Source organism: Apium graveolens, chromosome 10 (genome assembly GCF_009905375.1).
Source record: "Apium graveolens cultivar Ventura chromosome 10, ASM990537v1, whole genome shotgun sequence".
NCBI lineage: Eukaryota > Viridiplantae > Streptophyta > Magnoliopsida > Apiales > Apiaceae > Apium > Apium graveolens.
In genome coordinates, this window is record NC_133656.1 from 57,184,231 (window position 1) to 57,328,409 (window position 144,179).

A 144,179-nucleotide genomic window follows, 5' to 3' on the forward strand; every position below is an offset into this window, starting at 1 on the left:
AGAAGCAAGATGGTTAGAGTTTCCACAGTTATAACATTTCTTTCTAGGAGCATTAGGAACAGGCATATAGTTATTGCTTTTATTCATACCTTCCTTTCCATTCCTATTTTTCCTAGCTGCCTTAAGCTTGTTGACATTCCTTATTTCTTTCAGCTTATGCTTAAGCTGCTTCATTGTCATTAAGCCTATGTTGACTTCAGCTGGTTTATCCTGTTCTAATTTGTTAGAAGTTGACTTTTCCTTAACTTCTGTCACAGACTCTTTCATCTTTTCAGAATCAGACTTTACAGTTTTAGCTACAAACTTAACAGGATTTATCTTTGGCTTAACAGTTTGTTTAACAATAATTGGCTCAATTTGTTCAGTTCATTTTTCACTTTTGTCATCTCCATAACCCAAGCCCTCTTTCCAGTTTCCACTACTTAATAAATTATGAGTTGTTCTTCCAGAGTTAGTCCAAGTCCTGATAATCTCTTTTTCTTTTTCTAACTCAGTTTTGAGAGATTTATTCAATTTTAGCAATTCATCTCTAACATAAAAAGTATTATCTCTCTCTTTCTTAGTTTGATGGAACATAACTAACTCTTTTTCTAAATAATCATTCTTTTTCTTAGAAGCAATATTTTCAGAAGTTAATCTTTCACATGTTAAAGTTTGATCTCTGTAGCTAATAAACATGGTTTTAAGATATAATCTCAACTCATTAATATCATCAGTATGAAAGGCATAAGTTGTTTAGGTACCTTTAATTCAGCAATTTCAGGGCTGCCATCAGCATTAGCCATCAAGGCATAGTTCTCCTCATCTTCATAATCTGAAGTGTATGTCCAACTTTTTTTCTTTGTGACAAGTGCTTTGCCTTTGTAGCTTTTTCCTTTCTTGCAGTCAGGAGATATGTGGCCTCTTTCACCACAATTGTAGCATTTGACTTTTGAGTAATCTCCTATGTCAGACTTTACTCCTATGCCTTCAGATTTTCTGAAACCCTTCTTATCAGTACTTCCACCTTTCTTGAAAAACTTCTTTCCCATTCTGAATTTCCTTTTGGCTATCTTTGTGATACCCTTCACCATAAGAGCACACAATTTCATCATCTCTTCATCAACATCTATTTCAAGTAAACTTTCAGTATCTGAATCATCATCATCAGAACTTGATGATTCTGAGTCAGACTTTATGATGAGAAACTTTCATTTGCCTTTCTTTGAGACAGCCACTTTGGGGAATTCCTCCTCCGCCTTAAGAGCAACTGTCCTTGACTTTCTCCCTTGTTTCTTGCTTCTTTGATCCATCTCAAGTTCATAAGTCTTGATCATACCATAAATTTCATCAAGAGCATAGTTGTCTCTTATAATAGTAGCCTTCAAATCCCAACTTTTAGGAAGAGCTAAAAGGAATTTTTGATTTGAATCTTCAAGATCATATTCCTTGTCCACCAGTGACAGATCATTCAAGAGTTTGACAAACCTATCATATAAGTCAGTTAATGTCTCATCACTTTTTGAGTCAAAGTGCTCATACTCTTAAGTGAGTATAGTCCTCCTGTTTTGCTTGATTGCATCAGTTCCCTGGCATCTTGTCTCCAAAGCATCACATATCTCCTTTGCACTCTTGCATTGAATTACCCTGTTTGATATGACATTATAAATGGAATTATTGAGCAAATGCCCTACCTTTGCATCCTTGGAAATGGATGAGATATCTTCAGCTGTGTACTCACTTTTCTCCTTTGGTATGGTCTTTGATGGCTGATCTACAACTACAACAGAGAGCTTAGTTGGCTTATGTGGTCCTTCATTAATTTTGTCAAGGTATTCTGGATCAGTAGCTTCCAAAAATATAGCCATCTTCACTTTCCATATGGGGTACTCAGAAGGTCTCAGTATGGGAATCCTAATAGTCTCATATCGACTGTGGATTTGAGTCTTCTGAGTTTCTTCATTTTTAGCGGGCTTGGTTGGATTTTCTGCTTCTTCAGACATGATTGTTTTGGATCTTTACTGTATGTGTGTTAACAGATACGCTCTGATACCACTTGTTAGGTCACACAACACTGTAGAAGGGGGTTGAATACAGTGTAGAATACAATCAAATCAATTTCGAACACAAGTAACAGTAAACAGATATATTCGATATAATAAACTCTGTTACGAAGGAACTGTTCTCTCTCAGTGATGAACAAATATCATGAGAGCTGCTAGGTTATAATGTATGATCTTCTCGATAATGATAAACCTATAGTGTAAACCTTTGTCTGTGTTTATATAGTATACAGTTACAAGATAACTTCTAATCGATATGGAATATAATTTTGTCTCCTAAAATGTATCAATCAGATATCTTATACAAGTCTTTAAGTCCTCTAACTCTTTCCATGCATATCTTCTTTTTGTATTAGTCTCGATCTTCTTTCCTGTAAATCAGCTTCCTTCCTTAACTGTTAGTCCTTCAGTACTTAAGTTCTGATATCCATCTTCTGATATTATCTTCTGATAATCTAAGTCCTGATATCCTTAAGTTCCGACTTCCAGTAAGTATTGATTCCAGTAAGTACTGATATTTCCTGTTTGTTAAGATCTGAAAACTAAACATGAAACATATTAGACATGACATCTCAAATATATCTAACACCTTCTATAATTCACGACAACTAGAATACAAGTTCAAATACATTTACACTAATGCCCTTGTCTTATTTTCCTAACATCTTCATCCTCTCGCAGCGGAGATCTCTCTAACTTCTGCTGACTATCAAAAGCTAGTCACTTTATCCTTATCTGTTTCTGAAAGAAATAAGAATTTACAAAGCAAGAGTGAGCGAAAAATGCCCAGCAAGTATATAATTGAGTTCCAAACATCAATATCAAAGAAATATTTCCAGAAAAAATATTTAAATAATTTTAAACAATTCTATTTATTTGTGGGACTTGAGCGACTAAACATTGGCTGTTAGCAGCCTTTAAATATAAATCCAAAATTAACGAGCAATTCCCAAATTCATCTCCTGAATCAGGGTTTTTTCCGGTGCTGGAATCATAAAACTTTTCGAGAGAGAATGCCGTTAATGACGATCAACAACAAATTAGACTGGACACTAGTTCACACTCATGCACTACTGATTAGTTAGGATATAGTGTAGATCTATACCCAGCCGTATAGATGCATTCGGGTACCCAGGCACTGTCTCCCAAGGGTCCGGTCCATCCTCGGCCCATAGGGTCCAGCTCATCACTGGCCCTCACAGTAACCATCCATCCCCTAGAGTATTTTGATGTCAAATCATTTTGATCTCAAAACATCCCAGTTCAGGGTTCGCAAATAACCCGAAAGAATGGGTATTTGGTTAAGAGAGCAATCGATAATATAGGAACAATAATGAAAGGAACTTGTGTAATTAAGAGTAATTGTAGTGAAATATAAAACAGTTAATTATTCCGAACTTAGAATAGGAATAAAGAGATATTTGCAGTAATTTACAAGAAAAGTAAGGAATACTTGCTTGATAAGCTTTAACCACTACTACTGGTTGACTTTGGTTCGATTTGAACGTTCGGCTTTATCGTCAAGCCACTACCCTATTCTGGATACAATCCTATCCTTTATGTCCTTTAATTGGAATCTTGATGAGTCTGACGATTGACCATTAGGCCATTCTTAGTCCGACGTCAATCCTCAAATCTTCCGACTAGGACCTACAGGGTTGAGATACCCTAATTTAGATAATCGCTTAAGCTTAACATTACATCACTATCACAGCTACCCATACGATTTCATAACCCGACTCATATTTATATGTATTATTGAAATACACATAGAAATTATGGTCTACATCTTTGAAACTCGGTTCGGTATTTATTTTTGGAAAGTACATATACTCGTTGTTTTAAAAAATTGGGTAATCGATTATTTATAAAATTACTTGTCCCCACACGTAATTAGGTGTCATAAAATATAATTATATATATGTATATTCTCATTCAACATCTCCGATAATTGCGGGTAACGTTCCTGTATTTTCGGAATTAATTTCCCGAAAATAGGGCAGCGTCTCCTTTGTTTATCGGCCTACCCGTCCAAACAATTCAACGTCAAATCATAACAACAACCACAACACAATCCAATCCACAATCCAATTACCAATCCCAACCACCGATATGAATTCAATTATTTATCATTATTATTCGTATTTTTATGTTTTTATTCGTAGGACTCAGATAAAAATCATTACCGTCCACCATTGGTGAACCGTCGGCTCACCGAGGCTCATCGCCGACAGCGATAAAATTTTGCGGGTACCCGATTAATTTTCGGGGTTCCAACACAAAATTCCACCGATTAATTTATTTATTTTCGCATGATTAAATTCATTTCACGAAACCTTAATCAAATAATCTGCAAAATTAAAAGTTCAGTCAGTAAATAAAATAAACAGTCAAACAAAATAAATTCGTACATCTCAATAATTAATTATACCAGAAATTTTTCATACTTAACAATTACCAATAATTAACAATAGGCAACACACAGCTAACAGAACCATCACATATTTTATATATTTAATAATTCCGTAATAACATTTAAATATCGGATCCGAAAATAGGTTACTTAGCCGCTAAGTAACTATAAAGACGATACGATTTTTATACCAAATTTAGATAATTATTAAAACTGAGCTTCCTATAAAATACTTTATACAAAAATAAAGTAATATTATCTCGCCTTCCGAGAATTCGGGTGTTATCGATTTATAAAATGATTTGCGTATCAAAATTTTTACGTTGGGGCTCGTACCGGTCAAACCGTACCCCGGATCGAAAAAGTAAAAACACGAAAAGTGTTCAGGATTATCAGATTAGGTTTGGAAAGAGTTTCCGGAAGAGTTTCGGGTTGTAAAAACGCAAAAACGGTTGAAATGGGACGATTTCTGATTCTAAAAAGTAATTTTATAATTACGTAAAAATAGTCATTATTAATTCTATAAATCCTTATAAAATTATATAATAATCAAAAAATTACCAAAAAATACCAAAACTATCTATATTTTATCCCGGATAATTAAAAATTAAAATATCCTAATTTTATCGTGTATAACCACCCAACATCAATGTCAATCCTCAAATAATTCATAAAAAATTCATACAATAATCACATAATAATTATTTATTAATAAAAATTATTACACGATAATTCCTGAATAATACATCAAGGCTATAATATGAAGATTTGAATCGGGGTTAGTCGTATGTGAACCAGACCAGTTGCACTAGGCGTCTACAGCTCGTGAAAAGAATCTGGCTATTATTTTTAGAATAATTTTTAAGTTGAGGAACGTACTTGGATTGAAAGTTTATCTGTTAAAGTACGAGAAGAGCTGCGCAGGGTATGCAGCTAAACAGCTAGAGGGAGTGGCCTAGTTCAATGTTTAATTGTTAAATTAAATAAATTTATTTAATGGATTTTAATATAATTTATTTAATAAACTTAAAATGATTTATTTTAATAAACTTTAAATAAATTTATTTTATAAATCTAAATTAGTTTATTTATATAAGTTATATTTAAGTTTATTTTATAAATTAATTTAGTTACAATTTAAACTTAAATAAAAGAAAAAAGAAAGAAAAGAAAAAGAAAAGGAAAGGGAAAGAAAAGTAAAAAGAAAAAGAAAAAGAAAAAAAGGAAAGAACAAAAAAAAGAAAAAAAAGAAAAACATTAATCAAAAAGGAAACCAAAGGAACATAACATGTACATGTAAATGTTTGTGAACAAAAGAAATGCAAGTCGCAGGTTAGCTTCCTACGTTGCACGTTAGGTAAAGTTAATAAAACTAAAGGCACAGCAAAAGGTCTCAGGTTGGCATATTACTCCTGGTCGCAGGTTACACTTCTACTGGTCACAGGTTAGCAGGTCCAAGCTCCTCAGCCATAACTTTATTGATACAATCAATTAAATTGTGTGGTTCAGTTTTAGCCACATATTTTAATTGATATAAGTCTACACAGCAGCAGAAACAACTTAATAGTTCTATTTATCTTCTTCTCCAACAAAAGAGCTGATAAAAAAATAGAAGTAAAGATTTTCAGAGAAGCTCAAGCACCTTGAATATTCGTTGAACTTCTCACCAGAGTAACGTTATAATGCCTGGTTCAACTCTTGTATATTCATAGGGGTAGTATAATCGTTACTTGGTAATTAAATCCTTAGACAAACAAAAGCTAGAATATTGTATAGGATTTAATTTGTTGATTTTTGTAGAAGCTAGGAACTATGTTGTTTTTAGATTGTATTCGGTTAATTTATTTACCGGAGTGTAGCAACACCCCTCGCGTATTTATATATGAATATATATTTTCCCGAATATCTTGTGTTCCTCATTTTATTGTTCCAAACACTAATCACCTCAAGAAAATGGAACCATTAACAATACATTAAATTATATATCCACAAAAGATTTGAAAGAATTTTTAATTTAGTGAGTATCATATTCAACCCCCCTTCTATGATACTTCGGGACCTAACAATGGTGTATTAAACCTCATAGTTTGTACTGAGTTACAATAGTGCAACTATATTTCATCTCTTCGCATACGTCTGCAAACACAAAAATTAACATGATTTGTTAAGCATGCCCGTACAATGCTAGTTTACAAAAAGAAAGGGAACATATCTAACTAATCCGTCTATTTTTTAATTCCTTGGGGGTGTTAGACTTAAATACCTCTAAAGAAAAATTCACCTGAATGCCTTGATTTGCCAAATAACTTTGGCAAACGAAAGTCCAAAAAAAATTTAAAACAGGAGAAACTGACCAAAAAACTCTTTCTATACACAATATTGGAAGCGTAGTCTCTCCAAACAAATTCAATATAATATTTTTTTTAAAAAGGCATAAAGTGCACATATGACCCATATGTACATTACAGGTTGTAACAAAAATGTTGTCAATATAAACTATATGGTTACCCATACGAGCATGTTTCTTTTACGTGATTTGAGCATGCGCATCATACGTGATCCTGATCACAAACAGTAGATGCGTAATCTTTGTTATATAAATTTTTAAAATTTCTTGGCCAAAGAAACTAAAGGTCAGCTTATAACAACACTTAACCAAAATTAGCACCAATAGGCGAATTAGTCTTGATGTGTGATCTGGTTTAGAGTATAGCAGGAAAACCAGCAAAAAAAATAGTGTATCAATGACTATTAAATATGTTATTTACTAACAATAAACTTAAGTTAATTTGTAGAAGGGAGGGGTTGAATACAAATTAAAAAATTTCAATTTAATTCGTATTTGAGAGATGAAACATGAACACATATGTTTTAAATTTTCAGGTGGTTTATTTTTTGACTTACGACCTGAGGTTTATTTGAAAAAATAATTTGTTACAATTACAAATGTAATCTCACAACTGCGGTTTATAGTGTTTCACTCAGAGAAAGATATCTCTCTCTAAAGCTCTTTGAGAATGTAAAACCTATTTTTTAAGTGAAATATATGTTTCTACTTTGTATATATATCACAAAGTTACAAGGCTTGCTAGACATGCATAACACAGTCTTCGAGGTCCATTAAGTTTGCTTCTTCATTCTATTTCTCTTGACGCTTGACAAATGAGGATGGATTGTATCCTGATATATTACTTTGAATATCCCTTGTTATTCCCAAACAATCTAACAATAGAATTACATAAGGGGGTTTGAATGTAATTCTTGTTTTTTTTGAAAACTGAGAAGATTCTTTACCAAAATATATCAGTGTTTTAATATTCAAGTGTGCGGAATGAGATGTGAAAGTATTCAAGACACAAAGTAATTAAACACAAGGATTTAAATTTTTGGTGGATTGATCTTTTCCACTAGAGATATATATTGATTTGAGAACTCTGTGATGCAAGAATGCACACAGTTGTGTACAAGTAAATTTACAAAGAGAGAACACAGAAATTCTTAACAGATTTTGCCTTATCCAGTTCAATCGTTAATCTTTCTACTTGATACTCTTGTTTTATTTATCACTAAGTTACATATAAAAAATATTATAAAACAAAACATTTAGGTCTAATCACATGTTTCTTTATATCTCTATCCAGCATCTTTGCATTACTTCAAGTAAGCATGGAAATGGAAATGCTTCTTTGTTCTCATAAACCTGCAAATAGGCTGCCACATTCCTTTTGTATACAATCAACCCATGTGACTGTCAAGTCACTATCTGAATTGATTATCAGTTGAGACCGTGCAGATTATCTGTTGAGTCTCTGTTATTTATCCGTTGAGAGTATCTTGAGTCATCCGTCGAAGCCTTGTAGAATTATCCATTGAAAATATTTCCACAGCAGTTGACACAATTTCATTTATGCAAAATTATAAGGCATCTAATATTTACAATTAGCCAACCTATTTTTCTATCATTCTAGTAGTCAACATGACTTAGAATATCCTACAACTTCTAATTCTATAAGACATTACAATATACAAGAATGTGCTACAAAAACTTATTTAAACATAAGCTACTCTTTCAACGGATGACAGAGTAAGATTATCCGCTGAAAGTTACAAACTCACTTAATTAAATCTAATAAGGTGTTTTGATGAAATATCATCAAGTCACCAACATATTACTAACAATCTCCCCCAAATTTATGTCTACTAGAATTGTAGACATAAATTTTAGGAGGACTTGATGATAACAAAATACCTTATACAAAATAGTCATTCAATGGTAGATAAAAATGATAAGTGCTGCAAATTTATTGAAATTTGAATAAAAAAAGTTCACAAAAGTCTCACAAGCTTTGTTCAAGGCACTCCTCTAGGTTGAGCAAATTAATCCTTTCTCCTTGAGTGTCTAGTCTTCTTTCCCAGCTTCTCATTGTTCTTTTCTATTTGGTGTTGGAGTTGTCTGTAGAACTCATATTCATCTTTATTAGATAGATCCAGCATCTCCTGCATTTCCTTGAGAGTCTCATTACTTGATATTTTTAGCTGGTCTTCTAGTCTGAAGAATCTTCTTTCATCTCTAAACTCCATCAACCAGTATGGCTTCAAATGCACTCTACTTCTAGTGTAAGGAATAGTAGGATTCTTGGTAATGCATTTGGGCCTTTCCAGCTTTGTCTTATTTGTTTAATTTTGTTGAGTAACTCCTTTTTGGCCACCATAGTGAATCCAAAAATTTTCTTGATTACAGAGATTACTTTAACTAAGACAGAGTAGCCTTCATTGAGAATCCTATGAAGATGCCAAATGATTTCCTTTCCATCCTTGTACCTCAACACTAATCTTTCTGGAAGTCTGTTGTGGGCCTCAATTGCTCTCACTTCATCTAGTTCATCCAAGTAAATATTAATGTCTGAAAACTCCTTTATGTCACAGATAAAGAGTTGATCTCCTTTGTTGACTGTTAAATTAGGTTTAGATTAGGCTTTGGATTGGAATGGGATAGACTTGACTAGCTTTCTTGCTGTATTCTTTCTTCTTTTCGAAGGGGTTGGAATTGGGATGCTCAGCTCAGGAATAAGTAAGATTTCCTAGTCTATTGGCTCATCCTTGGGAATGGTTGGCTCATCATGAAAGTTCACACCAGGATGGACCTTGAATTCAAATTGCTCCATTATAGGCATAGTTGGTTGATTTGTGGCAGTGGACTGAGTTGGCTTTGGTTCTTCCTTTTCTTTTTCTTCAAAAATCAGCTTCCTTTTGGCTCTATCCTTCCTATATCCTTTTCATGATTTCTTTGGTTCTTGCTTTGGTTCCTCATTCTTCTCAGTTTCGGACTTGGTAGCAAGCTTCTCAGCTTGTTTCTTTGCTTTTAAGTCATCCTGCTTTTTCAGAGATTTGAGCCTTAATTTCTTTTCTATTTTGGCTTCTCCAAATTGAGGATGTCCAGCCATCACACAAATTAGTTTACCATGCATGTAGATCTTTGCTATTCTTTTCTTCAAAACTGAATCTCTTGGATCTTTGTGATTTGCAATAGAGTGACCAAGCAGCTTATTTTCATCAGGTTTAGGAGTTCTATAGACTAGGTCCGTTGGAGTTTTTCTTGAGTGTATTGATGAGTATTTCTTAGGCTTCGAAATCAAAATGGCATGTTGATGTCTTTTAGATGAGGTTTGACATCTTTCCATGTTTCCTAGCTTCATTTAATCTATTGGAATTGGTCTCAATTGAGTGGAATGCTTCACAAATTTGTCTTTACTTGCAATTAAACCAAATTCCTTCTAAATTTTTTCATAAAGCTTCTTCATTTGTTCTTTCAGCTTGAGTTCAGCTGCTGCTATGTTGATTAAGTCAATGTTGTCCAACATTGGTGGCTTAGAGAAGGTAATGGCTATAACTATTACCTTAATAACTTGGACATGCACATTCTCCTCCCCTTACTAAATTTGACATTTACATCCTTCTCCCTTTTTTTATTATCATCATGGAAGGCAGGGTTTAGAGTTTGAGCAGCCACCACTTTTTGAAGAAGGAGTGTCTGATACACTTGATTGAGAAGCACCTTAGTAATTGAAATCTCCACTGCTGTCAGCCTAGAATCTAATGTTTCAATCTTGCTACTCAAGTCAAAGTCCTTCATGATTTTCTGGTGAATGTCTTTCATTGTGGACTAAGGAAGTTTGTACTTCATCCTGTCATTGATGTCCTTTTTGACTTGCTCAATGGTGCTCTTGAGGTCATCCACATCTTAACTTTGTTTGAGAGATTGAATTTTGTGCAGTTGTAGAGATTCAAGATAGGCTTGTAGAAGACATTTGTTATTGGCATCAGTGGTGACTTGGAGGGCTGATTGAGTCTGATGGATAAGATTGAATAATATGGATTTAAAATGATGATCACTGCAATCTTTGGTGAACATCCAGGCTGGAGTGCTTGAGGTTGAACTAGGTCCTGCATATTCCCCTATGTTCATGACAGTTTTATCAGCATCCTCTTCATTAGAGTCATCCCCAAAAAGCCACCAGATTCTAACTCAAGGTCATCACCAGCTGTAGGTGGAAGAGAGTTGATTTCATCCTTTGCCTTTTGCATGGAGGCTGTAGTGTATACCAAATTGAGAGTCTTCTCAGCATCCTCATTGCCCTGTTCAACTAGAATCTGATATGCTGGAACAACATGAGTAAATGCCTCAGCATCAAAAGAGACAGAATCTAGAACAACTTGATATTCTTGCTGAAATTATTTCTCTCTATCGGCATCATTGACATCATTTAACTCACTAGCAATGGGATCTTCCCATTCTTCTATACCTTCTTTTCTCTCATTTTCTCTCTTTTGTTGCATCAAGGGCTCCCCTTGGCTCACCACCCTCACCTTCACCATCTAAGGTGGGACTCCTCTTACTCACTTTTGCCATGCTTGAAGAAATAGCATGCATGTATTCACTCTTTTCCTCTCCTTTTGCTTGAGAGAAACTCAGCCTCCCACTCAAGTCACTCCCTTCCCTCAATCCTAAGAGTGATTGAACAACCACTAAGTCATCTACACTAGTAACAAGTTTAGAAATTTTAGGTTGTGTAGAGACTTTCAACGGATGAGAGATATTCATCGAAATAGAAGTTGTGAATGTCAATGAATGATTGCTGTGAGGCATATCCGTCGAGAGACAATCATTTGTCAACAGATAAGGAATATCCGTTGAGAAGGTAGAAATGATAGAGTTAGGAGTTGAAACTACTGTTTAATCTATGGTGATTGATTTGATATTATGCATAGATTTGTCACTAGTTTCAGAAAGAAAGGGCAATTGAGCCAACAAATCAGCAATAAGATGATGCTCACTTTTTTTAGATTTTGGCTCATCCATGAGTTTCAAAGATGAAGAATCAGGAATTGATGTGTTTATCATATCCACGTCCAGTGAGTTTGTGGGAGAATTGTGTGTGTGAGGTGTTCCAATTGTGAAAGAATTTGGTTGTGACTCCACATTTATTGGAGCCACATTAACCTGAATTTGAGATGGTGCAATAACTGAGTCTTTGACTGCAGTTGGCACTGTGTGTGTCCCCTGTGACTCCCCTAATGTTTTTAATTTGTTATTTCCATTATAGGTTTGAGTTGGGCTTGTAGTGTCCATGTCCCTTTTGTTCTCTGCTCTTAGAGATGAGCTATTTTCAATAGTTACATCATTTTGAGAGGAAGTAACTAGCAATGAGCTTATTTCCTTGTTAATCACCACAGCCTGTTGGGAGACTGTGGTGTGGCTAGGATGGTAATCATTCATCTTTATCACCTTATTCTTAGGAATTCTTTTATGTTCACCCTGTCCTTCACCTTTCTCACCACCTTTCACAATCCCCTCAGATGCTTAGATAGTTTTTAAAACTAGTTTCTTTTGAGAGGAACTAGAGTGTGATTTCTTTGATTTGGATTTTGAGATTTTAGGTTTTATGGCTTGGGTAGGCATCTGTTTAATCACAGTCACAGATGCCTTAACCACAGTTGAATGCAAAGAAACTGGAGGTTGGGAAAGAGTTGTGACAGAAAAATTTACCTCACTTGCCTGAGGTGCCTCCACGATTGGCAGCTAGTTGAGAGGCACTTCACTGTGAAGATTGTTCCTATTCAAATCAGCAAGTACCCTCTTTTCTTGGACCGAACAATCAAGCTTATTTGTTGTGTTCTCATCAAGAGATCCTTAGACACATGGTTTGTTAGCATCATAAGAAACCTAGCATAGTATATGTTCTTTGACCTCTTTTTAATATCTCCTAACTTATACCCTAATTTTATCATGACAAAGTTATTAAAATTAAAGTACTTGTCATTCAAAAGCATATATAGCATATTAACCATAGAGTAAGTAACTACATCAAAGTTGCTAATTTTACCAGAAAATGCTTTTATAAAAGAGTCACAGAGAAAGCTCTATTCTTTTCTAAGGCCCACTCTCCTAACCTCACCTAATTTGGCAAGATTGAGAGAATAACCTATAGACACAAGCATGGTTCTCACATTTGTGTCTATGTATGGAACATTGGTGTTATTTTTAGGCAAATGAAAGCATGTTTGTATTTCATCACAATTAATACATTAATCATTACCTTGCAGAGAGAAGGCAATGGTTTTATCCTTGGAGTTGTACACAGCAGTAGTACAAATCTGCTCCACAACTTCACAGTAGATTACTGGAGACTCAAGCATCGCATAGCTTAGTTTACAGTTGCGAATGAAGTCTATCATCTTGTGATAGTCCTCAGAAGCAGCAATGTTCTTGTCTACCGGTGCCACGAAGTTGTTCTTCTCATAGACAAATCCAGACTGAGACATAATCTTGACTATAGGTGCCATTATTGTGATTGAAAGTAGTTGCAAAGAAAAAGGGAATTTTGGAGATGAATAGTGTAAAAATTGCTTTGAGAAAGATAAAAGTAAAATGAAAAATGAAATGAGGGGCTTTTATACTTTCTAAAAAACCAGATAAAAAATTAAAAAGTATAATAAAGTACCCAATGAAAATTGCCAAAAATAGCCGTTTAATAGTGAAATAAACTGTAGAAATTCTAAAGATTATCCATCGATATATACATACATACTGTAAGTAAATTCGATGGATAAGGTATAGAATTAACGGCTATGATTAAAGCGATTCAACGAATATAGATCAAACAATTATCCGTCGAGATATAAAGTACCCAGAAAAATATTTGATTTTCAACAGATAATGAAATTCAACGGATATTCACTTTCAACGGATAATGAACATCCGTCGAGATATAAATTTTGACTTAGCCAAAATTTCATCTTTTTGAGAAAAATTAAATTTGTTTCTGGCTGCATTACAAATTGCTTAAATATTAAAATAACTTAGGAATAATTAAACAAACCTAATTCACTAACCAACCTAGTAAAAATTGACTCATCAAAGTGGCTTGGTAAAGATTTCTGCAAGTAGCTGCTCATTTGGAACAAAATGATGTTCCACAGTACCATTCATGACATGTTCTCGAATGAGGTTGTACTTGATGTCAATGTGCTTTGCCTTGAATGTTGCACATGATTTTCAGTAATGGAAATGGCACTTGTGTTGTCACAGAAAATTGGAATCTTGTCCACATGTAGACCATAATCCAATAGCTAATTTTTCATCTATAGAATCTGTGCACAACAGCTACCAGTAATAATATATTCAGCCTCAGCTGTGAAAGTAGAAACTGAGTTTTGTTTCTTACTAAACTAGGACACTAGCTTGTTTCCTAGAAAATGACAGGTTCATGTTGTACTTTTTCTATCGATTTTACAACCTGCATAATCTGCATCTGAATAACCAATTGGATCAAAACCAGAATCTCTAGGATACCAAATGCCAAGTTTTTCCGTTCCTTTGAAATATCTGAAATTCTCTTAATAACTACTAAATAGATTCTCTAGGATCAGCTTGAAATCTAGCACAAAGACAAGTAGCAAACATTATATCTGGCCTACTGGCTATTAAATATTAAAGTGAGCCTACCATGCCTCTATAATTAGAAATATCTACCGACTTTTTAGTTGTGTTTATTTCAAGTTTAGTGGCTTTGGCCATGTGAGTTTTTGCAGATGTGTAATCCATTAAGTCAAACTTTTTTAAAAGATCATGAATGTATTTAGTTTGACTAATGAATATTCCATCACTGACTTGCTTAGCTTGGAGACCAAGAAAGCAAGTTAGTTCTCCCATCATGCTCATTTCATATTTACTTCGCATTAGTTTGGCAAATTTTTTACAAAGTTTTTCATCTTTAGAGCCAAATATAATATCATCTACATAAATTTGAACAAGTATACTAGAGCCATTAACATTTCTAAAGAAGAGAGTTTTGTCAACAATACCTCTTGTGAAATGATTTTCTAAAAGGAACTTTGGCAAAGTGTCATACCAGGGTCTAGGTGCTTGCTTCAATCCATAGAGTGCTTTCAAAAGATAGAAACCAATCTGGCTTTGTTCCTTATAACTATGCCATTTTCATCCATCTTGTTTCTGAATACCCATTTGGTGTCAATTGGATTCTTTCTTTTTGGTTTGGGTACCAGCTTCCATACTTCATTCCTTTCAAATTGGTTTAGCTCTTCTTGCATAGCTAAAACCCAATCAGGATCCAACAAAGCTTCTTCTACCTTCTTTGGCTCTTCTTGTGACAGGAAGCTGCTATATAGACATTCATCTTGAGTTGCTTTCCTTGTTTGTACTCTTGAAGATGCACCACCAATGATCTCTAGTCTATTTCCTTTGTTGTGGTAGATTAGCTCTATATGAAGAGGCCTCAAAGTTGTCTTAATGTGTGACTGAGTTTTGGTTAAAAGAAACTCCCCCTGAGTTTGTGGATCTTTGATTTGAGGTTGGAGTCCTTTTTGTGTGTGATCTAAAATGACTTTCAACTCCTATTGATGGCTCAATGGATGTTGAATTTTGCCTTTCGATGGATAATGCAGTCTGTCTGTCAATAGATGATGCATCATGTCTTTCGATGGATATTGTACTTTGTCTTTCGACGGATGTAGAATTTTGTGCTTTATTTGTTGCTAATTTTTTTGTATTTTCCTTAAAAATAATTTCTTGATCACTCTTATAATCACTTTCATCACAGTTCATCTCAACTTTTGTCAAATTTAAGGCTTTCATGGAATCGTTCATCTTTCAGTCCTTCAATCTTCTCATCATTAAAAACAATATGTACATATTCCATAAAAATGTTGGTTCTAAGATTGTAGACTATATGCTTTTTCTACATCATATCCAACAAATATACCCTCATCAGTTTTGGCATCAAACTTTCCATGTTCAGTTTGATTCCTTAGAATGTAGAATTTGCATCCAAAGATATGAAGAAAGTTGAGTGTTGGTTTCCTGTTCTTGAATAATTGATAAGGATTCATGCATTTAGCTTGATTGACCAAGAAAATGTTCAGAGTGTAGCATGTAGTATTTACAACTTCTGCCCAAAAAATAAGTCGGTAACCTTGATTCTTCTAGCATTATCCTTGCAGCTTCAATAAAAGATCTGTTCTTTCTTTCCACCACTCCATTTTGTTATGGAGTCCTTGCTGCTGAAAACTCATGCATGATTCCATTTTCTTCACAAAACAACCTCATTACAGAATTCTTGAACTCAGTTCCATTCTCAATCCTAATTCTTCTAAATTTGAGATCGGGATAATTCTTGACTTGCCTTATATGATTGATAATGATTTCATTAGCTTCATCTTCAGATTTGAGGAAATATGTCCAAGTGAACTTTGAGAAATCAACCACAATCACTAGGCAATATCTATAACGCCCTCCAAACCCGGGGTATAAGTCTGGGGTTTACTAGCTAATTACCAAACCTGTACAAACCTGTATAATAATAAAGCAGATGCATATCTAACCCCTTTAATACTAACCATGATCTTTTATAGGTTAAAGTATGAAAATAAGAACAATACTCTATTTTTATTACAATCCAAATTTAAAATCTCACAAAACTCTCTTTATTACAAACCATTATCTAACAAGTTTTAAACTACATTCATCTTTATTCAAATGCACACATTATATATCTACACTACACCTGCTCAGGTAACTCAAAGCTTTCTTCCTGAATTGGGATCAACACTTTTGGTATTAGAGGGTCCCGTTGCTTGACTTGTTTCTTTACCACGGGAGTCCTGATAGGTTTCATTTTCCTTCTGAACTGAAAACAATAAGGTGAATAACAACAAAAAGGGGGTGAGCCATAAGTTGCTCAACATGTCCATAATATATAAATAGTGTTATAATAAGCTTAATGAACCAGTAATTTGGTTACATCTACAAAGATATAACCTCACAAGAAAAGAGCAAAGGCCATCATCGGCGAGTATCAATAAAATAAACTGGACACAAGTTGGCACTTATATCATGCTAATCAGCAAGGACACGGTCTAAATCCATACGTCAATGTATAGATCCATTCAGGTACCCAGGCTTTACGGCCCAACATAAGGATCCGGTTAATTCCCGGTCCTTAGGATCAAGTATATACTTGATCTTAATCATTACCATCCAGTCCATAAAGGAGCAACCAGAACAATCGGTATGCTTTGATTTATCCCAATATCGGAATATATCAGGATATATGTATATATATAAACTATTGGAATATGAATAGAGAATTTAACGAATTGGGAGAAATCAAGAATCGAAATAAAATATGAACAAAAGAATAATAATTGTGTATCGGTGTTTGTGAAAACGAATTATAAGTGTGTAACTGCGATAAGAATCTGAAAGCAATTCACTATTCTGAATTTAGAATAGGGGAAAAACTTGCCTTTCACGCGATCGACCTCAAATATATCACCTTCCTCTATCACCAGCTCGATCTGCCTTGTTGGCTTCGTCTCTAACAAAGAAATAGGGTTATTTAGTCAACTCGCATTTCAATCACGCTTTAAACCGACTACACATAGCCCATATCATCTACCCGTACGTATATTATTGACTTGTATAATAAATAATAACAATTAGGACTTGATTAACCACATAATCCACATAGCACATAATTCACATAGTCATTCTAGATTTAAAATAATTTTAAGAATTGAAATCGACTTGTTATTCGCTCACTAATCAATATCTGGCTCGTTTCCTATTTTCCGGAATTTATTGGACTCGTCTCTATAAGTAATAGGGCTTATAGGTAAATAAATATCAAAAGTTGACTCGCTTCTAAAAGAAATTAGGATTTAAAACTAATTTTAATGAAAATAGATCATTTTTCTGAGTCGAAAGGATGTCATTTCGCTTAAATCGGATAAACGGTTCAATTATTATTTGATAAATAAGAATAAATCAATTTATTATTCAATATAATTAATTATTCAAAATTATTGAACCTAAAAATATTTTTAAATAATTATTTATGAAAAATCAGAATTCAAAATGATTTTTCCATAATTTTTGGAATTAAAATGAATTTATTATGATTTATTGAAAAAAATTTGATTAATTATCAAAATAATTAATCATTTTTAAAGAATTAATAAATAATAAATAATAAATAAAAGAAATAATTAATTTCTAATTTTAGAAAATATTTCAGGATTATTTTAAATATATATCAATTAATTAAATAATTAATTAGTCAATTTATAGTATAAATGAAACTGATTTTTATAATTTATAAAAGTAAAAATAAAATAAAAGAAAAAAAAATTTCAAAAATAGTTTTATAAAAATAGTTTGGGGAAAACTGGATCAAAATCGGGTTTTATTTCGGGTTTGAATCCGGGTTGCGAAGAACACCGACGGGTCGCCGACCAGAGGTACAGATTCTGGCGATCCCCTCCCCAGTTTCCGGCAGCCCAAAACTCGACCAAATCGTGATGAAATTGAGTGATTCCAAAAGGGTTTTCACTCAATTTTATCCCAGAAACTCAACCCCACCATCCAAAATAATCGATGGTTGCAGAGTCGTCTTCTCCGGCCAAAAATGAAGCTTTTCCCGACGGGTTAATCGGAAAAAACGGGTGTTCCTAAAAATCGAACAAAACTTCTGATTCTTGGTGTCAAATGAAAGTTTAAGACGTCTACAATCGATCCCCAACACTCAAAACAATCACGGGTTCATCAATAATTCAGAAAATTAATATTAAAATCGTAAAATTTTCGAGACTAAGATTAACACTTTCAAGGAATTATTTGGTTCAAATCTGTACTCAAATCGACTGTAAACAACCTAAGGTAGCTATATCAATCATCAATAGCATCTAATAACCCCTGGAATCAAAATCCCTAATTCAGGGCATAACCCTAAATTTAAAATTGAAAACAGATGCATCTAAACATGAAATTGATAGCAAAATCAGAATTTAGAGATCAAGAGCTTTCAATTGACAACTTACATGAATGATTCGGATAACAGAATCACGTTGAAATCGCTGCTTGAATCCAAGAACTCAAGAACCCTAATTTCTAGAAATTTGGGAATTTTCTGAATTTTTGATAATTAATTAATAATAATTTGATAAAAATTAGGCTATTTATAGTAGTAAAATTAATAACTCTAATTAAAATTAAGGCCCTAATTATACATTTGTTAAAATTAATTGGCCCCTAATTTTATAATTTTTGAGTATTAATTTTTAATTTTTAAATATTTAATATATACAATATATATATGCCAAAATTTCCCAAAAAATGTGAATAATTCACAAATACAAAGAAATGGTATCATTGAAAGTTTTCTTATTTTATAAAAATAAAAATGTGATTTTTGTGGGGTTTTTAAGACCCGAAGGAGCCCGGAAAAGTCATTTTTCGTGAAACGAGAAAATTTATAAAATATCTAGATGTTTAGAATAACGCGATGGTACAAGACGTTCTAAGAAAAATAAAGCCAATTATTTTATTTGAAATATCAGCTATTAAAACACAGTTCGGGTCGTATAACTTTTGATACTAAAGCTTTTAATACGAAATAAAATATCCGATAAATACCCAGAAAATACCCCGATGATACGCAATACACGTAACACAAAGCAGTTAGGGTTTTATAACTAATTACACATAAATGACATACTAACACACGTAATATATCTTTATTAAGATATAATACAAGCGTAATTTCCCAGTCGTTACATCTTTCCCCCCTCAATAGGATTCTGTCCACAGAATCTTGCTAAGAAAATAACTGGGGATACGTTTCTAACATTTCACCTTCAAGTTCCCAGGTTGACTCTTCGACCATAGGATTTTTCCACAAGACTCGTACTAAAGGTACAAACTTATTTCTCAACACTCTCTTGCCGATCTAGAATCTTTATTGGTTGCTCTACATATGACATATCCGCTTGAATCTCTATCATCTCATATTCTATTACATGTCTAGAATCGGGATTATATCTCTTAAGCATCGACACGTGAAATACATTATGATTATGCTGCATGTGAGGCGGTAAGGCTATCTCATAAGCAACTTTCCCGACTTTCTTCAAGATTTCAAATAGACCAACGTATCGTGGCTTTCGTTTACCCTTGTTGCCAAATATGGTCAATCCTTTCCATGGCGTTATTTTTAGTAACACATGCTCCCCTTCTTGGTAGTCCATATCCAGCCTAACTTGATCTGTATATTTGCGTTGTCGATTTTGTGCTACTTCAAGTCGCTTTCAGATAAGCTTTACTTTTTCCTTAGTCTGCTGAATCAATTCTGGACCTAGAATCTTGCGTTCACCTACTTTATCCCAATACACAAGTGATCTGCATTTTCTTCCGTATAATGCTTCATAAGGTGGCATTCCAATGCTTGCGTGATAGCTGTTGTTGAATAAAAATTCCACTAATGGTAAATATTCGTCCCAACAGCCTTCAAAATAAACCGCACATACCCGTAACATATCTTCAATTATTTGGATCATTCTTTCACTTTGTCCGTCTATTTTCGGATGATAAGTGATACTCATACTTAATTTGGTACCAAGGCATTCTTGTAACTGTCTCCAGAATCTTGAATTGAAAAGCGGATCTCGATCAGATATAATGGATACAGGAACTCCATGTCGCATCACAATTTCTTTAAGGTATAAATGCACTAAATTGTCAAGCGAAAATCATTCGTTGATTGGAAGAAAATGTGCTGACTTAGTTAGTCTGTCGATTATCACCCAAATTGCATCATGATTTGCCCTGGTTCTTGGAAGTCCTACCACAAAATCCATCGCTAAATGTTTCAATTTCCATTATGGAATATCCAGTGGTTGTAGTAATCTGCTTGGACGTTGATGTTCTGCTTTGAATCGTTGGCACGTATAGCACTTACTTACCCACTCTGCTATGTCTTTCTTCATGTTTGCTACAAAAAGTTTTGTTTCAGATCTCGATATATTTTTATACTTCCTGGATGTATGGAATATCTTGAGTTGTGAGTATCTCGTAAAATTTTTTCTTTCAATTCTGGTACATTAGGTATCCAGATTCTTGATGAAAATCATAGAATTCCTTTATCATCTTTTTGACTTGTGATTTCTTCTCCTGTCAGGTTGTCGTCTTCTTGACTCATTACTTTTTCTTGACATCTTCGAATCTTTTCCAACAGTTCTGGCTGAAAGGTCATTGCATAGCTCACTTCAGTAGATTCTCCTGGAATACGAACCTCAACTTCCAACTTCTCAAATTCTCTGACTAGCTCTTTGGAAGAAGTCAACATATTCAATCTCTCTTTCCTGCTTAGCGCATCCGCCATAATTTTCATTTTTCCTGGATGATAGCTGATTATAACATCATAATCCTTGATCAATTCTAGTCATCTTCGATGTCTCATGTTGAGTCCTTCTGCGTAAAGATATACTTTAGACTTTTATTATCCGTGTAAATTTCACACGTCTCACCGTAAAGATAATATCTCCAAAGTTTCAGTGCGAATATGATAGCTGCTAGTTCCAGATCATGTGTAGGATAATTTTGTTCATGAGGTTTCAGTTGTCTAGAAGCATATGTAGTTACGTTACCGTGCTTCATCAATATGCATCCTAGTCCTCGATATGAAGCGTCACTGTAAATGACAAAATCTCCCTTCTCATCTGGTAGCACAAGTACCGGTGTGGTCACCAATCGATTATTTAGTTCTTGAAAACTTTCTTCACACTTATCATTCCATATGAACTTTTCATTCTTTCGAGTTAACTTAGTTAATGGCGTAGCTATCTTTGCAAAATCCTTAACAAATCTTATGGAATAACCTGTCAATCCCAAGAAACTTCTGACTTCTATCGGTATCTTTGGTCTCTCCCAGTTTAATACAGCTTCAAGCTTTACTAGATCAACTTTGATTCCTTCACTGCTGATTAAGTGGCCCAGAAATTGTACTTCTTTTAACCAGAATTTGCATTTCAAGAACCTCGCGTAAAGTCGTTCTTTTCTTAAAATTTCTAAAACAATCCTCAAATATTCGGCATGTTCTTCTTCAGTCTTCGAGTAAATCAGGATGTCATCAATAAATACAATTACAAATTTATCCAAGTACTTCTTGAATATCCGGTTCATTAAATCCATGAACGCTGCTGGTGCATTAGTCAAACCGAAAGACATTACGAGAAATTCATAATGTACATATCTGGTACGAAAAGCAGTCTTGGCAATATCTTCAGCCTTGATATTCAACTGATGGTATCCCGACCTCAAATCTATCTTAGAAAACCATGCGGCTCCTTTTAACTGATCAAACAAATCATCAATCTGGGGTAAAGGATACTTATTCATGATAGTCAGCTTATTTAACTCACTATAATCGATACATAGTCGCATGCTGCCATCTTTCTTCTTAATAAATAATACCGATACACCCCATTGGGATACACTGGGTCTTATAATTCTTCTGTCCAGAAAATCTTGTAATTGTGTTGACAATTCTTTTATTTCAAATGGTGTCATCCGATCCGGAACTTTCGAAACTGGTTCTGTACCTGGTGCTAAATCAATAGTAAATTCAATTTCTCGATCCGGCGGTAATCCTGGAAGTTCATTTGGAAAAATGTCAGGAAATTCACACACAACTGGGATGTCTTCTATCCTTGGACTTTCCTTTTCAGTATCCAACACATAGGTTAGATAAACTTTACATCCTTGTCATAGCAATCATTTAGTTTGCATCATTGTCGAAAATTTCTTTCACTGTTTCTCACCCCTAAATATTACCGTTACATTTTTCGCAGTTTGGAACTTCACTTTTTTATTCACACAATCGATCTAAGCATTACTACTAGCTAACCAATCCATTCCTAAAATAACATCAAACTCTCCTAACTTGAAAGGTATCAAGTCCACAGAGAAATGATGTCTTGCTATTTCGACATCGCATTTGGGACACACTCGATCTACAGGAACTTGGTCGTCATTTTCTAATTTTATAATTAACGTCTCGCCCAATCGTTGAGTTTCACAACTTATCCTATCAATGAAATCTTCAGAAATAAAAGATCGTGTGACTCTAGAATCAATCAATACTTTTGCGTCTACTGAATTCACAAAAAGTGTACCTGTAATTACACTAGTACTCTGCACAACTTCTTTCATTATAATATTAAAAGTTCTCGCTCTAGGTTGATTGTGTTGTGATGGTGGAGGTAATGCCAATACTTTCAGAACACTAGCTGCCATAGCTGGACCTCTACAATCCCTGGCTACATGTCATTTCCTCCCGCACTCGAAATAAGTAACTTCTGTTCTTCCTGCTGGATATTCGTTGGAGTAGTGCCCTTTCTGCTTGCACTTGAAGCATGCCACATTTACCTTGTTCCAGACACCCGTGTGTTTCTGACCACATATTTTACAGTATGGCAATGGTGGTCTGATGATTCCCTGCTGGTTGGGAGCTAGGAAATGATTACTTGCTCTCTTGTTGCCTTGTCCTATCCTTTTAAAATTTATATTTGTCCGGGCTTGAAATCCCGGATTCCTTTTTTAACGGTTCTGAAAATTTCCTTGTCCCTTTTCCTTTTGGGACATCTCACTTTCCCTTTCAATGATCATGGCTTCTAGAACCACGGCGGTATAAGTCGTCAATTCAAAGACTACCACTTTGCTACGAATCCATGGCTGTAATCCTTGTTGGAATCTCTTAGCCCGTTTTTCCTCAGTATCGACCTGCTCGGAACAAACCTAGCCAGTTCAGTAAACTTGGCTTCATATTCAGTCACTGACATATTCCCTTGCTTCAGTTCCAAGAACTTGACTTCCATCTGGTTCTTCATATAACGAGGAAAATACTTCTCCAGAAATAACTCTGTAAACGTATCCCAAGTCACGATGCCTTCAACCTCTAAAGCTTTCTAGGATTACCACCAATAATTTGCTTCTCCTTTCAGGAAATAGCTAGCAAAATCAGTCTTCTACTCATCTTCAACCTTCACAAGCGCAAACGCTTCCTCCATTTCTTTCAACCAAGCCCTAGCCTTAGTAGGATCCGTTGTGCCCTTAAACTCTGGAGGCTTAACTGACTAAAACTGCTTAAAGGTAAAAATAAACACAACTGGTGGTATCTGAGGTTCAGGACGAGGTGGCTGTTGCAATATCTGTTGCTGAAACTGCTGTTGCTGTTGCTGCATCTGCTACTGCATCATTACCATATGTTGTTGCATCAGATGGAATATTTGGTTCATAATATCATTATTCTGTCCCTCAGAATTACTGTTGGAGGTTTCAGTTCTGGTCTTTCTTTTTGGTGCCATTTTTCTGATAATAAAATAAATAGTTCTTTTAATAATTTATTAAGCAGTTAATAATTGATAAAGAAATAATTTATCTGGTATTAAAACAAGAAATTTAAACAATTGATAGTGGAAGAAAACAATTTGACAGATATGAAAATAAGAAATTAAAACAGTTCAGAACTTAAACGAATCATTTGAAATAATTTTAAATTTTTTGAATAATAATGGTACAACATTATTTTAAATAAAACAGAATTTAATATATGTAAAAATTATAAAGCAGTAAAGTAAATGTGAATGATGTAAAGACTGAAATTTAAATAAATAAAAGGAAAATGTTGAAAAAGTTTATTTTATATATATCTGACACCAGCCTCAGGTGTTAATGTTTGATACAAAAGGTCTAACATCAGGTCTGATAACATACTGCTGATACAAGTCAAAACTGAGTACGACACACATATATATATGATCTCACTATACTATGATGCTTCTATATACATATGTTATATATAATACAACAACTAGCTCCAACTGTCATGCCTCAAAACCCTGGCGGAATGCGTCTCAATTCATCATGAAGCATCTCAATAACTGACTGTGCCAGACGGGTGGCTCTATGAAACTCTGCATAAGAATACGGTCCATCATGCATCAAGACATCTAACTTAAGAGTAGCATTATACATCGTCTGCTGTAGTCTCCGCCTCATCATATAATATGGTTGAAGTGCGGCTAACATCCTCTATCCCCCTGGTCAAACAATCCCATGATCTCTCTGCACTGCAATCTCCAATACTGTACATTCTCTCTCACAATACTAAACTCATGATACGGTAGCATATGTGGCTTTCCGACCTGTCCAACAGACTCCGGGGATGGAACCATAAGTATCCCTGCAACACCCTCATGGGGCAAACCTAACTGTATTCCCACATCATGCTCATCCATCCCCTCGACCGGAGCTATCTGAAATACCTCTGGAACTGGAGCATATACTGGCATTAGAGGTAATACTACGGCCGGTGGAAACCCTGCCTCAACCTTTGGTATAAACTGATACTCTAAAGGTAAGGGAGGTGGTATCACGGCTCAAAGAACTCTAAAGGATCAAACATCTCCATAGAATCTGGTAGCTGCTCAGGAGCTGCGGGTACCGGCTCCTATGGTAACTGTGGTGGAGGTGGAGGGGGTATATGTGTTGTTATCTCGGCTGACACTGGTGGTATCACTGGTGCAACTGGCCCGGTAACAGTCCTCTCACACGATGCGGATAATGCCATCTGATAATATAACAAGGCAAGAAAAAGGGTCACTCAGCAATCCTAGAACTTATAAACTCCTAATCTAAAACTACCTAAATCCTAACTTTCCTATTCCTATCTTATGTGATCTTCCTATCTTATCTTAATCCCAATGTTCTTGTTTTCATGGACCAAACCTACAGCTCTGATGCCAAACCTATAACGCCCTCCAAACCCGGGATATAAGTCTGGGGGTTACTAGCTAATTACAAAACCTTTGCAAACCTGTATAAAATAAAGCAGATGCATATTTAACCCCTTTAATAATAACCAGGATCTTTTATAGGTTAATGTATGAAAACAAGAACAATACTCTACTTTTATTACAATCCAAATTTAAAATCTCATGAAATTCTCTTTATTACAAACCATTGTCTAACAAGTTTTAAACTACATTCATCTTTATTCAAACACACCAATTATCTATCTACACTACACCAGCTCAGATAACTTAAAGCTTTCTTCCTGAATCGGGATCAAAACTTTTGGTATTAGAGGGTCCCGCTGCTTGACTCGTTTCTTTACCACGCGAGTCCTGATAGGTTTCCTTTTTATTCTTAACTGAAAACAATAAGGTGAATAACAATAAAAAAGAGGTGAGCCATAAGTTGCTCAACAAGTCCACAATATATAAATAGTGTTATAATAAGCTAAATGAACCGGTAATTTGGTTATATGTGCAAAGATATAACCTCACAAAAAAAGATCAAAGGTCATTATTGGCGAGTATCAATAAACTAAACTGGACACAAGTTCGCACCTATATCCTACTGATCATCCAGGACACAGTGCAGATCCATACCTCAATGTATAGATCTATTCGGGTACCCAGGCTCTACGGCCTAACATAAGGATCCAGTTAATTCCCGGTCCTTAGGATCAAGTGTATACCTGATCCTAATCGTTACCATCCAGTCCATAAAGGAGCAACCAGAATAATCAGTATGCTCTGATGTATCCCAACATCGGAATATATCAGGATATATGTATATATATATATATAAACTATTGGAACATTAATAGAGGATTCAACGAATTGGGAGAAACTAGGAATCGAAATAAAATATGAACAAAGGTATAATAATTGTGTATCAGTGTTTGTAAACAGGTATTATCATTGTGTAATTGCGATAAAAATCTGAAAGCAATTCACTATTCTGAATTTAGAATAGGGAAAAACTTACCTTTCACGTGATCTACCTCAAATATATCACTTTCCTCTATCACCGGCTCAATCCGCCTTGTAGGCTTCGTCTCTAACAAATAAATATGCTTATTTAGTCAACTCGCATTTCAATCGCACCTCAAACCGACTTCACGTAGCCCATATCGTCTACGCGTACGTGTATTATTGACACGAATAATAAAAAATAATAATTAGGACTCGATTAACCACATAATTCACATAGCACATAATTCACATAGTCATTCTAGGTTTAAAATGATTTTTAGAATCGAAATCGACTCGCGATTCGCTTACTGATCAATATCTGGCTCATTTCCTATTTTTCGGAATTTATTGGACTCGCCTCTATAAGTAATAGGGCTTATAAGTAAATAAATATCGAAAGTTGACTCGCTTCTAGAAGAAATTAGAATTTAAAACTATTTTTATTGAAAACAGATCATTTTTCTCAGTCGAAGAGCTTTCTTTTCGCTTAAATCGGATAAACGGTTCAATTATTAAATATTCAAAATTATTGAACCATAAAATATTTTTAAATAATTATTTGGAAAAAATCAGAATTAAAATTTATTTTTCCATAATTTTTGGAATTAAAAAGAATTTATTATAATTTATTGAAAATAATTTGATTAATTATCAAAATAATTAATCATTTTTAAATAATGAATAAATAATAAATAAACAATACATATTTAAAGAAATAATTAATTTCAAATTTTAGAAAATATTTCAGAATTATTTATAATATAAATCAATTAATTAAATAATTAATTAACCAATTTATAGAATTAGTAAAACTGATTTTTATGATTTATAAAAGTAAAAATAAAATAAAAGTATATTAATTTTCCAAAACAGTTTTATAAAAACAGTTTTGGGGAAAACTGGATCAAATGTGGGTATTATTCCAGGTTTGAATTCGGGTTGAGAAGAAGACCCACGGGTCGCTGGCCGGAGGTGCAGATTTCGGCGATCCCTACCCAGTTTCCGGCAGCCCCAAAACTTGACGAAATCGTGATGAAATCGAGTGATTCCAAAAGGGTTTTCACTCAATTTCATCCCAGAAACTCAACCCCACCATCCAAAACAATCGACGATTGCAGAGTCGTCTTCTCCGGCCAAAAACGAAGCTTTACCGGTGGGTTTATCGGAAAAAACGGGTCTTTCTAAAAATCAAACCAAACTTAAGGTTCCTGGTGTCAAATTAAATCTAAAGACGTCTACAATCGATCCCTAACAATCACAGCAATCACAAATTCATCAATAATTCAGAAAATTAAAATTAAAATCGTAAAATTTTCGAGACTTCGAGTAGCACTTTCAAGGAATCGTTTGGTCCAAATCTATACCAAATCGACTGTAAACAACCTAAAGAAGCTATATCAATCATCAATAGCATCTAATAACCCCTGGATTCAAAAGCCCTAATTCAGGGCATAAACCCTAAAATTAAAATTGAAAATCGATGCATCTAAACATGAAATTGAATGCAAAATCAGAAAGTAGAGATCAAGAGCTTTCAATTGACTACTTACATGAACGATTTGGATAATAGAATCAAATTGAAATCGCTGCTTGAATCCAAGTACTCAAGAACCCTAATTTCAGGAAATTTAAGAATTTTCTGAATTTTTGATAATTAATTAATAATAATTAAATAAAAATTAGGTTATTTATAGTAGTAAAATAAATACTCCTAATTAAAATTAAGGCCCTAATTATACATTTATTAAAATTAATTGGCCCCTAATTTTATAATTTTTTAGTATTAATTTTTAACTTTTAAATATTTAATATATACAATATATATGCCAAAATTTCACAAAAATTGTGAATAATTCAAAAATAGAAAGAAATGGTATAACTGAAAGTCCTATAATTTTATAAAAATAAAAATGTGATTTTTGTGGGGTTTTTAACACCCGAAGGGGCCCAGAAAAGTCATTTTTCGTGAAACAAGAAAATTTATAAAATATCTAGATGTTCAGAATAACGCGATGGTACAAACCGTTCTATGAAAAATAAGGCCAATTATTTTATTTGAAATATCAGCTATTAAAACACAGTTCGGGTCGTATAACTTTTGATATGAAAGCTTTTAATACGAAATAAAATATCTGATAAATACCCAGAAAATACCCTGAGGATACGCAATACACGTAGCACATAACAGTTAGGGTTTTATAACTAATTACACATAAATAACATACTAACACACATAATTTATCTTTATTACGATATAATACAAGCATAATTTCCCAGTCGTTACAATATCTTTTCTTTGAGATTGACAACACATTGACTGGTCCAAACAAATCCATGTGCAGTAGTTGCAGTGGTTCTTCAATTATGGATTCAAGCTTCTTCTTGAATGATTATTTGATTTGTTTCCCTTTTTTGCAAGCATCACACAGTCCATCCTTTGAGAAATCAACTTGAGGAATGCCTATTACAAGGTCTTTCCTGACTAATTCATTCCTAGTCGTGAAGTTCAGATGGTACAGCTTCTTGTGCCATAACCAACTTTCATTTTGACTTGCTTTGCTGAAAAGACAAGTAATAGAATTTGCATTGGATGAATTGAAGTCGGCTAGATACACATTTTCTTTTCTCACTCCTGTGAGAACCACTTTGTTGTTCTTTTTGTTTGTAACAATACAGGCTTCTGAACTCAAGGTTACATAGTTGCCTTTGTCATATAGCTGACCGACACTCAGTAGATTGTGCTTGAGTCCATGAACTAATAAAACTTCTTCAATGATGACATTGCCTTTTTAAAATTAAGCCATATCCCACAGTATACCCTTTGTTGTCATCTCTAAAAGTAATACTTGGGCCAACTCTCTCCTTGAACTCAGTGAGCAGGGTTGAATCTCTAATCATGTGCCTTGAGCAAGCACTATCTAGATACCAAAGATTCAGTCTGTATCCCTGCACACATCAAAATCAAATCATGTTGATTTTGGTACCTAAGTTTCCTTGGGTCCTGCCTTGTTAGCTTTCCTTTTAGGTTTTTTAGGCTTTTACTCATTTGACTTAGGTGATGGAGGTTCAACCTTGGTCTTAGAGTAAGGCTTTAAAAACCATTCATAATTACAAAATTATCATGCACAGGTTAGTTTACATGAAATGGCATGTTATGTGTAAACATGTTATTCTAGTATGGCATGTTAAATGGCATTTGAGGCATATTGAATGTAGCATAGTAAGGATTATGTGCAAGTTGTGGCAGCCCGAAAATATAACCAAAAGATAACAACTGAGAAATATAAATTATTATAAATGGTTGTCAACAACATAATCCAAGATCGCAGAGGTTCGGTGTTTGAATAGTCCAACACTAAAAACTATTACAACTTTTACATAGCTACCGGTCCTCACACAAAACGCTAGCGATACTACCTGAGCTCTCACATAAGCCTCAACATCTCCACCGGTAGACTTACGACCAGTCTGCTTGAATCTAACCATACTTGCTAGCTGAAATAACATGAATAAATAGTAAGAAGTGAGCCAAACGCTCAGCAAGATATATAATGAAACAAAAGTTGACGATATAGAAATTCATAATTCAAAGTTGGGGTGGATGGCATCATTATTTAATTCAAATTAAATCATTGCTCAAAAATCATTTCATGATGCTACAGATTACAGCCGGTGATCAGCCGCGAAGTAATCCCGAACCTCGCTGGGTTCTAACAAATTTTAACTGGGATCCCTAGGCAACTTTTAAGCCTAGTATAATAAGTGTGAAAGGGACTTTCGTCTTAGTCCAATCCACCAATCTCAAGAATACATTCTTTTGTTTGAAAAGCAATTATCTTTTATAAACTAATGCCAGGGAGAAATTACAAGGATTCTAAATGATAGAATTTTAATTATAACTCAAGTATGAAGTAATGAAACTCTTATCAGAAATGAATTATCTTCTCACTAAAAGGGTCATCAAGGATGAGTATCAATGATTCAACAACTAAGGAAGAAAGTATTGAAAATAACCATAACGATAATCAACAAAGGTAGGGATTTCTAATATCGAGTATAATATACGGAATATATCTAGTTACAAAGTTTGGGTATGATAATAAAGGGGTAATGAAGAAGTATGAGGCTGGATTATTGATATCTCAAGGTTTCAGCGGAATAGGGATATAGTATTAAATTAATAGTGGTTCTATGATCAAGGTAATTGAAATACTTAAGCTTATGAAGGTATTTTGGTATGGTACAAGAAATCGGGGTATATCAATTATAGTACTTGTTAGGTCACACTTTCACTGTAGAGGGGGTGAATACAGTGTTTATTACAATCAAATCAAACTTCAAGAACTTATGTAACAGAAAACAAACTTTATTGAAACAATAAACTCTGTTACAATCTGGAACTGTTATCTCTCAGTGATGAACAAAATATCACGAGAGCTGCTAGGGTTATATTAAATAATATTCTCGATAATGATAACACTTATAGTGTAAACCCTATGTCTGTGTTTATATACTACACAGTTACAAGATAATCGCTAATTGATATGGAATATAATTCTGCTTCCTAAAATATATCAATCAGATATCTTCTATTCCAAGTATTCCATTCTTCACGGAATTCCTTCTTCATGCATATCTCTTCTTATGTTTATCTTGATCTTCTTAACTTTAATCAGCTACTGTCCTTATCTGATCGTCCTTCAGCACTTAAGTTCTGATATCTATCTCCTGATGCTTATCTCCTGATAACATAAGTACTGATATCCCTTAAGTTCTGTCGTCCAGTATAAGTACTGATCAGTTAAGTACTGATTTGTTCTGTTCAAATAAGATCTGAAATCTAAACATAAAATATATTAGCCATGACATTATCAAATATATCTAACAATCTCCCCCAACTTGTAAATTAACAAAATATCAAAATATACAAGTTTAACAGATATTTGATGATGTCAAAAACATTAAGTACAAATGCATGAGAAATAGACAAGATAACTACAACTTACAGTCCTTAAAGCTTTTACCAATTCAACTTCTGATAACAACTTTGGTCTGTATACACATCAGAATTTTAAGTAGTTGTAGATCTTTGACTTGGCTTCATCATTTTCTGATCTCTCTGATGTCAGGAGTTGTTCTGAGATAATTCTTCAACAAACATTTCTCAGCATATCTGAGTTCATCAATCATTCTCCGTTTGACATCTTTAAGCTCTGCAGTATCTTCACCAGTTTGAAATATTGCAGCTCTGAGATCATTAATCTTTGCTTTTCTCAACTCCCGATCTAGTCTTATGACATAAGCTTTGTTAGACTCTAGATTGAATTCAAGCCCCTTAATACCAAGATATGTTCTGATCTGTGCAGCATTAGGCTTCATATCAACAATATCACCATTGTGACTTCTGTACTTTGGAACATATCTGCTGTCAGACTTAACAGAATAAAACCTTTTCTGTCTCTGAATCTGTTCCTTTAAGTAGTTTGCAGCAGTCTCTGTTATTCTGTCATCCACTTGAAGTAAGAAAAGTACATGCTCCAATTCTTCAAAATACTTCAAAGGAATGGCATTTTGTCTTATATGATAAACCCTACCATCTGTCATGAAATACAACATGATGTATTCTTTCAAGTAGGTATGGTAAACCATCTGTATAGATTCTAGTTGATTCAATCTCTCAGGAGTTGCTCCAATACCTGGTTCACTCAAGGAAGTTGGATCATCGGTAGTGTTGTGTACTCTTCTTTCATCAGCACTTCCCAATCCAGTTTTATCTCTAGCTTCCTTTCCAGTAACTACTCTTGCTTCAAAACCACTTGGAGTAGTCTTCAAAGATTGAGTCTGTTTTGCTTTAGTGAATCCTGGTAGGAGTGTTTTAGATTTATTTTCTGATATCAAGTTAACTTGAGCACTGTCAGAGGTTACTTGCTTAACCTGAATATCAGAACTTACAATTTCTTGACTCTGAACAACTTGAGTCATGTCAGAGGTTGTTTTAAGAACTTTTCTTGAAGTCAGAGCAAGATTATCTTTTCCATCAGTAATTTCTTCTTCCTCAGGAGGTACATAAGGCTTGATAGGTTCACCAACCTTTTCTTTACCCTTGGATCTTGGATCTATCTGTGGTTGTGATCTAGCCAAAGTTTCTTCAGTATGTATCCTTTCTTTGATCACAATGCCTTTAGGTTTTGGAAGTAACTTTTTACCAGAAGCTTCAGATTTAGATGTGACTTTCTCTGATTTAAGTCTGGCTTCTTCTTCCTTTAAACTTTCCAAGTCCATCCCTGGATTTTCTTGAAGAAATAACTGTCTTGACATTTCCTCATCAAGATCTAGAAGTTCATCAGAACTTATCCTTTTACCAGCAGCAGAACTTATTCTTTTCCCAGTATCAGAACTTGTTCTGTGACTAGCTTGTCTTGATATAAACCTTCTACCTTGACTATGACCACTACCCATTCCAGAGTTTCCTTGGTCATCTTTTCCATCATCCTTTCCTTGCAGTGACTTGTCGGTTTTGCATTTGGACTTAATTACCTTCTCCCCCTTTTTGGCATCAGCAGGTAATAAAAGAGAGATAAGTAGTTCCACTGAGGTCTGGATTTCAGTAAGTTGCGATTGCTGAGAAGCTTGATTTGTCAGAATTTGATCAATCTGAGCTTGTTGCTTCTCTTGAGTTTTCTCAATATAAGCAACCCTGTCAATGGTAGGTTGGAAGAACTTTTTCTTATCAATTTTCCAAACTTGTTCCTGTTTGATAAAGTTCTCCTGAATCTTGTGTAGCTCTGCATGAGTGTTGGAATGAAGACCTTGTAGATGTTTAGTACTCAATGCAGTGACTCTAAGCTGGGTTTTAAAATCATCAGAATGTAACATGTCATCAGCTTTAGTCAAGTGCTCAGCAAGATGTAAAGCATTTGGAACACATGAAACTGAGTTCCATTTCTTAGTCCACTCCTGACCTGCAGGAGTTTCACTCCAAGGTACTGGTGCATCCCTGATAACAAACTCCTTTACCAGTTCAGACTTAGGAAGAGTCAGTGGAGGAGTATGTCCTGAAGGACCTGCTTCATCAGCATCTACAGTTGTAGCAGCTTCACCAGTATCTCCAACATTTGCAGCATCAGAACTTAGAGAATCAGTATCTTCTGATAAGACAACTGTGTGAGTAGCAATGGAGGCTTCAACATCCTCTAATTGCTGATCTGATACTAAGTTCTGATCAACAGCCATATCCTGATGCTCACCTAAAATCTGATCATCAGCATCTTGATGCAGAGAAGGTGTTAGTGATAACTCAGGAGTTTGAACAGCATCAGTAACAGGTATTGTGGAAGGATTATTTGCTGTTGGAGCTTCTAAGAAAAGTATTTCAGGCACAACCAGGTTCTGAATATCAATTTCAGCACTTGTGCCTGGATCAACAAGAGACATAGAAGGTGAATTAGCCTTGTCAGATACAGGTTCCTGAGATGGAGTTGATGGAGAAGAAGTGACTGGAGCAAATTCCTTGTCTTGTGAGATCAGAGATTCCTGATCCCCTTCCTTAGCTGCTTCCTCCTCATCATCTGAAACTGGCCTCTGTGCCCTCTGTTTCTTGTACTTCCTTGTTGATTTGGATTCCTTGGGAGTTTCAGGAACCGTCATACGTCTAAGCCTCTTGAGAAGCCTAGAACCCCCAATTGCAGAATCCTTCTGAGAAGTTGCCTTCTCAGCTTCATTTACCACAGGTTCTGAAGAGGGAATCTGATCCTCAGAATCTGATTCATCTCTCAAAGTAATCCTCCTCTTCTTCTGAGATGTTTGAGGAACAGTCTTTGTTCTCTTTGGCTTAGAGGATGTAGGCTTCACAGTAGGTGCTGAAGAAGAAGGTTGAGCAGTCTGTGAAGTGGAGAGATAGGATTTGAGATAAGTTTTGAGGGTAGGTTGAGTAGAATGAGAGGTAGGGACTGAGGTTGATGGATTTTGGTTATGGTGAGTTGGTTAAACATTTGAGTAAACAGATTTGTAAGTAGCAGGATCAGCATTTACCAGAATCTGTTTCACAGACTGAGGAATCTGTAATTGTCTCACCATTGATTTCTTTGTGTCAGCATTTATCAGGTCGTTAAAGTACCTTTTTGCAACCTTAAAAGGTGGGGTTTGAGTGCTGACTAACTGGGGTTCAGCAGTACAATACGTATAAATAAGTTGACAGAATCTAGCAAAATAAACAACATCTCGATCCTCTGTCATCCTATCCCCAATAAAACCAATTATTCCAGTTGCAAAATCAAAATGAGTTTGATGGATAATAGCATACCCGATGTGCTGACTCAGAATTGGGATGGCATCAAAATTTGAACACTTGTTGCCAAAAGCCTTGGTGATGCAATCGAAGAAGAAACTCCATTCTCTTCTGATATTAGCCTGTTTCAACTGTCCAAGTTTTGTCAGACTCTTTTCATATCCCAAATCAGTCATTAACCCCCGAAGTTCTGATTCCTCTGGTATAGAGAAGGTACAATCTTCTGGAAGATGTAATGCTCTTCGTACTGTACCAGGAGTGACTACATAGGATGAATCACCCACTTGGAAGATAATACTGGGAGTTCCTCGTTTACCACCATCATCAAAAACTCCAGTCCTCCAGAACCGCAGAACTTGTTGACTTGAAAATAATTCAGGCTGAGTTAAGGCATACCCAACCTCACTATGTGCAAGAAGATCTTGCACAAAATGCAATTCAGATGGAGCTTCAGCATGATCAAGAATTGCAGCATAGTTGTTTGGAACAAACTTTGCTCCATCAATGATTAAATCCTTTGGTGCCATGTGAAAAAAATATTGAAATTCAAGTATGCCTGTTAGGTGTTTGAGATAATGTCTGTATGAGAAACCAACGTGAGAAAGAATGAGAAAGAGAGTAAAAGTAAGAAGAAAGATAAAGTATAAAGAAAATAAAAGATTAAAGAAATCTTCTCTCTGTTGTTCTTATACTCTGAAAAAAATGTTACCGTTGGACACCTGTCAGACATGCAGTAATAACGGATAGTTACTGGGCTCGAGAAAACAGGAATGATTACTTACCCAGTTGCCTTGTTTCAAGGAAAAACCATTTCAGTTATCAAGAGACACAGTTTTAATTCAAAATTGAAACCGTTAGCACTGATTGAATTATTTTTCACTACAACATTAATATTCTGAAAATGAATCATGTTAAAAATGACCGAGATAATTTCGATGAATAAGTGCTGACAAAGAATCAGAACTTAAATAAAGACAAAATTTAAATGGTCATCAGAATATCAAGCAGGATTTAACAACACAAGATAAAATAACTCAGAGACAAAATCTTGAAGTAAAAACAGTTTTCATTAATATATCAAGTCAATACATATATGAAATAGAAATTACATCAATACAAGATTTTCCCTAAGCTTCTAATCCTAACGTCAACAGCTTTAGTCCTAGCTAAGAAGCCTGACAAAGCTGAGGATGAAGAAGAACAGGAAGAAAACGAGATTAAGTCATCTTCCTCTTCCTATCTTCGACAAACAAGATGGCGAGTCGTATGATTCGCTCTTGCTGACGGATACGACAAAGGTGAAGGTCTCTTCGAACGGCCACCAGATCACGTTTGATAACCTCTGGAAATTGAATCCAGAGATTGTGAGGGATGTTGGTGATAGGGTAGGGAGTTGGAATTCTATTCAAAAAGACATGCACAGTCTCATCACCGTAATTGTAGAACCAGCCAAATTCAGCCATTTGTGATAGTAAATGAAAAACAAGACTGAATTTGTGATACAAGTCTGATGAGAAGACTAATGTGAAGTGGCTGTTTATATAGGCAAGAGAATGCCAAGAGACGCAAAGATATTTAATGCTGACAGGTAGAATTAATTCTACCTCGTCTCCCTACACTTTGAAAAAGAATAACAGTCATTGGAAAGAGAATGTGCACATGTGACAAGAGTGAACTGTTCAAGGACGAGTGCCATTATGTTTTAACCATAGACTATTAATCTTCCACTTCAACATTTCGAAATTAATCTGAGACTGTTACCAAATTTTACTCACAGATAAGTCAAGTAAAGGGTTAGACTGAAAAATCAGAACTTAGACCTATACCAGAACTTAACAGTCATCAGAACATAATGTCTTAACTCGAACAAGGAATATCTATCTAGTAAGTTTTCATACAAGTTCTGAGGTATAGTCTTCAGGACTTAATCATCAGACCATATAACTAGAACGTGTCCTCAGAATTTGTGCAAAAATGACACAATGACTGTTTATCTAAAATAACATAGACCACCACAGAAATTTCATCATTCATATGGAGTGATGTGTGTGTGCATTAAGCTAAATAACTAATAAAGAGTAAAGTCTGATCTACTTCAGTACATCTTAGAAATAAGTCATAATTAAAATTTTGCTAAAGAGCTGTCATTATCCTGAAACCTACTGATAAATGAGTTCATGCATGAGTCCACCTCAACTGGTTTTGTGCTAATTTTATGCATCTTTAAAATTCTCTTTTACAGTGGCTTCTCAGTGTAAGTGAGTCACGACTGCTTATCAGAATTTATGCTATTATCAGAGTATTTCTCCAGTAATCATAGAGTGTGAAAAGTCACCAAGAAAATATTTTGCTTTTCTAATGCATATTTACTTAATACCAGCAATGCACTTGGGTCGTCCCTTTCACATTTTTACTCTAGATCTCAAAGGAGTACCTGATTTTACTCTTTGATTTTTTTTTTCTTTTGATAAGTGAGGTTTATCAGCACTTAGTACATTCAGCAGTTTTACTAGAAACAGAACTTAAACAGATGAGTAGCATTATTCTAATTTGGGACTTAGTAATAAGATGAATAAAGTAAACTAAACTAAGCACAAGTATCAGAATTTTCTTGTGTCATAAGATTTCCACAGAAATAATTACTTCTTTCATGGGATCATTTATTTATTGAAGATTACTAGATCAGTATCTAGCACAGTTATCCTCATAGGATTGAATAGTTACTGAAACAGACATATCACTTATCAGAGTTTAGAAACATATATCAGACAACAGTCAGTACTTAAAGACATTTATCAATTAATGCACAGAATATACAAAGAGATTAATTCTGTAAATACTGATCATAAAGTCTGATAACATAGAACAAGTTTAAGCAGATTTAGAGAAAGAACCTGAAATCATTCCAAGTTCATTTTCCAATTTTGAAAAGGTAGCTTCACACAGTGGTTTTGTGAAGATATCTGCTACTTGTTGATCTGTGGGAACAAAATGCAATTCCACTGTACCTTCATCCACATGTTCCCTGATGAAATGGTACCTGATGCTGATGTGCTTTGTCATAGAGTGTTAAACTGGATTACCTGTCATAGCAATAGCACTTTGATTATCACAGTAAATAGGGATTTTGAAATATGTTAACCCATAATCCAGTAACTGATTCTTCATCCAGAGAATCTGTGCACAGCAGCTTCCTGCAGCAATATACTCTGCTTCTGCAGTTGATGTGGAAATTGACTTTTGTTTCTTGCTATACCAAGAAACCAACCTGCCTCCAAGAAATTGGCAGCTACCACTTGTGCTTTTCCTGTCAATTTTGCAACCTACAAAATCTGCATCTGAGTAACCTATTAATTTAAAATCTGATTCTCTAGGATACCATAATCCTAGATCAGCTGTTCCTTTAAGATACTTAAAGATTCTTTTTACAGCTGTTAAGTGAGGTTCTCTTGGATCTGCTTGAAATCTTGCACAAAGACAGGTAGCAAACATGATATCTGGTCTACTAGCAGTTAGATAGAGAAGTGAGCCAATCATACCTCTGTAATCAGTAATATCTACTGAATTACCAGTATCCTTATCCAGTTTTGTTGCAGTGGCCATGGGAGTGGATGCACTTGAACAGTCTTGCATTCCAAATTTCTTCAGCAAGTTTCTGGTGTACTTAGATTGACAAATAAAAGTTCCTTCTTCACTCTGCTTGACTTGAAGGCCCAGAAAATAACTGAGTTCTCCCATCATACTCATTTGATATCTTGACTGCATTAGTTTGGCAAACTTTTTGCAAAGTTTGTCATTTGGAGACCCAAAAATAATATCATCAACATAAATCTGGATCAAAAGTAAGTCCTTGCCATGGTTGAGATAGAACAGTGTTTTGTCAATAGTTCCTCTGTTGAATCCACTTTCCAGAAGAAACTGAGCTAAAGTCTCATACCATGCTCTAGGAGCTTGCTTAAGTCCATAAAGTGCTTTATCAAGCCTTTAGACATAATCTGGATGTTTGGAATCTACAAAGCCTGGAGGTTGTTCAACATATACTTCCTCTTCCAATTCTCCATTGAGAAAAGCACTTTTCACATCCATTTGAAAGACAGTAAACTTTTTGTGAGCAGCATAAGCCATGAATATCCTTATGGCTTCTAACCTAGCAACTGGCGCAAATGTTTCATCATAGTCAATTCCCTCCTGTTGAGAATATCCTTTTGCAACCAGCCTTGCCTTGTTCCTTACAATTATGCCATCACTGTCAGTTTTGTTTCTGAATACCCACTTTGTACCAACAACCGATCTATTCTTAGGTCTTGGCACTAAGGTCCAGACTTTGTTTCTTTCAAATTCATTCAACTCTTCCTGCATTTCTTGCACCCAATCAGCATCTTGAAGAGCTTCTTCCACTTTCTTTGGCTCAGACTGAGAGAGAAAAGAATTGTAAAGACATTCATTCGAAGTACCTGTTCTAGTTCTGACACCTGCCTCAGGATTTCCAATTATCAAATCAGGTGTATGTGATTTTGTCCACTTCCTTGCAGATGGAAGATTTTCTCTAGAACTGGATGCTCCCCCATGATTCATGCTGTCTTCGGTTTCATTTTCTGATGCTCCCCCTGAAACTATGCTCTCTGAGTTGGATCCTTCAGTATTTAGATTTTCAGTACTGTCAGTACTTGGCTTATCAGAACTTGACGAATCAGAATTTGAAGAGCCAGATGTATGTTCTGATGCTTCTTGAGATGTGATAATATCTTGAGTATGCTCCCCCTGCATTGGTGCATCTTCCTTTGACGTAGTCACCACAGTTTCAATAACATCAGAGTTTAATCCATCAGAATTTACAGTATCAGGACTTAGACTGTCAGGACTTGAGATATCAGAATATGAATCTTCATTTTCAAATCTCAGCTGATCATGATCAATGCAATCTTCAAGTCCAGTGATCTTCTTGTCATCCAAAGAGACATTGATAGATTCCATGACCACTTTTGTTCTCAAATTATAGACTCTAAAGGCTTTTGTAGAAAGTGGATATCCAACAAAGATTCCCTCATCAGCTTTTAGATCAAACTTGGATAGCTGTTCAGGATGAGTCTTGAGAACAAAACACTTACATCCAAATATATGAAAGTATTTGAGATTTGGCTTCTTGTTCTTCACCATCTCATATGGTGTTTTTCCATGCTTGTTAATGAGTGTTGCATTTTGAGTAAAACAAGCAGTCTGCACAGCTTCAGCCCAGAAATAGGTTGGAAGCTTTGCTTCTTCAAGCATTGTTCGTGCAGCTTCAATGAGAGTTCTATTCTTCCTTTCAACAACTCCATTTTGCTGTGGAGTTCCAGGAGCAGAAAATTCCTGCTTTATTCCATGATTTTTGCAGAACTCTTCCATTATCAGATTCTTGAATTCAGTGCCATTATCACTCCTCAAAATTTTCACAGAATCTTTGATCAATTTATCCAGATGTTTGACATGATCAATCAGGATAGATGCAGTTTCACTTTTTGTGTGCAAGAAATACACCCATGTGTATCTGGTGAACTCATCTACTATGACCAACGCATATTTCTTCTTTGCAATAGACATGACATTCACTGGACCAAATAGATCAACATGAAGCAGATAATAAGGCTCAAGAATTGATGATTCAGTCTTGCTCTTGAACGAAGATTTTCTTTGTTTAGCCTTCTGACATGAGTCACAAAGACCATCAGGAACAAACACTGATTTTGGCAGTCCTCTCACAAGATCTTTCTTGATCAGTTCATTTATCTTATTGAAGTTTAAATGAGAGAGTTTCTTGTGCCAATTCCAGCTTTCTTCAGTTGAGGCTCTACTCACTAAACAGATTGCAGAACCATCAGAACTTGTTGAAAGCTTAGCTTCATAAATGTTACCACGCCTGAATCCCTTCAGAACAATTTTTTCTTTAGATTTACTAACTATTTCACAATGTTCTGCAAAGAAATCAACATGATAACCTCTGTCACAGATTTGACTTATACTCAGTAAGTTGTGTTTAAGTCCTGAGACCAGAGCTACATCTTTAATGATGACATTCCCAAGATTGATATTGCCATATCCCAAAGTTTTTCCAATGTTGCCATCTCCATAAGAAACACTTGGGCCGGCTTTCTCCACAAAGTCTGATAGCAGGGCCTTATTTCCAGTCATATGTCCTGAACATCCACTGTCCAGAACTAAAATATTTTTCCTGTTGCCCTGCAATCAAAAAGACCACTAATTATTAGTTTTAAGGACCCAGACTTGCTTGGATCCTTTGGCCTTTTTAGGTTTGTTAACATTTGCAGCGGATTTAGCATCAGATTTTATGTTAACAGTTTTCTTATCAGAACTTATACTACCAGACTTTGAATCAGAACTTACACTAGAAGGAACAACAGAAACTTTCTTTAAAGAAGGTTTTATTTGATAATAATCATAGTACAAACTATGATATTCCTTACAAGTATAAATGGAATGCCATAAACTACCACAATGAAAACAAGGATCTTGTGGTTTGTATCTAACAGACTGACTCTTAACTCCTGATTTTGTAGATAAGGAGTTAATATTCTTATTCTTCCTGCAAAAAGAAGCCAGATGGTTAGAACTTCCACAGTTATGACACGCTTTCCTAGGAGCATCAGGAACAGATTTATAGTTATTGATTTTATTCACACCTTCCTTTCCATTCCTGTTTTTCCTAGGTGATTTTACCTTGTTTGCATTCTTAACATCTTTCAGCTTATGCTTAAGCTGCTTCTTTGTCATTAAGCCTATGTTAACTTCAGCTGTCTTTTCCTGTTTTAGTTTGTCAGAAGCTAATTCCTTTTTAACTTCTGATTTCTCATTTTCAGATTTTTCAGTTACAAACTTAACAGGTTTTAACTTCGGCTTTTGCTTATCAACAGGCTTAATTTCTACAGTTCCTTTTTCATTTTTATTTTCTCCATAGCCTAAGCCCTCTTTCCAGTTTCCACTGCTTAGCAAATTTTGAGTTGTTTTGCCAGAGTTAGTCCAAGTTCTGATAATCTCTCTCTCCTTTTCTAACTCAGTTTTTAGAGATTCATTCATTTTTAGCACTTCATCCCTAACATAAAAAGCATCATCTCTATCCTGCTGAGTTTGATGGAACATGACTAACTCTTTTTCTAAGAAATCATTTCTTTTCCTAAAAGCAAGATTTTCAGAAGTTAATCTTTCACATGTTAAAGTTTGATCTCTATAACTAACAAACATGGTTTTAAGATATCTTCTCAACTCATTAATATCATCAGTATGAAAAGCATAAGTAGTCCGAGGTACCTTTGTTTCAGCAGCTTCAGAACTGCTCTCAGAACTTGATTTATCAGCATTTGCCATCAATGCATAGTTCTCCTCACTTTCAGAGTCTGAGGTGTCTGTCCAGCTTTTCTGCATTGTGACAAGAGCTTTGCCTTTGTCATTCTTGGTCTTCTTGCAATCAGGAGATATGTGGCCTTTCTCACCACAATTATAACATTTAACATTAGCGTAATCTCCTCTGTCAGACTTTCCTCCTCTTCCTTCAGATCTTCTGAAATTCTTCTTATCAGAACTTATGCCTTTCCTGGAAAACTTCTTTCCCTTCCTGAACTTCCTGTATGCAATCTTTGTGATTCCTTTCACCATAAGAGCACACAGCTTCATCATCTCCTCATCAGCATCAGTTTCAGGCAAGCTTTCAGAATCTGAGTCATCATCACTCTCAGAACTTGATGACTCAGTATCAGACTTTATGATAAGAGCTTTACCCTTGTCTTTCTTTGAGGAAGGTGGTTTGGGGGATTCCTCTTCAGCCTTGAGAGCAACTGTCCTTGACTTTCCTCCTTTCCTCTTGCTTCTTTGTTCCATCTCAAGTTCATGAGTCTTGAGCATTCCATAGATTTCATCAAGAGTTGTTTCATCAAGATTGTAGTTGTCTCTTATTGTTGTTGCCTTCAAATCCCAACATTCAGGAAGAGCTAACAGGAATTTAAGGTTTGTATCTTCAAGATCATACTCCTTATTTACTAATGACAAGTCATTCAAGAGTTTGACAAATCTATCATATACATCAGTCAATGACTCATTAGTCCTAGAGTCAAAGTGTTCATACTCTTGAGTGAGTATTGTCTTCCTGTTCTTCTTAACTGTTTCAGTTCCTTGACACCTTGTCTCCAGTGCATCCCATATCTCCTTAGCAGTCTTGCAGTTGATTACCCTGTTTGACATTACATTATCAATGGCACTATGCAATAAGTGTCGTACCTTGGCATCCTTAGCAATAGATGCTATATCTTCAGCAGTGTAATCACTCTTTTCCTTTGGTACGGTCATTGCTGCTTCACCTGCAACTACAACAGCGAGCTTGGTAGGTTTGTGAGGCCCTTCCTTGATTCTATCAAGGTATTCTGGATCTGTTGCTTCCAGAAACATGGTCATCCTTACCTTCCATATGGGATATTCAGATGGTCTCAATATGGGAACTCTGATAGTCTCATATCGACTCTGAGTTGATGTCTTTGATGATTCCTCAGTTTTGGTAGGCTTAGTTGGAGTTTCTGTGTCAGACATGATTGTGTTTGGATCTTTAACTGTATGTGTGTTAACAGAAGGCTCTGATACCACTTGTTAGGTCACACTTTCACTGTAGAGGGGGTGAATACAGTGTTTATTACAATCAAATCAAACTTCAAGAACTTATGTAACAGAAAACAAACTTTATTGAAACAATAAACTCTGTTACAATCTGGAACTGTTATCTCTCAGTGATGAACAAAATATCACGAGAGCTGCTAGGGTTATATTAAATAATATTCTCGATAATGATAACACTTATAGTGTAAACCCTATGTCTGTGTTTATATACTACACAGTTACAAGATAATCGCTAATTGATATGGAATATAATTCTGCTTCCTAAAATATATCAATCAGATATCTTCTATTCCAAGTATTCCATTCTTCACGGAATTCCTTCTTCATGCATATCTCTTCTTATGTTTATCTTGATCTTCTTAACTTTAATCAGCTACTGTCCTTATCTGATCGTCCTTCAGCACTTAAGTTCTGATATCTATCTCCTGATGTTTATCTCCTGATAACATAAGTACTGATATCCCTTAAGTTCTGTCGTCCAGTATAAGTACTGATCAGTTAAGTACTGATTTGTTCTGTTCAAATAAGATCTGAAATCTAAACATAAAACATATTAGCCATGACATTATCAAATATATCTAACAGTACTATTAAGAGCCAATTAATTTTATTAAATGTAAAATTAGGGCCTTAATTTTACTTAGGGGTCTCATTTTTATTACTGTAAATACCCTAATATTTATTTAATTATATATAATGAATTAATAAAAATACTGAAAAATCAAAAATTCTCTACAAACCGGGTTGGATTTTCCAGAATCAGGTCAAAAAATCAAAGCGTGATTTTGAGCAACTCTGAGCACCAAATTTGTTGATGTGAGTACTCAAATCGATCCTCTTGATCTGTTCTTTTAGTTTCTAGTATCAATTTCATGTTTTGATTCGTTATTTTTCAATTTTAAATTTTAGGGTTTATGTTCGAATTAGGGGATTTTGATTCTAGGGTTATTTGATTGATTTGATGATTGATATAGCTTTGTTTGAATGTTTACAGCCGATTTATGCGAGTTAATTCATGAAACGATTCCTGGATAGTGAAGTTCGATTATTAGGGTTTATGTTCTAATTTTGATTTAATCGTTTATGAGTTTGAATGATTTTTGGTTCATAAGATGTTAGGGATTTGATTGTAGAGTTTACAAGCTTTGTTTTGGACTACTGATCTTACAGTTTTAAGTATAGATGAAGCAGATCGGTGTTTGGCCGGTGTTTTGTTTGGTTTGGTCGGAGAATTAGATTCAGGGATGTTTTTTGTCGTAAAACGGTGGGGATTGATTGTGAGGGATGTGAGAAATGAAAACTCCGTAAAAATGACATCAAACAGTGTTGTTTTGGCCCCAAACGGGACTCACCAGAGTCCGGTGAAGTCGCCGGATTCTGGGTTTCATCCCAGATTCCGGTGATGTTCTTCACCAACCCCGATTGTGACCCGTTAACCCGTTCCTGAAACCCGGTTTTGATCCGTTTTGTCAGTAGTTCATTTTCTGACAAATTTTTCTAAGTTTTTATTTTTATTTTATTATTATTAATTATAAAATCAGTTTTATTTATTTTATAAATTGATTAATTAAGTAATTTAATTAATTGATTTATTTTATAAATAAATCTGAAATATTTTCTAAAAATCAGAGTTTATTTTTTATTCAGTTGCTTATTAATTATTTATTATTTAAAAATGATTAATTATTTTGATAATTAATCAAATTATTTTTAATAAATCATAGTAAATTCATTTTAATTCCAAAAATTATAGAAAAATCATTTTTAATTCTGATTTTTCCTAACTAATTATTTAAAAATAGTTTTGATATTCACTTATTTTGAATAATTAATTATATTGAATAATAAATTAATTATCCTTATTTATTTAATAATAATTGAACCGTTTATCCGATTTAAATGAAACGAAAGCCCTTTGATTCAGGAAAATGATATGTTTTCATTCAAAATAGTTTCAAACTTAATTTCTTTTGGAAACGAGTTGGCTTTTGATATTTATTTTCTTTTAAACCCTATTACTTATAGAGACAAGCCCAATAAATTCCGAAAATTAGGAAACGAACCAGAAGTTATACGATAATGGGAATAGTGATCCGATTTTAAATCTAAAAATATTTTTAAGCCTAAAATGACTATGTGACTTATGTGCTATGTGGATTATGTGGTTAATCGAGTGTTAATTGCTAATAATTATAGTACGAGGCAATTGCAAGCATACAGGTATACGATAAGGGCTACGTGAAGTCGATTTGAGACGTGATTGAGATGTGTGTCGACTAAATAAGTGTCTTTCTTTGATAGAGATGAAGCCAATAAGGCGGACCAAGCCAGTGTAGAGAGCGGTGATATAATTATAGTACATCGCGTAACATGCAAGTTTTTCCCCTATTCTAAATTCAGAATAATGAATCGCTTTCTTCTATTCAGATTCTCAACTCAATAAGCACTAATAATTCATGTTCACATACACTAATACACGATTATTGTTCCTTTGTTCATATTTTATTTCGATTCCTGATTTCTCCTGATTTACTGAATACTCTAATCGTATTCCATTAGATTATATACATATATCGTGATATATTCTGATGTTGGGATACATCAGAGCATACTGATTATTCCGGTTGCATATTTGTGGACTGGATGGTGATGATTAGGATCAGGTACACACTTGATCCTATGGACCGCAAATTAATCGGATCCATGTTATGGGTCGTAGAGCCTAGGTACCCGATTGGGTCTATAAATAGAGGTATAAATCTACACTGTATCCTGACTTATCAGCAGGATATAGATGCGAACTTGTGTCTAGTCTAGTTTATTGATACTCGCCGATGGTGGCCTTCATTCTTTTCTTACAAGGTTACAACTTTATAGGTACAGTCAAATTATCAGTTCATTTAGCTTTATCATAATCCTGTTTATATATTGTGGACTTAGTGAGAAAATTTTGGCTCACCCCCTTTGTTGTTATTCACCTTGTTTGTTTTCAGTCAAGAAAGAGAATGAAATTTATCCGGAAACGCGTGGTAAAGAAGCGTGTCAAGCAGCGAGACCCTCTAATACCAAAAGTACTAATTCTAATTCAGGAAGAGAGCTTTGCGCTACCAGAGCAGGTGTAGTGTAGATAGTTGTGGTGTGAGTTGAATAAAATAAATTTAGTTTAAAATTTGTTTAGATAATGGTTTGTAATAAAGAAAGTTCCATGAGATTTTATATTTGGGTCTGTAATAAAGATAGTGTGTTATTCTTGTTTTCATACCTCAACCTTAAAAGATCCTGGATTGTTAAAAAGGGTTAGATATATGTTTGCATAATTGTTATGCAGGTTTGTATTATGTTAGAGATTAGCAAGTAACCCCCAGAACTAAACCCCAGATTTGGAGAGCGTTACAGTGGGCATCAGAGCTGTAGGTTTTGGTCCCCGAAACAAGAACACTAGGATTAAGATAAGATAGGGAGATCACAAAAGATAGGAATAGGATTGTTAGGGTTTATATAGTTTCTAAGATTAGGAATTTATAAGTTCTAGGAATGCTAAGTGACCCTCTTTTGTTTTGTATTATCAAATGGCATCATCATCTTCTCAGAGGACCATCACAAGACCGGTAGCCCCGGTGATACCACCAGTGCCGTTGAGGCCCCATCACAGGTACCATCAGCACAGATGCCTCAGGAGCCAGTACCACCAGCGCTAGAGCAGCTACCTGATCTTATGGAGATGTTTGATTTTCTAGAGTTTTTCGAGACGTTGCTACCACCTTCATTACCACATGAGTATCAGTTTATACCTGAGATTGAGCCAGAGCTTCCACTAGTTGCAGATCCACTACTTTACCAGTGTATGCTCCAGTTTCGGAGGTATTTCAAATGGCCCCGGTTGAGGGGATGGGAGAGCACGATATAGGATTATAGTTGGGATTACCACAGCAGGTTGTTGCTGGAATACCCAGAGTTCTGTCTTAAGAGTCAGTTGGTCAGGTTAGAGAGTCACATATGGTACCTTATCACGAGTATAGTAGCATGAGGGATGATGTGCATTATTGGAGATCTCAGTGCAGGGAGATTATAGGACTATTTGATCAGAGGGATAAATGACCTTTATCAGCCCTTCATCCAGATAATCTGTTGAGACAGAGGTTACAGCAGACAGTTTATAGCGCTTCTCAGGAATTGGATGCATTGATACATGATGGGACTCATACCTATACAGATTTTCATCGAGCCACTCGTCTTGCTCAGTCAATTATTGAGACTCTTCAACGGGAGTTGGGCCGTATTCCACCAGGGTTCTGATGTATGACAGTGGACATGATTGTGTAGGATATGTGATATATGTAGATAGAGGCAGCTATTGTATAGTGAGACTAGATGTATGTGTGAACTCAGTTTTGATCAGACGCGATTATGATAGACTTTATGTTGGACTTTTGAATCAAGCACTAACACCTGACGCTGGTGTCTATTATATAGAATAAACCTTTTTGAACTTTTTCCTTCATTTATTTAAAATTTTCCGTCTTTACCGCATTTACATTTACTTTACTATTTTACAGTATTTCCATATCTTTAAATTCTATTTAATTTTGAAAAGATAAATGAAATATTTAAAATAATGTTGTTTAGTTTATTTATTTAACATTTTAAATTTTTTCAAATGATTTGCTAAAAATCTTAAATTGTTTAAAATTTTGTTTTAATGCCAGTCAAACTGTTCCTTCATTCACTTTCAATTGTTTAATAAAATTATTAAAAGAACTGCTTATTTTATTATCAAAAAAATGGCACCAAAAAGAAAGACTAGAACTGAGACCTTAAACAGCAACTCTGAGGAATAGAATTATAATACCATGAACCAAATGTTCCATCTGATGCACCAATCTATGGTAATGATGCAACAACAGATGCAACAACAACAGATTCAACAACAAATGTTATAGCAGCCACCACGTTGAATCCCAGATACCACCAGTTGTGTCTGTTGTTATTTTTAAGCAGTTTCAATCAATTAAGCCTCCAGAATTTGCGGGCACAGTGGATCCTACTAAGGCTAGGGGCTGGATAAAAGAAATAGAGGAAGCCTTCGCTTTAGTGAAAGTTGAAGAGGATTAGAAGACTGATTTTGCTAACAAATTCTTGAGGGGGAGGCTAATTATTGTTGGGAATCCAAGAAAGCTTTAGAAGGTGAAGACATCGTGACTTGGAATAGGTTCACTGAATTATGTTTGGAGAAATATTTTCCTCGTTATATGAAGAAACGGATGGAAATCAAGTTCTTGGAATTAAAGCAGGGGAATATGTTCGTGACTGAATATGAAGCCAAGTTTACAGAATTGGCTAGGTTTATTCCGGAACAGGTTGATACTGATGAAAAATGGGCTAAAACATTCCAGCAGGGATTACATCCATAGATTCGTAGCAGAGTGGAAGTATTTGAACTCATGACATATACGGTTGTGGTTCAGAAAGCCATGATCATTGAAGGGGAAAGTGAGATGTACCAAATAGAAAAGGGACAAAGAAATTTTCAGAACCATTATAAAAGGAAGCCAGGATTTCAAGCCCAGACACATATGAATTTTAAAAGGATAGGACAAGGCAACCAGAAAGCAGGTAATCCTTCCCATGCTCCAAACCAGCAGGTAATTATCAGACCACCATTTCCATACTGAAAGACATGTGGACAGAAACATGTGGGCGTCTGCAATAAGGCAAATGTGACATGCTTCAGGTGTAAGCAGAAAGGGCACTACTCCAACGAATGCCCAGCAGGGAAGATAGATGTTATATGTTTCCAATGCGGGAAGATGGGGTATGCTGCCAGGGATTGTAGAGGACCGGCGATGGCAACTAGTGTTCCGAAAGTATTGGAATTACCTCTACCACCACTGCAGAACCAACCTAGAGCAAGGACTTTTAATATGACTATGAAGGAAGTTGTGCAGAGTCCAAGTGTGATTGCATGTACGCTTTCTGTGAATTCAGTTAATGCATAAGTATTGATTGATTCTTGAGCAACAAGATCTTTTATTTCTTAAGAATTTATTGATAAGACATGTTGTGAAATTCAATGGTTGGGTGAGACGTTAATTATAAAGTTAGTGAATGAAGACCAAGTTCCTGTAAATCGAATATATCCAGAATTCGATATCAAAATAGCAGGACATCACTTCTCAGTTGACTTGATACCTTTCAAGTTAGGAGAATTTGATGGTATTCTAGGAATGAATTGGCTACCCGGTAATAATGCTCAGAATGACTGTGCAAATAAGAAAGTGAAATTGTGAACTGCAGATAATGCAATGGTAATATTTAAAGGTGAGAAACAGCGGACAAAGTTCCTAACAATGATGCAGACTAAACGATTACTACGTCAAGGATGTAAAGCTTATTTGGCCAATGTCTTGGATATTAATAAAGAAATCCCAAGAATAGAAGACATTTCCATTGTACGTGAGTTTCCTGATATTTTTCCAGATATGAACTTCCAGGGTTACGGCCAGATCAAGGTATCGAGTTTACTATTGATTTGGCGCCAGGCACGGAACAAGTTTCGAAAACTCCGTATCGGATGTCAACAGTTGAAATGAAAGAGTTGGCGACATAATTACAAGATCTTCTGGACAAAGGAATTATAAGACCAAGCGTATCCTCATGGGGTCCACGGGTATTGTTTGTGAAGAAGAAAGACGGTAATATGCGACTATGTATCGATTATCATGAGTTGAATAAGTTGACCATCAAAAATAAGTATCCTTTACCAAAGATCGATGATTTTTTTGATCAGCTAAAAGAATCCGCATGGTTTTCTATGGTAGACTTGAGGTCAGGATACCATCAATTGAAGATCAAGGCCGAAGATATTCCCAAGACTACTTTTCATACCGGATATGGACATTATGAATTCATCGTAATGGCATTCGATTTAACTAATGCACCAATAGCATTCATGGATTTGATGAACAGGGTATTCAAAAAGTACTTGGATAAATTCATGATTGTATTTATTGATGACATCTTGATTTACTCGAAGACTAAAGAAGAACATGTCGAGCATCTAAGAATCGCTTTAGAAATCTTAAGGAAGAAACAACTTTATGCGAAATTTTAGAAATGTGAATTCTGGTTAAAATAAGTGCAATTCCTAGGCCATATAATTAGTACTGAAGGAGTTCAAGTTGATCCTGCAAAGATTGAAGCTGTATTAAATTGGGAAAGACCAAAGACACTAAAAGAAGTTAGAAGTTTCTTGGGATTAGATGGCTATTACAGAAGATTTGTTAAGGATTTTGCGAAGATAGCTACGCCACTAACCAAGTTGACTCGAAAGAATGAAAAGTTCATATGGGATGAAAAATGTGAAGAAAGTTTTCAGGAACTGAAGAACCGACTGGTGACCGCACCTGTATTAGTACTACTAGACGAGCAAGGAGATTTAATAATTTACAGTGATGCTTCCTACCAAGGATTATGTTGCGTATTAATGCAGCGCGGTAATATACTTGCATATGCTTCTAAACAACTGAAACCTCATGAACAGAAATATCCTACGCATGATCTGGAATTAGCCGCAATCGTATTCACATTGAAGCTTTGGAGACATTATCTTTATTTCGAAAAGTGTGAATTTTACACAGATCGTAAAAGTTTAAAATATATCTTTACGCAGAAGAAACTCAACATGAGACAAAGGCGATGGTTATAATTAATCAAGGATTATGATGTTACAATCAAATATCATTTAGGAAAAGCAAACATTATAGCAAATGCATTAAGCCGGAAGGAAAGATTGAATATGTTAACTTCTTCAGAAGAATTGGTCCGAGAGTTTGATAAACTGGAAATTGATGTTCGTATTCCAAGAGGATCTACTGAAATGAATTATGCAATGACATTTCAACCCGAACTATTAGAAAAGATCCGAAGATGTCAAGAGGAGGTGACAAGTCAAGAAGACGATGACCTAACGAGAGAAGAAATTACAAGTGAGAAAGATGATAAGGGAATTCTATGATTTTCATCAAGGATCTGGATATCTAATGTGCCAGAATAAAAGGAAGAAATCATGTGAGACACTCACAACTCAAGATATTCCATTCATCCAGGAAGTACAAAGATGTATCGAGATCTAAAAGAAAACTTTTGGTGGCCATACATGAAGAAAGAAATAGCGGAATGGGTGAGTAAATGTTATATGTGCCAACGAGTTAAAGCGGAACATCAACGACCAAGCAGACTACTATAACCACTGGATATTCCGGAATGGAAATGGAAACATCTAGCGATGGATTTTTTGATAGGACTCCCAAAGAACCAGAGCAAATTATGATACAATTTGGGTGATTATCGAAAGATTAACGAAGTCAGCTCATTTTTGTAACGCCCTCCAGACCCGGGGTATAAGTCTAGGGGTTACTAGCTAATCACCAACCCTGTACAATCTGATTAACAATAATAAAGAAATAAAACTAAACCCCTTTAACACTAACCAGGATCTTTTTAGGTTGAAATATGAAAACAAGAACCACTAACTACTTTTATTACAAACCAAATTCAAAGTCTCACAAACTCTCTTTATTACAAACCATTGTCTAACCAATTTTAACTAAGTTCATCTTTTATTCAAACACACAAACTAACAATCTACACACCACCTGTTCGGGCAACTCAAAGCTTTCTTCCTGAATTGGGATCAACACCTTGGGTATGAGAGGATCCCGAGGCTTGACCCGCTTCTTTACCACTCGAGTCCTGATGGGTTTCATATTCCTTCTTAACTGAAAACAATAAGGAGAATAACAACAAAAAGGGTGAGCCAAAAATTGCTCAATAAGTCCACAAAATATAAACAGTGTTAAAGCATTTTAAATGAATCCGGAACCCGGGTATATCTGCAAAGATATAACCCCGCGAGAAGAGAAAGAAGGCCATTATTGGTGAATATAAACGAACTAAACTAGACTCAAGTTGGCATCTGTACCCTGCTGATCAGCTAGGATACAGTGCAGATCTATATCTCACTATATAGATCCCGTCGGGCACCCAAACACTACGGCCCATCTCAAAGCACCGGTTATGTCCCGGTCCTTAGGATTAAGTAAACTTAATCCCCAAAGTATTATTATCCAGTCCCTGAAATAGCAACCGGAACAATCGGCATGCTTTGACATATTCTAATCACCAGAATATATCAATAATTTTGGAGTAGCAATTAGAATATGAATAACCAAGTCAAATAAAAAGGATAAGCAAGAATCGAAATGAAATATGAATAAGAGAATTAAAAGAGTGCAAGCGTGATAAGAATCAGAAGAGAATATCACTATTCTGAAAAATAGAATAGGGGAGAAATTTGCCTTCTGCGCGACTCACTGCAATTAAATCACCTTCGTCTATCACCTACTTAACCTACCTTGTTGGCTTAGCTTCTGTGAGCAAAATAGACTGGTTAAGTCATTTTGTACTTCAATTGCATCTTGAATCGACTTCATTTCGTTCCTATTATCTACCCATACGCTTATGACTGACTCGTATATTACATATAAGCAAGTAAGACTCGATTAACCACATAATACACATAAGCACATAAGCACATAATTTCTTTTATAGTTAAAATAATTTTTAGAATCAAAATTGACTCGCTGATCGCTTCACTGATCATCATCTGCCTTGTTTCCCATTTTCCCGGAATTTTTCGGACTCTTCTCGGCATGCACTTCGACTAATAATCGAGCAAATATCAAATTCAACTAATTTCTAGAATTAATTAGGTCTTTATATTATTTTTAATAAAAATAATTCATTTTTCTGACTCAAAGGGCTTTCATTTCGCTCAAATCGGACTAACGGTCTAATTAATATCAATTAAACACTGATGATTCAATTTATTATTCAATATAAATAATTATTACTAATTTTTAAACCCTAAAATAATTTTTAAACAATTATTTAAGAAAAATCAAAGTCAAAAATAATTTTTCTATAATTTTTGGAGTTAAAATGAATATGTTAGGATTTATTGAAAGTTATTTGATTAATTATCGAAATAATTAATCATTTTTAAATAATTAATAAATAATAAATAACTAATAAATATTTAATAAGTAATTATTTAATAATCTAAAATAATTAATCCCTAATTATTAGGATTACTTACAATTTATTACAAATATTTACAACTTATTATTATTTACTCGATTAGATCGATTATTTACAAATAAATAATCGACATTATTAGTTGATACGTTAATTATCGAATAAATAAGTGATTATTCGAATCAGAATCCAATTCACCGATCAACTACTTGCATTAATACGAGTTACTCACCCCTCTCGTATAATTATTAACACATTACATTTATTATTACAATTTATACGATTTAAATCAACTATCTGTATTTAATTATTCATTACGAATAATTATTACGATACTCTAAGAATAATTAACTATCACTCGAATAATAATCGAACTTATCGTTCAATTACCCGTATAGATACAAGTTACTCGTTTTATTTCCCTAATTATCGAATCTTTAAATAATACTATTCGATTAATTATTAATTCTTAATTATCAACTGATTACTTAGTTACTACATAATAAAGAAATAAATAAATAATTAGGTAAACTATTAAATAATTACTTAAATAACTAAATTCGAATTTCTAATTTAAGAAAATAATTCAGAAATTATTAATAATATTTTAAAGAATTTAAAACTAATTTTTAATTGATTTTCAAAATTAATAAAACTGATTTTTAATTTTATAATATATAAATAAATAATTAAAATTGCACAAACAGAAAACAGGAATGGGTTTTATTGGATCAAACCCGGTTCGTACACCGGGTCGAAACCGGGTCGACCACGGGTCGCCAAGAACAGCTGCCCGATTTCCCAGAATCCGGCACCGGGGTCTGTTTCCGGCGAGGCTCAATCGAAGCCAATACGTAATGGTTCGACACCGTTCTTGCTGCCAACACGTTCCGCTCGGCTCCGTCATCACAACCACCCATCCTGCAACCACCGACGATAGCTCTGTCATCTTCTACGGCAACAACCAGACAAAAACCGGCAGAACTCCGGCCAAAAACACGATCCTTCGTGTTTGTATACCAAACTTGAAGATTATTATACGAAAGTAAAGTTGTTTAATTCTACAATCAAACACAGCCATCAACAACAATCAAAACATCACCAAAATCATAAAAAAACGAATAAAAAATTCTGCTAAGCCCACGAACTCGAACCATAGCCTCCTGGGGTTATACCGATCAATTGAATACTCAAAATCATTCCTAAGACTCGGGGGATGCTATACGAACCATCAAAATCATCAAACAATTCAAGAATCAAAAATGCCTAATTCGACTATAAACCCTAAAAATACGAATTGAAAATCAAAGATATAAAACATGAAATTGATTATACCAATCGAAAGTAGAGATCAAGAGCTTTGCAACGACTACTTACATGCTTGATTTGGAGATCAGAATCACGATGAAATCGCTGGTGGAAGTCAAGAACACCAAACCCTAATTTATGGAAATTGGGAATAATTGCAGAATTTTCTAATTTTTAATTAAATAAATTAATAATAATTAGGGTATTAATAGCTACAAAATTAATACTCCTAAATTAAATTAAGGGGATAATTATACATCTAATAAAAATATTAGGCCCTAATTTTTATAATTTTTGAGTATTAAAATTTAATTTATAAATATTTTATATATACAATATATATGCCAAAATTTCCCAAAAATTGTGAATAATGCAAAAATACAAAGAATTGGTATAAATCAAATCCTATAATTTTATAAAAATAAAAATATGATTTTTGTGGGGTTTTTAACACCCAATGGGGCCCGGAAAAGTTATTTTTCGCAAAACAAGAAAATTTATAAAATGTCTAGACATAATAATGCGATGATAAAAGCCGTTTGATGAAAAATAAGGCCCATTATTTTATTTGAAATACTGGCTTTAAAAATCATGATTTGGGTCGTAAAACGTTTGAAATGAAAGCGATGAATGTAAAATAAAACATCTGAAAAATAATGAAATGACACGGAATACACGTAACACGTAATAATTAGGGTTGGACAAATAATTACACATAAACGACACATTAACACAAATAATTTATTATAATTATGATATAATTCAGACGTAAGTTTTCCAGACGTTACAATTTTCTTCCAATCAAAGAAAGGTTTTCGCTCGACAAATTAGTGCACTTATATCTCAAAGAAATTGTGATGCGACATGGAGTTCCTATATCCATTGTATCTGATCAAGATCCACGTTTCAATTCAAGATTCTGGAGACAATTTCAGGGATGTTTAGGCACCAAATTGAATATGAGCACCTCTTATCATCCGCAAACGGATGGAAAAAGTGAAAGGACGATTCAAACAATTGAAGATATGCTACGTGTATGTGCAATTGACTTTAAAGGCAGTTGGGACGAGCATCTACCGTTAGTGGAATTTTCTTACAACAACAGCTATCTTGCAAGCATTAGATTGCCACCTTTTAAAGCTTTATATGGAAGAAATTACATATCTCTTGTGTATTGGGATGAAGTTGGTGAACGAAAAATTCTAGGTCCATAATTGATTCAACAGACCAAGGAAAAAGTAGCGCTTATCCAGAAGCGACTCGAAGCAACGCAAAATCAACAACGCAATTATGCAAATCAAACCAGGAAGGACATGGGTTACCAAGAAGGGGAACATGTGTTATTAAAAGTATCTCCATGGAAAGGATTGACCAGGTTTGGCAATAAAGGTAAACTAAAGCCACGATACGTAGGTCCATTTGAAATCTTGAAGAAAGTCAGGAAGGTCGCGTACGAGTTAGCCTTACCGCCCCATATGCAGCATATTCATAATGTGTTCCATGTGTCAATGCTTAAGAAATATAATCCTGATTTGAGGCATGTAATAAAATATGAGCCGATAAAAATTCAAGCTAATTTGTCATATGTAGAGCAGCCAATAAGAATTCTAGATCGGCATGAAAGAGTGTTGAGAAATAAGTATGTATTTTTAGTATGAGTTTTGTGGAGAAACCCTATGGTTGAAGAGTCAACCGGGGAACTTGAGAGAGAAATGATAGGAAAATATCCCCAGTTATTTTCTTAGCAAGATTCTGAGGACAAAATCCTATTAAGGGGGGAGGATGTAATGACCGGGAAATTACGCTTGTATTATATCATAATAAAGATGAAATTATGTGTTTTATTATTCCATTAAGTGTATTTAGTCATAAAACCCTAGTTGTTATATGCCATGTGTGTTCTGTAACGTCAGGGTATTTTTCGCGTATTTATTGGGTATTTTACTTCTTGTTAAAAGCTTTTGTATCAAAAGTTATGTGACCCGAACTTTGTTTTAACAGTTGATATTTCAAATAAAATAATTGACCTTATTTTTCCTAGTATGGCTTGTACCATAGCGTTATTCTGAACATCCAGTTATTTTATAAATTTCCTCTTTTCGCGAAAAATGACTTTTTCGGGCCCCTTCAGGTGTCAAAAACCCCACAAAAATCATGTTTTTATTTTTATAAAATTAATGGACTTTTAAATATTCTATTTCTTTGCATTTTTGAATTATTCATAAATTTTGGGAATTTTTGGCATATATATTGTATATATTAAATATTTAAAAAATTAAAAATTACTACTCAAAAATTATTAATTAATGGCCAATTAATTTTATTAAATGTAAAATTAGAGCCTTAATTTTAATGAGGGGTATTATTTTTATTACTATAAATACCCTAATTTTTATTTAATTATATATAATTAATTAATAAAAATACTGAAAAATAAAAAATTCAATGCAAACCGGGTCGGATTTTCCAGAAACTGGTCGAAGAATCAAAGCATGATTTTGAGCAACTCTGAGCACCAAATCTGTTGATGTGAGTACTCAAATAGATCATCTTGATCCGTTCTTTGTGTTTCTGGTATCAATTTCATGTTTTGATTCGTTATTTTTCAATTTTAAGTTTTAGGGTTTATGTTCGAATTAGGGGATTTTGATTCTAGGGTTATTTGATTGATTTGATGATTGATATAGCTTTGTTTGAATGTTTAAAGTCGATTTATGCTAGTTAATTCATCAAACGATTCCTGGATAATGAAGTTCAATTATTAGGGTTTATGTTCTAATTTTGATTTAATCGTTTATGAGTTTAAATGATTTTTGGTTCATAAGATGTTAGGGCTTTGATGGTAGAGTTTACAAGCTTTTTTTTGGACTATTGATCTTAGAGTTTTAAGCACAGATGAAACATATCGGTTTTTGGCTGGTGTTTTGTTTGGTTTGGTCGTAGAATCTGATTCAGGGATGTTTTTTATCGTAAAACGGTGGGGATTGATTGTGAGGGATGTGAGGAATGAAAAAACCGTAAAACGACATTAAACAGTGCTATTTTGGCCCCTAACGAGACTCACCGGTGTCCGGTGAAGTCGCCGGATTCTGGGTTTCATCACAGATTCCGGTGGTGTTCTTCACCGACCCGGATTATGACCCGTTAACCAGTTCCTGAAACCCAATTTTAATCCGTTTTGTCATAAGTTCTTTTTCTAGACAAATGTTTCTGAGTTTTTATTTTTATTAATTATAAAATCAGCTTTATTTATTTTATAAATTGATTAATTAAGTAATTAAATTGATTTATTTTATAAATAAATTTGAAATATTTTCTAAAAATCAGAGTTTATTATTTCTTCAATTGTTTATTAATTATTTTTTATTTAAAAATGATTAATTATTTTGATAATTAATCAAATTATTTTCAATAGATCATAATAAATTCATTTTAATTCGAAAAATTATAGAAAAATTATTTTCAATTCTGATTTTTCCTAAATAATTATTTAAAAATATTTTTGAGATTCAATTATTTTGAATAATTAATTATATTGAATAATAAATTAATTATCCTTATTTATTTAATAATAATTGAAATGTTTATCCGATTTAAACGAAACGGAAGCCGTTTGACTCAGGAAAACGATTTGTTTTCATTAAAAATAGTTTTGAACCTTAATTTATTTTGGAAACGTGTCGTCTTTTGATATTTATTTGTTTTTAGACCCTATTACTTATAGAGACGAGCTCAATAAATTCCGAAAATTAGGAAACGAGCTAGAAGTTATATGATAATGCGAATAGTGATCCGATTTCGATTCTAAAAATATTATGTGCTATGTGGATTATGTGGTTAATCGAGTCTTAATTGCTAATAATTATAGTACGAGGCAATTGCAAGCATACGGGTAGACAATAAGGGCTATGTGAAGTTGATTTGAGACGCGATTGAGATGTGTGTCGACTAAATAAGTATCTTTCTTTGATAGAGACGAAACCAACAAGGCGGACCAAGCCAGTGTAGAGAGCGGTGATATAATTGCAGTACATCACGTAACAGGCAAGTTTTCCCCTATTACCCAAGTTACATATGAAAAAGACAAATATATAAAATAAGATATTTAGGTCTAATCACATATTTCTTCATTTCTCTATTCAGCATCTTTATATTCCTTCACGTAAGCATGGAAATGGAAATGCTTATTTGTCCTCATAAACCTGCAAATAGGCTGCCACATTTCGTTTTTATATAATCAACCTATGTGAATGTCAAGTCACCATCAACTGCTTTTTGAATTGATTATCCATTCAGATTGTGTAGATTATCCGTTGAGAGTATCTTGAGTCATCCATCGAAGCCTTATACAATTATCCGTTGAAAGTATTTCCACAGCAGTTAACACAATTTCATTTATGCAAAATTATAAGGCATCTAATATTTACAATTAGCCAACCTATTTTGCATATCATTCTAGTAGTCAACATGACTTAGAATATCCTACAACATCTAATTCTCTAAGACATTACAGAATACAGGAATGTGCTATAAAAACTTATTAAAAAGCTACTCTTTTAATGGATGACTGAGTAAGATTATCCGTTGAAAGTTACAAACTCACTTAGTTAAATCTACTAAAGTGTTTTGGTGAAATATCATCAAGTCTACACCATATTTCTAACATCCCTCCAATTTGTCTTGCATGAAATTGGTATGTATGTTTCTTCTTCTTCAATGTCCAAGATCACATACAAAGTTTATCTTGGCTTCTCATTTTCTTTTTTGAGATTCCTATCAACCCACGCGCTGTGACAGTCCTAGGTTTTGACCCGCTGTCATGTTACTATCAGTAACTGTGTATATTCTTAGCCATTGATAGTGACTAGCTAAGTAATTACTTACCCATTGGAAGTCTCTTGCTGGATGATTTTCCTAGCCAATTATAGTTACCTGTTTAGCAGTTGATGGGCAGATCTAGATAGCAGTTGATGTTATTTCCTCATTAGCAGTCGGAGACTCACTTCACTTAATCTGAATTACATAGCATCAAATATGTACACTTAGCCACCCTATTCTAGATTATCAATTCAGTCAACATGACTTCTGAATGAATAACTACATTGTTATCTATTTACATGAGTCTCATAAAAAATGTTACATAAACCCCATCACTCTATGGGCTAATCATTCAATGACTATCCCTTAGGATGGTTAGTCATAGAAGGTTACAAATTGCCTTAACATAACTATGTAATGTGATTTATTTATCATTAGGATTTAGGCTTAATTCCTAATAATCTCCCCCAATTTATGGCTGATAGACTAACAGCCATAAATTAAATCCTTGATGATAACAAAACACATTCTTACATATAGACATTAAATATTCCTAGTTGTGTTATGTTATGTTGTAGATAATTGTGGTGTACAAGGAAAGAGTTTTGAGGAAAAGATATTACTCTGAGAGTAACTCCTCCATTCTGAGCATTGTTAGGGCAAAAATACGCGCTAAATTACATGCAAGTATACGCGTTCGAAAGTAATATAGAATACTTTCCAGTTCGTTCCCACAGAAACTTGATTAGGTTAATTTCAAAATGTGCACCTATACATCAATGTATGATTATACTTCACTACTGAGACAAATAACACTTTGGGTTGTTGATTAACTAAAATATTAACTAACATGTAAATAACTAAGAGATTAAAAGATTGATTAAACTATATGAGACTAACATGAGATTCTAACTTCATTACTACATCATTCAAACTCATTATTCTTAATCTTAGCATGCAGTGGTGATGACAACTAATCAGATAACACGAAACTAGTAAATGCCAACTTTTATTGTACGAATACCCTACTACCAGACATCCACAAAAGAGATAGAAGCTGAATAGACACCAATTATGTTGAGACCCTATATGTCTATAGAATTTGACAACATAAAGGTTTAATGAACAAGTTATCAATCGTGATTACATAGGGCAAGTAAGATGGTTAAAATTACCTATGAATCATGCATAATAAATACATGAACCTATGCTAGCATGGCAATTTCTAAATCTCTATATTCAATATTGCTTTAATATAGATTAACAAACTATCTTATATGTTCGTGACACACATAAAATGAATATGCACAACCAATACTAGGATATCATACAATCACAACATACTTAGGTATCAAAACAATTAACTATAACGATTAGTTCATAACCGAACTCATCGTCACCATGGGTTCCAATGAAAGCATGGTAAATAACTAAGAGAAACTAGGTCTGAAATAACTGAATAATAATAACAAAGTACATTAACAAGAGTAAAGGATTCAAATGAATAAGAAAACAAGCATTCAACATTACAACTTAAGCAAAGAATCACAAATAAAAACAAGATCTTCTTCTCCTTCATTGTATTGTGCTATTAGGTCTTCTTGTTGCTATCTCCTTGTTGTTCTACATGAAAAACATCTTTTAAAAGTCTTTAAATACCAGCCCAACAGATCAGGAGTCCAGCAAATCAATCTTATAATAGAATCAGGATTCCTGAAATTCGATATAGAGCGGCCGCCCTCAAATCCAGCGCGGTCGCCTTGAGTTTCTGACAAATGGGCGCGACCACTCCCAAGACTAGCACAGCCGCCCTCACCTTCTGGAAATTCTAATTTTTTCTTGTTTCCTTGACTTCAATTGCTGGTTTGTTTCATCCTAACTCCTGAGGCTCCATCCTAACACCCTTTTAGCATAGAAACAATGTAAAATCTATTCCTTCTTCCAAATATACCCTCAAATGCAAAATACAATAAAAACACATCAAAAACATAAATAACTTGAGTACAAATCACCAATTCGAGCCTTTACGAAGCGTTCTAAGTGGATATAAAATCCACTTATCAAGCATGTGAGAGAATGATTTCTTCCAGATTCTTTTGCTATTTGATATTCCAATCTGTCCTTTTAGAAAATATCATTTAATTCTTTACCTAGATAGTTTAGTCTCTTCAGAGAGATATTGAATCTTCATTGATTCTCTAAAGTGCTAGACTTCTGACAGTTTCCAGCTCTTGTTGAGTCTTAGCATGTCTTCATGTCATGGATATTATCCTCCCTTCAAGAATTAAAGTAGAGGTTGCAAGTTGCTAATTCCTTTTCTTGAGGTCAAATATTGGCTTTGTAGATAATTTTGAGATGGAATGCAACTTTCAAACTTCATGGATCTAGCACTCTTCTTGTCATGTCATTAAAAGCATCATTGCACTCTTCTTTAGTAAGCTGTGTTAAATCAGTAGTGATTACCTGGTTGCTTGATGAACTAACTTCATTTTCCTCAGAATCAGCCATGAGAGCCAAGTTGACATATTCCACATCTTCATCCTCTTCTTCTCCATCAGCTGCCCAGTCTTTTTCTTGAGTAATGAAAGCCCTCTCCTTTTGCTTGAGCAGATCAAAATATTTCTTTTTGTAATCTACTTGGTCAAATTTCTTCTTTTCAGAAGTTGGCTTTCTGCACTCACTTGCAAAGTGTCCACTTATACCACAATTGAAACACTTGAACTTGGATTTGTCCACCATGTTCTTATGAGGTTTAGTGGCTCTAGTGTTTTTCCTAAATTTCATCTTTGCAAATCTCATGGACAAAAATACAAGATGCTCATCAATACCATCAGAGTCATCTTGGCTGGAGTTGTCTTCATTCTCAGCAACTTGCTCCTTACCCTTGCTTGATTCTGATTTGCCTGTGCCATCTTTGGAGTTTGATGTAGATCTCACAGTTTCTTGTCTGCATTCTTTCTCATTTTCAGCTACCAAGGCAACTGAACCTCCTTTCTTTCTTCCCTTCTCCAATACCTCATCCTGTTCCAGCTCTAGTTCATAAGTCTTCAAGATTCCATATAATCTTTCAAGAGTGAAGTCCTTATAATCTTGAGAGTTTCTCAAGGAGACAGTCATGGGTTTCCATTCCTTTGGCAAGGATCTTAAAAATTTAAGATTTGAATCCTTCACCTGGTACACTCTACCATACAGCTTCAGTCCATTCAACAGCTTTTGGAATCTATTGAATGTGTCATTTAAAGATTCATTTTCTTCAAAATGAAAATACTCATACTGTTGAATGAGAAGCTGCATTTTGTTTTCTTTTACTTGTTCTGTACCTTCACACAGTAGCTGAACTGTGTCCCAAACCTCTTTGGCAGTTGTGCAATTTATCATATTATCAAACATATCCTTGTCAAGACCATTAAACAAAATGTTCATAGCCTTCTCATCCTTGTGGACTTCTTCTGTGTCTTCCATTGTCCATTCTGCTCTAGGTTTTGGAATGGATTGACCAACAGCAATTGTGGCCGTAGCAACTGTGGCTACTTTGTGGGGACCATTCTCAATGCAGTTTACATAACCTTCATCTTGGGAGAGTAGATGAAGGTGCATTTTCACCTTCCAATGGTGATAACTGTCTTTGTCAAGAACTGGGATTTTTACTCCAATATCCTTCTTACTCATCTTTGTTAGTTTCCAAGATCTTTAAACTCTTTGTGTGTCAAGAGCTCGCTCTGATACCAATTGTTATTCCTAGTGGACTAACAATGAGATTTACAGAAGGGGGGTTGAATGTAAATCTCAAAACTTTTTCAAGTTTTGAGCAGTTTTAAAGGTTTTGTGTTCAAGATAAACAAGTGTGTGAATTGCTTTAAGCTAATACAGACAGATATATATTCAAGCACTAATGTAAAGAACACAACAGACCTTAAAAACTTTTTTGGTGGATTGTTGTTCCACCAGAGATGGTATTTCAGAAAATCTGTGATTCAAGATGTTGATCACAGCTGCATCCTAGTACAAACTAGATAATTTTTCTCTCAAGATTTTTCTAAACAGCACTGGAAAAATTCTTATCTAATTACTAGCTGCTACTTGGTTTATATATATAACCAAGTGTACAAGTGAAGACAAAGATAAAAATACAATAATAAAATAAGTTCTCCACTTGTTTCTTCTCCATATCACTCAAGTACTTTGTTGACTATTGTCTCTTTGTACTAGAGTAGAACGGCTGCTTTTTCTGATGTTCCTGAAATTAGGCTTCCATATTTCAGTTATCTCTGTCAACCCATGTGCCTCTGTCTGCTGTTACAACTACCACTTATCAACTGCTATTTAACAGAACATCCGTTGAAGCCTTCATCCGTTGATGGCTTTATCCATTGATGTGTTAGCAGTTGAAGCTCTATCTGTTGAAGCTTTAGAGACATCCGTTGAAGCTTTGTTTCTCATCCGTTGAAGGTCTTTAAGACATCCGTTGATACCACTTCATTTATACAAAATTACAAGGCATGAAATATTTACAATTGGCCTTCCTATTTGCATATCTTCTAGTAGTCAACATGACTTATATTTTCTCTCAACTTCTAAGAATTATATCTTAAATATAGAGACTGAAATGTGCTACAACACTAGACTTATTTCTAAGTAAAGCTGCACCATCAACGGATAGCCAAAGTGGTCTTATCCGTTGAGGCTGCAAACACTAAACTTCTACTTAAGTGTTTTGTTAAACATATCATCAAACTAATGCACATATATTCCTAACATGGACTACTGCGGGTCCGAGCATCTTGCGCTCTACAACTTCATCCTAACATAAGGGAGATCGACATTGTCTTCCCTCAAGGATCTCATAAGGTGATACCTCAATGCTGACATATGATCTATTGTCATAAGAAAACTCAATCCGTGTTAAGTGATCATTCCAATTTCTTTCAAGTCTATTGCACAGACTCTCATTATAGCTTTTAGCATTAGAGCTTTTGCTTCTCAATACCCATTCTTTTCCAGTTCGTAATCGCTACTACCTTCCGTTCCTAATATTATACTGGTTATACTTTTGCTCGTTAGCGTTCTATAACCTTTTAATAACCACGTCAACCTTAGTATCACGAACGCGTTATAATCGGAATACCACCGTACTGATACTACTTCTTTTTCAGCTGTTTCTATTTTCCAAAGTTTGATCAATCATATAGAAGTAAAGGAATTTGTTGAGAGATCACTATGATCATGAACACTTGTTACATTGCATAGTTAGTACAGAAGGTGGCCAGCCTTTAGTACTTGACAAGCAATTAAACAATAGATGGTATCCTACTAGGCTTCTATCACACAGATAGATAGTCCTTCGGCAATACCTCCCCTTCTGGAAGGGTTGTTCTTCTCAGCTTATATGAAATGAAAAGAAGAGAAAAGAACGAATTGAAGAGAATTGTATATATGAAAAAAAATATACTGCCACAAAATATCTGGCTTGGAACCTACCTCTGAACTATAGAGGTTTGTCATAGGAGAACAAAACATATGTATATATATATATCAACATCAAGTATTATCGCATTGCATTTTGCATGCTTAAATATTTACTATTCCATCCATCATTCTATGGACCCATGCTCTTGCTCGAGCTTATACACAATCACCTTCGAAACTCCCTCGACATCGAAAATCGAATCTGGAATCTCATTTTATACATCATCGTTACTAGAATTCTATGCTAGCATCGCAACCTTACTCGTATAGTAATATGACTCTCTAATGATAAGAAGGAATAAGTATTCAATAGGTAGATAATCTACTTAATTAGTCTATCAATGATAACTTATACACCACCACGACCCGATTAGTGGTACTCAATCTCAACATTCATTTTAATACAACTCTCATGGTTGTAATCGACTCATTACTCGCAGAATCATTGCTGCATTACTATGGTCCACCACTGAACTACTGTCGTCATTCATTTTCCATGAAATCTTAATATCTAACCATACGGAGTCCATACATGTCGTATAGAATACTTCTAAGGAGTTAACATAATCACCAATCATAATTCATGAAGAACAATCCAAACTCTGACATACTTTCATGACATGAAGTAGATAAAATTGCAGAAGAGTTTCAGTCAAAGCAACGATAACAGGTGAATACCATTCTTAATCGTATGCCTTAAATAGAAGACTTAACTCAAGGTTCGTTTAGTCCTTTTTGAAATATGGTCCTGGTTTATTCTCAAGATAGTACCTTCTGAGATAGATAGCCCGCTCATGGCGATTACACGAATTAAACCTTTACCAACTACTATTACGGTTGGGTATTGCACAGTCATCAGAAGGAATGTCAATCTTCCAAACGATAATAAAACCTGCATAGCTTTAACCATCATCACTGTATTCCTTTGGCACAAGCGCCTATAATTATCCTCTTACCTTTAAAGTGTCAGCCACCTCTTTGGCCTTTCCTGATAGTAAAATTTCCTTACAGTCAATGTCATTTTAATCACCTCCAAATAATTTTTCTACCTTATTTCAATCACAGCTTATGTGAAGATGTTTTCCTTAAAATCTGATGAGTAAAAAAAAATATTACCATTTTTCCATAAGTTATTGCCTCAGTCTTTAGAGGTTAATCACTGTCATGACTGACTCTCAATCATAATTAGAACATCTTTTATCTTAAGTCCTAATTGCCCTGAACAATTTCGACCATTACTGGTTCGATCCATACCTTCTCGTGGTTTAACACGTGCCTTACTTGGCATCATTATAATTACGTCATATTTCCTTTATCAACATTTCTATTCTCGAGAATTTTGAATTTTACCTTTCTCCTTGTAAAACCTCTAAGGTTATCCTTGAATCGTTCCTCCTGTATTCCCTGGATACAAGGCATATCAAAATACCATATACTAATACTAGAATCATTGTCTATATACTTTTGAAAAAAATTTCTCCACTTATTCTTTAAAGGTTGTTGTTACCTTAATCCTTTCCAATTCATACTGTCAAAACTCATGATGTCCCTATTAAGGGTGAAATGCCAACCTTTACGCATTCCCCTATGATTCGTTTTAAGTTACCGATGTTCTATCCTTAATTCAACCTTTAAAAAGGTACATGCATCCTTCCATGGATAAATCAAGTCATATATCCCTGATAAGGGTGTCTTATTCAATCATTCCCACCTCGATAGTATATGCCTAATTTTCACAATAACATTTGTATTCAAAATAAGGTCAATCAATATGGCCTCCAAAAGAAAACAACGGTTATCCGCTTTTCTTGTCTAATTTGGTAATGATAACAAGGATGTTCTGGAAGATATTGGTCGTGTTCAACGTGAACCTCTTCTTAATAATTCGTTATTTACTTTTGTTTTTTATCTCAATAGTCACCTCAATGTTGGGATATCTTTCATATCCGGCGTCTCCCTTTCTGGGTATCATGCCACCGATCTTACACTTCACCTTCTTGAAGGTCACTTCCTACATCCAATTTTCTTAATTTCTTACTTTCTTGTCTCCTCAGTCTATCCGCGTCTCATTATTTATCCTTCGAATTATCTCAAGGTTTCCTCGAATCTTCCCAACTTACAGGGGATAAAATATATGTATCTCTTATGCCCTCAACCATCAATTTTAACTCATGGTGAATCACCCTTATCCTGACGAATGCATACTTTTCTATTTCTATTGCTACGAGTCTTTAGGGTTTCCTCATACCCAACTCCCTTATCATACCTCAAACTCCATTGCCTTTATATTCCTTTCCACTTCAGTTTCTTTTTATTTTCCTTTCTCTTATCCTTATTTCATGAACCAACACAACATAAGTATTGATTTCAAACATCCCGTCATTCTGGATTCGTGTCCTCAGAACGAATCTTGACAACTTTTACAACTTAGATTCATAATTCATCATACTCATCCACTTTTGTTCTAGCTCCAAAGCTTTTACACTATCTCCTTATCTTTGGGAATTACTTTCTCGAAAACAATTGACTGAAATTAAATCAGTTTATTATAATCTCTTGCTTCGTGCCTTCCTTGGCCTTTCACCAACGGGTGGTCTCTCTCTTAGGAGGGTAAGTGACAAAAACAGTCTTTTGTGATTTGTCAATCATTTAGAATCTCAAATGATTCCTATATTTCCTTTAGCCAGGCTCTTGCCTCGACTGGTTCAGCTTGTTCCTTGGAACTCTAAGGGCTTAGCGACTTAAAGGCCCTGAAAGAATTTCTCACCGCATTGTTTCCTCAGGGTGGTGGTTGGGGATAATAGTCTAAGTTCTGTCTAGACAGGTCCATAAATTGCCGTATAGGATTACCGTCTCAGGTCTCCTTTCCTTACTCGACTTTCTGTTTCCTTAGTATGAAATGTTTCAACCTTCTCCCATAATCGGGGTTATCTTATACATTAAAAACCTTGTTTTCCACTCTATTATGTTATGGGTTCTTTCTTTCTTGATGGCAACCTCCCTGACTATCACATTCAGGGTTTGCCCTAAATCTTATTCCTCAAACTATGGCTCTCATCTAAGTTCTCATCCTTAAGCTCTTGAACTTTTGGAACCCAATTTCTGTAGGAACACCTCACTATCCCCTTATCATCTTTCTTGGTATGGATCTCTTCTCCAGTCATTGACTCTCTGCCTTCATTCATCACTTTTTCTGGCACAATATGTTCTTTTCCAAAAATTCGGTTTGTATTGCAATCTCAAACAGCTTTTCGGTACCGGCTCCGGTTACCTTCACTTCTATTTCCATTTTCTCAAAATCTCTTATAAACTCTCCCAAAGACATTATTATCTTGAGTCTCTCCTTTTTACTAAGGCATCAGCCACCACATTGGCTTTCCCTGAATGATAAAGAATCTCTCAATCATAATTCTTGATTAGCTCTAACCACCTCATTTGGCGCATGTTGAGCTCTTTCTGCGTGAAAATGTACTAGAGGACTTATGGCTTGTGTAAATCTCGCACTTTTCTCCATACAAGTAGTGCCTCCCATCTTTAGGGCAAAACTATTGCCACGAGCCCAAGCTCATGGGTGGGGATATTGGATTTTATATTCCCTTAATTGTCTTGACGCGTACGCGATTACCTTGCTGTGCTGTATGAGAAGCACCCTAATTCCTTATGCGAAGCGTCACTACACTTCACAAAATCTCATTTTCCATCCGGCAACGCCAACATAGGGAACGTCACCAACCTTTGCTTCGGTTCTTAAAAGTTGTTCTCGCATTTCTCTGTCCATTCGAACTTCTCAGTCTTACGAGTAAGCCGCGTTAAAGGGGCTACTATCTTTACAAACTTGAACGAACCTCTGGTAGTGACCGGCCAATCCTACCTCTGGGAGTTGCCCTAACCATGGTCATCGATTCCTCAGTGGTCCTTTATTCATTCTTGTCAGGATCCTTCACGGGATCCTTCTCAGCAACAATCCCTTCTAGGACAACATCCTCAACTGCTACATCCTCAATATCAACATCATCCGGTCCTGCGTTAGGACGCTCTATCGGATCCACAATCCGATCTCCAATTAGTAATAACACATCATCGCGCTGTTACTCCTCAACCTCAGGGTTCGGAGTCCCGCTACCATATACGATAACGAACTACACTTCTATCACGTTATTTATAAGGGTTCCCATAAGGGTTTTAACTGTTAGTACTATATTAGGTAGTCCGACTATGAACTTGGCAAGAGTTCTTATTTATCTTAGTGTACTTATTATCTTAACGTCACTTCATCTCTGAGGTTTATAACGCTTAGCTCTGATACCACTTCTATAACACCCCCAAATCCGGGGTCGGGGATCCGGGTTGTCACGAGTTCCATTTCCCTTAATAACACCCAATCTTAATAAATAATCAACTATTCTGTACTGTGACCCCACAATAAACACACACACCATAAGTTATAGTCTCAAAGATGATATCCAAAAATAATCACAAGTCATTTTATTCCACAATTATCTGTCAATACACCTTAAAAGGGTTTCTGAATAAATTACATTTCTTTGCCATTATTAAAATTCATAAATATACATAAATCTGGTACATCAAAAGTTGAAAGCCTAGATTATTGGTAGCTCCTACCTCAGCTACAGCGACATCAACGCCTATAGGAAACTGCAGAACATTTCCTATCCGCTCGCGAATTGGGAGCTTGGTCATGTTCATCTTGTCTATCTGATGTTGTGTGATGAAAGAAGAAAGCAAGGGTGAGCAACAAGCCCACCAAAATAGTATGTATACTGATTAACAATATATGAGCATACTCATAGTACTCATGAAAGTCTTGGTCAAAAGAAATGAACCAAGCTGATATCTTAACGCGATGAAGTCGCAAAATATTCAGTATATATACATATATACTTTTCAAAATCTTGGAAGTCCTCTTCCATGTATAATATACATAAAGTTCCAGTTTATAACTGTATAAAAATATCGTTGCAAGGTGATCTCATATATCTAACCTTGTCTCAACATTTTTCTGAAAGTCTTTGATATGCATAAGATAATCATTTACTAGATATAAGTTTAAAAGATGAAGTTACAAGATACTCCAATATACTTATATCTTTTCCGAATACTACTTGAACTACCACCGTTCAAGTTATAATTAGTTTCAAAAGTTCATCACACTGATGAGACTACAAGATAAGACTTGAATAGATTCAATCTTTGAAATATTTTGAAGGAAATGAAGTTATGATATACTTCATTAAGTCCCGATATATATATACACCTATATATATACATACATTTCCTGAAAACCTCTGTCATGTAAAGTATGAACAAAATTGCAATATCCAATAAATTTGGAAAGGAAAGAATTTTGGCATAAACCTGATATCTTGCTGATCAGGCAAAGATGCCAATAAGTAACCTTTTCTACTAGTAGATGGACGAATTCCCCACTGGTCATCACCCTAGTCGCAATAGGACCTTATGCTGGACTGCCACTCAGCCACTTATGCATTTGATGGACTCCCACTGAGCCACTTACACTATCATGGACGCCCACTGAGCCCATGTTGCTTATGCCGACTCGATAGATGGACTTACTTCCCGAACGTTGGGTAAGTAATCAATTCATTTACCAAAACTGCAACCTTGTTGCGAATATAAAATACACCACAGAGCCGGATCCCTCTGGTTTTGAGCGAGTATTTAAATCCCCTTTAAAAAGGAAGATCATAAATATAAAAATGAGTTTTGGGATCCGCTCTAACTTTTAAAAATCATTTTGAAGACTCGAAAACACTTTAAGGAGTGGTTGGAGCAATGCTGATTTAAGAAAATAAATCAGTCCCAATGTATTTAGAAAATATCTGAATATTATTATTTAAATAATATTCCCATAAAGAATAATTGAGGTAGAAGTTGGAAAACTTATACTGGTAATGAATAGTAAATAATCAAAGATATACTTATACGAAAGTAATATCTTTATTTGAATAATCAAAAGTAAGTTTGATTATCGAACATTATTCTTTAATAAAATAAAGAATATTATTAAATAATAAGCGGAGTCATAATACCTCGAATGAATATTATAAATAATATTCATATAATAAAATAAACTGAGCCATAAGCCCTCGAATGAATATTCAAATAATATTCAAATAATAAAATAAACTGAGTCATAAGCCCTCGAATGAACATTTAAATAATATTCAAATAATAAAATAAACTTAAAGTTATCGAATAAACCTTATTCGATTAATAGTTTTGAAAACTATAACCATATATATATAATTATATAAATTATACTCGGGAACATCGACTCCCGGTTTAGAAATATGTTCACCTTTTTATCCCCTATACTAAGGCTAAACTCAAATACCGCTTATCTCTAGCATAGGTATTATGCAACTATAAGCATTTGAACCAACAGATATATAAATCAAGAATATGAAACATGCATGCATATATACCATATCACATGCTATAATATATCGCGAGAATTTGCTAATAACAAATATGCATTTATCGCAAGATCATGCATATACACATATACATCACAACAACAATTATACGGGTAGAAAACTTGCCTGAGTGCTCCCGGATAGACTTAAGCTTAGAGTGGGTCCGATAACCTATGAACAACAACATAAGTCGGAATTAAACCCCGGTCGCTTAAGAAACTAGACTTTAACCATTTAGAGTCCTAACGTTCGCTTTCGCGCTTAACGATTCACTTAAGTCGCTCGAGTACTCTCGGCTCCACCATTTTTAATAAATTAACCATTAAGGGTTTTAAGGCGATTCTTTCGCGAGTGTCTTACCAACTGCCTAACACACTTAACATAATTGTTTCATACTTCAATTAGTCATTTAAGGTCTTTAACCTATGTTTCGAAGTAAGGCGAGGGGTAATGATTCGTTCGCGAAACGTCGTTACTTAAAACGGCCGTTTCTCCTAAACCGTACATCGGAATCAAACGAACCACATATCAAAACGAAGCTCGTAACATGAACTATCTAAACATGGCAATGGTAAAAACCTAGAAGGGAGTTCTCGGGTCCTGATGTTATGAACAAAAGCAGTCTAAAGTAAATCAGACATTACGACGGCTATGTTTACGCGATTTCCCAATTTTATACCATTCCAATTCAACCACCAATCAATCCCAATTCATTCATACAATCAACATTCATCCAAAACACACTACAACAGTCCCAACACCTCAAGTTCTTCCAATTTATGTTATTCTCATCATGAACTTAAACTATACTTAATTCCTTTAACAAATCAACAAGATTCAACATTCATACCACTACCACTCCAACCCAAACTTTAAACAAACAAGCTTCATGCTTCACATATACTATATTACTCATAACCATTCCTAAATACTCAAAACTAAAGCTAGGTTTTAGAGTTTATACCTTCTTGAAGCTTCTTAATCAATGAAAGATCCTTGGAATGCCCATGGAAGCCTTGATCTATGCTTAAGCTACCTTGAACTTTCATAAAAATCAAGAAAACCAAAGTTATTTCTTGAAGGTTACTATTCACCATCTTCTTCCTTAATTTATTGGAAGAGATTGTGAAGGAATTAGAAGTTTAAACTTATAGGATATCCATATCTATGTACAAGGAACCTTAGATAATTACCTTGTGATTTAACAATGCTTGGAACTTGATTTTTGATTTTTCTTCCTTTGAAAAAGAAGAAAAACCGAGAGAAAGATGATGAGAATGAAATGATTTTGTGTTTTTTGATTTGTTTGGCTTAGCTTGGTTGTTTTTTGTTTTGTTTTTGATTAATTACCTTAATAACCTTATATTTGTGTGGTTATAAACCAACCACACCTCCTCCTTCCCTATGTCATGCTTGCATCACCTTATTGTGTCATCATCTCTTACTTGCCCTCTTCTCATTGCTTGGATGACCTCATCATCCCTAACCTCCTTGATTAACCTCCTAATTGTTTGCCTAATTGTAACACCCCCAAATCCGGGGTTGGGGATCCGGGTTGTCACAAGTTCCATTTCCCTTAATAACACCCAATCTTAATACACAATCAACTACTCTGTGCTGTGACCCCACAATAAACACACACACCACAAGTTATAGTCTTAGAGACGAATATCTAAAAAATAATCACAAGTCGTTTTATTCCACAATTATATGTCAATACACCTTAAAAGGTTTTCTGGATAAATTTACATTTCTTTGCCATTATTACAATTCATAATATACATAAGTCTGGTACATTATTAGTTGAAAACTTAGCCTATTGGTAATTTCTACCTCAGCTACAGCGGCCTCAACGCTTCCCGAAAGCTGCGGAACGTTTCCTATCCGCTTGCGAATTGGGAGCTTGGTCCTGTTCATCTTGTCTATCTGATGTTGTGTGATGAAAGAAGAAAGCAAGTGTGAGCAGCAAGCCCACCAAAATAATATGTATGATGATTAACAATATATGAGCCTTCTCATAGTATTCATGAAAGTCTTGGTCAAAAGAAATGAACCAAGTTGATATCTTAATGCGATGAAGTCGCAAAATATTCAGTATATATATATATATACATATATACTTTTCAAAATATTGGAAGTCCTCTTCCATGCATAATATACACAAAGTCCCAGTGTATAACTGTATAAAAAAATATCGTTGCAAGGTGATCTCATATATCTAACCTTGTCTCAACGTTTTTCTGAAAATCTTTGTCATTCATAAGACAATTATTAATTAGATATAAGTTTAAAAGACAAAGTTACAAGATACCCCAATATACTTATATCTTTCCCAAATACTACTTGAACTACCACCGTTCAAGTTATAATCAGTTTCAAAAGTTCATCACATAGATGAGACTACAAGACAAGATTTGAATAGATTCAATCTTTGAATATCATTATAAATAATGAAGTTACGAGATACTTCATTAAGTCCCGACATATATATACACCTATATATATACATACATTTCCTGAAAACCTCTGTCATGTAAAGTATGAACAGAATTGCAATATCCAATAAATTTGGAAAGGAAAGAATTTTGGCATAAACCTGATATCTTGCTGATCAGGCAAAGATACCAATAAGTAACCTTTTCTACTAGTAGATGGACGAATTCCCCACTGGTCATCACCCTGGTCGTAATAGGACCTTATGCTGGACTGCCACTCAGCCACTTATGCATTTGATGGACTCCCACTGAGCCACTTACACTATCATGGACGCCCACTGAGCCCATGTTGCTTAAGCCAACTCAAATAGATGAACTTACTTCCCGAACGATGGGCAAGTAATCAAGATGTTTTCTCAAAACAGCAACCTCGTTGCGAATGTAAAATACACCACTGAGCCGGATCCCTCAAGTTTTGAACGAGTATTTAAATCCCCTTTAAAAGGAAGATCTTAAATATAAAAATGAGTTTCGGGATCCGCTCTAACTTTTAAAAATTATTTTGAAGACTCGAAAACACTTTAAAGAGTGTTTGGGGTAATGCTGATTTAATGAAATAAATCAGTCCCAATATATTTAGAAAATGTCTGAATATTATTATTTAAATAATATTCCCATAAAGAATAATCTTTATACAAATAATTGAAGTAGAAGTTGGAAAATTTATACTCGAATGAATAGCAAATAATCAAAGATATACTTATACGAAAGTAATATCTTTATTTGAATAATCAAAAATAAGTTTGATTATCGGCACCTTATTCTTTAATACAATAAAGAATATTATTAAGTAATAAGCGGAGTCATAATACCTCGAATGAATACTATAAATAATATTCATAAAATAAAGGAGTCATACATCCTCAAATGAATATCCAAGTAATATTCAATAATAATATAAACTGAGTCATAAGCCCTCGAATGAATATTCAAATAATATTCAAATAATAAAATGAACTGAGTCATAAGCCTTCGAATGAATACTCGAATTAATATTCAATTAAGTAAAATAAAGGTATCGAATAAACCTTATTCGATCAATAGTTTTAAAAACTATAACCATATATATATATAAATATATGTATATATATAATATACTCGGGAACATCGACTCCCGGTTTAGAAATATGTTCACCTTTTATCCCCTATACTAAGGGTATACGCAACTACTTGCTTATTTCTAGCATAGGTATTATGCAACTATAAGCATTGAAATCAACAGATAGATAACCAGATTACGAAACAGACATGCATATATACCATATCAGCATGCTCCAATATATCGCAAAATTTGCTAATAACAATCATGCACTATCACAAGATAATGCATATACACATATACATCACCACAACAGGATAACGGGTAGAAAACTTGCATGAGCGACTTGGGGTGATAAAAGGCTCGGGACGAGTCTGGTAAACTATAAACAACAAGTAAGTTGGAATTAAACCAAAGTCACTTGTAAATCTATACTTTAACTAACTTAGACTCTAACGCTTGTTTTGCGCTTACTGACTCGCTTAAGTCACTCGGGTACCCTCGGCTCCACCATTTTTAATAATTTAACCTTTACGAGTTTTAAGGCGATTCCTTCGCGAGTGTCGTACCAACTGCCTAACACACTTACCATAAATGTTTCATACATTAATTAACCCTTTTTGGTCTTTAACCTATGTTTCAAAGTAAGGCGAGGGGAAAAGTTTCGTTCGTGAAACGCCGTTACATGAAACGGTCGTTTCTCCTAAACCGTGCATCAGAATCGAACGAACTACATATCAAAACGAAGCTCGTAACATGAGCTATCTAAACATGGCAATGGTCATAATCTAGCAGGGGGTTCTCGGGTCCTAATGTTATGCACAAAAACAGTCTAAAGAAAATCGGACGTTACGACGGCTATGTTTACGCGATTTCCCAATTTAAAACCATTCAAAACCAACCCAATTCAACCTCAATCCAACATTCAACCAACATCCATCCTTATCACATCATAACAACCCCAACCAATTCAATTTTAACATTCATACTTATGCCTAAGCTTGAATTTAACTATACTACATTCTTTTAACCAAAACAACAAGATTTACCAATCCGATTCAATACCATTTCAATCCCAAACTCTAAATCACAAACATCAAGCTACAATATCACCCTACTAATCAAAATCATCTTATAATACATAGGAATCTAGGGTTTGGAGATGATATACCTTCCTTGAAGTGGTGGGAGGAGCTAGGAAGCCTTAAGAAGCTTTGAGAAGTCTTAGGAATGCTTGGATCTTCAAGGAAATCAAGAAAAATTTCAAGTTAAAAACTTGAAAACACTATTCATTGTCTTCTTCTTTGATTAAATGAAGAAGATTGAGAAGGAATTGATGGCTTAAACTCATGATATAGCCCTAACTAAGCATAAAGATGATTAGGGAATTATCTTACCAATTTAGGAGGCTTGGATCTTGAGTTTTGAAATTCCTTGCCTTTGGAATAGTAAAAAGCCGAGAGCATGAAGAACAATGCCTTGGTTTCTTTTTGATTTTGATGAAAAATGATTTGCTTGGCTTGGTTGGTTTGATTTTTGTGTTTGTTTTAGTTAATTACCTAGTTGCCCTTGATTTTGTGTGGTTAAAAAGCCACCACATCTCCTTCCTTCCCATGTCATGCCTATGTCATGTTGTGATGCCATCCTTCCCTCTTTGTCCTCCTCTCATTGGTTGGGTGACATCACTCTCTCTAATACCTTTGATTAACTTCCTAATTGTTTGCCTAATGACCGCTGATCTGTTATACGGTTCGCTTAACTTCCGTTCTCGTTTATCATTTGAAGGATCATACCCGGGATCTTATTACTTAGGTTCCCTTAACCTTTCTCAATACATTATATTCCTTTTTTATGATCCTCTATTATAATCCTTTAATTTAAATCCTTTTATCCTGTTACCTTATACTCAATTCTTTCCGTATAATTGGATTTCCGGGAAAAATCAAAGTGTTCGGATTTGGATTCTGACGATCTTTACATACACTTATATACCATATAGAGTACTAATAAAATCTCAGAATATCCATATCAGAACCCCTACATAGTGTGGCATGAAAAGTTTTCTCATTCAGCAAAAACATTATTCATAAGGGTTTCATAATTTCCCAAAAATTGGGGTTATTACAGTCTCCCCTCCTTAAAAGGATTCCGTCCCGGAATCAAATTAAAAATAAATAGGGATACTCTCTTAGTATTGCGCTTTCTAACTCTCGAGTAAATTTTCCCACATTGTGGTTCTTCCATCAAACTCTGAATAGTTTGATAATCCTTCTCCTAAGCACTTGTTCCTTTTTCAATCTATAACCTTTCCTGGTTACTCCATATAGGTTACGTCGGGTTGCATGTTTATGTGCTCATATGCCCCTATTTGTCTGGCATCCGAATTACACTTCCTTAAGATTGATACGCGAAACACGTTATGACTTGCTATAGGTTCGGGGGTAGGGCTAGCTCGTAAGCTAACTTTCCAATCCGTCTTAATATCTCAAAGGTCCAATGTATCTTGGGCTTAGTTTTCCTTTCTTTCCGAATCTCATCAATCCTTTCCAAGGGTTTCCAAGGGGATACCTTTAACAACACTAGGTCCCCTACTTCCTATTCTTTGTCCTTTCGTGTCAAATCAACATACTTCTTATGTCCATCTTGGGCTACTACCAGCCGTCCTCTGATTAGATCTATTATATCCTTGGTCCTTTGGACTACTGCGGGTCCGAGCATCTTGCGCTCTACAACTTCATCCTAATCATAAGGGAGATCGACATTGTCTTCCCTCAAGGATCTCATAAGGCGACATCTCGATAATGACATATGATCTATTGTCGTAAGAAAACTCAACCGTGTTAAGTGATCATTCCAATTTCTTTCAAGTCTATTGCACAGACTCTCATTATAGCTTTTAACATTAGAGCTTTTGCTTCTCAATACCCATTCTTTTCCAGTTCGTAATCGCTACTGCCCTCCGTTCCTAATATTATACTGGTTACACTTTTGCTCATTAGCATTCGATAACCTTTTAATAACCACGTCAACCTTAGTATCACGAATGTGTTTCCATTCCGCATACTACCACCACTTTATTACTCCTTTTTCAGTTGTTTCTATTTTCCAAAATTTGATCAATCAAATAGAAGTAAAGGAATTTGTTTAGAGATCACTATGATCATGAACACTTGTTATATCGCATAGTTAGTACAGAAGGTGGCCATCCTTTAGTACTTGACAAGCAATTAAATAATAGATGGTATCCTACTAGGCTTCTATCACACAGATAGATAGTCATTCGGCAATACCTCCCCTTCTGGAAGGGTTGTTCTTCTCAGCTTACATGAAATGAAAAGAAGAGAAAAGAGCGAACTGAAGAGAATTGTATATATATGTAAAAAAATATTGCCATAAAATATCTGGCTTGGAATCTACCTCTGAACTATAGAGGTTTGTCATAGGAGAACAAAACATATATGTATTTATATCAACATCGAGTATTATAGCATCGTATTTCACATGCCTAAATATTTTCGCTATCCCGTCCATCATTCTATGGACCCATGCTCTTCCTCGAGCTTATACACAATTACCTTTGAAACTCCCTCGACATCGAAAATCGAATCTGGGATCTCATTCTATATATCACCGTTAATAGGATTCTATGCTCGCACCGTAACCTTCCTCATATAGTAATACGACTCTCTATTGATAAGAAGGAGTAAATATTCAATAGGTAGATACTCTACTTAATTAGTCTATCAATGATAACTTATACACTACCACGACCCGATTAGTGGTACTTAATCTCAACATCCATTCCAATACAACTCTCGTGGGTGTAATCAGCTCATTACTCGCAGAATCATTGCTGCCTTACTATGGTCCACCACTGACCTACTGTCATCATTCACTTTTCATGAAATCTTAATATCTAACCATACGGAGTCCATACTTCTCGTATCTAATTCTCCTAAGGAGGTAACATGATCACCGTTCATGATTCATGAAGAACACTCCTGAACTTGACGTACTTTCATGCCATGAAGTAGATAAAATTGCAGAAGAGTTTCAGTCAAAGTAACGATAGAAGGTTAATATCATTCTTAATCGTATGCCTTAAATAGAAGACTTAACTCAAAGGTTCATTTAGTCCTTTTTGAAACATGGTCCTGGATTATTCTCAAGATAGTACCTTATGAGATAGATAGCCCGCTCCTGGAGATTACACGAATTAAACCTTTACCGAACTACTATTACGGTTGGGTATTGCACAGTCATCAGAAGGAATGTCAATCTTCCAAACCATAATACAACCTTCACAGCTTTAACCATCATCACTGTATTCTTTTGGTACAAGCGCCTATAATTATCCTCTTACCTTTAAAGTGTCGGCCACCTCTTTGCCCTTTCCTGATAGTAAAATTTCCTTACAGTCAATGTCATTTTAACCACCTCCAAATAAATTTTCTACCTTATTTCAATCACAGCGTATGTGAAAATGCTTTTCTTTAATATCTGATGAGTAAAAAAAAAATATCACCATTTTTCCATAAGTTATTGCCTCAATCTTTAGAGGTTAATCACTGTCACGACTGACTCTTAATCATACTTAGAACATCTTTTATCTTAGGTCCTAATTGCCCTGAACAATTTCGACCTTTACTGGTTCGATTCATACTTTCTCGTGGTTTAACACGTGCCTCACTTGGCAACATTATAATTACGTCATATTTCCTTTATCAACATTTATATTCTTGAGAATTTTGAATATTACCTTTCTCCTTGTAAAACCTCTAAGGTTATCCTTCAATCGTTCCTCCTGTATTCTCTAGATACAGGGCATATCACAATACCATTTACTAATACTAGAACCATTGTCTATATTCTTCTGAAAAATTTCTCCACTGATTCTTAAAGGTTGTTGTTACCTTAACCCTTTCCCAATCATATTGTCAAAACTCATATTGTCCCTATTAAGGGTGACATGCCAACCTTTATGCAGTCCCCTAGGATTCATTTTAAGTTACCAATGTTCTATCCTTAATTCCACCTTTAAAAGGTACCTGCATCCTTCCATGGATAAATCAAGTCATATATCCTTGATAGATTATCTTATTCATCATTCCTACCTCGATAGTCTATACCTAACTTCATAATAACATCCTTATTCAAATTGAGGTCAATCCATATGGCCTCCAAAAGATAACAATGGTCATCCGCTTTTCTTTCCTGATTTGGTAATGATAACATGGATGTTCTGGAAGATATTGGTCATGTTCAACGTGAACTTCTTCTTAATAATTCCTTATTTACTTTTGTTGTTTATCTCAATAGTCATCTCAATGTTGGGATACCTCTCATACCTGGCGTCTCCCTTTCTGAGTATCGAGCCACCGGTCTTACATTTCACATTATTGAAGGTCACTTCCTTCATCCAATTTTCCTACTTTCTTACTTTCTTGACTCCTTAGTCTATCCGCGTCTTATTATTTATCCTTCGAACTATCTAAAGGTTTCCTTGAATCCTCCCAACTTAAAGGGGATAAAATGTACATAACTCATATGCCTTCAACCATCAACTTTAACTCATGGTGAATCACCCTCATACCAATGATTACATACTTTCCTATTTCTATTGCTACGAGTCTTTAGGGTTTCCTCATACCCGACTCCCTTATCATACCTCAAACTCTATTGCCTTTATATCCCTTTCCACTTCAGTTCCTTTTTATTTCCCTTTCTCTTATCATTATTTCATGAACCAACACAACATAAGCATTGATTTCAAACATCCCGTCATTCTGGATTCGTGTCCTTAGAACGAATCTTGACAAATTTTACAACTTAGATTCATAATTCATCATACCCATCCACTTTTGTTCTAGCTCCAAAGCTTTTACACTATCTCCTTATCTTTGGGAATTACTTTCCCGAAAACAATTGACTGAATTTAAATCAGTTTATTCTATCCTCTGGCTTCGTGCCTTTCTTGGTCTTTCACCAGCGGGTGGTCTCTCTCTTAGGAGGGTAAGTGACAAAAATAGTCTTTTGTGATTCGTCAATCATTTAGAATTTCAAATGATTCCTATATTTCCTTTAGTCAGGCTCTTGCCTCGATTGGGTCAGCTTGTTTCTTGGAACTCTAAGGGCTTAGCGACTTAAAGGTCCTGAAAGAATTTCTCACCGCATTGTTTCCTCAGGGTGGTGGTTGGGGATAATAGTCTAAGTCCTTTTTAGACAGGTCCATGAATTACTGTATAGGAGTACCGTCTCGGGTCTCCTTTCCTTACTCGACTTTCTGTTTCCTTAGTATGAAATGTTTCATCCTTCTCCCATACTTGGGGTTATCTTATACGTTAAAATCCTTGTTTTCCACATCATTATGTTATGGGCTCCTTCTTTCTTGATGGCAAACTCCCTGACTATCACATTCAGGGTTTGCCCTAAATCTTATTCCACAAACTATGGCTCTCATCTAAGTTCTCGTCCTTAAGCGCTTGAACTTTTGGAACCCAAATTCTATAGGAATACCTCATTATTCCATTGTCATCTTTCTCGGTATTAATCTCATATCTATTTATTGGCTCTCTGCCTTCATTCATCACTTTTCCTGGCACAATATGTTCTTTTCCGATAATTCGGTATGTATTGCAATCTCAAACAGCTTTTTGGTACCGGCACCGGTTACCTTCACTACTATTTCCATTTTCTCAAAATCTCTTATCAATTCTCCCAAAGACATTATCATCTTGAGTCTCTCCTTTTTACTAAGGGAATCAGCCACCACATTGGCTTTCCCCGAATGATACAGAATCTCCCAATCATAATTCTTGATTAGCTCTAACCGCCTCCTCGGGCGTATGTTGAGCTCTTTCTACGTAAAAATATACTAGAGCTCCTATGGTTTGTGAATCTCACACTTCTCTCCATACAAGTAGTGCCTCAAATCTTTAGGGCAAAACTATTGCCACGAGCCCAAGCTCATGGGTGGGGATATCGAATTTTAAATTCCCTTAATTGTCTTGACGCAGACGCGATTATCTTGCTGTGCTATATAAGAAGCACCCTAATTCCTTATGCGAAGCGTCACTTACAAATCACAAAATCTCCTTTTTCCCTCCGACAACGCCAACATAGGGGTCGTCACCAACCTTTGCTTCAGTTCTTAAAAGCTGTTCTCGCATTTCTCTGTCTATTCGAACTTCTCAGTCTTATGAGTAAGCCGCGTTAAAGGGGCTACTATCTTTACAAACTTGAACGAACCTCCGGTAGTGACCGACCAATCCTACCTCTGGTAGTCGACCTAACCATGGTCATCAATTCATCAGTGGTCCTTTATTCATTCTTGTCAGGATCCTCCATGGTATCCTCCTCAGCAACTATCCCTTCTAGGATAACATCCTCAACCGCTACATCCTCAATATCAACATCATCTGATTCCTGCATTAGGACACTCTATCGGATCCACAATCCAATCTCCAATTAGTAATAAACATCATCGCATTGTTGCTCCTCAACCTTAGGGTTTGGAGTCCCGCTACCATCTACGATAACGAACTACGCTTCTATCACGGTATTTATAAGGGTTCCCATAAGGGTTTTAACTGTCAGTACTACGTTAGGTAGCCCAACTATGAACTTGGAAAGAGTTCTTATTTATCTTAGTGAACTTATTATCTTAACGCCACATCATCTCTGAGGTTTATAACGCTTAGCTCTGATACCATTTCTGTAACACCCCCAATTCCGGGGTCGGGGATCCGGGTTGTCACGAGTTCCATTTCCCTTAATAACACTCAATCTTAATACACAATCAACTACTCTGTGCTGTGACCCCATAATAAACACACACACCACAAGTTATAGTCTCAGAGATGAATATCCAAAAAATAATCACAAGTCGTTTTATTCCACAATTATATGTCAGTACACCTTAAAAGGTTTTCTGGATAAATTTACATTTCTTTGCCATTATTACAATTCATAATATACATAAGTCTGGTACATTATTAGTTGAAAACTTAGCCTATTGGTAATTTCTACCTCAGCTACAGTGGCCTCAACGCTTCCAGAAAGCTGCGGAATGTTTCCTATCCGCTTGCGAATTGGGAGCTTGGTCCTGTTCATCTTGTCTATCTGATGTTGTGTGATAAAAGAAGAAAGCAAGGGTGAGCAGCAAGCCCACCAAAATAATATGTATGATGATTAACAATATATGAGCCTTCTCATAGTATTCATGAAAGTCTTGGTCAAAAGAAATGAACCAAGTTGATATCTTAATACGATGAAGTCGCAAAATATTCAGTATAAATATATATACATATATACTTTTCAAAATATTGGAAGTCCTCTTCCATGCATAATATACACAAAGTCCCAGTGTATAACTGTATAAAAAAATATCGTTGCAAGGTGATCTCATATATCTAACCTTGTCTCAACGTTTTTCTGAAAATCTTTATCATTCATAAGACAATTATTAATTAGATATAAGTTTAAAAGACGAAGTTACAAGATACCCCAATATACTTATATCTTTCCCAAATACTACTTGAACTACCACCGTTCAAGTTATAATCAGTTTCAAAAGTTCATCACATAGATGAGACTACAAGACAAGATTTGAATAGATTCAATCTTTGAATATCATTATAAATAATGAAGTTACGAGATACTTCATTAAGTCCCGACATATATATACACCTATATATATACATACATTTCCTGAAAACCTCTGTCATGTAAAGTATGAACAGAATTGCAATATCCAATAAATTTGGAAAGGAAAGAATTTTGGCATAAACCTGATATCTTGCTGATCAGGCAAAGATACCAATAAGTAACCTTTTCTACTAGTAGATGGACGAATTCCCCACTGGTCATCACCCTGGTCGTAATAGGACCTTATGCTGGACTGCCACTCAGCCACTTATGCATTTGATGGACTCCCACTGAGCCACTTACACTATCATGGACGCCCACTGAGCCCATGTTGCTTATGCCGACTCAAATAGATGAACTTACTTCCCGAATGATGGGCAAGTAATCAAGATGTTTTCTCAAAACAGCAACCTCGTTGCGAATGTAAAATACACCACTGAGCCGGATCCCTCAAGTTTTGAACGAGTATTTAAATCCCCTTTAAAAGGAAGATCTTAAATATAAAAATGAGTTTTGGGATCCGCTCTAACTTTTAAAAATTATTTTGAAGACTCGAAAACACTTTAAAGAGTGTTTGGAGTAATGCTGATTTAATGAAATAAATCAGTCCCAATATATTTAGAAAATGTCTGAATAATATTATTTAAATAATATTCCCATAAAGAATAATCTTTATACAAATAATTGAAGTAGAAGTTGGAAAACTTATACTCGAATGAATAGCAAATAATCAAAGATATACTTATACGAAAGTAATATCTTTATTTGAATAATCAAAAATAAGTTTGATTATCGACACCTTATTCTTTAATACAATAAAGAATATTATTAAGTAATAAGCGGAGTCATAATACCTCGAATGAATACTATAAATAATATTCATAAAATAAAGGAGTCATACATCCTCAAATGAATATCCAAGTAATATTCAATAATAATATAAACTGAGTCATAAGCCCTCGAATGAATATTCAAATAATATTCAAATAATAAAATGAACTGAGTCATAAGCCCTCAAATGAATACTCGAATTAATATTCAATTAAGTAAAATAAAGGTATCGAATAAACCTTATTCGATCAATAGTTTTAAAAACTATAACCATATATATATAAATATATGTATATATATATAATATACTCGGGAACATCGACTCCCGGTTTAGAAATATGTTCACCTTTTATCCCCTATACTAAGCGTATACGCAACTACTTGCTTATTTCTAGCATAGGTATTATGCAACTATAAGCATTGAAATCAACAGATAGATAATCAGATTACGAAACAGACATGCATATATACCATATCAGCATGCTCCAATATATCGCAAAATTTGCTAATAACAATCATGCACTATCACAAGATAATGCATATACACATATACATCACCACAACAGTATAACGGGTAGAAAACTTGCCTGAGCGACTTGGGGTGATAAAAGGCTCGGGATGAGTCTGGTAACCTATAAACAACAAGTAAGTTGGAATTAAACCAAAGTCACTTGTAAATCTATACTTTAACTAACTTAGACTCTAACGCTTGTTTTGCGCTTACTGACTCGCTTAAGTCACTCGGGTACCCTCGGCTCCACCATTTTTAATAATTTAACCTTTACGAGTTTTAAGGCGATTCCTTCGCGAGTGTCTTACCAACTGCCTAACACACTTACCATAAATGTTTCATACATTAATTAACCCTTTTTGGTCTTTAACCTATGTTTCAAAGTAAGGCGAGGGGAAAAGTTTCGTTCGCGAAACGCCGTTACATGAAACGGTCGTTTCTCCTAAACCGTGCATCGGAATCGAACGAACTACATATCAAAACGAAGCTCGTAACATGAGCTATCTAAACATGGCAATGGTCATAATCTAGAAGGGGGTTCTCGGGTCCTAATGTTATGCACAAAAACAGTCTAAAGAAAATCGGACGTTACGACGGCTATGTTTACGCGATTTCCCAATTTAAAACCATTCAAAACCAACCCAATTCAACCTCAATCCAACATTCAACCAACATCCATCCTTATCACATCATAACAACCCCAACCAATTCAATTTTAACATTCATACTTATGCCTAAGCTTGAATTTAACTATACTACATTCTTTTAACCAAAACAACAAGATTTACCAATCCGATTCAATACCATTTCAATCCCAAACTCTAAATCACAAACATCAAGCTACAATATCACCCTACTAATCAAAATCATCTTATAATACATAGGAATCTAGGGTTTGGAGATGATATACCTTCCTTGAAGTGGTGGGAGGAGCTAGGAAGCCTTAAGAAGCTTTGAGAAGTCTTAGGAATGCTTGGATCTTCAAGGAAATCAAGAAAAATTTCAAGTTAAAAACTTGAAAACACTATTCATTGTCTTCTTCTTTGATTAAATGAAGAATATTGAGAAGGAATTGATGGCTTAAACTCATGATATAGCCCTAACTAAGCATAAAGATGATTAGGGAATTATCTTACCAATTTAGGAGGCTTGGATCTTGAGTTTTGAAATTCCTTGCCTTTGGAATAGTAAAAAGCCGAGAGCATGAAGAATAATGCCTTGGTTTCCTTTTCATTTTGATGAAAAATGTTTGGCTTGGCTTGGTTGGTTTGATTTTTGTGTTTGTTTTAGTTAATTACCTAGTTGCCCTTGATTTTGTGTGGTTAAAAAGCCACCACATCTCCTTCCTTCCCATGTCATGCCTATGTCATATTGTGATGTCATCCTTCCCTCTTTGTCCTCCTCTCATTGGTTGGGTGACATCACTCTCTCTAATCCCTTTGATTAACTTCCTAATTGTTTGCCTAATGACCGCTGATCTGTTATACGGTTCGCTTAACTTTCGTTCTCGTTTATCGTTTGAAGGATCATACCCGGGATCTTATTACTTAGGTTCCCTTAACCTTTCTCAATACATTATATTCCTTTTTTATGATCCTCTATTATAATCCTTTAATTTAAATCCTTTTATCCTGTTACCTTATACTCAATTCTTTCCGTATCAATTGGATTTCCGGGAAAAATCAAAGTGTTCGGATTTGGATTCTGACAATCTTTACATACACTTATATACCATATAGAGTACTAATAAAATCTTAGAATATCCATATCAGAACCCCTACATAGTGTGGCATGAAAAGTTTTCTCATTCAGCAAAAACATTATTCATAAGGGTTTCAAAATTTCCCAAAAATTTGGGTTATTACACTAATGACCGTTGATCTGTTATACGGTTCGCTTAACTTTCGTTTTCGTTTATCGTTTGAGGGATCATACCCGGGATCTTATTACTTGGTTTTCCTTAACCTTTCTCAATACATTATAATCCTTTTATGATCCTCTCTTATAATCCTTTAATTTAAATCCTTTTTATCCTGTTACCTTATACTCAATTCTTTCCGTATCTAGTGGATTCCCGGGAAAAATCAAAGTGTTCGGAATTGGATTCTGACGATCTTTACATACACTTATATACCATATAGAGTACTAATAAAATCTCAGAATATCCATAACAGAACCCCTACATAGTGTGGCATGAAAAGTTTTCTCATTCAGCATAATCTGCAAAATCACTATTCATAAGGGTTTCAAAAATTTCCAAAAATTGGGGTTATTACAGTATTAACATTAAGAGTTGAGAGCTTTGGTGGATAGATTAGCTCGTGAGTCTAGGAAGTAGACTTTAGTGTTGGACGACGAGTGGATAGTTCGTGTTAAGATGGTGGAGCATTTTGCCGGAGGAGATTGGACGAGGGACCGTCCACTAGTGATGTAGATGCTGAGGCCCGGAGGGTTTATAAGATCATTCATTGGATGTCGTCCGTATTGAGAGAGATCTTGGATAGTTAGATGATGATGACCATGTAGGACCTTTGGTGGAGCAGTAGTTGTCGATGTTGTTGTATTATGTTTGGTTTTCTATGGTTGTAGTCAGTAGAGGCTAGGTAGAAGTTGAGGGTAAGAAGGGGGTGATTTCCAGTTTTTCCTCTATTTTATCCCGCTGTATCATTGTACCTTATGCCCGAACTTATTGTACCTAAACTTCTTTATTATGCACTGTTGAAGCCTTATATAATTCTTTCGCCTTGTAAATCCTGGAAATATTTATCAACTATTTTACATACCATGTTTCTAAATGCCTTGTAAATCATATCTTATACCATGTGAGGACCATAATTGAGGAGCGAATTATGTAGTAATAGGATTGCATGTGCAAGTGGGTAAAGCTTAAAACCCACAAATGTTTTCAAAAAGAATCTTTATTGTTATATATGCCATGCTATCATATTACTAAATAATTGCTCAATTAGGATTGTAAAGAATGGTCACATCACCAAACCACCAATCAAAAACTCAAACCCAAGACCAAGAACTAAACCAAGATACTCCTATGATGAACCGACTTGTTCAACTTTTGCAATAACATGTAGCCCCTAAAGTCGGAAACTTCAAACAATTTTAGTCTGTGCATCCCCCATAGTTTGTAGGATTGCCAGAACCGATTAAAGCTCAGTCGTGGTTGAGAGAAATGGAAAAGATTTCGAGTTAGCGAAACTTAAGGATGAGAAAAAGGCGCAGTACGCAAGTTATTACCTTTAGATTGAGGCAAGTTATAGGTAGAAATCTTCGAAGGCGCTGCTTGAAGGAAAAGTTATAATCTGGGAGAAGTTTACAGAGATGTTTTAGAGAAGTATTTTCCAAATTATATGCAAGACCAGTTGGAGATGAGGTTTATGAATCTGAGACAAGAAGACATGATTTGTTTTAAGTACAATCAAGAAGGTCACTATTCGACGAAATGCCCAAGTGAGGCAGGGAAGCCGGAATTGACTTATTTTAAATATGGAAAGGTGGGCCATATGGAAAGGAACTATAAGGAGCCTGTTCAGAAGGAGAATGTGTTTAGTATTATTGGACCATTGCCCTCTGCAGCACCAATAGCTCAGCCAAGGGCAAGAACGTTCAACATGACAATGAAAGATACTATGTAGAATGTGGATGTGGTGGCAGGTATGCTTGATATAAACTCAGTAGAAGTTAAAGTGTTAATGGATTCTGGAGCAACTAGGTCCTTTATTTCTGAAAGTGTTATTGCTAGATTAAAGTGTGTTGCATACCCTCTCGAACCTAACTTGATTAGAGAAGTAGCGAATCAAGAAAGAGTTATTGCCAAGAGAATCTGTCCCATTTGTGATAGGATTATAGAAGGTCGCCACTTTTCCGCTGACTTAATTCTTTTTAAGTTAGGAGAATTCGATATTCTATTAGGGATGGATTGGTTTTCAAACCACTATGTGCAAATCAAATGTAGAAGCAAGAAAGTGAAATTAGAGACCAAGGATGGTATTGAAGTGATATTCAAAGGAAAGAAGCAAGAGAAGAAGTTTCTAATAGTTATCCAAATGAAGAGACTGTTACGACATGGGTGTGAAGCATATTTAGCACATGTGAAGGATGTAGAAAAGGAGTCCTTAAGGATTGAAGATATTCCAGTAGTTAAAGATTTTCCCGACGTGTTTCCAGATGAATTACCTGGACTACCTCCAGATCGAGAGGTCGAGTTTACGATTGATTTGGCTCCTGGAACAGAATCAATATCGAAAGCTCCCTATCGAATGGCTCCTGTCGAGATAAAAGAGTTAGCGACGCAGTTGCAGGAATTGCTGGATAAAGGAGTTATTTCCCTAAGTGTATCCCTAAGGGGTGCACCAGTGCTATTTGTAAATATTAAAGTTGAAAGTCTAAGGCTGTGTATCAATTATCGCGAATTGAATGAGTTAAGGAATAAGAATAAGTATCCTCTACCACGAATCGATGACTTGCTTTGATAAATTGGAAGGAGCTACTTGTTTCTCAAAGATTGACTTAAGATCTGGGTATCATCAGCTGAAGATTAAGCGGATGATATACCCAAGACGGCGTTTTGAACAAGATATGGACACTATGAGTTCTTGTGATGGCGTTTGGATTGACAAATGTGCCAGCTGTATTTATGGATCTCAGGAATAGAGTATTCAAGGAATATTTGGATAAGTTCATGATTGTATTATTTATTGACGATATCTTGATATACTCCAAGACGGAGGAATAATACATGGACCATTTGAGGATTTCTTTGGAGATTTTGAGGAAAGCGAAGTTATATGCAAAGTTTTCGAAGTGTGAGTTTTGGTTAAAGGTAAGTTTTTGTTCTAAAATGATCCTTCATATAAAGGGCTAGGTTTTGTGTTGATGCAACACAGGAAAGTGATAGTATCTGTGACAAGGAAATTAAAGCCACACGAGCAGAAATATCTTACGCATGATCTAGAATTAGCAGCGATTATATTTGCCCTTAAGATTTGGAGACATTATTCGTATGGTGTAAAGTGTGAGATTTATACGGACCACAGAAGCTTAAAGTATATTATTACGTAGAAAGAATTGACTATGTGGCGAAGGAGATGGTTGAAATTGATCAAAGATTACGACGGTATTATCAGTTATCCTCTCGGAAAGGTGAATGTTGTAGCTGATGTGCTAAGTCATAAAAAAGGGTTGAATGTGTTAAACATCATTTGAGGAATTAATCAAGGATTTTGGGAAGTTGGAAATAGAAGTGCGAATTCTAGAAATGGGAAGTGAGGTAATGTATGCAATGACTTTTTAGTCGGAAATTTTAGAAAAGATTTGACGTCATCAAGAACAAATGATGAACCACGAGAAGGATAAGTTGTCTGGAAAAGAAATTAAGGCTCAAAAGGATAATAAAGGAATATACCAAGTTGCTCGCGTATCTGAAATTTTTAGTGTTTTGGAATTGAAACACGAGATTCTTCATGAAACGCATAACTCAAGATTATCGATTAACCATGGAAGTACAAAAATATAAAAGGACCTGAAAGAAAGTTATTGATGGTCAAATATGAAAAATAAAGATTGCGAAATGGATAAGTAAATGCTATATGTGCCAGAAAGTAAAAGCGGAACATCGGCGACCGAGTGGATTGCTTCAACCACTAGACATACCTGAATGGAAATGGGAGCTTATCGCGATGAATTTCGTGGTAAGATTACCAAAGACTAAGTCTAATCATAACGCAATATGGGTAATAATTGATCGATTGACAAAGTCATCGCGTTTCTTGCATATCAGTGAAAGATTCGCATTGGAAAATTTTAGTTAAGATGTATGTGGATGAATCATGATGCGTCACGGAGTTCCAGTGTCTATCGTATCCGGTAGAGATCCGAAATTTAACTCGAGATCTTGGCGACAATTTCATGATCATTTGGAAGCTAAATTGAAAAATGAGTACGGCATATCATCTGCTGAACATCGGACAAAGTGAAAATACTATTCAAACAATATAAGGTACATTACGAACTTGTGCATTGGATTTCAAAGGGAATTGAGATGACCTTTTTCCTTTGATTGAATTCTCTTATAATAATAGTTATCACACAATTATCGACATGCCGCCTTACGAGGCCTTGTATGGAAGAAAATGCAGATCCCCTACCTACTGGGACGAAATTGGCGAACGCAAATTATTAGCCCATAGTTGATACAGCAGACGGAAGAGAAAATGGATGTAATTCGCAAAAGGTTGATTGCTGCTCAAGATCGATAGAAGAAAGATGCAGATCAAAATAAGAAAGGATGTGATGTTCGCACCCGCAATCAAAGTATTGTTAAAGATCCCTCCATGGAAAGGTCTATCTAGATTCGGGAAGAACGGAAAGCTGAGTCCTAAATATACTGGACCATTCGAAGTGCTAAGGAAAATTGGAAAAGTAGCATATAAGTTAGCGTTACCTCCGCAGATGCAACATCTTCATAACACGTTTCATGTTTCTCTTCTGAAGAAGTATAATGCTGATGCTAGTCATGTGATTAAGCTAGTGAAAGGAATATGTCCTAAGTCCAATCATGTATTAGGATTTAGGAATAACTTTTATGTAATCTGTTTTGATTTCATTGATATTAATAAAAGACTTGTTTTGTTTTTATTACGGGCTCTATCTATTTAAGTGTTTAAATAAGATATACCATAGTTTAGAGTAAAGCTTTTATGGATTATGATGAGATCATAATAGTGAGACCTAAAAGATGATAACTCTAAACTTAAATAGTTCCTGGTCATAGGATTACTAACTGGTAATTAATAATCCGCAAAGATCGGTACATACTATGCTTGCTTTATTTTGAAGGATGTCTGTTCTCATAGATATTTGTGTGGTGACACTATAGCTAGTATGTAGGTGCTTATTATAGAATAAGTTCACTGAACATGACTCACACAGCTGAACAACTGATGGAGTTCACTCACGTGTCAGCAGTTGTTCACATAGTGATAGTTGTACAAGTATCCTTAGACTTGAGGTCATCATAGTCATCTTGTCTACACTGAACTATGCTTTGGTTTAGTTCTTAGTCTCCAGCGACAATTATTAGGGCTCTACTGGGTATAGGAATTTGTACACGAAGATAGTGTATGATCAATAAAGGATCTACCCCTTCCAGTGAAGGAAGGGAATGTTCAAGGCTGATCCACTTATGCTAGTTCAAGAATCTCTGGCCAGAGTGAATAAAATTAGAAAGGAGTTTCTAATTTGCATAGAACTAAGCATAGTAAATGGAAAGCAAGTGATTAAATTAGATAGGCTTGACATGAGATCCATACCTTGTATTTAATCAGGACATTGTAGGGTAGAAGGAGTTTATTGTACGGTAACTATTCACTGAATAGGTTCTTGGTATTCTAAGCAGTGAATTCATATTATCCGGATAGTCGCGATATGCTGAGAAGTATCCCTCACGATGTAGAATAAATATGATTAATTAATCAATCATATTTAATAAATTAGAGAATTTATATAAATAATGATAAAATAGTTTTATTATTATTTATTTCTACTACCGGCTTAATATTGAACCTACAAGGTCACACCATAAAAAGAGAATGATTTAATGGTGGAGGAATTAATTAATAATGGCTGATAATTATTAATTTATGAAATAAATAATTAATTGACAAATTTAATAATTGATTAAATGAGATTTAATTGATTATAAATTAATTAAGAAAAGTTCTTAATATTATTAATTAAGAATTTAATTTTTGGAAATTAAATCAAGAGTGAGAATGATTTCTAAAGTGTTTAGAAAAAGGATTAATAATTAAAAGGTGTTTTAATTATTAATGAGAATAATAAATGGGTTAATAATAATAATATTTTATGGGAAAATTTCAGCTGAAAATTTTGCCTATAAATATACTATTATAAACCCTATTTTTATTCTTACCCGAACCCGAACCCAAAGTTTTTAGAAAACCTAATTCTCTCCACCTCCTCCTCCTCCTTAACGTCGTTTTCTTAGTGGATACCGGTGGAGTGCTTCACGTTTGAGGAGCAGCTGCTAAGGATCTCCGATCGTTGCTTTTGGATCGCTATTAAAGGTTAGTAATCGATTCATATGTTTTAATCACGATTTATATGCTTTTATTTGGATTTTATATGTGTAAAAGTGTTTTACCATGCCTCCGCTGCGATATAAATCCAACAATGGTATCAGAGCATAGGTTGTATGCATATAGATCTGTGGTAAAAATTTCAGAATTTTATGTGCTTGTATGAATTAATTATGATTTTTACAAGTTATGTTATTGATTAATTTTGTCTGATGAGAAATCGTTTCTCAAAATAATTTTGAATGTTGATCTGAGTTCTACAAGTGTTGTAGATCGTCTGGGTATTTTTTTCATAATTTTATGATGTATAGATTTTTTATTATGAATTTTTGAAGATCTTGATTTAAATTCGTAATTAAATAATCATATATATATATAAATTGTTAGTATGTATGTATATACATCTGTTGAGTATATATCTGCAGTTCTATGCTTTCACTGTTGAATGCAAGCAAAGCAAAGGTACAGAACTGTCAGGCGCGGCGTTCGAGATAGACAGACACGGCGGCTGTTGCAGGCGCGTGTGGCGCACGCGCGCGCGGGGGATGTCGCGCATTCCGGGAATGCGTTACACCCTGTGGCACATTCACGGAATGCGTTACACCTTTTAATGGCTTAAAAGGGTTGTAACGCATCACCGGAATGCGTTACAGAGCTAGTAACGCGTTCCTGTAATGCGTTATAGCCCATCTGTTATTTTTAAATTTGATTTCTGGGAGTTTCGTAACTCGGTTTTGGGCATGCAATATATCGTTGGATTCGTTTTTCCGAGACGGATCTAATGGTGTGATCAAATTTTAGTTTATATAAAAGTTTTTAACTGTTTATATTTCTGAAAGTGTTTTAAAGCTGTTTTTAACTGTTTTAACTGCTTTTAAATGCTTCATGTGATACATAGAGATGTATAATGCTTAGACTAATAAGCTAGATGATGTAACATGCCTACCTTGATGTTTATTCATGTTAATATATGTGATATATGCTTAGTTTATCATGCGATGATAGATTTAGGTGAACTTAAATGAACATAAGGCGTTTGTTAGACAACCTAGTATAGTGAAAGTGTTTCATAACCTTAATAATAATATTATGAATACAATCATGAGATTCTGGTATTTATGAAACACGTAATTGAATATGAATTTTCGATATGAGAGAAAGGATGATTCTGTCAACAACAGATTTCTATCTGTAAGAAAGGGTTATTAAGTGACGCCTCTTGACAATGCTCCACCCGATCTGGGAATCATCTGATTATTGATTATTGATTTGAAATATTTAATTTAAAAGGAAGAATCTCTTTATAATATGATTATGATTGTAACATAATATAAACCCTCTAAAATTAAATAATATCAAGTAGTAATTGGCCAATGACACAACGGGCTTGTGTCGGTCATAGCCTTCCAACATGATAGAAAAGTAGTTCTTATTTTTAAATCATTGTCAGTTCGTGCTACAGCCGAGGGCTTTGATTTCGAAATAAGAAATACTTGTCTATTGCATAGAGATGTGTACATTGAATAAGAATCTAAAGGTCGGTACGTGCCACAGCCGTGGGCCTTTGGGGACTGATTCAATTGTACGGAATGTTGAGTTAGACTTGACTTAGAATATTGAGTTTATCGTGCCACAACCGTGACTCAATTATTCAAGAGGCTAAAGTTTGATTAGGGAATAACATAAGATATAATTGACGAGAGTTGTCTGCCTATTGAACATTACATGGCGGTTCGTGCTACAGCCGGGGTTGTGTAATGGAATATAGGATCCCTATTCCCACTAGCATTATGAATGCTTAATTTTTCACGTAGGGGGTTGAATAAATTAGATAAACTAGTGGGAGCCACTTATGAATAAAGACCCGATTCATAAAGTGTTTTTTGAAATGAAATTGAATATTTGCTAAGTGTTGTTATGTGTTTATCATTTATAGATTTACTATATACATTATGTCTTCTGCACTATCACTCAGGAGCATACTAGATGCTCACAAGTTGACTGGTACTAATTATGTTGACTGGCTTCGAAACTTGAGAATTGTTCTCAGGATTGAGAAGCTGGAATACGTGATTGACTCACCTAAGCCTACTGAACCTGCTAGTGATGAACATAATGATGAACATGTTGTGTATCGTAAGTGGGTAGATGATGCAAATGTTGCTCAATGCATCATGCTAGCTTCCATGAACATTGAGTTACAGAAGCAACATGAGCATATGGATGCTCCCACTATCCTCATGCATCTACAAGAGTTGTATGATATGGCAGGGAGGACAGCTCGATATGAGATATCGAAGGAGTTGTTCGGTTTAGGATGTCTGAGGGATCATCTATGAATGACCATGTACTTAAAATAATCAATTTGATTGAACGTCTTGGACAACTTGGTTTTGCCATGGATGGGGAGCTGAGCCAAGACTTGGTCTTGCAATCGCTTTCGAGTTCGTTCTCGCAGTTTGTTGTGAACTTTCACATGAATAAGTTGGATGTCAGCCTGCCTGAACTCCACAACATGCTGAAGACTGCGGAATCGAATTTTCCCCCTAAGAAGAGTTTTGTTCTTCTAATTGGTAAAGGTTCCAATCCTAAGAAAAGGAAGAGGAACCCTTCCAAGAAGAAGAATGTAGGTGACAAAACGCCGGTTCCACCAAAAGCTGAAGACCCCAAGAGCAAAGTTGTTTGCTTTCACTGTAACAAGGTGGGGCACTGGAAGAAGAACTGCAAGGTTTACCTTGCAGAATTGAAGAAGAAGAAGGGTAGTGAGACTACCGCTTCTGATTCAAGTATGTTCATGATAGAAGCAAATATGTCATTAAATCAAATTTCTACTTGGGTATTAGATACCACCTGTGGTTCTCAAATCTGCAATTTGTTACAGGGACTAAGGAGAAGTAGGACTCTTGAGGAAGAGGAGGTGATTCTACTGATGGGAAATGGAGAAAGAGTTGTTGCTGAAGATGTAGAATCATTTTATTTACATATGCCTACGGGCAAGACTATTGTTTTTTAAATAATTGTTATTTTGTTCCCTCGATTGTGAGGAATATTATTCCCATATTAGACTTGGCTGGATTTTCATTTATTATTGAGAATAATGAATGTTCTATTCTTAGAGATAATATTCTTTATGGACGTGGTACTTTAAATAATGGTCTGTATAAATGTGACATAACTTACTTCAGATTGAACAAACTAATAAAAGAAAAGGGATGATGAAAATCTCTCTTCATTGTGGCACTACAGTCTCCATTTAGTAGATATGGAGAGAGGGCTGCAAATTTGCTAGGAATGATACACACAGATGTATGTGGACCAATGTCTACGCAAGCCATGGGTGGATTTTCATACTTCATTACTTTCATGGATAATAGATCTAGATTTGGATATGTGTTTGATGAAACCCAAGTCTGAAGCCTTTGAAAAGTTCAAAGAGTATAAGTATGAAGTGGAGAAACAAACCAAACATAGTATTATAATTCTTCGATTAGATCGAGGTGGTGAATACTTGAATGGAGAGTTTATGGATTATCTCAAAGTAAATGGTATAGTCTCCCAGTGGACGCCTCCAGATTGGTATCTGAAAGGAGAAATCGAACTTTGTTAGACATAGTTCGGTCCATGATGAGCTATGCAAATCTTCCAGTATTCCTATGGGGTTATGCATTGGAAACCTCAGCATATTTACTGAATAAGGTGCCTTCCAAATCTGTTCCTCAAAATCCGTATAAGATATGGAAAGAAAGGAAACCGAGTCTTAAACACGTTAAGATTTGGGGATGTCCAGCTTATGTCAAGAAAGTTGATCCAGATAAGCTGGAATATCGATCCGTAAAATGTAGTTTTGTGGGATATCTTAAAGAGACTTTAAGGTATTTCTTTTACACCAATCATCGGGTGTTTGTCTCCAGAAATGCTACCTTCTTGGAAAAGGAGTTTATCCTTGAAGGAAATAGTGGGAGCAAAATTGAACTTGATGAAGTTCAAGAAGCACAAACTACTACGGATTGAGTGGAAACACCTGTTCTGACTAAACAACCTTCTGTAGAACAGCCCATTCGTAGGTCAGGGAGAGTGTCTCGCCAACCTGAGAGGTAATATGGCCTTGTCATTGAGAATGATAATGAGTTGTCGATCATTGATGATGACGACCCTGTGACCTATAATGAGGCTATGAGTAGTGTTGACTCAGAGAAATGTCATAGTGCCATGAAATCCGGAATGAAATATATGTATACGGGATATAAAAGAATGATTAGAGCAGATGGCCAGGTGGAGACCTTTAAGGCCAGGCTTGTGGGAAAAGGATTCAAACAAAGGCAATGGATTGACTTTGATGAAACCTTTTACCTGTAGCCCTGTTAAAATAAGTTCGGATTTTTCTTGCGAATGCTGCTTACTACGACTATGAGATCTGGCAAATAGTCAGATGGTTTTCTTTCAAAGAGAAATGAAAACCTAGTGTGTAAGCTGCTGCGAACCATATGTGGTTTAAAGCAAGCTTCTCGTAGATGAAACATCCGTTTTGATGAGACAATCAAAGAGTTTGGTTTTATGAAAAATGTAGATGAAACATGTGTATACAAAAGGTTTAGTGGGAGCACGATAACATTTCTTGTGTTGTATTGAAATAGAGTTGACACACATAACAACATAGCAGACCCACTCACAAAGCTACTTTATGAAAGTCACTTTGATCGTCATAAAGACTAGATGGGTATTAGATACCAGAGTGATTGGCTTTAGTACAAGTGGGAGATTGAAAGGAATATGTCCTAAGTCCAATCATGTATTAGGATTTAGGAATAACTTTTATGTAATTTGTTTTGATTTCATTGATATTAATAAAAGACTTATTTTGTATTTATTACGGGCTCTATCTATTTAAGTGTTTAAATAAGATATACCATAGTTTAGAGTAAAACTTTTATGGATTATGATGAGATCATAATAGTGAGACCTAAAAGATGATAACTCTAAACTTAAATAGTTCCTGGTCATAGGATTACTAACTGGTAATTAATAATCCGCAAAGATCGGTACATACTATGCTTGCTTCATTTTGAAGGATGTCTGTTCTCATAGATATTTGTGTGGTGACACTATAACTAATATGTAGGTGCTTATTATAGAATAAGTTCACTGAACATGACTCGTACAGCTGAACAACTAATGGATTTCACTCACGTGTCAGCAGTTGTTCACATAGTGATAGTTGTACAAGTATCCTTAGACTTGAGGTCATCATAGTCATCTTGTGTACACTGAACTATGCTTTGGTTTAGTTCTTAGTCTCCAGGGACAATTATTAGGGCTCTACTGGGTATAGGAATTTGTACACGAAGATAGTTTATGATCAATAAAGGATCTACCCCTTCCAGCGAAGGAAGCGAATGTTCAAGGCTGATACACTTATGCTAATTCAGGAATCTCTGGCCAGAGTGAATGAAATTAGAAAGGAGTTTCTAATTTGCATAGAACTAGGCATAGTAAATGGAAAGCAAGTGATTAAATTAGATAGGCTTGACACCAGATCCATGCCTTGTATTTAATCAGGACATTATAGGGTAGAAGGAGTTTATTGTACGGTAACTATTCACTGAATAGGTTCTTGGTATTCTAAGGAGTGAATTCATATTATCCGGATAGTCGCGATATGCTGAGAAGTATCCTTCACGATGTAGAATAAATATGATTAATTAATTAAGCATATTTAATAAATTAGAGAATTTATATAAATAATGATAAAATAGTTTTATTATTATTTATTTCTACTACGGCTTAATATTGAACCTACAGGGTCACACCATAAAAAGAGAATGATTTAATGGTGGAGGAATTAATTAATAATGGCTGATAATTATTAATTTATGAAATAAATAATTAATTGGCAAATTTAATAATTGATGAAATGAGATTTAATTGATTATAAATTAATTTAGAAAAGTTCTTAATATTATTAATTAAGAATTTAATTTTTGGAAATTAAATCAAGAGAGAGAATTATTTCTAAAGTGTTTAGAAAAAGGGTTAATAATTAAAAGGTGTTTTAATTATTAATGAGAATAATAAATGGGTTAATAATAATAATATTTTATGGGAAAATTTCAGCTGAAAATTTTGCCTATAAATATACTATTATAAACCCTATTTTTATTCTAACCCGAACCCGAACCCAAAGTTTTTAGAAAACCTAATTCTCTCCACCTCCTCCTCCTCCTTAACGTCGTTTTCTTGGTGGATACCAGTGGAGTGCTTCACGTTTGAGGAGCAGCTGCTAAGGATCTCTGATCGTTGCTTTTGGATCGCTATTAAAGGTTAGTAATCGATTCATATGTTTTAATCATGATTTATATGCTTTTATTTGGATTTTATATATTTAAAAGTGTTTTACCATGCCTCCGCTGTGATATAAATCCAACAATGGTATCAGAGCATAGGTTGTATGCATATAGATCTGTGGTAAAAATTTCAGAATTTTATGTGCTTGTATGAATTAATTATGATTTTTACAAGTTATGTTCTTGATTAATTTTATCTGATGAGAAATCGTTTCTCAGAATAATTTTGAATGTTGATCTGGGTTCTACAAGTGTTGTAGATCGTCTGGGTATTTTTATCATAATTTTATGATGTATAGATTTTTTATTATGAATTTTTTAAGATCTTGCAATTAAATTCGTAATTAAATAATCATATATATATATATAAATTGTTAGTATGTATGTATATACATCTGTTGAGTATATATCTGCTGTTGTATGCTTTCACTGTTGAATGCAAGCAAAGCAAAGGTACAGAACTGTCAGGCGCGGCGTTCGAGATAGACAGACACGGCGGCTGCTGCAGGCGCGTGTGGCGCACGCGCGCGCGCGGGGGTGTTACGCATTCCGGGAATGCGTTACACCCTGTGGTGCATTCACGGAATACGTTACACCTTTTAATGGCTTAAAAGGGTTATAACGCATCACCGGAATGCGTTACAGAGCTAGTAACGCGTTCCTGTAATGCGTTACAGCCCATCTGTTATTTTTAAATTTGATTTCTGAGAGTTTCGTAACTCCGTTTTGGGCATGCAATATATCGTTGGATTCGTTTTTCCGATACGGATCTAATGGTGTGATCAAATTTTAGTTTATATAAAAGTTTTGAACTGTTTATATTTCCGAAAGTGTTTTAAAGCTGTTTTTAACTGTTTTAACCGCTTTTAAATGCTTCATGTGATACATAGAGATGTATACTGGTTAGACCAATATGCTAGATGATGTAACATGCCTACCTTGATGTTTATTCATGTTGATATATGTGATATATGCTTAGTTTATCATGCGATGATAGATTTAGGTGAACTTAAATGAACATAAGGCGTTTGCTAGACAACCTAGTATAGTGAAAGTGTTTCATAACCTTAATAATAATATTATGAATACAATCATGAGATTCTTGTGTTTATGAAACACGTAATTGAATATGAATTTTCGATATGAGAGAAAGGATGATTCTGTCAACAACAGATTTCTATCTGTAAGAAAGGGTTATTAAGTGACGCCTCTTGACAATGCTCCACCCGATCTGGGAATCATCTGATTATTGATTATTGATTTGAAATATTTAATTTAAAAGGAAGAATCTCTTTATAATATGATTATGATTGTAACGTAATATAAACCCTCTAAAATTAAATAATATCAAGTAGTAATTGGCCAATGACACAACGGGCTTGTGTCGGTCATAGCCTTCCAACATGATAGAAAAGTAGTTCTTATTTTTAAATCATTGTCGGTTCGTGCTACAGCCGAGGGCTTTGATTTCGAAATAAGAAATACTTGTCTATTACATAGAGATGTGTACATTGAATAAGAATCTAAAGGTCGGTACGTGCCACAGCCGTGGGCCTTTGGGGACTGATTCAATTATACGGAATGTTGAGTTAGACTTGACTTAGAATATTGAGTTTGTCGTGCCACAGCCGTGACTCAATTATTCAAGAGGCTAAAGTTTGATTAGGGAATAACATAAGATGTAATTGACAAGAGTTGTCTGCCTATTGAACATTACATGGCGGTTCGTGCTACAGCCGGGGTTGTGTAATGGAATGTAGGATCCCTATTCCCACTAGCATTATGAATGCTTAATTTTCACGTAGGGGGTTAAATAAATTAGATAAACTAGTGGGAGCCACTTATGAATAAAGACCCGATTCATATAGTGTTTTTTGAAATGAAATTGAATATTTTCTAAGTGTTGTTATGTGTTTATCATTTACAGATTTACTATATACATTATGTCTTCTGCACTATCACTCAGGAGCATACTAGATGCTCACAAGTTGACTGGTCCTAATTATGCTGACTGGCTTCGAAACTTGAGAATTGTTCTCAGGATTGAGAAGCTGGAATACGTGATTGACTCACCTAAGCCTACTGAACCTGCTAGTGATGCACATAATGATGAACATGTTGTGTATCGTAAGTGGGTAGATGATGCAAATGTTGCTCAATGCATCATGCTAGCTTCTATGAACATTGAGCTACAGAAGCAACATGAGCATATGGATGCTCACACTATCCTCATGCATCTACAAGAGTTGTATGATGTGGCAGGGAGGATAACTCGATATGAGATATCGAAGGAGCTGTTCGGTTTAGGATGTCTGAGGGATCATCTGTGAATGACCATGTACTTAAGATAATCAATTTGATTGAACATCTTGGACAACTTGGTTTTGCCATGGATGGGGAGCTGAGCCAAGACTTGGTCTTGCAATCGCTTCCGAGTTCGTTCTCGCAGTTGGTTGTGAACTTTCACATGAATAAGTTGGATGTCAGCCTGCCTGAATTCCACAATATGCTGAAGACTGCGGAATCAAATTTTCCCCCTAAGAAGAGTTTTGTTCTTCTAATTGGTGAAGGTTCCAATCCTAAGAAAAGGAAGAGGAACCCTTCCAAGAAGAAAAATGTAGGTGACAAAACGCCGGTTCCACCAAAAGCTGAAGACCCCAAGAGCAAAGTTGTTTGCTTTCACTGTAACAAGGTGGGGCACTGGAAGAGGAACTGCAAGGTTTACCTTGTAGAATTGAAGAAGAAGAAGGGTAGTGAGACTACCGCTTCTGATTCAGGTATGTTCATGATAGAAGCGAATATGTCATTAAATCAAATTTATACTTGGGTATTAGATACCGCCTGTGGTTCTCATATCTGCAATTTGTTACAGGGACTAAGGAGAAGTAGTACTGTTGAGGAAGAGGAGGTGATTCTACTGATGGGAAATGGAGCAAGAGTTGTTGCTGAAGATGTAGAATCATTTTATTTACATATGCCTACGGGCAAGACTATTGGTTTTTAAATAATTGTTATTTTGTTCCCTCGATTGTGAGGAATATTATTCCCATGTTAGACTAGGCTGGATTTTCATTTATTATTGAGAATAATGAATGTTCTATTCTTAGAGATAATATTCTTTATGGACGTGGTACTTTAAATAATGGTCTGTATAAATGTGACATAACTTACTTCAGATTGAACAAACTAATAAAAGAAAAGGGATGATGAAAATCTCACTTCATTGTGGGACTGCAGTCTCCATTTAGTAGACATGGAGAGAGGGCTGCAAATTTGCTAGGAATGATACACACAGATGTATGTGGACCAATGTCTACGCAAGCCATGGGTGGATTTTCATACTTCATTACTTTCATGGATAATAGATCTAGATTCGGATATGTGTTTGATGAAACACAAGTCTGAAGCCTTTGAAAAGTTCAAAGAGTATAAGTATGAAGTGGAGAAACAAACCAAACATAGTATTATAATTCTTCAATTAGATCGAGGTGGTGAATACTTGAATGGAGAGTTTCTGGATTATCTCAAAGTAAATGGTATAGTTTCCAGTGGACGCCTCCAGATTGGTATCTGAAAGGAGAAATCGAACTTTGTTAGACATAGTTCGGTCCATGATGAGCTATGCAAATCTTCCAGTATTCCTATGGGGTTATGCATTGGAAACCTCAGCATATTTACTGAATAAGGTGCCTTCCAAATCTGTTCCTCAAAATCCGTATGAGATATGGAAAGAAAGGAAACCGAGTCTTAAACACGTTAAGATTTGGGGATGTCCAGCTTATGTCAAGAAAGTTGACCCAGATAAGCTGGAATATCGATCCGTAAAATGTAGTTTTGTGGGATATCCTAAAGAGACTTTAGGGTATTACTTTTACACCGATCATCGGGTGTTTGTCTCAAGACATGCTACCTTCTTGGAAAAGGAGTTTATCCTTGAAGGAAACAGTGGGAGCAAAATTGAACTTGATGAAGTTCAAGAAGCACAAACTACTACGGATCGAGTGGAAACACCTGTTCTGACTAAACAACCTTATGTGGAACAACCCATTCGTAGGTCAGGGAGAGTGTCTCGCCAACCTGAGAGGTAATATGGCCTTGTCATTGAGAATGATAATGAGTTGTCGATCATTGATGATGACGACCCTGTGACCTATAATGAGGCTATGAGTAGTGTTGACTCAGAGAAATGGCATAGTGCCATGAAATCCGGAATAAAATCTATGTATACGGGATACAAAAGAATGATTAGAGCAGATGGCCAGGTGGAGACCTTTAAGGCCAGGCTTGTGGGAAAAGGATTCAAACAAAGGCAATGGATTGACTTTGATGAAACCTTTTACCTGTAGCCCTGTTAAAATCAGTTCGGATTTTGCTTGCGAATGCTGCTTACTACGACTATGAGATATGGTAAATAGACAGATGGTTTTCTTTCCAAGAGAAATGAAAACCTAGTGTGTAAGCTGCTGCGAACCATATGTGGTTTAAAGCAAGCTTCTCGTAGATGGAACATCCGTTTTGATGAGACAATCAAAGAGTTTGGTTTTATGAAAAACGTAGATGAACCATGTGTCTACAAAAGGGTTAGTGGGAGCGCGATAACATTTCTTGTGTTGTATTGAAATAGAGTTGACACACATAACAACATAGCAGACCCACTCACAAAGCTACTTTATGAAAGTCACTTTGATCATCATAAAGACTAGATGGGTATTAGATACCAGAGTGATTGGCTTTAGTACAAGTGGGAGATTGAAAGGAATATGTCCTAAGTCCAATCATGTATTAGGATTTAGGAATAACTTTTATGTAATCTGTTTTGATTTCATTGATATTAATAAAAGACTTGTTTTGTTTTTATTACGGGCTCTATCTATTTAAGTGTTTAAATAAGATATACCATAGTTTAGAGTAAAGCTTTTATGGATTATGATGAGATCATAATAGTGAGACCTAAAAGATGATAACTCTAAACTTAAATAGTTCCAGGTCATAATATTACTAACTGGTAATTAATAATCCTCAAAGATCGGTACATACTATGCTTGCTTTATTTTGAAGGATGTCTATTCTCATAGATATTTGTGTGGTGACACTATAGCTAGTATGTAAGTGCTTATTATAGAATAAGTTCACTGAACATGACTCGCCCAGCTGAACAACTGATGGAGTTCACTCATGTGTCAGCAGTTGTTCACATAGTGATAGTTGTACAAGTATCCTTAGACTTGAGGTCATCATAGTCATCTTGTGTACACTGAACTATGCTTTGGTTTAGTTCTTAGTCTCCTGGGACAATTATTAGGGCTCTACTGGGTATAGGAATTTGTACACGAAGATAGTGTATGATCAATAAAGGATCTACCCCTTCCAGTGAAGGAAGCGAATGTTCAAGGCTGATCCACTTATGCTAGTTCAGGAATCTCAGGCCAGAGTGAATGAAATTAGAAAGGAGTTTCTAATTTGCATAGAACTAAGCACAGTAAATGTAAAGCAAGTGATTAAATAAGATAGGCTTGACACGAGATCCATGCCTTGTATTTAATCAGGACATTGTAGGGTAGAAGTTGTTTATTGTAGGGTAACTACTCACTGAATAGGTTCTTGGTATTCTAAGCAGTGAATTCATATTATCGGATAGTCGCGATATGCTGAGAAGTATCCCTCACGATGTAGAATAAATATGATTAATTAATTAATGATATTTAATAAATTAGAGAATTTATATAAATAATGATAAAATAGTTTTATTATTATTTATTTCTACTACCGGCTTAATATTGAACCTACAGGGTCACACCATAAAAAGAGAATGATTTAATGGTGCAGGAATTAATTAATAATGGCTGATAATTATTAATTTATGAAATAAATAATTAATTGGCAAATTTAATAATTGATTAAATGAGATTTAACTGATTATAAATTAATTAAGAAAAGTTCTTAATATTATTAATTAATAATTTAATTTTTGGAAATTAAATCAAGAGAGAGAATTATTTCTAAAGTGTTTAGAAAAAGGATTAATAATTAAAAGGTGTTTTAATTATTAATGAGAATAATAAATGTGTTAATAATAATAATATTTTATTGGAAAATTTCAGCTGAAAATTTTGCCTATAAATATACTATTATAAACCCTATTTTTATTCTAACCCGAACCCGAACCCAAAGTTTTTAGAAAACCTAATTCTCTCCACCTCCTCCTCCTCCTTAAAGTCGTTTTCTTGGTGGATACCGGTGGAGTGCTTCACGTTTGAGGAGCAGCTGCTAAGGATCTCCGATCGTTGCTTTTGGATCGCTATTAAAGGTTAATAATCGATTCATATGTTTTAATCATGATTTATATGCTTTTATTTGGATTTTATATGTGTAAAAGTGTTTTACCATGCCTCCGCTGCGATATAAATCCAACAGCTAGGACCCATGGAAATTCAACGAGATCTATCAAATATGAAGCATCTAGTATAAATTCTAGATTGTAAAGAAAAAGCGCTTAGAAATAAAGTGGCACCTCTAGTTAGAGTTTTGTGGAGAAATCCCAGGATTGAAGAGTCAACCTGGAAATTAGAAAGTGAATTGCGGGAGAAATATCCCCATTCTATTTGTTTAGATTAGATTCTGAGGACAGAATCCTTTTAAGGGGGGTAGAATGTAACGACTAAGAATTTTCGTGAATTAATTATGCGAGTAAAGTGTAATTATGTGAATTATGTGTTATTAGGTGAGAATGGAAATATTTAAATAAATATTATATTCAAGTTTGACATGTCACCTGGTATAAAGAGAATGATTGTGAATCGTAGTTGAAAACGTTCAGCGCCGGGCCGTTAGTCAGGACGCGATCCGTTACGCGAAAAATGAATATTAGTAAAAAGGAAAATTTTATGATTAATTATATTTCATTAAGATACGTGATATGTGAATGTATGTTGTTAACTATTAAGGTGCATGATTATGTGATTATATGCTTGTATGATATTATTTGGAATTTTAGAAAATAAGAAGAGAATTAATTGTTATTTATATAGGTTATAAATGCATTTTTATTCTTTAAGAAAAATAGTTTTTAAAATTAATTTTATTTATAAATTTCGAATTTGATTTTATTAAATTCCTAAAATTCTAAGCTATTTTATGATGTCACTCTTGTAATTTATAGATTTTTGGTTTTATTTATAAAATGTATTCTTTGTAATTAATTAGATTAATAATTATTAGATTACTTAATTGCCCTTGCATGCATTTCCACTCACAATATAAGAGAAGGGTAGTTGTGTCATTAACCACCCCACTATCTCATTTTAACTTAGCCAAATGACCATATCATCCTTGCATGCATCTTTGTGCTAGTAGTGAGAGAAGGGTAGGTTGGTAATTTCACAATTCCATTAACTTTTGAGAATAAAAAGATGAGACAAAAGCTTGTTACTTTCATAATCACTTTATTCATTTCATTTCTCCCATCTCTCTCTTTTCTCCTTCTTCTCTCCCGGTTCTCTCTCCCTTTCTTCTTCTTCTCTCTCTCATTCGAGCTCTCTTTCTCTCTCTCCTCTAAATGCAACATCAAATCCTACTTAGAATTCAAAGATCTTGCCATTTATCTTCATCCTTTTCAATTCTCTATCCATATACTCTTTGCATTTAAGCGTTTAAGGAAGTTTTTGCATCAATATCTCTTGGTTATATCTAAGAAAATATAATTTCTTAGTGTATGACCTTAAGAGAGTGTATAGTACATAAGTTATGTGATTTTCTTGGTTTATTTTGGTAATAGGTTCGACTTTTGCTATTTAAAAGGTGGGTTTTTATTTTGATTCAAAGTTTACAAAGGGTTTTGGTTCAAAGATTTAGTTTTTGGTTCGATTGGTTTTGATGATATATATATATATATATATATAAACATTTGTTTTTGAGTTGGTTTCCTTGCATGCATGTAAAGTCCTAAGTGTAATCAAGTTATGTTTTGCTTGGTTTAGAAAGAAGATGGGTTAAATGATTAGATCACGGGTTTAATTAAGTTGGATTTGTGATTTAGAGTATTGTATGTTGAGTTGATTGATTGCATGTCGATTCTATAAGTTATTTTATTGATAAATGGGTTATTATTTAATTTGAAAATAGAATTTGGTTTATATTGGATATGTGAGTAGATAAGTATGAATAAGTTAAGTTTTGATTATTAAAAGCATGGATTTCATTCGGTTTTCAAAGGAATAAATGATTGGATTTATGCATGTTAAGATTTTGTTAAAAAAAATGTTTTGGTTCGGTTTTTGATTTAAAACAAATGATTTCAAGAAGTGTTCTTGTTTGGAATGGATTAAAATACGTTTAAATTGTAAATAGAACCTTGCATGTCAATATTTGACAAATTGTTTGCGTTTTTTTGAAAAAGCCGAATGGTATATGGTATTAAAAAGGGTTGATTCAAGTTGTTTGGTCAATTTGATTTTAGAGTCTAATTATATGGTTTGTGTAAGATTGATTTGGTGTTTAAAAGAAGTTTGGTTAGTTGCATGTCAAGTTAAGTGGTTGCATGTTGATTTTTTGGCTTGGTACTATTTGTTTTGGTTTGAATTTTATAGTTAAAAATGAAGGAATAGTTGTTTGGTTGTCAAGTTATTTAGATCGTGATTGTTTTGTTAAGATATAAATTTAAGTATACAAGTATATACTCGCTATGTGTTATATGAGTACTTTATGATTATGCTTGAATATACGAGTTAAATATATAAGTATATACTACTAAGTGCTATGTGAATACGCTGTGAATATACCCGTGTATATAAGTTAAGTTTTAATGCGAGTTGGGATAATCGTTAGATGTTCAGGGAACGTCGAGTCCGTAAAGTATCTAATTGGGGATTATGTTTTGGATTGTAGATTCAGATAACGGAGGCATTTAGGATTGTAGATTCAACTAGTGGAGGCATTCAGGCTAGAAAAGGGAAAGGAAACTTAGGTGGCAATATTTCAGCTTCAGTAGTTCAGTTTCAATTTCAGTAAGCAGGAAAGCGATTTATGGCAAGTAACTATGTGTTGTCTTATGAATTGATATTGCTAATGTCATGATAAAGTAGTGATTTTTTTTATACTTGTGATAAACCTGTTGTTGATTTCTGAGAAACCTTAATATTGATTCTTGTGATAACTTGTTATTGAATCATGTTCGGATGTTTATAACCACTTGATTGATTCATACCCGATTACATTGCATATTTCCTTTGTCACCCTATGATCTCGTAAACCCTAAGAGAACCTTCATGAGTTCCCTTGCGGAATATCTTGAGTAACCTGAATTCGTCATTAACTTGAATACCTTTTCCTCGATGATTAATTCTCTTGAATACCTCGAACTTGATTTCTAGTATTGCTTCAATAATTCCCTATATTGACCATTGCTTATAATTCAAATTCCTTGAATTACATTTATTTGATAACTATCCTTTATTTCCATATCCAAACTTTGTAACTGGATGTACGCCATGTACTACACTTGATATCAGACACCCCTACCTTTGTTGATTATTGTTATATCTCTTTTTCCAATACTTCTTCCTTAGTTGTTGAATCATTGATATTTGTAATATCCGGGATATCGCGTGTAATTATTTTTATCAATAAATAATTTTTATATGATTATTATGTGAATTTTGGTGAATTATCTGATGATTGGTATGGATATTTGGATGCTTATATGTGGTAAAGTATAAGTATGTTAATTTTATTATGACCAGAATAAAATACAGATAATTACGGTATTTTTCTGGTAATTTTTGGACAGTTATATGATTTTATATTGATTTATGAATTTATTAATTATTTTCTGAATAATTACAAAATTATTTTATAAAGCCGAGAATCGTCCAACTTCAACCGTTTTTACATTTTTACAACCCGAAACTCTTCCGAAAACTCCTTCCTAACCTAATCTGGTAATTCCGGACATTTTCCGTGTTTTGACTTTTTCAATCCGGATTACAGTTTGACCCGTGCGCGGCCCGACGCAAGATTTCCGATACGATAATTATTTCGGTGAATCAACAAAACCCGTATTCTCGAAATATGGGATATTATTACATTATTTTCGTATAAAGTATTTTATAAAAAGCTCGGTCTGGATAGTTATCCAATATGGATATCAAATCGGATCATTTTTTGCAGTTACTGAGCGGCTAAGCAACTAAGTTAACGATCCAAAACGATCCAAAATGAACCAATATTCCAAAAATATATATAGCACTTTTATCATTTCATTTTATTCGTATAATCACAATGAGTCAGTAAAACCCCGTAAAATACAGAGAAAATGTCGAATTAATATCGCGTTCTTGAGAATCAAACGTACGAACGAAGGTGTTATCAAACTCTGATTCGGGCGTGCAACATATCAAAACGAAGCTCTCGAAAAGTACTTTCATAATCAATCATCTGTTTTTATGCAAAGATCAAGGTATTTTTCTAATTTAATTATTTTAATTCGAATTATTTATGGATTAAAATATGAATTTTTATTCTTGATGTTGTTTATGTGATTTGATGGCTTAATCTTGTAGATAATTTTATCCTGGTCATTTTGGTATATTATATGATGAATTTGGAGTTCATTAACATGTTTAAAATTGAGTTTGATTCTCGAATTTATAAAATTAGGGTTTATATGAGTATGAAAGTTCTTAATTGATTTTTGGGCATTTTTGATTCAAGGGTTATTATTTTAAATCGTTTATAGCAATAGATAGATCGTGAAACAATCAATTGATTGAGATAAGTTTGATAATCAGAGGATAACGGAAAGGTCTTCGCCGAAGTTTTGAAGCTCGACCGACGGCGAAGCTCTGACCGGGTTTTCCGGTCGAAATATGTATTGTTTGTTGATACTGGTTATGTAGACGTGTTTTTGGCCACAAGACGATCAATTCTTGTTAAGTTCGCGCAGTTCTGAGTAGTGCTTTGGTTCGCCGGAAAGCTTGGTGGCCGCCGTTAATGGCGGCCGGCCACCGGAGCTCAAAACATGAAGACGGCGGGGAAATTACACTTTGGTACCCCGAAGTTTTCCCTGGTTTGCAAACTTGATATTCTAGTTTTAAAAATTCATAAAATTCAGATTTCTATTATAAAAGTTCCAAAAATCAGATTGCTGTTTATATAATTACAAAAATTGTATTTTCTTTTTTTATATAATTTTCAGATTTTTTTTTAATTTCTAAAAAATCCAAAAATGGTTATTTTAATTCCAAAAATTGTTTTTAATTCAAAAATAAATCGAAATTATTTATTTATTTAATTTTAGATAATAATTAATTAATTAATTAGTCAATTAATTTAAATATTAATTGATTAATTAGTTTAATTATTTATTAATTAATTTTTATTAATTATTTAATTGGATTTAATTATTTAAAATTGATTTAAAAATTCCGAAAAATAGTTTCGGGCTTTAAAATATTATTTTAAATTATTTTCAACGCTCGATAATTATTATAAAATTATTTTAAAGTCAGATCCGGGCGTTTGAACCCTATTATTTAATTATAAAATGATTCGGAGACCGTTTTTAATTTTGAAAAATGTTCAAAAATTCGTATTAAATACCTGGAAGATCATTTTAACCCCGAATCTTCTTTGAATAATTATTTTGATTGAATACCTTACATGTTATGTGCTACGTGCTCACTGATTGATGTGTTATATGCCTATGTGGTTGTGGTTTGACTGTTTTAGTCATAACTTTTAATCCGTAAATCAGATTTGGGTGAAACGAAGGGTAGATAAAAGTTTTTGACGTCTATGTGACGATTAAAATAATATGAGTATGAATAATTGATAGATACTTGTGATTCCTAGCAGAGTCAGCAAGGTATAGAAAAGGAAACCAGTGATCCATAAATAGAATCGAAGCGTAGAAAGAGAAGGAAAGTGGTTGATGAGTAAAACTAGTATATGAGTACAAGTAAAGTGGAAATCGTCGGTGATAAGGCAAGTACTTATGAACCTTCTTCAAGATATATTGCAAATGTTTTTGAACTGTTTCATAACATGTCACTATTATTCAAAATAATTCTTTTTTTATATTGCAAGCGCTTTAAACTATCCAACCTTGAACCCTGAATCTTATTGATCTTGAGCCATAAGCCTTATTCTTCATAAGCCATTGATTGTTGAATTCCCAAATACGAGCCATACACATACGATACTACTCCACAAATACATATCTACCACACACTGATCTCTGATACTGAATTTCTTAACATACCAACCCTTATTCCTTGTTTAACGGAAGACCAATTCTTGGAACCCTTGAACCTTTGGTCTTCTACTATCTGATTCTTTCCTTAATTGAGAGCCAAGCTTTTTGAATTCCCTGTTATGCCTTCATGGTATTGTGAATCACCCTATGCCTCAAGATAAATGTAGTTTATGATTCAACTTATTGATTTACATTGGTTATCATATTGAATTGTTTTAGAATTGGATGGTTTTATAAATATGGACCAGATTCGTGGTCGAACCAGATTCGTGGTCATAATAGGCCAATGCGTGCCTTGGATCCATTATATAGAGCAAAGTTGGGAGCCTTTCTCGAGGTTAGTGCGTGACAGATCAGCAGCCTAACCTTGGTTTTTAAAATGAAAAATGAATATCCAATTCTAATCATTGCTTATTCAGAAACGTGATTATTATGAATCATTTCAATTGGTTATTGTTTAACCTCAGTTATTGCTATTATGACTTGTTGAGCTAGTTAGCTCACACTTGCAAACCTTTTTATGTTTTCAACAGTTGAAAACAAAGTGTTGGTAACGAGGATTCCCTGTCCAGTGTGCGAGCTAGGGTTTCCGGTTAAGTTGGATCGAGCTAGTAGGAGCTTTATAATGTAGATAAGTTATGTAATTGTAACAATGATATCATTAGAAATTGTAAGTTGAACTAGTTGGGATTTGGTACGATGTAATAAAAGTTAAGGTTGTGGCTTGTTTTCATACTTTAACCTGTCGTGATCCGTGGTTGTGTAAAGAAGGGTCAATGCATATAATACTTTATATACAAGTTTAAATATGGTGTGTGTGTGTGTGTTGTGGTCCCTAAACTTCTAACCCGGGTTTGGAGGGCGTCACAGGTTGGTATCAGAGCTACATGTTATAAGTCACTGAAACAAGCCTAGATTGTCGGAAATGGGTAGAGGGTGAGATTATAATTAAGAAATAGAGAAATAGAACGTCGAGAGGTTGAGTGCGATCAAATAATAGGTTTTAGTGAGATTCGTGATGAAATTCTACATCGTTATCTAGCGACGCAATTTTCAGATGGCAGCGATGGAAGATTCTTTTATCCCTGGATCGTCTGATCATTCGGAGCCTTCATTCGAAAGACTATCATCTGATTCATGCATTGCTCTTCCACCGGTGTTAGCCATGTCACATCTTGTTACGGCGGTCGCACCTTTTCATGTTATTATCTCATCCCCTGGTGCGAGACTATATATTCGAGAATCCCCCACATGCTGATTCTAGTTTTACCGGATACTCAACTGTGGGTGCATCTTTTCTATCTACTCTACACTCTGTTCTATAACATCTGTTTAAAACTCGTCTTATGGAGTAACAACACCCAGAAGGATGGATTCGAAAACTATAACAAATGGTGAGTACACGAGGTATTAAGAAATGTGAGAAAGAACCTAGAGTGATGATGCGTGTGTTCTGGAAGATAGCCGCTACCAGGTTATATGGAGCTACTAGTAAGTATGCTACCTATGATTATCTTATGAAGTGAGCTAGATGGATTCTAAAGGAGTTTGAAAAGATTTGAAATCGAGAATTTTCTTGGAAGTAGATGATGATGATGTGACCAAACATGATGCGTATAGAAGTAATGTGATATAAACCGACCTTGTGTTATAAAATAGATCTGATGATTATTGGAGTGATTTGTTATACTTAGTAATCGTAAGAGATGATGATGGGAATGTTACCATTATGCGAGACTAGAAGTGAAGTTACACATAAGATAATATGCAGTGGTAACTGGAGTTTTGTTGACCAATGATGGAAAAACGGACCCAATAATGGGTAGAAGATGTATGGAAATGAATGGGTTCTTATCTGATTATTTTACTAATCAAATTCCCTGTGACTACTAAGAAGGACAACAACCAACTCATATAGTAACGACGACCAGGTGCATGATTTTCAAAATTTTAAATAGTTTTCAAAAGAGATTTTCTTCACAAAAAAAATTTTAAAAAAAATTCCTTGGAACAAAACAAGTTTTGAAAACTTGGTTGTCAAACTACTCTTTGAGTTTCTTGTTTGTTATAATATTCAGATTATCCAGGCGAATACTTGTTCTAGAAATTAGTATGGTTTATTTAGAAGGCCATATTAGATATATTTCATAATGTCATGTGTAATATGATTTGTGTTTAGTTTTCAGATCTTACTTAACAGGATAAATCAGTTCTTAACTAGAAATCATCACTTATACTGAAGACAGAACTTAAGATATCAGAACTTAAGTTATCAGAAGATATTTATCAGGAGGTAATATCAGGACTTAAGATGACTTTCAGATAAGACAGACGACTGATTGAAAGGAAAAAAGATCGAGACTAAGATAGAAAGAATTATGCATGAAGAAAGAATTCTATGAAGAATAGAATACTTGGAAGAAAAGATAACTGGTTGATATATTTTAGGAAGCAGAATTATATTCCATATCAATTAGAATTTATCTTGTAACTGTGTAGTATATAAACACAGGCATAGGGTTTACACAAAAGTGTTATCATTATCGAAGTTATTATTCTTTGTAACCCTAGCAGCTCTCGTGATAATTTGTTCATCACTGAGAGAGGACAGTTCCATATTGTAACAGAGTTTATTGTGTTGAATAAAATCTGATTTCTGTTACTTGAGTTCTTATATTCGATTTGATTGTGCTAAACACTGTATTCAACCCCTTCTACAGTGTGTGTGACCTAACAAGTGGTATCAGAGCAGTCTGTTAACACACAAACAGTTTAAGATCCAAAAACAATCATGTCTGAAGAAGAAACTCCAACCAAGCCCACCAAAACTGAAGAACCACTAAAAACCATAACCCATAGTTGATATGAGACTATAAGAGTTCCCATGTTGAAACCTTCTGAGTATTCCATATGGAAAGTGAAGATGGCTATATTTCTGGAAGCTATAGATCCAGAATATCTCGACAGGATTAATGAAGGACCACATATGCCAATGAAACTCTCTGTGGAAGTTGCAGGTCAGCCAGCAAAGTCTGTAATAAAGGAGAAAAGTGATTACACTGCTGAAGATATATCATCAATTGCAAAGGATGCAAAGGTAAGACACTTGCTGCATAGTGCCATTGATAATGTCATGTCAAACAGGGTAATTCAATACAAGATTGCAAAAGAGATATGGGATGCTTTGGAAACAAGGTGTCAGGGAACTGATTCAATCAAGAAGAACAGGAAGACTATACTCACTCAAGAATATGAGCACTTTGACTCAAAGCCTGATGAGTTATTAACTGATTTATATGACAGATTTGTCAAACTCTTGAATGATTTGTCACTAGTTGACAAAGAGTATGATATTGAAGATTCAAATCTTAAATTCCTGTTAGCACTTCCTGAAAGATGGGATTTAAAGGCCACAATAATAAGAGACAACTATAATCTTGACGAAACAACTCTTGATGAAATTTATAGGATGCTCAAGACTCATGAACTTGAGATGGAACAAAGAAGCAAGAGGAATGGAAGAAAGTCAAGGACAATTGCTTTTGTGGATGAGGAGGAAAGTCCCAAAGTTGTTGCCTCAAAGAAAGGCAAAGGAAAAGCTCTCATCACAAAGTCTGATACTGAGTCATCAAGTTCTGATAGTGATGATGACTCAGAAACTGAAAGTATATCTGAGATAGACCCTGATGAAGAGATGATGAAGTTGTGTGCTCTTATGGTGAAAGGAATCACAAAGATTGCATACAGGAAATTCAGAAGAGGGAAGAAGTTTTCCAGGAAAGGTGCAAGTTCTGAAAAGAAAGGTTTCAGAAAATCTGAAGGCAAAGGAGGAAAGTCTGACAGAGGAGATTACTCAAATGTTAAATGCTACAACTGTGGTGAGAAAGGCCACATATCTCCTGATTGCAGAAAAGGGAAGAGTGACAAAGGCAAGGCTCTTATCACAAAGAAGAAAAGCTGGTCAGATGCTTCAGATTCCGAGGATGAGGAATGTGACGGCCTCAACCCCGAGGTCAGGAGTTGACGTCATCAATAACAATAATAATGACATAACATAATCCAACTCAACATTATTACATAAACACAACCCCTTTTTCCAAGATCTTTTCCAGGTTTAAGTATGACATAGGTTACAATCCTCACAAAACCAACTTACTAAAAACAATCCCGACAATACTATCTTCATACAGCAACTCAATAGACCCACTTGGTGTAGGATTTTATACATCACAGAAGCATGGTAATACATTTTTCTTGATATAAAATCCATATAAATGCATACAAATCGTGAATAAATCGAAGGATCGATTACTAACCTTTAATAGCGATCTAAGAATGACGAACGGAGATCCCTAGCAGCTGCTCCTCAATTGTGAAGCACTCCACCGGTATCCACCAAGAGATCAAAATAATGGAGGGAGGAAGAGGTTGAGAGAATTAGTTGCTTCCCTCTCTTTTCTACTTTAGAATTAGGGTTTGTATTTGGGTTGAGACAAATAGGGTTTATAATAGTATATTTATAGGCAAAATTTTCAGCTGAAAATTTTCCATAAAATATTATTATTATTAATCCTTTAATTGATTATTCTTATTAACCAATTAACTAATAATTAAAACACCTATTAATCATTAATCCCTTTTCTAAACATTTTAGAAAAATAATTCTCTCATTTGATTTAATTTCCAAAATTAAATTCTTAATTAATAATATTAAGAAGTCTTCTTAATTAATTTATAATTAATTAAATCTCATTTAATCAATTATTAAATTTGCTAATTAATTATTTATTTCACAAATAAATAATTACCAGCCATTATTAATTAATTCTTCCACCATTAAATCATTCTCTTTTATGGTGTGACCTTGTAGATTCAATATTAAACTGGTAGTAGAAATAAATAATAATAATATTTTATCATTATTTATATAAATTCTCTAATTTATTAAATATGATTAATTAATAAAGTAATCATGTTTATTCTAAATCGTGAGAGATACTTCTCAGCATATCGCGACTACCCGGATAATACGAATTCACTGCTTTATAATACCAAGAACGTATTCAGTGAATAGTTACCGTACAATTAATTCCTTCTACCCTGCAATGTCATGATTAAATACAAGGCATGGAACTCGTGTCAAGCCTATCTTATTTAATCATATGCTTTCCCTTTCACTGTGCTTAGTTCTAATTAATGTGAATTAGAAACTCCTTTCTAATTTCATTCACTCTGGCCAGAGATTCCTGAACTAGCATAAGTGGATCATCATTGAACATTCTCTTCCTTTCACTGGAAGGGGTAGATCCTTTATTGATCATACAATATCTTCGTGTACAAATTCCTACACCCAGTAGAGCCCTTATTATTATCCCTGGAGACTAAGAACTAAACCAAAGTATAGTTTAGTGTACACAAGATGACTATGATGACCTCAAGTCTAAGGATACTTGTACAACTATCACTATGTGAACATCTGCTGACACGTGAGTGAACTCCATCAGTTGTTCAGCTGTGTGAGTCATGTTCAGTGAACTTATTCTATAATAACACCTACATACTAGCTATAGTGTCACCACACAAATGTCTATGAGAACAGACATCCTTCATAATGAAGCAAGCATGGTATGTACCGATCTTTGTGGATTACTAATTACCAGTTAGTAATCCTACGACCAGGAAATATTTAAGTTCATAGTTATCATCTTTTAGATCTCATTATTATGATCTCATCATAATCCATAAAAAGCTTTACTCTAAACTATGGTATATCTTATTTAAACACTTAAATAGATAAAGCCCGTAATAAAACCAAAACAAGTCTTTTATTAATATCAATGAAATCAAAACAGATTACATAAAAGTTATTCCTAAATCATCATACATGATTGGACTTAGGACACATCTCTTTCAATCTCCCATTTGTACTAAAGCCAATCACTCTGGTATCTAATACCCATCTTGTCTTTATGACGATCAAAGTGACTTTGAGAAAGTGGCTTGGTTAAAGGGTCTGCTATGTTGTTATGTGTGTCAACTCTCTTGACGTTGACATCTCCTCTTTCAACAATCTCCCCAATCAGATGAAAGCGTCGCAAAACATTTCCTATAAGAAGTATGTCATCCATATACAATACAAGAAATGTTACCGCGCTCCCACTAACCTTCTTGTAGACACATGGTTCATCTATGTTTTTGATAAAACCTAACTCTTTGAGTCTCATCAAAACGGATGTTCCATCTACGAGAAGCTTGCTTTAAACCATATATGGTTCGCAGCAGCTTACACATTAGGTGTTCATTTCCCTTGGAAAGAAAACCCTCTGATGTGTCATGTACACTTCCTCTCCAAGTTTCCCATTGAGGAAGGCCATTTTCACGTCCATTTTCCAGATCTCATAGTCGTAGTAAGCAGCAATCGCAAGCAAAATCCGAATTGATTTTAACAGGGCTACAGGTGAAAAAGTTTCATCAAAGTCAATCCCTTGCCTTTGTTTGAATCCTTTTACCACGAGCCTGGCCTTATAGGTCTCCACCTAGCCATCTGCTCCAATCTTTCTTTTGTATACCCATTTGCACTCAATAGGCTTCACACCCTTAGGTGCTTCAACCAAAGTCCATACTTGGTTGGTATACATAGATTTCATTTTGGATTTCATGGCACTTTGCCATTTCTCCGAGTCAACACTACTCATAGCCTCATTAAAGGTCATAGGGTCGTCATCATCAATGATTGACAACTCATTTTCATTCTCAATGACAAGGCCATAATACCTCTCAGGTTAGCGAGACACTCTCCCTGTCCTACGAATGGGCTGTTCCACAGAAGGTTGTTCAGTTTGAATAGGTGTTTCCACTTGAACCGTAGTAGTTTGTGCTTCTTGAACTTCATCAAGTTCAATCTTGTTCCCACTGTTTCCTTCAAGGATAAACTGCTTTTCCAAGAAGGTAGCATGTCTGGAGATAAACACCCTATGATCGGTGTAAAAGTAATACCCTAAAGTCTCTTTAGGATATCCCACAAAATTACATTTTACGGATCGAGATTCCAGCTTATCTGGGTCAAGTTTCTTGACATAAGCTGGACATCCCCAAATCTTAACATGTTTAAGACTCGGTTTCCTTTCTTTCCATATCTCATATGAAGTTTGAGGAACAGATTTGGAAGGCACCTTATTCAGTAAATATGCTGAGGTTTCCAATGCATAACCCCATAGGAATATTGGAAGATTCGCATAGCTCATCATGGACCAAACCATGTCTAACAAAGTTCGATTTCTCCTTTCAAATACCCCATTCAACTGTGGAGTATATGGAGGAGTCCACTGGGAGACTATACCATTTTCTTTGAGATAATCTAGAAACTCTCCATTCAAGTATTCACCACCTCGATCTGATCAAAGAGTTATAATACTATGTTTGGTTTGTTTCTCCACTTCATACTTATATTCTTTGAACTTTTCAAAGGCTTCAGACTTGTGTTTCATCAAATACACATATCCGAATCTAGATCGATCATCTATGAAAGTAATGAAGTATGAAAATCCACCCATAGCTTGCGTAGACATTGGTCCACATACATCTGTGTGTATTAATCCTAGCAAATCCGCAGCCCTCTCTCCATGTCCACTAAATGGAGATTTGGTCATTTTACGCAATAGAAAAGACTCGCATGTAGGATATGATTCAAAATCAAAGGGGTCAAGTAACCCTTCCTTATGCAATGTCCGCAGTCTATTTTCACTAATATGACCAAGTCTGCAGTGCCACAAGAAAGTGAGATTTTCATCATCCCTTTTTCTTTTATTAGTTTGTTCAATCTGAAGTAAATTATGCTCTACGTCATATACATATAGACCATTATTTAAAGTACCATGTCCATAAAGAACATTATCTCTAAGAATAGGACATTCATTATTCTTAATAATAAATGAAAAACCATCCAAATCCAACATAGGCATAGAAACAATATTCCTCACAATAGTGGGAACGTAATAACAATTATTCAAAATAATAGTCTTGCCCGTAGGCATATGTAAACTAAATGATCCTACAGATATGACGGCAACCCTTGCTCCATTGCCCATACGTAGAATCACCTTATCTTCTTTAAGAGTCCTACTTCCCTTTAGTCCCTGCAACGAATTGCAAATATGAAAAACCACAGGCGGTATCTAATACCCAAGTAGAAATTTGACTTAGTGACATATTAACTTCGATCATGAACATACCTGAATCAGAAGCGGTAGTCTCACTACCCTTCTTCTTCTTCAATTCTGCAAGGTAAACCTTGCAGTTCCTCTTCCAGTGCCACACCTTGTTACAGTGAAAGCAAACAGCTTTGCTCTTGGGGTCTTCAGCTTTTGGTGGAACCGGATTTTTCTCACCTACTTTCTTCTTCTTGGAAGGGTTCTTCTTCCTTTTCTTAGGATTGGAACCTTCACCAATTAGAAGAACAGAACTCTTCTTAGGGGGGAAATTCGATTCCGCAGTCTTCAACATGTTGTGGAGTTCAGGCAGGCTGACATTCAGCTTATTCATGTGAAAGTTCACAACAAACTGCGAGAACGAACTCATAAGTGATTGCAAGACCAAGTCTTGGCTCAGCTCCCCATCCATGGCAAAACCAAGTTATCGAAGATGTTCAATCAAATTGATCATCTTAAGTACATGGTCATTCACAGATGATCCCTCAGACATCCTACAACCGAACAGCTCATTCGATATCTCATATCGAGCTATCCTCCCTGCCACATCATACAACTCTTGTAGATGCATAATGATAGTGTGAGCATCCATATGCTCATGCTGCTTTTGTAGCTCAATGTTCATGGAAGCTAGCATGATGCATTGAGCAACATTTGCATCATCTATTCACTTACGGTACACAAAATGCTCATCATTATGTGCGTCGCTAGCAGGTTCCGTAGGCTTAGTTGAGTCAAGCACATATTCCAGCTTCTCAACCCTGAGAACAATTCTGAAGTTTCGAAGCCAGTCAGCAAAATTAGGACCAGTCAACTTGTGAGCATCTAGTATACTCCGGAGTGATAGTGCAGAAGACATAACGTATATAGTAAATATGTAAATGATGAACACATAACAACACTTAGCAAATATTCAATTTCATTTCAAAATACTATATGAATCGGGTCTTTATTCATAAGTGGCTCCCACTAGTGAAAAATTAAGCATTCATAATGCTAGTGGGAATAGGGATCCTACATTCCATCACACAACCTCGGCTGTAGCACGAAGCGTCATGTGATGTTCAATAGGCAGACAACTCTTGTCAATTACATCTTATGTTATTCCCTAATAAAACTTTAGCCTTTTGAATGATTGAGTCACGGCTGTAGCACGACAGACTTAATATTCTAAGTCAAGTCTATGCCAACATTTCGTACAATTGAATCAGTCTCCAATGCCCACGGCTGCAGCACGTAACGACCTTTAGATTCTAATTCAATGTACACATCTATATGTAATAGACAAGTATTTCTTATTTCGAAATCAAAGCCCTCGGCTATAGCACAAAACGACAATGATTTGAAAATAAGAACTACTTTCTACCATGTTGGAAGGCTTTGACCGACACAAGCCCGTTGTGTCATTGGCCAATTACTACTTGATATTATTTAATTTTAGAGGGATTATATTATGTTACAATCATAATGATATTATAAAGAGATTCTTCCTTTTAAATTAAATATTTCAAATCAATAATCGATAATCAGATGATTCCCAAATCGGGGGGAGCATTGTCAAGAGGCGTCACTTAATACCCCTTTCTTACAGATAGAAATCTGCTTTTGATAGAATCATCCTTTCTCTCAATATTGAAAATTCATATTTAATTACGTGTTTCATAAGCACAAGAATCTCATGATTGTATTCATAATATTATTGTTAAGACAAGAAACGATTCATATTCTAGATTTTCTAGAGCACGCCTTATATTGATTTAAGTTCACCTAAATCTATCATCGCATGGTAAACATAGACATATATCTCATATATAAAAATAAATAAACAAGTAAGCATGCAAGCAATATCATGTCACACATTGATATAATGATGTATGAATTTATTATAGCATTTAAAAACAATTAAAACAATTAAAACATGCTATAAAACACTTTCGGGAATATAAACAGTTCAAAACTTTTATATAAAAAATATTTGACCACTCCATTAGACCCGTCTCGGAAAAACGAATCCAACGATATATTTAAAAGGATTGTAACGCATTCCGTGAATGCGCCACAAGGTGTAACGCATTCCCGGAATGTGCGACACCCCTTCCCCCGTCAGACTTTAGCCGCCGCCGCCTTCCTGCGCCTGTTAGCTTTATAGACGTCGTGCCAACCCTTTAATATACAGCAGAATACATTATATGTATACATAACAGATTATATATACATATTTAATTACGAATTTTAATTAAAACAACTTCAAAAAATCATAATAATTAATCCACTCATCAAAAAATTATGAAAAAAATACCCAGACGATCTACAACACTTGTAGAACCCAGATCTACAGTCAAAACAATTTTGAGAAACAATTTCTAATCAATCATAATTAATCCATGATATAACTTGCAAAAATCATAATAAATTCATACAAGATCATAAAATTCTGAAATTTTTATCACAGATCTATATGCATACAACCTAAGCTCTGATACCATTGTAGGATTTTATACATCACAGAAGAATGGTAATACATTTTACTTGATATAAAATCTATATAAACGCATACAAGTCGTGAATAAATCGAGGGATCAATTACTAATCTTTAATAGTGATCCAAGAACGACGAACGGAGATCCCTAACAGCTGCTCCTCAATTATGAAGCACTCCACCGGTATCTACCAAGAGATTAAAATAATGGAGGGAGGAAGAGGTTGAGAGAATTAGTTGCCTCCCTCTCTTTTCAACTTTAGAATTAGGGTTTGTATTTGGGTTGAGGCAAATAGGGTTTATAATAGTATATTTATAGGCAAACTTTTCAGCTGAAAATTTTCCATAAAATATTATTATTATTAATCCTTTAATTGATTATTCTTATTAACCAATTAACTAATAATTAAAACACCTTTTAATCATTAATCACTTTTCTAAACATTTTAGAAAAATAATTCTCTCACTTGATTTAATTTCCAAAATTAAATTCTTAATTAATAATATTAAGAACTTTTCTTAATTAATTTATAATTAATTAAATCTCATTTAATCAATTATTAAATTTGCTACTTAATTATTTATTTCACAAATAAATAATTTCCAGCCATTATTAATTAATTCCTCCACCATTAAATCATTCTCTTTTATGGTGTGACCCTGTAGGTTCAATATTAAGCCGATAGTAGAAATAAATAATAATAAAACTATTTTATCATTATTTATATAAATTCTCTAATTTATTAAATATGATTAATTAATAAATTAATCATGTTTATTCTACATCGTGAGGGATACTTCTCAGCATATCGCGACTATCCGGATAATACGAATTCACTACTTAGAATACCAAGAACCTATTTAGTGAATAGTTACCGTACAATTAATTCCTTCTACCCTGCAATGTCATGATTAAATACAAGGCATGGAACTCGTGTCAAGCCTATCTTATTTAATCATATGCTTTCCCATTCACTATGCGTAGTTCTAATTAATGTGAATTAGAAACTCCTTTCTAATTTCATTCACTCTGACTAGAGATTCCTGAACTAGCATAAGTGGATCAGTATTAAACATTCTCTTCCTTTCACTGGAAGGGGTAGATCCTTTATTGATCATACACTATCTTCGTGTACAAATTCCTACACCCAGTAGAGCCCTTATTATTGTCCCTGGAGACTAAGAACTAAACCAAAGTATAGTTCAGTGTACACAAGATGACTATGATGACCTCAAGTCTAAGGATACTTGTACAACTATCACTATGTGAACATCTGCTGACACATGAGTGAACTTCATCAGTTGTTCAGCTGTGTGAGTCATGTTCAGTGAACTTATTCTCTAATAAGTACCTACATACTAGCTATAGTGTCACCACATAAATGTCTATGAGAACAGACATCCTTCATATTGAAGCAAGCATAGTATGTACCGATCTTTGCGGATTACTAATTACCAGTTAGTAATCCTACGACCAGGAAATATTTAAGTTCAGAGTTATCATCTTTTAGGTCTCATTATTATGATCTCATCATAATCCATAAAAAGCTTTACTCTAAACTATGGTATATCTTATTTAAACACTTAAATAGATAAAGCCCGCAATAAAACCAAAACAAGTCTTTTATTAATATCAATGAAATCAAAACAGATTACATAAGAGGTATTCCTAAATCATCATACATGATTGGACTTAGGACACATCTCTTTCACTTGGGTCAAACACAACTACCTCAGAGGAGCCTGATACGGAAGGAACTGGAACTCTGCCCCGACTATCACTGAAGAATCTCCTAGGTATCTGCAATACATATACAAAACATTTTTGCAAGGGTGAGCAATCAATTGCTCAGCAGTACCACCATATGAATAATAATCAAAAAAAGTTTATGATAAACAATTATAGGAACAAAAATCATAACTTGCTAGGAAACAAGTAAAACATGTATGAACTGGATATCAAAACTAGCATGCTCTGTAAAACCAAATCATCAGTTGTGTGTTGTGCATAAATATTAATTTCAATTTTAGCAAGCTTCTTTCATTTTCAAATCTTCCGTCCCATCGCAGGACCCATAAAACTATTTGTCCCGTTATGGGGACCCAAAATCATTTGTTACGTTACGGGAACCGTAAAACTCATCCCATCACAGGATCTATAAAACTTGTTCCTCTCCGAGAACCTCAAAAGCACTTGTTCCATTACTGGAACCACAAAATCATCTGTTCCGTTACGGGAACCACTAAATCATAATCAAATATATATTGGATGTTATCTAGTTATGGTTGATCAGGCCTCTACACAAATTATCTAGGATAGTTGGCCGGGCTATCACACAAAATGTCTAGGAAAGCTGATCGGGCTTTCACACAAAATCACCGGATCTGCAGAGACTAGCTAGGTCTCTGATTATCTATGCTGGACTAATCAGTTATGTAATGCGCGCAACCGAATTAGCCACTTACGCAACGTTATCCAATATCCGATTCATTTTATCCAGTTTCAAAATCACTTTTACCTATCTCTTATTAAAATCAATTTTGTCACAGCACACTATTCAAAACCTCTTTTCCATTTTAAATCACACTTTAGAGATAGGTGTTTTCAGAAGTTACTTTTTCCCAAAAACACATATTTAACAACATTTTCAAACACAGGGGATACGTAACTTAAAACGTTTCTGTTCCTGTTCAAAAATAAAACAACAATTCAGTCATATATACTGAACCATAAAAGAATGGTCAGGGGTACTTGCCTTGTAGAGCTTTACGAATATTATCGATTGACCTTGAGCCGACACAGACGCTCAAGCCTTAATGTCTAACCACTAGATTACCCTGGATTTGACTTCAACACTCAGGTCCTTTGATTGGAACCTTACTGAGCTCGTCGACTGTCCACTAGGCTATCCAACGCCATCTCTTGGGCTTTCCGACTAGCACCTACAAAGTCAAAACACCCTAACTTAGACCTTCGATTATGCTTGACGATCCTCAATAACCATCTACCCGAACGTTAACAAAACCCGACTCATAATACTTCATATAATAATACACGTATCAATTAGGGCTCACGTCTTTGAAAGTCGGTTCGGTGTTCATTTTCAGAAAATAGGTATATTTATCCTTTTATGAAATTAGGGTTATCGATTTCCGTAAAGTATTTCATCACAACACATAGTCAGATTTCGTACAAAATAATTACATATAATTGATCGACGTTCCGATAGCCATTGGGTACAGCCTCGTATTTCCGTAATTAAATTTTCCGGAAATCGGGTAGCACCTCCTTTGATTATCGGCTAACCCGTCGAACATCCCGACGTTAAACCAAGTCACAATAACTACAACGACCACCCAATCACCGATTCAACCATAACAACAACAATTCACAAATTCCCCAATACCAACTAAATATAATTATTAATTATTATTCGTGTTTTATGTTTTAAATCATATTTTTAAATCTTATTTTTAAATCGTATTTTGTATTTTTAAATTGTAGGACTCAGATTGAATCATCACAGTCCACCGTCCGCTCGTCAAAATTCATCGCGGACGGCAAAAAACTTTCACGTGTACCCGATTAATTCTCGGGTTTTTAACGTGAAACTTCGCCAATTAATCGAAATATTTTCCATATAAAATTCATTTCTTTTTATATCACGGATATTAATCAACCACAACCTGCAAAAATAATAAAATACTGAAGTGAATTGTAACAGTAACCGAACCAACAACAAGACAGTCACCAACAGCATCACACGCGTTAAACGCGCCACCAACACGCACACACACCACCTGCACACATGCACACACAGTACACTACACACCATAGTCACACACACGCACTCTAACATAGATATATACAGGGAAATACAATTTCATAACAGCATAAACACGAAGCCAAGGTAATCAGACACCAGTCGGCCGAAACTCACCGGAGCAATGCGGCGGCGGCGATAGCAGAACCTCGCTAGAAAAGAACAACAACGGAGAAAGAAAATACAGAACAAAAATAGAAGGGGCAATAGGAGGAGGGATTAAAGGGAAAAGAAGATGAGACTGTAAAATTGAGGGAGAGATGGCCACCGATTGATACAGGGGAGGGAGAGATAAGATAGGAGAGAGACTGATGTTTTGTTTTTGTTTTTTTATTTAATAACAACAATACACAATAGCAAATAAAATGCTGCCACATTTCTATCGAATGACTGAAATTCTGACACGTAGCAAAATAGGATAAATATCAGTTCTCTCTAGTCTAATTCTGTCCCGCATTTCCAATTTAACGACCTGAGTTGCATTTAAAACAAATTCATAAAATCACGAAAGGAGTTTTAAAATGATATAAATATTCCGAAGTAAATAAAAACATAATTTTAATATTTTTAAAATAATTTTTGAAACAAAATCGATGCCCGTTTTTAACGAATAAATGAAATAATGCGCGGGTAAAATTAATCCCACAAATTCCCGAAATAATTTTAAAATTCTCAGAATATCCCATACTTAAATAAATATGAGTTTCATAATTTTTAAAGAATTTTGGAATTAAATACGGATTTTAACAAATAATTATAATCAGAAAATCATATATGGCTAAATAATTGATGAAATGTTAATTTCTTAATTTTCAAAACTCCTAAAAATAATTAATAAAATTATGAAGCCATAAAAAATGATTTTAGGGATAATCCAAGTATTTATAGAAATAATTCTTGAATAGAATCTCCTTTAAATACAAAAACAAAACAACACAGCTTCACAACTAATTACACAAATCATCCTCGAACACCAATAATCACATATAAGTAATAACAATTTAATATCCAGCTGACTGAACCCATACACCTATTTTGTTTATGTAATTATTTAATAATTACACATTTAAACAATATTAAAATATACGAGTCGTTATAATCTTTCCCCCTAAAAAGATTCTGTCCTCAGAATCTGATTGATTTAACCAGACTAGTGAGGATATTTGTCAAGCATATCTGACTGTAACTCCCAAGTAGACTCTTCTACTCGAGGATTCATTCAAAGCATACTCACTATAGATATAAATTCATTCCTAAGGATTCTCTCATAATGACCTAGGTTCTGGGTCAATCATTCTGCGCAGAACAATTTGGATGAGAGCCCATTGGCTCCTACTCAATGGCTTGGATCGAATCAAGAACATATCGCTTTAACAGTGACATGCAAAAGACATTATAAATGTCTGCAACTGTAATGACAATGGTAACTCATGAGCACTTCATCTATCTTCCTCGATACCTCCAATGGGTATATATATTTAGGGCTCAACCTGCCCCTTCTAACTAAACCTAACGAAATTTTTTTCAAAGTGAAATGTTGTCAATACCCACGATCCTACTTTTATATCCATACTCTTTCGACGCAAATCCGTCTTTCTAATCTTCTTAGGGAAGTCCTTAAGCGTCCTATACCGACTTTCTGATTCTTTAGATAGCTGAGGATGTTATCAATAAATATAATTTACTTATCCAAGTACTCCTTGAATTAAGTCACATAAGTAATCAATTATTTACAGAAGTTACTTATTTTTATTCATCATTTTGTTAAACTCCTGATAACCAATACACAATCTCATAATTTCATTCCTCTTTCCCCACCAACATTACTGGTGCATTTCAGGGGTCTCTATCTATTACACTCACTTCCCTTTCAATCACTTTCACAATTATCGCACTGATTATTTCGTTCCACTGACTTCTAGAGATTCCAGGGCATTTATTTATTACTCGAAATTCCTCCAGCTTAAGTATTCTCTTCTTCATATCTTTACAGATGGTGGATCTACTTTATGTCCTTAGTTTATTACTTCTTGTTAGGAATATATGTATTAGTTTGATGATAAGTTAAACAAAACACTTAAGTTGAAATCTAGTGTTTGTAGCCTCAACGGATAAGACCATTCTGGCTATCCGTTGATGGAGTAGCTTTACTTATAAATAAGTTTAGTATAGTAGCACATTTCAGTTTCTATATTTAAGTTTTAATTCTTAGATGATTGTGAGAAATTATAAGTCATGTTGACTACTAGTGGATATGCAAATAGGAGGGCTAATTATAAATATTTCATGCCTTGTAATTTTGTATAAGTGAAGTAGTATCAACTAATGAACTAAAGGCCTTCAATGGATGAGAAACAAAGCTTCAACAGATGTCCCTAAAGCTTCAACGGATAACATCCTTCAACGGATGAGTGCATCAACGGATAAAGCTTCAGCTGCTAATGCATCAACGGATAAAGCCATCAATGGATGAAAGCTTCAATGTATGCTCAGTTCAATAGCAGTTGACAATCACAATTCATAAGCTGACAGAGGCATGTGGGTTGAAAGAGATAATTGGAATGTGGTAGCCTATTGGAGGAATTAATAAAATGCAGCATTTCCATTCTGGTGTAAATAAGGAAGTATTCAAAGATTCACAGATTATCCTAGATTGCATTGGATAGAGAAATGAAGAAGAAACATGTGAAGAATCTTTTTAATTGTATTTGTACTTTTGTCTTCACTTGTAAACTTGGTAATATATAAACCAAGTTGCAGCTAGTAATTAGAGTGTGAATTTTCCAGAGCTGTTTAGAAAAACATAGAGAGAAAATCATCTAGTTTGTACTAGGACGCAGCTGTGATCAATTCTTTTGAATCACAGATTTTCTGAAATACACATCTCTGGTGGAACAACAAATCCACCAGAAAAGTTTTTAAAGCCTTTGTGTTCTTTACATTTGTGTTTTGAATATATATCTGTCTGCACCTGTCCAAAGCAATTCACACACAACTGTTCATTAAAACCCTTTGAAACTGCTCAAAACTTGAAAAAGTTTTGAGATTTACATTCAACCCCCCTTCTGTAAATCTCATTGTTAGTTCCTTAGGAATAACAATTGGTATCAGAGCAAGCTCTTAACTTACAAAAAGTTTAAAGATCTATTCTACAAACATCATGAGTAAGAAGGATATTGGTGTAAAGATTCCAATCCTGGAAAGAGATAATTATCATCACTGGAAAGTGAAGATGCATCTACATCTTCTCTCTCAAGATGAAAGCTACATCAACTGCATTGAAAATGGTCCTCATATCCCTCACAAGGTAGCCACAGCTGCAATTGCCACAGTTATTATTGGACAGTCTATTCCCAAGCCAAAAGCAGAATGGACTGATGAAGATATTGAAGAAGTTCACAAGGACAAGAAAGCCATTAACATTCTGTTTAATGGACTAGATCAAGATATGTTTGATAATGTCATTAACAGCCAAACTGCTAAGGAAATTTGGGATGCTGTGCAACTCATCTGTGAAGGTACTGAACAAGTCAGAGAAAACAAAATGCAGCTTCTCATTCAACAGTATGAATACTTTCATTTTGAAGAAGGAGATTCACTGAATGATACCTTTAATAGATTTCAGAAACTGTTGAATGGATTGAAGTTGTATGGCAGAGTGTACCAAGTCAAGGATTCCAACTTAAAATTTCTGAGGTCTCTACCAAAGGAATGGAAGCCTATGACTGTTTCACTAAGGAATTCTCAAGATGATAAGGACTTAACACTTGAAAGATTATATGGAATTTTGAAGACCTATGAACTTGAGATGGAGCAAGATGAGCTATTGGAAAAGTGAAAGAGAAAAGGTGGATCAGTTACACTTGTAGCTGACAATGAGAAGACTGAAGCCAGGAATGAAGAAAAGACAATGCCAAGTATCAAAACTAGCACAAGCAAATCAGAATCAAGCAAGGGAAAGGAGCAAGTAGCTGAGGTTGAAGATAGTTCCAGTCAAGATGACTCTGATGATATTGATGAACATCTGGCTTTTCTGTCCAGGAGGTTTGCAAAGATGAAATTCAAGAAAAATGCTAAATTCACTAAGTCAAACAAGAACATGGTAGACAAATCTAAGTTCAAATGTTATAACTGTGGCATAAGTGGACACTTTGCAAATGAGTGCAGAAAGCCAACCTCTGATGAGAAGAAATTTGAGCAGGTGGATTACAAAAAGAAATATTTCGATTTTCTCAAACAAAAGGAAGGAGCTTTTCTGACTCAGGATGACTGGGCAGCGGATGGAGCCAATGAAGATGATGATATGGAATATGTGAACCTAGCCCTGATGGCTAATTCTGATGAAAATGAAACTAGTTCATCAAGCAACCAGGTAATTACTATTGACCTCTCTCAGCTTTCTAAGATTGAATGCAATGAAGCTATAAATGATATGTCCAATGAATTATATCATTTGCGTGTTTCCCTTAATCACTAGCTAAAGAAAACACAAGAATTAAAGAGAATAATTTGTTTTTAAGTGATAGGAATGCTGTATTAGAGGGTAAGGTAATTGAGCTTGAAAAGATTAAAATCAAATGCTTATCTGTTGAAAGTGAACTAGAAGAGTCTGTTAAGAAAGTAGAAATTCTTTCTAAACAATTAGAACGTGAACAAGATGTAATCAAGGCCTGGAAAACATCTAGGGATGTTAGTGCTCAGATTGCAAGGTTCAGGGAATAGAATCGCTCTGTGAGAATTCCTGGAAGAAAAAAAAAGGAAGTAGAATTAATTGATGGATTGTCAATGGATGTGGAATCAACGGATGATGGAAGTTACCCGTTGAAGGAAGAAAAGGAGCATTCGTTGAAGGCTCATCAATCAAAACAGGTAAGTGATTCTAAAAGGAACAATTTGAAAAATCTCAATAAGAAGTTTGGTTCAACTTCCAAGAACTTTGTCAAAGAAGAAGCTAGCACATCCAAAGATGCCAGTAAGGTGAATATAGGACACATGACTTTAGATCAGTTGAAAAATAGGCTTAAGATGGTTGAGGATAAAAAGGAAACTAAAAGGAAATCTAACAGAAATGGAAAGGTAGGGATTAACAAACACAATAATTACACACCTGATAAGTATGCTCCTAGAAAAAGTTGTGTGCATTGTAAAAGTGTTAATCATCTATCTGCAAACTGCAAGTCTGTTAAGAATGCTCCCATACCTTTAACTCCTTCCATGCCTAACATATCTATGTCACCTCTGCATGCTATGCCTGTTATGTCTCAACAGAATCCTCATGCACATTTTGCAAACATGCCACATGTTAATAATCCTTATTTTTCTGCATTCAGTATGCCTCAAATGCCATACAACATGCCTATGTGGAATAATATGTTTGCACAATCTATGCCTTATCAAATTCAACCAAATGTGCTAAATGATTCTATGACTAACTCTACACTTCAACCAACTACATCTGAGACCAAGGTTGACCCAAAGTTACCTAAGTCAAAAGATGCAGGAGGTATGAAGTCTAGGAAAAAGACTAACAAGGCTGGACCCAAGGAAACTTGGGTACCAAAATCAACTTGATTTGATTTTGTTGTGTGTAGGGAAAAAGAAGGAATCTATGGTACTTGGACAGTGGTTGTTCAAAGCACATGACAGGAGATTTCACCCTGCTCACAGAGTTCAAGGAGAGAGCTGTCCCTAGCATAACCTTTGGAGATGACAACAAAGGGTTCACTATGGGATATGGCCTGATTTCAAAAGAAAATGGCATCATTGATGAAGTTGCATTAGTTGATGGTCTCAAACACAATTTATTGAGCATCAGTCAACTATGTGACAGAGGGAATACTGTTTTCTTCAATTCTGAAGCCTGTGTTGTCACAAGTAAGAAGGACAACAAAGTGGTTCTAACTGGAGTTAGAAAAGGGAATGTGTACTTGGCTAACTTCAACTCTACAGATGTAGAATTAATTATTTGTCTTTTTAGCAAAGCAAGTCCAGATGAAAGTTGGCTATGGCACAAGAAGCTATCCCATTTGAATTTCAAGACAATGAATGATCTAGTCAAAAAGGACTTAGTTAGAGGAATGCCTCTAGTGGAATTCTCAAGGGATGGACTGTGTGATGCTTGTCAGAAAGGAAAGCAAAAGAGAGCATCATTCAGTAAGAAGCTTGAATCAGCAATTGATGAACCATTACAACTGATACACATGGATCTTTTTGGACCAGTCAATGTATTGTCAATTTCAAGGAAAAGATATTGCCTAGTGATTGTAGATGACTTCTCTAAGTTTTCATGGACCTACTTTCTTGGATCAAAGGATGAAGCTAGTGAAATCATTATCAATCACATCAAGCAAGTCAACAATCATCCAGATTTCAAAGTAAGAAATATCAGGAGTGACAATGGAACTGAGTTCAGGAATTCTAACATGAGGTTGTTCTGTGAAGAAAATGGGATCATGCATGAGTTCTCAGCTCCAAGGATTTCACAACAAAATGGTGTGGTGAAAAGGAAGAACAGGTCACTAATTGAAGCTGCAAGAACAATGCTTGAAGAGTCAAAACTCCCAACATATTTTTGGGCTGAAGCTGTTAACTGTGCATGTTACACTCAGAATATTTCTCTAATCAATCAGGCAAAAGGCATGACTCCCTATCAATTGTTCAAGAGAAGAAAACCAACTTTAAATTTTCTTCATGTCTTTGGTTGCAAATGCTACATTCTAAGGAATCAACCTGATCACAAAGGGAAGTTTGATGCAAAGGCTGATGATGGAATATTTGTTGGATATTCTGCTGGAAAATCATATAGGGTCTATAATATAAGAACCAACATTGTTATGGAATTTGTGCATGTTGTGTTTGATGATAAAAAGATTGATGGACTAACATATGAGGGACATCATGAAGGACTCAAATTTGACAATATTTAGATATATTGTGATGATAGGGAAGATGAGAATGATGGAGAAGGCACCTAGAAAAGAATTCAAAAATTTGCCTTTGGATAATGCACAAAATACTGCATCAGTTGAAAGTCATAATTCAACATCCGTTGATAGAAGTAATGCAGCATCCGTTGAAAGACAAAGTGCATCATCCGTTGAAGTACATAATGAAGCATTCATTGATCATAGTCTATCAACGAATAATCAATTCACTTCATCAGTTAATAGAACTCCCAGCTCCTTTCAAAGGATCAGTAACTCAGGGGGAGTTTCAACCAATCAACACTCTATCTCACATCATGACAATACTGAGGCAACCTAATCTAGAGCTAATTTATCACCTCAAAGGAAATGGACCAAGAATCAACCTTTTGAATTGATCATTGGTGATGCAACATCTAAGGTGCAGACTAGAAGGGCTACTCAAGACGAATGTCTATACAGTAGTTTTCTATCACAGGAGGAACCTAAGAGAGTGGAAGAAGCTCTATTGGATCCATATTGGATTTTAGCAATGCAAGAGGAGCTAAACCAATTTGAGAGGAACAAGGTATGGAAGCTGGTACCCAAGCCAAAGAACAAGAGCTCTATTGACACAAAATGGGTATTCAGGAACAAGATGGATGAAAATGGCATTGTCATAAGGAATAAAGCCAGATTGGTTGCCAAGGGCTATTCTCAACAAGAGAGAATAGATTTTGATGAGACATTTGCTCCAGTTGCAAGACTTGAAGCCATCAGAATCTTTCTAGCCTATGCAGCCCATGCCAATTTCAAAGTCTATCAAATGGATGTCAAGAGTGCATTTCTGAATGGAGAATTGGAGGAAGAAGTTTATGTAAGCCAACCTACAGGATTTGAAGATCCAAATTTTCCAGACTATGTGTATTATCTGTTGAAAGCACTCTATGGACTAAAGCAAGCACCTAGAGCCTGGTATGAGACTTTGTCAAAATTTCTTCTAGATAATTACTTCACAAGAGGTACTGTTGACAAAACTCTTTTCTTTAGAAATGTTAATGGCTCTACAATACTTGTTCAAAACTATGTAGATGATATTATATTTGGTTCTACAGATGATAAGCTTTGTAAAAAGTTTGCTAAGTTAATGCAAAGCAAATATGAAATGAGCATGATGGGAGAGCTAACTTATTTTCTTGGCTTACAAGTTAAACAAGTTAGTGGTAGAATTTTCATTAGTCAAACCAAATATATTTATGATCTTTTAAAGAAGTTTGACTTAATGGATTATTCATCTACAAAAACTCCCATGGCCACTGCCACCAACCTTGAACTAAACAAGGCTGAAAAGTCTGTGGATATTACAAGTTATAGAGGCATGGTTGGCTCACTTCTATATTTAACTGCTAGTAGACCTGATATAATGTTTTCTACATGTCTCTGTGCTAGATTTCAAGATGACCCTAAAGAATCTCACTTAGTGGCTATTAAAAGAATTTTCAGATATCTCAAAGGGACACCAAATCTAGGAATTTGGTACCCTAGAGAGTCTGGTTTTTATCTAATTGGCTACTAAGATGCAAATTATGCAGGTTGCAAAATAGACAGGAAAAGTACAACTGGCACATGTCAATTTCTAGGGAATAAGCTTGTGTCATGGTTCAGCAAGAAGCAAAATTCTGTTTCTACATCAACAGCTGAAGCTGAGTACATTGCTGCTGGTAGTTGCTGTGCACAGATACTATGGATGAGGAATCAACTATTTGACTATGGGCTAACTGTTGACAAAATTCCTAAATTCTGTGAAAACACAAGTGCCATTGCCATTACTGAAAATCCAGTGCAGCACTCAAGAACCAAGCACATTGACATCAAGTACCACTTCATAAGAGAACATGTGATGAATGGTACAGTGGAACTTCATTTTGTTCCAAATGAAAAGCAAATTGCAGACATATTTACCAAGCCACTTGATGAATAAACATTCACAAGATTAGTAAGTGAGATAGGTATGCTTAATTATTCATAAATTCATGTCCTTATTATAATTTGTTTTGAAGCCTGAAATGAATTTATTGCAAGAACAAAGTTGGTTTTAAGTAAAGTTTATTCTATCAATGGATATTCCCTATCCGTTGAAAGCCAAAATTGTTCTATCAACGGATGTTCACTATCCGTTGAAAGATAAATACATTTCTGGTAATTTTAGCCCCTAACGGATAAAACTGTGTTAATCTTCAACGGATAACTAATTACCTCATCCGTTGAAGTGTCACATCAATTGTTTTAAGTAAGTCACAATAGTTGATTCTTTTACTTAACCGTTGATACATATATACATACACAACTGTATGTATTTGTATTAAAGGTAATTTTTAGAATTTATACAGTTTTCTTTATTCTCAAACGGCTGTAATTTACTTAAAAATATTGATTAATCATTCTCCTTACATTTTAATTTGAGAAAGTATAAAAGCTCTTGAATTTTTATTCTCACTTTACGCGTTCTTGCAAATTTTCAAAAGCTTTTACTCTCTTTCTCTCCCAAAACTCTCAACTTTTCTCTACAACCTCTACCCACTACGATGGCACCAGTGGTAAAGATAATGTCCCAGTCTGGATTTGTCTATGAGAAAACCAATTTCATAGCTTTGGTGGAAAAGAATGAAGCCCACTCAAATTATCACAAGATGATGGACTTCATCAAAAACTGCAAACTAAGCTATGCAATGTTGGAAGCCCCAACTATTTACTGTGAGGTAATTGAGGAGATCTGGACAACTACATAGTTCAACCCCACTGATATGGCCATCTCTTTACCTCTCAAAGGTAAAGATTACTATATTAACTGTGATGATATACAGTCCTGTTTCAAACTACCTGAGAACAATGCCATGACACCACACACTGATAATGATGTATCTAGCATGTTAGATTCCATAGGCTATTCTTTTGATTCTGCTAGTTTAGGGAGTATTAGAAGGAAAGGCCTTAGGAAAGAATGGAGTTTTCTTGGGGCCTTTATCAAGGTTTTCTCTGGGAAAATTAGTAATTTTGATGCAATAACTTCATCTCTAGTTAATATGCTCTATATGCTAGTTTCTTATAGGTATTTTAATTTTAGCAACTATGTCATGCTACAATTAGGTACAAGGTTAGGTAACAAAGCTAATAGACCTCATAACATCTATTATGCTAGATTCTTTATGTTATTGGCTAACCATGTTGCTGAAGGTCTGGTCATAACCAATGAGAGTAATAAACTCAAATGCCGGGCACAAGAGAAAAGGGTCCTTGCAGACCTTTTGAGAATTAACCTCAACAATCAGGTGCCATTGGTATATTTACCAATAATGAATGCAACTCAGGTAAATGAGGTAAATACTTTTTCGACTCCTACTACTTCCAACCCCATTATTTCTTTGCCTTCAAGTGTGGCCATGGAATCTGTGTCCTTGTCCCAACAGATTCCTACCAAAGCCACCAAACCTAAAGTTTCAAAACCAAAGTCAAAGAAAACCACCTATGTTGTTTCTCAAAAGACAACAGTTGTAACAACTACCATAAACCCTGAGGGGAGTGAACAGGGTGTGAGTGGTGAGGGGAGGGGTGAACATCAAGAAACCCCCCAGGATAAGGTAGGAGAGGTGAGTGGTACCCCAGCTAGCCAAGCCACAGTTTCTCAAAAGACTGTGGTGGTTGAAAAGGATTCAAACTCATCCCTAGTTGCATCCTCCCAAAAGGGTGCAGCTATTGAAAATCGTCCCCAACCAGGGATACAGAACAAAAGAGGGAGGGACACTGAAGCCACACTCACCTGTAAAATCCTTTACAAGAAGAAAGAGGATCAAAACCTCAGTTTCCACACAGGGTGCACACACTGCACAGATACACCCACATGTATCTATGCCTTCTCAAAATCAGCTTGATGTGACTCCAACAAATGTGGAGTCACAACCCCATTCTCTCAAAATTGACACACATCAATCACCAAATTCTCCATCACCATCTCTGGATGTGGACATGATATTCACATCAATTCCTGATTCTCCCTCTTTACAACTCAGGGAGGAGCCCCACTCAAATACTGGTGATCATCATCTTTTAGATGATTTGTTGGATCATCAGCCAATTCTTTCAGATTTGGTTGAAGAATCTGTGTCTCCTAAATTAAAATCAATCCACACAGATTAAACAATCATGTCACTTTCAATTTCTACTTCTTTTCCTTCTTCAACAGATATTTATCATCTGTTGACAAGTGGTTGTTCTTCGACGGATAAGTTAACAGCAGTTATCTGTTGATACCATCAGTTCCTACTTCAACAGATACTCCTTATCCGTTGATAGTCTCTACACAAATAACTGAATCAATTCCAAGTGTAGAAGACGTGGCTACTGTACAATCACTCCTAGGATTGAGGGAAGGGAGTGATAATTTGAGTGAGAGGCTGGGTTGCTCCCAGGCAAAAGGAGAGCTTGAGAGTCTAAATATGCATGCTATTTCTTTCAGCATGGCAAAAGAAAGTGAGAGGAGTGCCACCTTAGTAGGTGAGGGTGAGGGTGTGAGGAGTGTGAGCCAGGGGGAGCCCATGATGCAAGAAAAGAGAGAAATTGAGAGAAAAGCAGGTACAAAAGGTATAAGGGTGGATCCAGCCATTGCCAATGAGTCAATGATTGTGGATGATGCTGAAAAGGAAAGACAATTTCAACAACATTATAAGGCTGTAATTGATAACATTTCCTTGGATGCTGACACTTTTACTCATCCTGTGTCAGCCTATCAATTGTTGGCTACTCAGGGCAATGAGGAGGCAGGAAAGACTTTAAACCTAGTGCATACTTTAGAATCTCTACAAAGGGATAAAGCCGATGTGAACTTGATGCCTTCTACAGTTGGTGAGCCATCTGAAGAATTTGGAGTAAATTCTAATGATGATGACTCTATTTCATTTGATGGAAGCATGAACTTAGGGGGAGATGAAGGCCCAAGTTATATTCCAGATTTACCTGAATGGGCATTGACAAAGGAGTCAACACCAGGACAATTCAATGTCTCCTTAGTCAAACAAATCATGTCAATCCAAGGAGCCATGCAGAACACCTCCAATGCTGGTACCAAGGCTCTTCTTCAAGCCCACCTAGATTCTCTACATCTTATGAAGCTACAACAATTAAGGCAGAATCTGAGTGTGGATGAGCTCAAGAAGGATATAGTTGACTTAAAGTCCTACAATTTTGAGAAGCTGGATTCAGTAATTCCCTATGGTACCATGCAGGACCTGTTACTGAGACTCAGGAGAGAATCAGATGCTGAAAAGAGGCTGTCCAAGTTGGAGGACAGATTTCATATCATTGAAAACTCTATGGTCACCATTCTTCAAAATCAACAGTCTCAGACAAGTCTACTCATGCAGCTGGCTAAAGCACAAGGCTTGACTCCTCTCCTTGATGATAACAAAAAGGCAGAGAATAAAGAAGGGGAAGGGGAACCATCTATAAACATCCAAATATCCAAAGTGCTAGTTCCTGCCATCACTACTTCTCCAACACTTCAAATTAAAGGAAAGCTTGATGGAATTGATCTAATCCAGCTAGCAGCAGCTGAAATGAAGGTGAAAGAGCAAATGAGAGAAATTGATGAAAGGATGCAACAGGTGTTTGGCTCTACAACCTCAAAATCATTATCTGTGAAACATAGCACAAAGGTTGAGCCAATCATTATGGAGCACAAGCCAGTAAGGAGGAATAAGGTTGGAGAAACTTCCTTCAGGAATTTGAAACCCATGGTACTCAAGCCATCCACTAGATTCAACAGGGACTCTACAAAGAACCCTCTAAACTTTAGTCAATCAAAAGAAGTAGATTTTCCTCTTCCAAAACCTGACGAAGACAAAGTTTTGGGTGGCAGCATCATAAAGCACAAAGAGACCAATGATGTAGTGGAAAGAATGAATATGGCTATCATTTATAGAGAGGGAAAGAGTATCTGTGTGATGCAAGGACATCCAAAATTCTCAAAAGCCAAGAGGGAAGAAACCATGAGGTTAAAGGAAGAAGCTAAAAAGCTGAAAGCTGACAAAAGAGCACAAGCAAAGCTTGAAAAATAGCTAAAGTCAAGTCAGGATGAAGAAAAGAAGAAGATTGAAGATAAGAGTGAAGAAGACAAGATTGAAAGCAGAAATGTAGATATGGGGAATGTGGTTGAAGAGAGTGTGGAGGAAAGAAAGGAATGGTAGAAAGGGAACAGAAAGAAGGCCAATGCAAAAAGGAAGAGTGGAGATGACACTGAAGAAACCCAATCAAAATCTAAACCACTACCTTCCATTCCTGAACCTTTTGTTGCTGATCCTAGTATAAATGTCCATGGTGAACCAATCATCCCTAAAGAGGAACCTATTGATTGGGACACCGTCAACTTCCTACCTTCCTAACTACCTCTCCACTACCAAAGAAACTGAAAAGAAAATCCAAATCTACACTTCCCCTAACCTCAACTAAATTCACTCAGAAATACAAACCTAAGCCTAAGCCACAAGCCTCAAAGGATGATTATGTTCACATTTGTGACATAAAAGAGTTTACAGATATTGAACTTTATCTGGATGAGCTAGAAGAAGTAAGGGGAATAAGTGCATACAAACAGCTCCCAGAAAGGCTAGTGTTCAAGTATAAAGGAAGTGAGGAAAAGACTTAGCCCCTTCAAAGAATTCTGAATGAAGGCTACTCTACCTTGGTTAGAGTCTACTCAGCTATCAAAAGGGATTCTGGCTTTACCAGGACTGCCAAAACTGAGATTCTCAACAAGATTGCCAGCATAAGGAAAACTTGGTGGGAGTCTAATTCCTTGCCTAGAACATTACTCATACCTGAGCATGGAATTACAATTCATAAATCACCTCATTGGTTGATGGAGTTCAGAGACAATAAAGGAGTCAGAAGATTTTTCAGACTTGAAGACCAGCTTAAAATTGCCAGTAATGAAACTCTCAAGGAAATGCAATCTAAGTTGGACATCAGTGAAGAAGATGAAGCTGAATTCTACAGACAACTCCAACTCCAAGTAGAGGAAAATGACAGGAGGCTAGGAAATAAAACAAGGGATCAAAGAAAAAGAAAATGATCTGCTCAGCCTAAAGGAGCATCCTTGGAAACAATGTAACTCTTCAATTCTATCTCAGTTCATACATCTTTGCAGCACTTTTGAATTTCTACTTGACTTCAGTTCATATATTTGTTAAGTGTTTTGTTATCATCAAATTAAACCTGAATTTATGCCTACAATTCTAGACATGAATAGGGGAGATTGTTAAGAATATGTGTACTAGTTTGATGATAAGTTAAACAAAACACTTAAGTAGAAATCTAGTGTTTGTAGCCTCAACGGATAAGACCATTCTGGCTATCCGTTGATGGAGTAGCTTTACTAATAAATAAGTTTAGTATAGTAGCACATTTCAGTTTCTGTATTTAAGTTTTAATTCTTAGATGATTGTGGGAAATTATAAGTCATGTTGACTACTAGTGGATATGCAAATAGGAGGGCTAATTGTTAATATTTCATGCCTTGTAATTTTGTATAAGTGAAGTAGTATCAACTGATGAACTAAAGGCCTTTAACGAATGAGAAACAAAGCTTCAACGGATGTCTCTAAAGCTTCAACGGATAACATCCTTCAACGGATGAGTGCATCAACGGATAAAGCTTCAGCTGCTAATGCATGAACGGATAAAGCCATCAACGGATGAAAGCTTCAACGGATGCTCAGTTCAATAGCAGTTGACAGTGACAATTCATAAGCTGACAGAGGCATGTGGGTTGACAAAGACAATTGGAATGTGGTAGCCTCTTGGAGGAATCAAGAAAATGCAGCATTTCCATTCTGGTGCAAACAAGGAAGTATTCCAAGAGTCACAGATTATCCTAGATTGCATTGGATAGAGAAATGAAGAAGAAACATGTGAAGAATCTTTTTAATTGTATTTGTACTTTTGTCTTCACTTGTAAACTTGGTAATATATAAACCAAGTTGCAGCTAGTTATTAGAGTGTGAATTTTCCAGAGCTGTTTCGAAAAACATAGAGAGAAAATCATCTAGTTTGTACTAGGACGCAGTAGCTGTGCTGGATGTTGGCCCTTGGGATATAGTATCTTGAGTAACCGTTCTACAACTCCTTGCAATATGCCCAACTTTTCCACAATTATAACAAGTAACTCCTTGATTTTCTGGATTACATTCCGAGGCATAATGACCCTTATGTCCACACTTAAAACATTGCACATTCTTTTTGCATGAACCACTATGTCTATTATCACAGGACTTACAATCCACTGCTGACTTGACTGACTGAGCTGGAGTGGAAGCAATTGAAATAGCACTAGTCCTAGCTTGAAATAAACTCTGTCTCCGGAATCCTTTACTCCTGTCTCCTGAACCATAGAGGAGTATGTCTTGAGTTGCAATGCCACAACTCCTCTACGAATCTCAGGCTTCAACCCTTGCTGAAACCTCCTTGCTTTCTGAATCTCCGTACTTACATACTCAGGAACTAATCGGGCCAATTCTGTAAACTTGGCCTCATACTCCAACACACTTCTCTCACCTTATTTCAGCTCTAGAAACTCGACTTCCAACTAATTCCTTAATCCATTGGGAAAATACTTTTCCAAGAATAATTATGTAAATCTTGCCCAAGAAACAGGGCCTTCTCCTTCCAACATACGAGTGGATTCCCACCAATAATTTGCTTCATTCTTAAGAAAGTAACTCGCATAATCGGTCTTAAGATCATCACTTACTTGCGTGAGGGTAAATGCCTTTTCCATTTCCTTTAGCCAATTCCTGGCAACAACAGGATTCACTTCACCCTTGAATTCTGGGGGTTTAACAGACTGAAAGGATTTAAAACGGGTAGTTTGGTTTAGCTCTCCTTGTTGATGTTGTTGTTGCTGAACCTGTAGGATTAACTGCAACTGTTGTTGCTGTTGCTGGCACAAAAAATCTAGAATTTCATTTATAACTGGACCCTCTGCCAAACTACTACTATATTCTTTAGACTGGGTAGCTTTCTTGGGTGGCATTTTCGTAAAATATAACAGGGAATTTATTGAAAATCATAACAAGATTGTATATCAAAAATGTCACTGTTCAAACGGAGCACTTGTGTCAGGAAAATACTGCCCAATCAAAGCACCCATATTTTATTCTTAGGATCCATTTATAAAAGATATCTAGATTAGCAACACTAGCAACAATAGCAATGATAACAGTAACAAAATCAACAACAGCGCAGAAAACTGGAATATAAAGGTACTAAACATTATGGTATGCCCTCTCAATACAACCACCAAGCAACCTTCTAGCACCATTAAGTTACAACACTAACATGTTTCCTATACTGCAAGGCTAGATGGGCTATACTAGGCATCACCCCAAAAAGGGTAAACTGGTAACTCAAGTTAATCTTAAGAATCACAGACTTGCCTAACGCACTAGTTTGAGCTTCAATCAACCATCCTTCCCAAGGCGACTTCTTATCTCTTACAATTGATCCATCTTCCACAGAATCAGCTTTTTTAAAGCTGCAACCTTCAATATCGAATCATGAATCCTCTCTTCCAATTGATCAATTGGAATATCAACAGAAATATCAGTAACACATCATAGTATACGTTGTATCTTTAAGAGTAGGGTATTTTCCAAAAAATTTGGGCGGTATTTCCTTTATATTATTGACTACCAGTCGGACTCAAGCCGACACTAACAATCAACCAACAACCATAGCAACCCATTAACATCAACCACACCACCAACAAGTATACTAGCCATCTTCCACCACTCCACTCCCCGGTTCACAGTACTGTGACACATAACATATTAATAACCCTATGTATCACTAACCAACTAATAAAACGGGGTTGGCTATTTCAGCCACAATTACCAACAAGCAACCTCGCAAACTAGGTCAACTTAAGGACCTCTACTACGCCTACTAGTCCAAGTTTCAGCCAACCATTCTTCTAAAGGCGTTTCCCTATCATTTGCCATAGACTCGACAATCACTGAATTAACTTTTCTAAGACAACAACCTTTTCCAATGGATCACAAATCCTTACTGTTGCCATCATTCCAAAATAGCAACCGGATACAGAAGTTTTATTTCTCCTGACGATCAATTCTTCATTTACTTTCCATAACTAGGACGATCTGACCACAGTGGTTACCGAAGGAAATTCATTGCCATAAAATACCAAATAAAATTTCGAAATCAGGATAATTCATTCTAAAAGAAACGTGAAGGAAATGCGGATATGACTGGAAGCAACCATACAAGTAGTAAGATGGCCAATCTTAGTACCATACAGTTTATAACACATAATTCGGTGGCGTCCCACCAGACCCTTTGTCGCACAGACAAATAGTCACATCATATGTATTATTTTCCCCAATCAACCGATAGAACCTCCGAGGAAAGAAACATAAGGGTTCAAGGTATAAACCTCAGTACTGATCTACATTCACTATGAGACTCGGTTGTCATGGCAGCCGCTGACTATTACCCTTCCACCTGAACTTTCATGGTCAGGTTCGCTTGCTCGAGAAAAGAAACTAGAATCCTCAACTAAACATTGCCAATGATACCTATATATATGGGAGACTTACTAAAATCTAGGGCAGTTCCAGCCAATCCCCAACAGACTTAGGGTTACGCCTTCGAACCCTTGACTAAACTCACCGACTCGCTCCTCTGGTTGAGTTGCTGACTCAAATCTATATAGAATAAACCTTCTTGCACTCTTCTGACTCTGTTCCTAACCTAA